The 144,179-nt window shown below is 39.9% G+C and overlaps 1 protein-coding gene across 2 annotated transcripts; it reads left to right on the top strand.

Annotated features, from left to right (window-relative positions):
* Positions 1–51,476: 51,476 nt before the first annotated feature.
* ATP8B1 (ATPase phospholipid transporting 8B1) lies at positions 51,477–143,669 on the top strand. Of its 2 annotated transcripts, none has more exons than XM_081317019.1 (28): positions 51,477–51,686; positions 93,588–93,779; positions 95,762–95,859; positions 99,159–99,272; positions 103,706–103,804; positions 105,035–105,096; positions 107,405–107,477; positions 107,570–107,640; positions 109,650–109,732; positions 111,711–111,869; positions 112,096–112,184; positions 113,266–113,456; positions 114,895–115,103; positions 116,318–116,361; positions 118,918–119,074; positions 120,609–120,797; positions 122,494–122,606; positions 125,552–125,716; positions 127,203–127,314; positions 127,465–127,540; positions 130,363–130,495; positions 131,609–131,897; positions 134,085–134,308; positions 135,328–135,411; positions 137,552–137,797; positions 138,884–139,022; positions 140,557–140,687; positions 141,692–143,669. In XM_081317019.1, exons 2-28 carry the CDS (start codon positions 93,602–93,604, stop codon positions 141,920–141,922), a joined length of 3,759 nt encoding a protein of 1,252 aa, XP_081173145.1. In that variant the 5' UTR covers positions 51,477–51,686; positions 93,588–93,601; the 3' UTR covers positions 141,923–143,669. The 2 variants fall into 2 exon arrangements, with proteins under 2 accessions (XP_081173145.1, XP_081173144.1); XM_081317018.1 differs by lacking the exon at positions 51,477–51,686 and adding an exon at positions 76,243–76,391.
* Positions 143,670–144,179: the final 510 nt, after the last annotated feature.

The raw sequence follows: 144,179 nt of genomic DNA, 5'->3' as shown, positions 1-144,179 counted from the left end.
CTTTGGAATTGAGAGATGTTAATTTGCTTTATTCTTGATATCTTTGCAAGCATCTGCAGCCATCAGCACCTTCTTCATTGCTTATCTTGGTTCAGGGATCCCTTAACACCTGGTGGACAACTCTCACTCATGGTCTCAACATACAGATAGTCCTCAACTTATGACCACCATGGGAACCGGAACATCCGTCACTTTTGACCATTGTTGCCCTGGTTGTTAAGCAAGTCACCACAATTGTTAAGCAAATCATCCAATTGTTCAGTGAATCTTGCTTTCCCCATTGACTTTGCTTGTCAGAAGACCCATGGGAAGGACACAAATGGCAATCACATGACCCCATGAGGCTGCAATTAATTGTAAATACATGCTGGTTGCCAAGCACCTGAATATTGATCATGTCACTTTCATAAATGTGAGGACTGGTCATAAGTCCCTTTTTTCAGTACCATCCACACCTTTAAAGTGTCGTTAAACAAATGGTCATAAGTTGAGAACTACCTGTGCTTTAAACATGTCCCAATTGATTGTCATATGTGACCCAGAACTCCAACTTTGAAGACTAATTTTACCAGAGTTTCACATATAATGCAACTGAGCCGGAACTAGTGCCCATCTGGGGATTGCTGATGTCATGGGAGGTCTCCAGAGAAAAAGGTTGGATTGTGGAAGACCCTTCCCAGATGGCAGATCTGACAGACCATAATTCCCATTTTTCCCAGCCAACAATAGTCTAAGGCAGTTCACAGAAAACCTGGGGGTAAAAAAAATGGCCTAGATCAGGGATTCTGAAACATTTTGCTATCACACCTCCCTTTAGTGTAGAGATAGTCCTCAACTTATGATCACAATTGAGCCCACAATTTCTGATGCTAAGTGAGACAGTTGTTAAATACGTTTTGCTCCATTCTATGACCTTTCTTGCCACAGCTGCTAAGTGAATCACTATACTTGGTATAGTGTTGAGTTAGTAACATGGTGGTTAAGTGAATCTGGCTTCCCCATTGACTTTTATTGTCAGAAGATTGCAAAAGGTGACCCTGGGACATTGTAAATATAGTGTCTGAATTGTAATCAATCACATGACCATGGAGATGCAGCAACAGTCATAAGTGTGAAAACAGTCATTTGTTTCAGTGCCGTTGTAACTTTGAAAGGTCGCTAAACAAACTTAATGTATATACCTTAATGTACCTTAATAGGAAACTAGGAAACTTCGGGAAAGGTGGGTTTATCTACAAGATGTACAACTAAAAGGTTCTTCACATCTGCCCAAGACTCTGTCTGCACCTTCCCAAGGCAGATTTGCTCACAGTTTGGGAAAGTGTGGTCTCGAAAGAATACAAGTTCACAGAGCACCCAGGAACACCCACAACTCTCACAAGCTGTCATCCGAAAGATCTTCAAAACTTGGAACTAATCTGTGGTTCTGAATGTGACTGAAAGGGGAAGAGAAGATTAAATGAATGACTAGAGGTTAATTGTATTAATTTTATTTACTTCGGTCGAACTCAGTATAATGACTTCAGATGGAGTCTTTGTCCTTCTGCCTGCCACCCATTATTTTTTTTAAGTTGCAGCTTATTTGGCTCCACAAAATTGAATATTCCTGCTTTCAATTTTCTACTATACATCAATTTCTTGATTTTCTACAGCACTTCCTCAGCCTGATGCCCTCCAGATGTGTTGAACTAGTTTACTTATTTACTCATTGGTCCTTGTTACTTATTAATTACCCTTTAATTATCTAGCATCTGTTTCCCCAGGCATATGCTAAAGATTTCTTTCATTAATTTTTTTGGGCATACTACTTAATAAATCAGTCACAATGGGAGGAAATCACCAAGAAATGTCCCCTCTCCAATGAAGAAAAGGAGCCATTTATGAGAAAATTAGGGATGCTGTAAAGCAGTGTTCTCAATCTTTTCTTCACCACGGACCCCCCCCAGACTTAAGTTTTAAATCATAACATTTCTTCAAGCCTTCGCAGACCCCCTGTGATGAAATCACAGCCCCCCAGGAGTCGCGAACCACAGGTTGAGAACCACTGCTGTAAGTATTTGGACAATCATGGGGGAATCAGTACCACAGTAGAAGTTGGGAAAAAGAGGAAGCTACATCTCACAAGGTGGGCTTAGAGGTTAACTAGGGACCAACATGGCTAGTATTTTGAGGGAATGCCATTAGGAAAGAGCCAGTTTGGTCTTGTGTTAAGGAACCCGGCTAGAAAGCCGGGAGTCTGCGTTCTGCTCCTGCCTTAGCCAGTTGTATGACTTTGGGCCAGTCACCCTCTCTTAGCCCAAGTTGTTGTGGTGGGGAAAATAGGAGGAGAAAGGATATTAGAACCTAGAATCATAAAGCTGCTTATACCATCCTGGTCAAATGGTTGTCCAATCTATTTTTGAAAACCTCCAGAGATGGAATACCCACAACTCCAGGAGGCAAGCTGTTCCATAGATTAATTGTTCTCACTGTCAGAAAATTTCTCCTTTCTTCTAGGTTAGATCTCTCTTTAACAAAATTCCATCCATTACTTCTTGTCCTGCCCTCTGGTGCTTTGGAGAATATGTCAATTCATTCTTCTCTGTGGTGCTGCTCAAATAATGAAAGACAGTTATGTCCTCCCAATCCTTCTTTTTGAGCCCTCATTTCAACCCTGAGCTACAAATATTTCCTTTATCGGTGTGAGAATTGTGCCAGTGGGCTGAGTTTCTGGTGACTATATGGACACACACTGTCCTTCTTGACTTCTTAAAGCATTATCTTACTTCCACTCTGATAACAACTAATCTCTTTGATCCCCTCCATCACTTGATACATCTTCCTCTTCTTTTCTTAACATCATGGTTTTCAGTCCATTGCCTGTTCATGCCTACATGTCCAATATATATATGAATGTCTTCCTCCATGCTGATGGTCACCTCAAGAGGATGGTCAGTCTTTAATTTTTCTTAAATTCCATAAAATTACTATCTTGGTAACTGTTATGTACTGGGCTCTTGTGTTACACCACGTGGGTTGCTGGAGCAGCTAACGGCTCTCCAGCAACCCAGACTAACTGTCTCCTGTCCTGCAATTGGCTAGCCCCAGGCAGCAATGCTTGGTTCAAACCTAGTGGCTGCCGCCTAGGGGCTAGACTATATATTGCGGCTGGTTGCAGCCCTTGCTTCAGTACAGTTCCAGCAAGAAATAAAAGTATGAGTTATCCTGTACTCAGCCTCGCGTCATCATTCCTGCACCCAAGAACCCACTATTTAACAGTAACCATCTCCGAATCCAGGATTCAAAGGAATTTTTCATTCTTCTCACACTATCTCAGAGCCCATCTTCCATAAACAATTGCTTCACTTATTCCGACCCTTGTCATACTGAAATGTGCTTCATGATTTTGCTTTAATTTGTTGTTGCATTCCTTCCTTTGGTTTAAAAATTGTTTCCTAAAAGCACAGCAGAAACATTGAGTTCCTTCTGAGTGATTATGATGGAGGCTCTTGAAACTCATCAGCTTCTGCTACAGACACATTGCAACAACTGGATGCCAGATTTTTTCTTTTTCTGTGATTTGTCTTCTTCTTTTTCTTTTTGGCCATCCATTCTTTAGATGCTAAACTGAACATTCCTATGAATGGAACGTTCACTCTGATTTTTCACAATCTGCCAGGGATTATTCAAACAGTATGAGATTAATGGCTCTCAATGTCTGGAAAATTTTGTCCACTCTGGAATGTTAGAATTTTCAGTTAATAAGGGCAAACAAAATAAATGTCAGCAGCTGATTGAAAGTCTTGTGGGGAAGTTGCAATTTTGCAATAGTTAGCTGAAAGTACAGTATAGCTGGGTTTATTAGGGTTTGGGATAGTAACATTGCCAAGTTGGATCCCAACTTGGGAAGCCTTTCTAAAGCTTCACGTACTACAAAATACAATGTGATTTATTAGTGCCTGTCCCTGGAATTTCCCACTGCTTGGAAAATTAGTCACCCCTTTTCTGTAACAATACCATAGGGCACTGCCAATTTATAAAGCCCATATGAAAATAGAATACTATATTTCTTTCAGTAGGCAGTTGATTATTGCTATTTTTTAAAGCTTTCCTGCAAAGGACTTACTGGTGATTACAAGGTATGTCCATACAGAGTGTCTTAATTAAAAATTAAAACTCTTGAAACTTCTGTCCTGGCCACTTGTTTACAGAGGCGTGATTGAGAGCGTCTTAACAAACTGCGTCACTATCTGATTTGGTGGTAGCAGAGCCTCAGCTAGAAGGTCCATACAGAGAGTGGCAAGGACAGCTGAGAAAATTATAGGAAGCTTGCTTCTCAATTATTCAGGACACTGCTTATAAGCGCTATGTGCTTAGAGCTCCAAGCTCTACCCACTTCACAGTCTGTTTCTGTTGCTCCCCTCTGGGAGGAGGTTTCGAAAGTATTTCTAACAGGACTACCAGATTCTGCAATAGCTTTGTTCCTTATGCCCTCCGTCTGGTAAACTCGCAAGATTCGTTTTTCTCACCATATATATATGTATACATCCAAACTAGACTGTGTTGTTTCTCTGAGTCATATATTTGTGTCTATGTGGGTATATGCATAATTATTTTTTGTCATGTTTATGCAGTGTATATTGGAGGTGGTTACCCTTTGAGAGCTGTATGGAATGAAATCTCATTGTAATGTATGCTGATTAATGTACATTTGGCTCAGTGGGTTAGGACGCTGAGCTTGTCGATCAGAAGATCGGCAGTTTGGCAGGTCGAATCCCAAGTGTCGCGTAACAGAGTGAGCGCCTGTTACTCGTCCCAGCTTCTGCCAACCTAGCAGTTCGAAAGCACATAAAAATGCAAGTAAAAAAATAGGGACCACTACGGTGGGAAGGTAACAGCGTTCCGTGCGCCTTTGGCGTCTAGTCATGCCGGCCACATGACCACGGAGACGTCCTCGGACAAGTGCTGGCTCTTCGGCTTTGAAACGGAGATGAGCACTGGCCCCTAGAGTTGGAAACGACTAGCACGCATGTGCGGGGGAACTTTTACCTTTACCTTAAAGTAACAATAAAGTTATTCTACTCTACTCTACTCTGCCTTACATTTTTCTGATGAAACAATGTCATTCGTAATGCTGTAGCCAAGCCTGAGCTGAGCAAATAACTGTGCCAGTTGTTGAAATAAAAACACCACCAAGATCACTGCAATTTCAATATTAAAGGAAAGATCTTGAAACGGTGACTACAAAAACGTGTTTAAAAGTTCCTAGTATGGTGCACCAAAAGGAGGGGAAAAAAATTTGCAGCTTTGCAACGAGGGACATTTATCTTACCCGGATTTGGCCTGTCCAATGCAATCTTGAAGAGGAAAAAATACTGATGTTTCCTGCCCCATGAAGGCTGCAAGCTCAGCAATGACTCCTATTAGGGACTGTCGCTACCCTTGTCTCATGAGATGAAAAATGTCGGCCAGTCTTCTGGCTTTTAGGAAAACATTAAAAATATATTTATTCTGCAAAGCATTTGAGGGCTGGTGATCTTGGGCTGCCTTAGTGAGGTTATCAATGGTTTTAGTTATAAGACAGCTTTGGTCCTTTGGGGAATTGGGAGTCTATCAAATTGTGGGATGGGGGAGGAGGGGGAATGAGATTCCAGGGGAGGAAGCAGCAGCAGAATGGTCTCCTCAGAGTACAAATAGTCCTCGACTTATAACAAATCATTTAGTGACCATTTGAAGTTACAACAGCACTGAAAAACGTGACTTATGACCAGTTTTCATATTTATGACCATTGCAACATCCCTAGGGGCACATGATCAAAATTGGCAATTGGCATGTATTTATAACAATTACATTGTCCCGGGATCATGTGAACACCATTTGTTATGTTCCCAGCTGGTTTTCAACAAGCAAAGTCAATGAGGAATCCAGATTCGCTAAACGACCGCATGATTGACTTAACAACTGTAGTGATTCATATAATAACTGTGGCAAAAAAATAAATAAATTGTAAAATGGAGAAACTCAATAACTGTCTTGCTTAGCAACAGAAATGTTGGACTCAATTGTGGTCATACGTTAAGACCTACCTGTATTGCAAGTTTGCATATATCAGATGAAGACATCTCACCAGTTCTGGCTCTGGATTGGTCTTGAGCAAAATGGACATATAAAAAGCAACAAATATAGACATCTACAATAATGTAGTTCTCTTAAGCTTGGCAACTTGTGGACTTCAACTCCCAGAATTCCCCAGCTGGCATGGGTAGTCCCTACATCTTAAGTCCACACATGTTAAAGTTGCCAAGATTGAGAAATATTGATCTAATGCAGGGGTGGGCAACGATAGCAACTTTACTATCTGTAGTTAGATCAGGAATTCTGGGAGTTGAAGTCCACAGGTCATAAAGTTGCCACCCCTGATCTAATGCAGTGGATAACTTCCCTTATTCCAGAGAAAAAGTAGGGTTAAAAACCAGGCTAAGAGCTGAGTTAACAAGTATCTTCTCCAGGAAGAATTTAGCACTGGTGAAAAATAGTCAGGAAGAGGGAGGAGAAAATAAATGGGGGAGGAGAAAAAAATTATTCTGATCGACCTATGGCCCTGAATAGCAATAAGATCCCCCTGCCCATGGAACATGCAGCAGACTGTTGTTCTGTGATATTCCCAGATATAGAAGCTCCTTCATTATTTGGGAATTTTATTCTGTTGGATTGCTACCCTACGTATTCAATATTTGTGTAAGATCTGTGTAATAAATCTGTCACCGCATGATTGATGGTTCTTTTTATTGTTGAGCGTGCGTGTGATTTTAAGCAGAACAGTTTTTTTAACACAGTCTGAGAATGTGGAGGAATTTTTCTTTGACGTGATCCTATGTTCACTGAAATTAGGGAAAAAGAAAATTATTTGCAACAGGGTGGCCAAACTTCCTGGCAGAAAATTTCTTTCCTCCTCCTGTTTCTCTCCTGACTCTATAATTTTCTCTGCCTCTCTCTCAAAGCTATTTGCTACCACCCTCCCATCCATTGCTTAACTACCAATTCCCTCCCTTTCTCCCCCTTCTTTCCCTTCAGCTTTTCATAAAAAGAGAGAGATAAGAATGGAATTGACTGGTTTAATTTGGTAGCTGTGTGATGCATCTCCCCCTGGGTCTTCTGCTCCATCCTTCCCCAGCGTCTTCTGACATCCTTCTGCAGGCTGCTCCCTCCCTCTGTCCCCTTCTGTTTTGGGTCTGGGGTGAAACACAACCCTCTGTGTGGGTCCTCTCCTCTCCGTTCCTCTCCTCTTCCTCATGCTGGCTGGGGCATTCTGGGAGTTGAAGTCCACACATCATAAACCTGCTGAGAAACCCCTGCACCAAGGAAAATATAGTCCTTTTGGTATACTGCTGCTTTTGTGGGCTGGACAAAAATAGAGTGAGCAAAAGAACTGAAGTTGTCAACCTATAGGATGACTATGTTTGTTAAATGAAAAAGAAGCATTAATCTGTTCTAAATATTTGGGATATTTTCAACAATCAGGTTTTTCCCCAAGCTGGTTTCACAGCTACTACTTATGAGGTTTATATGACATCCATCAGATTGCCAGGTGTTGTTTTTTTAATATTTCCTGTATTGATATCATTTCTTGGGGATTGTGTATGATTTTTTTTTCTAATAATGAAACCAAAAAGTGGACATTATTTTAGGTTGTTTTGAGTTTATGCATGTGCAAGTATGTCTAATATAATGCTCCTGGCATTGTCCAAAGATGTCAAATTCAATTGTGTCATGTGACATATCATGTTTTTTTTGCCTTTGTGGAGCCAGGGTGGGTGTGGCTTGTGTGTGACACAACTGCCCATGGGCTGCTAGTTTGACACCCCAACCTTAGACTAAGGAGCTCAGGTTCATGTTTCCATATGGTTCTAGGGGGAAATTTGGGACTCTTCTTCATTCCTAACTCTACCATCTTCATAAGATTGTTACTGTGATATAACATTAGGGGAGATCTTTGCCTTGGATCTCATAAAAAAGGTAAGATATAGTTGAAATAAATGAATGTAGAGGTAAAACATATGTCTGCTCCTAGTTCATATTAGTCATGTATTTGCCAATGACTCAGGGATAAGGGCTCATTGGCCTCCACCTGTGGGTAGACATTAAGTAGAAACTTCCAAATGTCAGTAATTATTCTGAAAGAGAGGGATTGCATCTGGGGACATCTAAGATGGCAGCTGGCCAATAGTACAGTACAGCCAAGGGCTGATTAGGGTTACTGCTCCTCCAAGAAAGTCAATAGCAAAAGATTCCCTGTGTTTTCTGAGCTTGGTTGTTTTCTTGCAGATGTTTTATTACCCAATTAGGTAACATCTTCAGTGCTAATTGCTAGCAATGAAGTTGTTCCTTAGTTGGGTAATGAAACATCTGCAAGCAAACAACCAAGTTCAGACAGCACCAAGGACTCCACAGTTCAATCACAAGCTACAAGTTTTTACTTCTAAAGCCAGCTTCCTTCTAACTTTACAAACTCCCTTCTGAAATGTTTTCTCAAGTCTCTGGATGAGATCTACTTCTTCAAAAAATGACACAATGGAAGATGGAGAGTTTGTTGCCAAAAGAAAGCACTTGACTTCAGGAACAAAGTTTAGTGCTATTCTAAGATAATATCTACAGCAGGGGTCCTCAACCTTGGCAACTTGTGGACTTCAACTCCCAGCAAAGCTGGCTGAGGAATTCTGGGAGTTGAAGTCCACAAGTCTTAAAGTAGCTAAGGTTGAGGACCCCTGATCTACAGCATCATTGACAGCAATGCTGATCAGGCCCCAGCAAAAGTCCTGTATTCAGTTTGGAGTACCAGACTTTAAGAAGGATTCAGACAAACTAGCAGGTAATGGTATTGAGAATGATTAAAAATTAAATTTGTTGAGGAGAGATTGAAGGAACTAAATAGTCTTGAAAAAAGAACACGGAAGATGGTAGCATTCTTCAAGTACAATACCTGAAAGAGTGTCATACACAAGGTGAAAATTACAGGTAGTCCTCGACTTACAACATTAATTTAGTGACTGAGCCACTGAAAAAAGTGACTTACAACTGGTCCTTGCACTTACAACTGTTGCAGTGTAATCATTTAATCATAATTTGTTCACTTGGTAACCACCATGTGCTTATAACAATTGCAGCATTTTGAAGTCATGTAATTGTCATTTGCAACCTTCCCAACTGGCTTCTGACAAGCAAAGTCAATGTGGGAAGCTGGATTGGCTTAATGATTGCACGATTAAACTTAACCAGAGCAGTGATTCGATTTACAACATGGCAAAAGGTGGTAAAGTTTGGTGCAAGTCACTTAACAACTGCCTTACTTAGCAATGGAATCCCAGTTATGGTTGTAAGTCAAGGACTTACCTGTGACTTTTTTTCTTACTAGAGAGCTAGGCATGGGATACCGGGATGTAGGAAAATAGAATCTAATTGGATGTCAGGAGAACAAAATCCTAAAAGGAGGAGCAGTTCAACAGTGGGATTTTACACTGTTGTAAAGTGAAGAGATGGGCCACCCTTGGCTGGATCTGGTCAAAGCCCAGAAAACCTTGTAGATTCTTTAAACTGTATTCCTACAACAAGTAGAAGTTGGAGTTCAGAGCCTGAATTGCTTTCTCCAAAATTGTCCCCTATTGATTGTTAATTGTTCTTATGCCATTTTTTAAATCTTCTGTTATTTCAGAGTGCACAATTTCTCTTAAGAAAATCCACCCACCTCGTAGAGCGTAGCTTTTCAGCAGAAGCAACTATTACTCAGCTTCTTTCTTTCGACTGGATCAAGAAAGTTGCTGTTATTAAATTCTTTTAGTACAAAAGCTTAAAAGGATGCGAGTACAACTCCTGATCCAATATTGCTGTAACTCCTGCATTAAGGCTGCTGTTTGGCTTTTAAATGATCACCGTTTTGATTTGATCCATAATCTGCCAGTCTTCTTCTGGTGGTGACTTATTTTGAAAATGTCATGCATTGTAAACAGATGGAGAGATCCTGGTAGAACAATGGATACAAAGAACATGGATCTTTGAATTGATGGAAAATTGACTAACAAAGTGGATTTTCAGATAAACAAGGAAGTCCTCTGAGGTATCATTTCCCTTTCTGAACTATATTTAGATAAATAATGATAGGATAAAATGACCAACCATTTCCTTCTGAACTAATAACAATAGAAGTTTTGATATTATATCTGAGTATGTATTATTTGGTGCAGATGCTTGTCTAAATGATCAAATCCACATGTTGCCTATTATGAAATAAAGATTAATATGCACTGTATAGACAGAGGCTTGCAGGGGGGAAAAATCAAGAAATGCTGTTCTATAATGATCTTGAAGGAAGCTTGGAGATAGATGATGAATGAATAGAAGAATGGATAGATAAATAGTTAAAAATGTTTTGGCAAACACAGGGTTTGTGAAAACATTTTACAGTAGTCTAATTATTGCCTCAAATCTGAATTTACATTGAGCATTTATAAATTGTTGGGCATAAATTTATTCCCAATAGAAGGAGCAGTGCCTGGTTGCCTTGGCTAATCTGCAAAAGTTAAGCAGGGTGCAGAGTGATTAAAGCACTGGATTCGAAGCTAGGAGCCTGTGAGTTCTAGTCCTACCTTAGGCAAGAAACCAGCTGGATTTGGATCAGTAACTCTCTCTTAGCCCTAGAAAGAGACAATGGAAAACCACTTCTGAAATCTTGTCAAGAAAGCTGCATAGACCAGTCCAGGTTGTTGCCAGGAGTGAACAATAACTTAAGGGCACCAAAAAAATAAAACCACCACTTGGTTTTCAGCTCATATATGATAGTCCTGATAGATACTGCCTTCTATTTGGTTCTGTCCTCTTCTTTTTTTGTGCCAGTAAACCTGTGCTGTGCCTCATGGGTCTTTATTGACAGTAGAAGTGAATGCATTTGACTATTGTCACCTGAAGAATATATCCGGAACCAATCAATGAGACATACAAAATGACCACAACAGGAATTTTTGGAAGATTTACTTGGACACAAATTTGACACATCCCACTGGGCCATTTTCTATTTAACCTCAGTTTGAATATGCTACCATTGGTTTTCACCATCTGTAAGTCAAAAACTGGGCTTAAGAAATGACCATGGCTAGATTTTCCAAATCAGCTAAACCAAAACCAGTTCCTCCTGGAATAATTTATGGACCCCTCTAAATCTTGATTGAAGCTTTCTGAACCTCTCTGAAAGACACAGTCTTTATATGAGCTTCACAAGTAAACAAGAAGGCTGTGGAAGGCTCCATCCTTTTCTCTGTTTATGCCTCACTTTATCTGTAAGCAACAGCATCTTAAACAAGCATTTCCTGGCATTCTCTAGGACTCCATGTAGGAAAGGAAGTTGAATCGCACAGAATGGAACATTTGGTCCTAAACCTGTACTTTCTTTCAGATGCAAATCGCTAAAAGCCAAGAGGAGATTCATTTATTTAATTAGCTATTTTATATGGCTGCCCACTTTACGCAAAGTGACTCTGGGCGGTATACAACCATTTGCTGCCCAGAGATGATTGCCTACGATGTTTATGAGTCTGACATGTTCAGTCAGCCTGTAAATGAACCATCCAGTCTGTGATAAAAGGATGTTAATGTCCCTTTAATGATTGCAGATGAGATCTGAACAGGCAATTTGCATCCAGGAGAAGCAATTTTCAAAGGCGTTCTGTAGAATCCATGCTTCTCAGTGTAATTGCAATTTGCAGCTTTGGTAGAAAGAGTCAAGAAGGAAGTGGAGAGCTTTGAAATAACAAGAAAGAGATGGACAACAATAGGATGAATGCCATATTACATAAATTGACTGTATTATGTGCAATTATAGGAAGTTTAATTGGTGTCAACAGAAATAACAGAAATGAGGGGAAGAGGGTCTTCCAATTATAGAGAGAGGAAAATTATTTTGTTGGCATTTTAATGTCAACGTATCACATTGCTAAGTTGCAAAGCAATTCACAAACTGTATTCCACATTATCGTTCTCCATTTTTTTTTAAAAAAAGTCTTATTACATTTTAAAATGTAAAAGCTGCATTAAAAGCTGTACCTTCATGAAAACAATGCACAGAAATTTTTATTAGGGAAAATTTACTCTAAAAAGCATGCCCATTGGATTAACGCAGCAAGTGTTTATGTTTTGGAAAAAGCATAAAAATACAAATTTTGTAGAAGACTGTCTTCTAACTACAAACTGAACTTATAAATGAAAAAAAAAAGGATTTGAGAAGAACCCAAATTGACTAGTGTGAAATAATAAAAATGAAAAGAAGCCCAAACTGACAGATGGTAAAAATGGGGAAAAAATGACAGACTACAAAAATTATAAAAACTGACATTGACAGATTCAGCAATTCTGTTCCACTGTAGGTTTCTGTTAAACTTCAAAAAGGACTTTTCATTTTACGAAAATTCCTGAGAAGCATCCCTTCTAACTGGTTTTGCAAGACAACAAATCCTTCTACGACTTTTTCTGACAGTTCTAACACTAGGAGAGGCCTCTGGCTATGCTCTGCACATGCACAGAAGTTTTTTTCTGATTCTGCCAGTCAGCTCTCTGAAGTACTGGAGAAAGCTCTGTTTTCCTTCAAGTATGGGATGATAAGCTGGAGGCTTGTTCAAATAATAGAGGATTCCGCCTAGATCACTGTTTCCCAACCTTGGCAAATAGAAGGTGAGTAGACTTCAACCCCCAAATTCTCAGCAATGGGTATGCTGGCTGTGGAATTCTGGAAACTGAGATCCATATAATTGGAAATTGCCACAGTTGAGGAACCTTGGCCTAGAGACTCTGGTCAGAAAACATAGCATTGAAGGTTGAGATCTAGTTAGTTAGCTTATGATTCTAGAACTTGATTTGAGTGTAGAGAATTGGTGAGTGTGTTAAGTAAAACTGCGTGTATGGGAAAGTAGAAGAAATACTCTCTCTTCTCTACATTTTAATATTTCAAGAATTGGGACACGTTTGGAAGGCTGTAGTTTTTATCAGCAAGATCTCACTGGTTTCATCATTCTGGGAAAAAAGTCTCATGAGACAAGCTCTTAGTCTTTGGGTCTTGAGTGCCACAATGCATCACGTGAAGAAAGGGTAGAACTAACACCATCAATCTGTCCCTCTGATGGCCTTTACTGTTAATCATTCTTTGATTAATTGTATAGGAATTGTTTTTAACATCTTCTTATGCTTAGCAGAATAGTCACACAAATACACATGTGGAACATAAATAACATAGCAAAAGAGCCTGGAGAATGGAAACATTTCTCCGAGCAAGCATCCTTTGACTGAGAAAACATCAAGGAAGAAAAGCCTTTGAAGAGAATGAGGGGAAAAAATCAAAGCCATAAATAGGCCTAATCTAAACAGTGCTACCCATCTAACCTGCGCTAATAGTTCAGTTGTTCTTGGAATGCCAATGATTTCGTAGCCAAAATGGCACCATCCATTTATAAGAGGATGCATTCTTCGGGCTTGGAAGAACTCCACGTTTTTGAGAAGGACAAAAAAATCCCACCTCTCTAGTCCCTGGGAATGGGAATAAAAAGCAAATTAAAGACCCTCTAAGTCAGGCATGTCAAACTGCTGGCCTGCGGGCCGGATGCGTCATGCCGAAACCGCGCCCACCCCATTGCCGGCAATGGGGAAAAAGTTATGAAATGTCACGCAACGTCACGTGATGTCACAAGTTTGACATGCCTGCTCTAAGGGCTTGATATGTTGCCTGACTGTTGTGCTAAGCATGGCTTCTGAAGGTTCCCCCCCCCATTTTTTCATACTTGCTGACCAGGAGGTAGGAGAGAAGAGACTTAATTAGAAAAGAATATTTGTAGCCCAGGTTGAACTGTGGATCCTTGGTGCTCTCTGCGCTTGGTTGTTTTCTTGCAGATGTTTCATTACCCAACTAGGTAACATCATCAGTGCTAGAAAGGAACGGGATTTGGTGATTCCTTGATTAGGCTGTTATTTACTATTGGATTGTTTGTCTGACTGGGGTATTGTTTACTACATGAGGCTTAGAATGGAGGCATCGCCAACATTCCAGTCCACTACTCAACTGCATTTTCCATAAGGATGGAGATTCTCCCTCCCCCCTCCTTTAATTTGCCCTGGTTCACTTTCCAATTCAATCTTTCTTCCCAGGCTTCTTTCCCTCTACCACATTCTATTCAGTGTTCGGAGAATTATTGTGATGATGGACTGACTGATGGGCAGAGTGCTGAGACTCTTTAATTTATACAAATATAATAAACTTAATAAACTTAACAGTGGCGTAGCGTGGGGGGGCAGGGGGGGCCGGCCGCACCAGGCGCAACATCTGGGGGGGCGCACTCGCACTCGCAGCTCTCTGCCCCTGCCTGGCTCACTCACTCTCTCTCACTGCAGTGCTGGCTGTGCGAATCCGATCCGAGCCGCCGGGTTGCCGCCCACTGTGGAGGGGGGGTGTGCCAGGCGTGCGGTGCGGTGCGGAGAGAGAGTGAGGGACTATCTGGGGGAGGGACAGTGCAGCGGCAGTTTCTTTAACTAATCTAGTGGAAGAGACTCGAGTGCTAAAATCCACGGGTTAGGGGGCGCAAATTACTTCCCTTGCCCCGGGTGCTGACAACCCACGCTACGCCACTGAAACTTAAACTTTACTTCCATCATCCCACTGGGGTGAAAAGAATAAAGATGGAAAGCTACAGAAAAGGAAAACATAGATGGTATGTATTCCTTTGGAAGACATGATAAGCTGGCTGAACGTCTGAATGTGTTGCTGCAAGTCCAAATAATACATTGAATGAGTGCATGAAGGCACAGAAAAAGGAAAAATGCTGCAGTGAGTAACTGTAAGGAGAGGAGGAAAACTGCAGTGTGGGTGGAGGTGAAAATTGACACCAGATTAGAGGCAGAAAAACAGGGCTACCCCCTCTAAAGACCACTGAATCATCATAAGACGTTTATGACCATCAAATTCAGTCCATTTATTCTTTAAAAATGCATCCGAATAGCCTGCATTCTAAAGCATGATTTTTCCAGCCCAAGCCATGTTATAAAAATATTCTTGAATTCAGCAGTGGGTGATGAATCATCTTGCAGATACGTCCATTTATGAGAATAGTTGTTCAAAATAAAGAGTTTGCTGACATTTTAAGTGTGATAATAAAGGGAAGACAGCTCACAGAAGAACAAGTGAGAAGGAGCCCTAAAAAAGATTTGCATTGTATCATGGGGGGAAAAAAGGCGGGGGGGGGGGAACAAACCCAGGCTTTGAGAAAGGATTCCCAGGTCTGGTCTTTCTCAGTCAGGTGTCTACCAGATGCATTAAAACCACAACACCATAGCCAGCATGAACTTTTGGAGTTGTAGCCTAGACACCTCTGGATGACCCCATATTGGGGTCCTTTATTGAAGACGATACTGTAGCTCATTTTAAGAGGGAAATAACAAATGTCATTAGTACTGTATTTCACATTAGGCATATCATTTCAATGTTGGTAAAAAAACTTTCAATTTTAATAGAGTTGACTTTTCTAAAAGATTTCTCTAAAAGGCACGTTATCGACCTTTCATCATGTTCTTCATAAAAATATGAAAAAAGTGACTGAAATGAAAAGTAAATAGTTCTGAGGAATTTGGAGGTGTTAACAGTAGAACGTGTTGAGCCTTTAATTTATAAAGGAGAAATTAAAGATTCAGGGTCTTTGGAACAAACATTAAATACTGTATTATGATAATTTCTACCTAGAAAACTGAAATAGATGGCCAAAGTCAAAAAATTCATCTGAAGATACAACAATAAAGATGCAGATGATTTACAAATGCTGTGGGAATGTCTAAATATCCAACATTATTGGACAAGGAACAACTTCATATATCATAGTATGCAAAATCCTCATGTACAAGTGTATAGCAATGATAGGAATTGTAATCCAACTATCTTGGAAAGCTTAAATAAATTATAACAACAATAGTCTACAGCAAAAGTCAAGTTGGCACATACACAAAAGGGAAAAAGGAAGCTCTCAAACTGACAACTGTTTATAGCAATGTTTCCCAATGTGTGGTCTATGGCTTAGTAGTGGTTGTTGTAAATACATCAGAAAATATACAGATAATAGCTCTCTTTTCCATGTGACCCTAGGCAAAAGAAGGCATAGCCTTAATCATTTACTTTATTAAACTGTAGAAGCCACCCCACCATTTTGCACAGACATAAAGTAACAAAAATAGGCTGAAAGAAAGATACTGATGAAAAGAATGCTAACTCTGACATAAGTGCAAGGAGTGATCATAAGTCATATTTTCAGCACTGTCATAACTTCAAGTGATCATGAAAAGATTGGTTGTTAAGTCGAGGGCTACCCGTATAGATGTGGAAAGAGCTGTGAAGTCCAGCTTTCAATTTAGCACATGAATACAACCAGAGCAATTTAAGAATTGATTTCTAAAGCTCACGGAAAGGCATCTTCACTGATCAAGGTCTAGAGCAGGAGTGGGGAAATATGGCCCCTTTATGACATGGCTGGCTCAGGAATTCTGGAAGTTGAAGTCCACAAGTCATAAAAAAGATCTAGAGCAGGGGTGTCAAACTGGCAGCCTGCAGGCCAAATGCGTCACACGCAGGCCACACCCACCCTGGCTCCCCAAAGGCAAAAAACATTGCAATACATCACAATATGTCACGTGATGCAATCGGGTTTGACAGCCTTGGTCTAGAGCAGGGCTAGGCAACCTTGGCTCTTTCATGACTCGTGGACTTCAACTCCCAGAATTCCTGAGCCAGCCATGCTGGCTCAGGAATTCTGGGAGTTGAAGTCCACGAGTCATAAAACAGCCAAGGTTGCCTAGCCCTGCTCTAGAGGATGCTGACTGGGGATTCTGGGAGCTGAAATCCACACATCTTAAAGTTGTCAAGGTTGAAAAACACTGGTTTAGAGCAATGTGCAGGTTTTAGTAGTGGGATGGAAGTACTTAAAAGAAATGTAATTCTTTGGAGAAGCCATTTCTGATGAAACTCAGTGCTTTATACTGCTTGATGTGCCCCATAAGAGTCCTGAGCAACTACACTTTTTAAAGTTTTCACCATGGTGGTAGCATTTAGCATTATGCTCCTACAATCCTGGTTCCTCCCCCCTCCCCTCTGTTTAGTATTTGTTCATATTACATGTCAGGAGTATACAACATTTTTCAATCTGGAGGATGCCCCCCTTTTTTCTAAAGCTTTTTTCCTCCAATCTTCAAAATGTAAGGGTGGAGCAGAGATCTAGCAATATCATCAGAGGATGTGGGATCATGGCCTCTTGTTTAATTTTGAAATCTTTTTTAAAAGATTAGTACATTAAATAGATCAGAAATTTAAAACACTTATTTTACTGCTTATTTTTTTAAAAAAAAATAGGCAAAAATCTGGATATGGCATCAGGATATGGGGGGGGAGAGGGCCTTGCATTAAAGAGCCAAGTGATGCATGTGATTAAGGGATATGAAGTATCCTCCTATAAATAAGACAGCATTGAAATATATTCACTGTGATTCATCCATTTTTTTTTCATAGTCATGAGCATAACCAACTCAATGAATGCAAGTGTTGTCTTTCCAGCTTGACCCTGGGGCAGATACAAGTAAATGCACGTATATAGATGAACCATGCACATATTGCTATTTAGTTATCACTGGGATGGTCTAAACTCTTATGAAACAAGGCAGTTGGAGAGGCCACCCATATGGTGGGCAGAGCTGCGTTTAAGAAAGAGAATGTGACTCTGCTGTGGTATCGCTCTTACACTTGGAGAAGAACCCGCTGAAGTCATGTGTCACCTGATCTGACTAACCCTTCTGGAGAACAATTCATTTCTTTTACTGTTAGGTCATGAGACTCTTCCAGGCTAGATTATGCATAATTTAGATCTTTCTTGGAAATTTAAAGGAACATCATATTTTAAAACAAAAAACTGCAGTTGAGGGCTTGTATTCAGGCTTTTAGGATATTCCATTCTACCAGCAGCCCAATTTTTAATTCATACAAAAGTCAGCTGGAATTCTGCCCACATTCTTTCCCTTAAATATTCCATGTACTTCTGTAGGTACCGTCTGTACTAGTATCCTATGTATAGTAAGTCTTTACTCTTAAGAATGATCGACTTCCTTTTTTGTTCGTTGTTGTTGTTCAGTCACTAAGTCATGTCCAATTGTCTTTCACTGTCTTTCTCAAAATTTTGTTCATTGTGTTGATTCCACAATCTAACCATCTCATTCTCTGCTGTCCCCTTCTCCTTTTGCCTTCAATCTTTCCCAACATAAGGGTCTTTTCCTCTCTTCTCATTTGGTGGCCAAAATATTTGAGCTTCAGATTTAGTATCTGTCCTTCCAAAGGACAATCAGGGTTGATTTCATTTAGAATTGATTGATTTGATCTCTTTGCAATCCAACAGACTCTCAAGAGTCTCCAACATCACAGTTCGAAAGTGTCAGTTCTTCGGTGCTCAGCCTTCCTTATGGTTCAACTCTCATAGCCATTCATTACTATGGGGAAAACTGTAGTTTTGATTATACGGACCTTTGCCAGCAAAGTGATGTCTTTGCTTTTAAAATGTGGATGTATAAACCCAAGCCATGGAATTGCTAAACGTGATTTATGGCTTAATCGTGAATCTAACCACAAAAACAGTCCTGCTGGATCAAGTTAAGGTGCATCCTAGATCAGAATTTTGTTTTTCACAAGAGGTGCATCTGATGTGCTCACAAGTAAAAGACTGGCAACCTTGTTTCCTGGTAAGTGATATTTGGAGGCATGTTGTTCTCACCCAAGACCAACTCCTTGATAGAGCTGACCTCTACAGGTAGTGCAGAATTAGTAGGCAAGTTGTATTTGTGAGGATTAATTTTATTATTGAACAACAACCATGTTCTCAATGAACCCAAAAAACTCATTAATATCAAAGCTGAATATTTTTGGAAGTAGTTTTTAGTTTGTTTTTAGTTATAGCTATTTTAGGGGGATATCTGTGTGTGCAGGTGACTATTACTGTGCATAATTATTAGGCAACTTAACAAAAAACAAATATATACCCATTTCAATTATTTATTTTTACCAGTGAAACCAATATAACATCTCAACATTCACAAATATACATTTCTGACATTCAAAAACATAACAAAAACAAATCAGTGACCAATATAGCCACCTTTCTTTGCAAGGACACTCAAAAGCCTGCCATCCATGGATTCTGTCAGTGTTTTGATCTGTTCATCATCAACATTGCGTGCAGCAGCAACCACAGCCTCCCAGACACTGTTCAGAGAGGTGTACTGTTTTCCCTCCTTGTAAATCTCACATTTGATGATGGACCACAGGTTCTCAATGGGGTTCAGATCAGGTGAACAAGGAGGCCATGTCATTAGATTTCCTTCTTTTATACCCTTTCTTGCCAGCCACGCTGTGGAGTACTTGGACGCGTGTGATGGAGCATTGTCCTGCATGAAAATCATGTTTTTCTTGAAGGATGCAGACTTCTTCCTGTACCACTGCTTGAAGAAGGTGTCTTCCAGAAACTGGCAGTAGGACTGGGAGTTGAGCTTGACTCCATCCTCAACCCGAAAAGGCCCCACAAGCTCATCTTTGATGATACCAGCCCAAACCAGTACTCCACCTCCACCTTGCTGGCGTCTGAGTCGGACTGGAGCTCTCTGCCCTTTACCAATCCAGCCACGGGCCCATCCATCTGGCCCATCAAGACTCACTCTCATTTCATCAGTCCATAAAACCTTAGAAAAATCAGTCTTGAGATATTTCTTGGCCCAGTCTTGACGTTTCAGCTTGTGTGTCTTGTTCAGTGGTGGTCGTCTTTCAGCCTTTCTTACCTTGGCCATGTCTCTGAGTATTGCACACCTTGTGCTTTTGGGCACTCCAGTGATGTTGCAGCTCTGAAATATGGCCAAACTGGTGGCAAGTGGCATCTTGGCAGCTGCACGCTTGACTTTTCTCAGTTCATGGGCAGTTATTTTGCGCCTTGGTTTCTCCACACGCTTCTTGCGACCCTGTTGACTATTTTGAATGAAACGCTTGATTGTTCGATGATCACGCTTCAGAAGCTTTGCAATTTTAAGAGTGCTGCATCCCTCTGCAAGATATCTCACTATTTTTGACTTTTCTGAGCCTGTCAAGTCCTTCTTTTGACCCATTTTGCCAAAGGAAAGGAAGTTGCCTAATAATTATGTACACCTGATACAGGGTGTTGATGTCATTAGACCACACCCCTTCTCATTACAGAGATGCACATCACCTAATATGCTTAATTGGTAGTAGGCTTTCGAGCCTATACAGCTTGGAGTAAGACAACATGCATAAAGAGGATGATGTGGTCAAAATACTCATTTGCCTAATAATTCTGCACTCCCTGTATGAATTCATCCAGTCGCCTTTCAAACCAGTCAGGCTAGTAGCCATCACTGGGCTTTGTGGTGACGAGGATGTAGTTAGGTGTCCTCTGCCAATTAATGTTGGTTAATGATGTTCTTTAAGAATTAGGTGTGTTATGGTGTTTGTTAAATTGTTAACATTGTCCTGAATCCTTATACACTGCCTAAAGCCACTTTCTGGAAACAGGTGGTCCTATAAATTGTTTAAATAAATAAATATGTGCTTTATGAAGAAGTGTCTTCTTTGGCTTTCTCTAAATTGCCTTCAGGTTCATTAGATGGTCCTGGAATTTTGAAAAAGAGAGAAAAAGTTTCTTCTGTCCATTACTTCAGTCCATAATTCTTAATCATGTCTTCCTTTTCCCAAAACTCTGTTTCCAAGGCTATACAGTTAAAAATATTTTAGCCTTTTCTTGTAGGAAAAACACCACAAAATACTTTTAAAATATCTCATTGGCCAATGCAACTTTAACAATTGTTTATTATTGCTATATTATATTGACCTTATTATGTGAACCAGGCCATTTTGTACAGTATATTTTTAATATTTAATTTCCTCAGTCTTTCCCTTTCCAGATCAGAAAAACACAAGATGATAATGGGTATAAATTATAGAAATCTATCAGGAAAACACCAGGATGTTGAAAGCTATGTTATGGGTTAGATATTGGCCAGGCTGGCTATCTAAAAAAAGTCCTTAGTTGAAAATATTTTTCTATTTGCTTTTACTCAGGCTTTTATTTTGGTTCTCTCGAAGATTTCTGAGTCACTATATTTTTTTGTTGACTTTTGAAGTTATTATTGCTTTTGTTGTATTCTCAAACCATTAGTGTAATTTATGGATTTGATTTTATTGCGTATATGTATACAAACAGACATGCTGCTATAAGCTGCTTTGGGTTTCTTTTGTTTTAACTCAAGCAAATCATGTTTCTAAAATAAAGTTAGATAAACAGTGCTGTGTGAAATAGACCTTTGGTGGAGTCAATGAGTTACAATCTACCTTCTTTCTCACACCCACCCAACATTTTAGGGAGATGTTGTTATGGGCTAGAGGCAGATGTCTTGCTTTTAAGATATCGTGTCTTGTATTTCCAAAACACAAAGCCTAAAGCAGGGGTGTCCAACCTTGGCAACTTTGAGACTTGTGGGCTTCAATGCCAGAATAGGGGTGGTTTGTTGGGGAATTCTGGGAGGTGAAGTCCACAGGTCTTAAAGCTGCCAAGGTTGGACGCAACTGGCCTAATGTGTGCTGTGGGGCAGTAGGAGAGAGAGAGACTAGTAAAGAAAAAAGTTCAAATCCTCTGTAGATGACTATTCCAGTCACTTTTTTAATTTAAGTTACCTCAAAGATTGTTGCAAAGATAAATGGGAGCTGAGGATGATGGATATGCAACTGCAATAATTATATACATAAATCTCATATCTGTGTCATACATTCCACATGGGTGACCACATCTCTACCATGTGATCCTACCCTTCTGAGTCACGTTTTTGGATTATGTACCTGTGTCACTTTGAACAACGGTGTCTGTTGTGTCTTCCCCTCCCAGTGGGCTGGGAACTGCATGGAAAAGTCCAAACAGCTGAGTCTGGTCATGTCTCTGGAGATTCTCAGTCATCCAGGTTGTTCCAAAGATGTTTCACTTCTCATCCCAGAAGCTTCTTCAGTTCAGTCAGAATTGAAGAAGCTTCTTGGATGAGAAGTGAAACATCTTCAAGGAAAAACAAAGGAAGTTTGAAAAAGCACTTTTGGGACTAGTCTGGTCATGGATGTTCATGATTTACCTGACACTCCAAGTGTGCCTAGAGGCAAATCCTAATGATCTCTGCACTGTTCTATTTTCCCTAGAGCTTTAAAAGGGTATAGGGCAGGGGTAGACAACCGTGGCTCTTTTATGACTCATGGACTTCCAAGTCCATGAGTCATAAAAGAGCCAAGGTTGCCTACCCCTGGTATAGGCAGTCAAGATAATTGCTTCAAGTCTCATACCTGAAGTTCCCCTAATATCATTAGTATTTTAAATGAACCAATAACTAATCTGTTTCAGTTGCAGGGAGAAACATGAACCAATATTCCAGCTTTCCACCAGTTGCTAAGCTGCTGAGTTTAGTAGATAGAAAAGTAATTTAGAAATAGATTCCAATCGATGTAGGATGCCAGGAACAGATAGAAGGGAAAGACTAGCAAAATTTAAGGGTCTCTCAGAGCCTTAAAAATGCCCTGCCTGGCCAAGATGTCAGTGTTAACGTCTTGCTAATTACATAGAAGATAAATTAAGGTGATGCTTCTGAAAAGTGAATTAGTTGTTTGCACCATTTAAGTTTCAATCACATTATAAACTAAATGTGTTGTTAATTGTTCCAGAAAGTTGTTATTCCATCTCCAGTTAGTTTTTTGTGGAGCTCTTATGAATTTTTTTCTAGAAATTGTTTATGAGGTTTTCTGGACACTATGTTTCTTTTAAATACACATTGAAAATTATATATATTTTAAAATATTGTAAGCTATTCAGACTCTTTCTGGAGATCAGGGGAGGGGGGTGGGAACCTTGAAATCCAAGTAATAATAATTAGAAAATTAAGGCTGAATCTATGCATCTAAGCTTGAAATGTTTTTGTTTGGCTTATGTTTTGTGTGAACCATGGTTTAAAGTGTCATATAAGTGCAAACTCAGCTAATTCTGGTTCATTTACTGAGCCACTATGGGTAAACACTCCAGAATGTTCAAACTTAATCGTGGCTCAGAAATCACACTGAATCATAGAAATTATGGGAACTGCCTGGGAAACGAAGGACACCACATTAGACAATGTTGTCCTAAAATCTCATAGTCTTCAGGAGGGCTTCTAAAACCAAACCAAACTATTAGATGGCAACAAATATATTTTCTGTGCCTCTTTGCTGCCATCCACTGGTTTTTCAGATACAGGTAGTCCTTGACTTAGGACCATATTGGGACCAGACTTTGGTTGTTAAATGAATTATACCTGATTTTACGATGTTTTTACCATGGTTGTTAAGTGAATCACTGCAGTCATTAAATGAATCATGTGGCCATTAAGGAAATCCTGCTTTCCCCCATTCTCTCCCTTTGCTTGTCATAAACCAGCTGAACAGGTTTCACATAGATATTAGAGGATGCTATAATTGTCAAAAATATATACCAGCTGCCAATTGCCTGAATTTTGATCACATGACAGTAGGGAGACTGAGAAATTCATAAGTGCAAGGGCCAGTCATAAGTCGCTTTTTTCAGTGCTATTTTAACAAATGGCTGCTAAACAAATTGTTGTAAGTAGAGGACTGCCTGTATTTGCAGCCTGGATCTCTTAACCCTGAACTTCAAAGAACTATTACCATGAAAAAGTTTCCCAAAGGATGCTGGGATGATTACAACATGTCCACTAGGCGAACACCTAATATTTTATTAAAGTAACCCTTAGTTTTAAGTAATCTAAGAAGTGAGATTCTCCTCTCTGGTGAGTAAGTTCATTATGCAACCATTATGCAAGCAGAATACATTACTGTTGCAAAGTCTTTTAACTGTTTCATGGTCTGGTTATACCTGCTTAACAAATTGAACCTGATCTACTTCTCCTAAACTTCAAATAAGATAAACATTTAAGATAGCAATTTCTGGAATTCTCTGGAGCTACACCCCAAATTTTATTTATTAATCATACTTCTTTCCTGCTGTAATCAAAACAACGCTTCATGGCTTATAGTATTTTAGTTGAGATAGTGATGTGTAACTTCAGAGATAATTGGATGGTAAGCAGATCCACTACTTTGAAACTCTCTGGTTAATTCTGCTGAGTGGCTTGACTAACAAATCTCATCAAGACAGAATTACTTCTGCTTCCTGGAGTTAATATTTTCTGCATTTGATTGAATGGACTCCTAGTCCATGCTCTTCCCTTAATGCAGACATCAACAGAAGCAAAGTGAAGATGTAACAAGTGATCTCTGGAAGACTTTCAAACAATTTCAAGGATTCTACACTCACAATAACCACAGGACTTAATATTGATGATAATCTCCTCTTCTGCAAAAGTAGATGGCTATCAGGAAATGCTTTGCATGGAGCAATTTGCTTTCCCTAAGGTAACTTATCTGTAATTTCAAGAGATTAGCAAAACTCCTGAAAAATTCACAGGGGATGGAGTTAGGTCTCTAACTGGGCAAAAGCCCCCCTGGTCACGGCTCCTATATGATCTTCAAAATTGAGCCGTGAATCCAGGAGGACGCCCAAGTTGCGAGCCCTATCAATGGGGGGGTAACACCTCACCCCCCATCGTTAGAGATGGAATAGTCTGGTTGACCCAAGATGCCGGTATGCACAGCCACTCAGTCTTGGCAGGATTGAGACGAAGCCTGTTTCTCCCCATCCAGACCCGGACCGCTTCCAGGCAACGGGACATCACGGCGAGGGCATCGCTGGGTTGGTTCGGGGTGGAGAAAAAAAGTTGGGTATCATCAGCATACTGATGATACCCCACCCCGAAACCACAAATGATCTCGCCCAGCGGCTTCATATAGATGTTGAACAGGAGGGGCGAGAGAACCGACCCCTGAGGAACTCCACAAACGAGAGGCCTTGGGGCGGACCTCTGCCCTCTCGTCAACACCGACTGCGAGTGGCCCAGGAGATAGGAGGAGAACCACCGCAAAACAGTGCCTCCCACTCCCAACCCCCTGAGACGCCGCAGTAGGATACCATGGTCGATGGTATTGAAAGCCGCTGAGAGATCTAATAGGACTAGGACAGAGGAACAACCCCTGTCCCGAGCCCGCCAGAGATCATTCACCAGTGTGACCAATGCCGTCTCCGTGCTGTGCCCAGGCCTGAAACCCGATTGGTACGGGTCCAGATAATCAGTTTCATCCAGGAACAGAGGAAGCTGATGCGCCATCACTCTCAACAACCTTCGCCAGAAAGCGAAGGTTGGAGACCGGACGATAGTTATTTAAAACAGCCGGGTCCAGGACAGGCTTCTTGAGGAGGGGTCTCACCACTGCCTCCTTCAGGGAGGTGGGGAAGACACCCTCCTTCAAGGAAGCAGTTATTACTGCCTGGAACCAGCCTCGTGTCTCCTACCGAGCCGCATAAACCAGCCAGGAGGGGCACGGGTCCAACAAACAGGTGGTGGAGCTCAGCCTCCTCCTCATCCTGTCCACATCATCGGGGAAACAGTTATTACTATAATGGTGCAGAAAATTGACTAAGCAATTATCTGTTCCTCAATTCTTTAATTGAAAAAGAACAGCAATTTCCACTTGTTCAGAGACCATGTTTTTATAACCTCATTGCATTGAAAAAAAGTTCCAACATCAAGACAGCACAGGGCAATACTTAGTTAAATTTGGCCAATCCTGAAACTGCTAAACAGGGCAAGGTCTGATTACTACTTGGGTGAGGTCCACCAAGGAACTCCTGTAAGCTATATTGGAAAGGTGGCCTAGTGGTTAAGATGCTGGGCTTGTCAACCAAAATGTTGGCAGTTTGAGATGTAAGTACTGCATGATGGGGTAAGCTTTCCATTCTTGCCCAAGGTCCTGCAAACCTAGCAGTTCGAAAGCATGCAAATGCGATTAGATAAACAGGCACCACTTTGGTGGGAAGGTAACAACGTTCTCAGCATACAGTCAGTCATACTGGCCAAAATGACCATGGAAATGTCTTCAGACAATACTGGCTCCCTCATCTAAGAAACAGATAAGCCCTGCCCCCTAGAGTTGGACATGACAGGGGAAAACTTTAGCCTTTTTTTATCTTGAAAGACAATAGGGAACCAGTTCCATACTGGCCAAGAAAACAACATGTACACATACATGTAGAGAGAGTTTCCTCCTTTAAATTTCTGGGAGTCTACCTCTGTGAAGATCTGACCTGGAAATTTAACACAACTCAGGTGGCTAGAAAGGCCCAACAGAGGCTTCACTTTCTTAGGGTCTTGCGGAAGAACAGGGTAGAACAACAGCTAATGACCCTCTTTTACCGGTCTACTATAGAGAGCGTCCTCTCGTATGGTATTGTGGTTTGGTATGCTGGTCTGACAGCCGCAGATAGGAAAGTATTACAGAGGGTAGTGAGCACAGCACAAGACATTGTGGGCTGTTCCCTGACACCACTGGATGACATCGCCAGGGCTCGTTGCCTTGGAAGAGTGAGGAAGATTCTCAGGGATGACTCACACCCTGGACGGTATCTCTTTACTCTCCTACCATCCGGTAGGAGATATAGGAATATAGCCAGCCGTACCAACAGGCTGAAAAATAGCTTTTATCCGTGGGCTGTTAGGCTTTTAAATGGGACATAATCTTATGCAGAATTGACTTGGGAGGCCGGTGTGTGGTGTAGTTGGTTCACATGGTGTGGTGGGATGGAGGGTTGGTTGTCACTGTGTGTTGGGGGGAGAGAGCACGGGGGGAGGCTCAGCTAATCTCAATGTACACATGTTGTACTTTGACAATAAAGGTTTATTATTTATTTATTTATTTATTATTATTATTACACGTAATTGCCAAGGACTGAACTCAGTGAAGTCTTTTAACTTTACTCTTCACCTTAAACTAAGGCTAATATTTAACACTGGTTAGAATTAGAATAGAATAGAATAGAATAGAATAGAATAGAATAGAATAGAATAGAATAGAATAGAATAGAATAGAATAGAATAGAATAGAATAGAATAGAATAGAATAGAATAGAATAGAATAGAATAGAATAGAATAGAAGCTGGAAGGGACCTTGGAAGTCTTCTAGTCCAGCCCCCTGCTCAAGCAGGGGAACCTATACCATCTCAGACAAGTTACTGTCTAGCCTCTTCTTGAAAAACTTCAGTGATGGAGCACCCACGATTTCTGGAGGCAAGCTGTTCCACTGACTGATTGTCCTCACTGTCAGGATGTTTCTTCTTAATTCCAGGTTGCTTCTCTCTTTGATCAGTTTCCAACCATTGTTTCTTGTCCTGTCCTCTGGTGCTTTGGTGAATAATGTGACCCCCCTTCTTCTTTGTGGGTTTTAGTTTTGTAGTTTTAGCTTGGCCAGCACAGAGAAACGATATACTGTATATCTCTCCATGAGTCAAGGATGGCCATTAAAAACAAAGGTGACTATTTTTAATGGTTAGAAAAAAAATAAATCTCTTTATTTGATGAGCTTGTATTCTGCTGCATTTCCCTGCAGTTTCACGTTTTAAAAAATTAATTGTATCAGTTTTCTTCAAACATCAAATTAGAATTCAAGAAAAAGATATGAAATGTATAAATGCCATTCAACCAGTTTAAACCTGACTGACAGATTATCTGTGTGTCAAGAAAATTAAGACAAACCATTAAGGAAAATAGAGTAAAAAAATACTAAAGCTTTATTTTTATATTATCAGATAGACCGACAATGGCATCTTCATCAAAGTCATAGCCTTCACTTTTTAAGCAACAAACTGAGCCACATGGATGTGTACTTTATGATCTTTCCTTTTGATTGATCAAGAGCCAATTGAAAGACTGGGAACTGGCAAATTTCATTAAGACAAACTTCAGAGTCTGGCATGCAGATCCAAGAACACATCATCACTATTAGTCATCATTAATTTTGCTACAGCCCCAGCACAAAGCTCTTCATATGAAAATGAATGATGGATTTCGGGGGATATAATTTAACAGTGCCTTAACATCTTTAAACTTGAACTTCCTCCCAAGAAGCCAATTCAATTTTATTACATCTCCAAGCTTCTTTCAAACATCTGTTGAGAAGTCCAATATACACAAAGAATTGTTTGTTGCTGCTGTTGAATTAACCAAGTTAATTATTATAAGAAACATATTTATCATTTCTTAAAACTCCAGGCCATTGGCTTTGTCATATAAAATATTCACATTTCTTATTCCAAGTAGCTTATATATTATGCAAATTTATTTTTGTAAGATTTTTTTTACTGTTGATTGTTGGTTTAACCTCTATAAAATTTTCTCCAATACACTCAAAGCTGGTGGAATTTCAAAGGCTGATTCCTGAAAGTTTTCTTAACAGCAAGAACGCTTTTTGCCAATGGCCCTCAAATTCTGAGAAGTCCACTTCAGTCCTTCCTGGATTATGTTTGTGTGTGAAAATTATTTGAACTGAGAAAGTTCTTAGAACTATTTTCTTTAAGCCCTCAGACAGCTCTCTTTTGTGCTAACAGCAGAAGGAGAAGGTATCCATATTTATTTTTCTATGTTTTGGATCATTTTGTTCCCAAACAAAAGTATAATCAACCTGCAATGCATGTATTACTAAATGCCCTTAATCACCATCATGATTAATTATGTGCCATCAAATCAGTGTTGACCATCTACACAGATTTTCTCCATGATAATCTGTCTGTAATCTGGTCTTTCAGGTCTTCCCATGGTGCACCCATCATTACTGTAATGAGCCATCTATCTTGCATCACTATCATGGATTTAAAAATATAAAATTTGTTTACCATAGGCAACAGTATAGTTACTATTTTGTCAAATTTCCAGTGTAAATAAAAATTCTTTATTAGTAAAATACCAGAAACTGTATATCTGTAATATAAAAATCCTGATAAATTCTGCTTTCATGAGTAAAGTTGTGTGAAGTCAGTTCTCTCGCTAACATTAACAAGCCTGTTATTTACAGATATTATTTAATCTAAGCATTTAAATTTCCTAGAGAATTCTGCAAATACCATTCTATTATTTAAAAAAAATGCTAGTATCCAAATGATTTCCCCAACTTTCTTTAAGGCAACAATGGAACATTTCTGATTTAATGAAAGGTAAAAAGTAACTTATAATTCATTTTTGCTGGGAAGTTTGTGCCCAATCTATCAACCCACCTGACTTTTCCCTAAACTGTTTACTTTTCCTAAGTTTATTTCCTGCTTTACTAAAGGTTCTACTTCTATACTTTACTTTGTACTTTTCTACACCCTTCTGTTGTTTATTTTCTGCTGTGTAAAGTCATCCAGATTCAAAGGCAAAAGTGATTAAGAAGCACATTGCAGTGGGGTGTAGCACCTGTTAGAATCATGGTAAATCATGGTAAACCAACACCATGTGACACTTCTAGAAAGTAATTATGAGAGACCAATAGAAGACATTAATACTTAAATCCACTCTTGAAGAGCCCTAATAACAATTTAGATCTCCATCACATCCATTTTCAGACAAGATCAGGAATAGCTAGTTTAGCTCCAAGTGACTCTAGGGCTTTGTGCTAAAACTTTCTCCTCCTCTAATGCTAGTACTTGGATATATTTTATTCCCCCCCCCCCAACTTGACCCCATTAAGCATACCAGAGGTCGTATGTAGGAAAAACCACTTATGAAGCACCTTTTATAGGGAGTACGTGAAAGAACCAAACTTTTGGTTAGATGTGTACAAGTTACCAAGCCTGCTGGCCCTCATTCCATTTGTAAGCACTGGAGCCTAACACCTTCATTCTGGCAATCCGAAATTAAGAAAGAACAAAACAATCTTAACAACTCAAAAGGCCGTGTCATTGTAGTTTATTTTTCTCCTTTCCCTGTTGGGTCCTGGGAAAAGTGTTGAGCATATGTTTGCACATCAAAAAGCAAATTATGCTGTAGCCACACCTTAACAAATTTCATTTTGACAACACAGAAGGGGTAGGCAACATGAAAAATAGCCACAGTTGGCCAACTGTTGCCAAATAGGTTAAGGGTCCCTATAGCTTAGATTCCCCCCTTTCTACCTTTTAGATCACTTGCATCATGTGGTCTAGGTACTGCACCATTTATAAATTGTAGAGGTCTGTATGATAACTCTGGAACTTGGGGGCTTCAGAATTAACTAGATTAGTAGTAGTAGTAAAGTAAAGTTGGAAGGGACCTTGGAGGTCATCTAGTCCAAACCCCCTGCTCAGGCAGGAAACCCTATACCATACTATTACCAAAAATAATAGGAAATTATTGATGCTGAAGAATATTAGAAACAACATCTGGAGCAAGTCAGGTTACCCTGCCCTGACATATTTCCAGATGTGGAATTGATTAATGATTCTTTCTCTGGCCCTGTGATCTTGCTAGACCAAGGGTCTTTAAACTTGGCCCTTTTATGACTTGTGGACTTCAACTCCCAGAATTCCTCAGCCAGGCACGCTGGCTGAGGAATTCTGGGAGTTGAAGTCCACAAGTCATTAAAAGGGCCAAGATTGAAGACCCCTGTGCTAGACTGTTGAAAAAGCAGATTGTCTCAACTAAGAGTGGACAAGGGCCATGTTTGACTTTCTGGGTGGAAAGAGGATCATAATATAGATGGGACCTCATCACATATACACAGCTCTAGGGTGTAAATGGAAGTGCTTTCATTGTTATTGTGTGATGCCTCAGTAGGTGGCAGTGCCTTACCAACTTTGACTGTCTTGGGAAGCTAAGGAGGATCAGCCTTCTTAGTTATTGAAGCAGCACTTCATCTCCAGACCTGTTTGAAAATGGAGAAGGGCAGGAGCAACAGCAGACCACTTTCATAACACAAAGTCATAACATGTCAAGAAAAAGGCATGAATGTAGTTACCAAAATCTCAGCTCATTTTTACATTTATACCTTATTCAAGAATCTGCACTGCAGTTTTCTTCTGTTTCCCTGGTTGGAACAATATATTTGTCATGGACGGAGATGGTTCTGAGAATCACAAAGAGAGAAATCCTGGTTTGCATAACTTGAATCTGTGGTTACCTACCTTCTATTCTAGACATTTATTTATTTATTTATTTATTTATTTATTTATTTATTTATTTATTTATTTATTTATTTATTTATTTATTTATTTTTATGGGATTTCTATGCCGCCCTATCTCCCAAAGGACTCAGGGCGGCTAACAACAATAAAAACACAAAATACAAGCATTAAAAGGTATTAAATCAAATTATCCCATAAATAGTCCAATTAAAAACACAATAAAACAAAATTAAGAAAACCTCCCTTCCATCAGTCCAGGTCGGCCTGTAGAAAAAGCCATGTTTTAAGGTCACGATGAAAGGAACGGAGATCTGGGACCATCCGGAGTTCCAAGGGGAGTTGATTCCAAAGGGCAGGTGCCCCCACAGAGAAGGCCCTCCCCCTGGGGGCCACCAGTTGACATTGTGAGCGCACAGGGCGATGGGCAGTCATTCCTGGCAGCAGACGGTCCTGCAAATATCCCGGACCTAAGCCATTACTTTATTCTAGACAATATTTCATTCTGGATCCCCTTGCTGGGTCAATTTCTATTCTGTCTCAATGTCTATGGAGATTCTCAATCATCGAGGCCATGGTTGTCCCAAAGGTGCTTTTCCAAAAAGCAACTGGACTTTCTTGCTTTTTTTTCCCCTTGAAAATGTTTTGCTTCTCATGAATTTGGATGAGAAGTGAAATGTTTTCAAGAAAAACAAACAAACCGGAAAGTCCAGTTGCCTTTTGGGAAAGCACCTTTGGGACATTCATGTCTCAAGAAAAAACAGACAACAAAGGTGGTGAAATATGTTGGTTAGAAATCAGACAGGGGGCTACAGGCCATGTCAGCATTCAGGATAATACCTAGTGCCATTGTGTCTGGTGTCAGCTGAGATTTCCAATCGTTGGAGAAAGGGAATATTTCATTCTTGTCTATGATGCGGATTTCACAGCACAGTGCATTAAACGTCTCTTTGCTTTCCTGCAAATTCACAGCTCTCCTTAGAAGATCATATAGGAGCTGTGACTAGGGGGGCCTTCGCCCAGGTTCGCCTGGTGCGCCAGTTGCGGCCCTATCTAGACCGGGATGCCTTGCGTACAGTCACTCATGCGCTCGTGACCTCTCGTTTGGACTACTGCAACGCTCTCTACATGGGGCTGCCCTTGAGGACCACTCGGAGGCTTCAACTGGTGCAGAATGCAGCCACGCGAGTGGTGTTGGGGGGTCTCCCGATACTCCCATGTTACACCTCTGCTCCGCGAGCTGCATTGGCTGCCAGTTGCCCTCCGGGTGAGATTCAAGGTGCTGGTAATGACCTATAAAGCCCTACATGGCATGGGTCCGGATTACCTACGGCAGCACCTGCTGCCGGCATCAACTTCCTTCTGTCCAGTGCGCTCCCACAGAGTGGGCCTCCTCAGGGTGCCTCCGATCAGAGAATGTCGATTGGTGGCCCCCAGGGGGAGGGCATTCTCTGTGGGCGCGCCAGACCTGTGGAACCGCTTGCCGGTTGAGCTCCAGATGGCCCCCGACCTTCGCTCCTTCCGGCGCGATTAAAAAACTTATTTATTTGAACAATCTGGCCTGGTTTGATGGGTTTAGGGTTGGATCTAATTTTAACATAGTTTTAAGCATTGTATTATATTGGGCTTGATTATTTAATTCTTTTAACTTCTTTTAACTTTTATATTTATATTTTGATATTTATTGCCCTGTACACCGCCCTGAGTCCTTCGGGAGAAGGGCGGTATAAAAATTTAATAAATAAATAAAATAAATAAATAAATAATAAATAATTTACCAGATGATATATAGCAATTGTCCCATAAGACAAATTAATTTTGCACTAATTGTAGCTCAGAAAACCGGTAGTAGGTAATATTTCCCAAACATATTGAGAAGAGAAATTGCATGCACCTATTACTTATTTAGCTGGATTCTTTTTTTTTTAACTATGTGGCTATGTGCTTCATTTGGGAAAATGATCAGGAAGTGCACAAAAGCTAAATAAGATTATAATATATAGTTTCTTTTATCCAAAATGGTCTCTTGGACCCAATGAATGAACCCTCCTGAAAAAGGCCAAAAATTTTAGACCTTTTCAGTCTGTGGAATTATTTTGCAAAACTGATTCTGGCTGCTGCTGTCTATTTTGTCTGAGCAACTGTGGCAGAACAGAACGTTTTCTTTACTTTTGCTCATGTGAAATGGACTGGGCTCAGAAGCAGTGATGCCATAATAATCCTTTCCAGCTAAAATAACAAACCTATCCTGTATCTATCCAAAATCATTCTGTCGTCACAAACTGATTATAGGCAATCCTTGACTTATGATCATTTGTTTAATGACTGTTCAGAGTTACAACAGCACTGAAAAAAGTGAATTGTGACCACTTTTCACACTTACCATTGCAACATCCCCATGCTCACATGATCAAAATTTGGATGCTTAGCAACTGGGATGTATTTTGACAGGTGGAGTGTCCCAGGGTCATGTGATCACCTTTTGCAACCTTCTGACAAGCAAAGTCAATGGGGAAGGCAGATTGATTTAACCATTGTGTTAGTAACTTAACAACTGTAGTGATTTAAGAACTGTGGCAAGAAAGGTAGTAAAGTGGTGCAAAGTTCACTTAACAACTGTCTTACTTATCAACAGAAATTTTGGGCACGATTGTGGTCATAAGTCAAGGACTATCTGTGTACAAGCCCAATTTTCTATTCTGTGTCATATTTATAATATGAATTATGCTGCGTTTTGTGCAATTGAGGTTACACAACTTTCTGGATGAAATTTGGCTCTCAAGGAGCCAACATACAGCTTATAAAACAGCAGTGGAAAACTCAAGTATGAGATCCAAATGTCTAAAAGCCAGAAGTTTATTTAATATTGCATGGGATGGAGGTAGTTGAGGCAGGGGGCAGAGGTTGGCTAGAGTTCAGCAGACTGGGGCCCAGAAGGGAAATAAGGATAAGCAACATGAAGTTATGAAACAGGAAAGCACTCACACATACAGGAATTGCCATTCTGGAGCGCATTAAAGCGAAGCAAGAGAGACAACCAATGGAAAGTGGTAGGTATGGTCAACACGGCATTCAGATAACTGGGAATTTTCCAGTGTGGGCTGCCCTATCAGAAAAACAAACAGAACGGAAACAATACATAGAAAAGATTTAGATGCCAGGAAATGGGCTGTGTCAGTGGGCTGCAAACTGATGTTGGTTTTGTTCCTTTTTAAGAGCAGGGAAATGAAGCTGCATCATTTGGTTCATTCCAACACAGTGATTCCATCCATCAGTGGAACAGTGGATGTAGGTGTTAAGAGAGTATGTGTCAAAAGTTTCCTGGTAAAATGTTCTACAGAAGAGAAAGGGAAAGACCATTTAGTTATTAAGGTGGCAGGTACTTCTTTACTAGTTCTGAGGACAAGTTTGTTTAATTCACCTCCCTTTGTCCCCAACAGTGTAAACTCACAAGCAGAGACAGCAGAATACAGTTACATTAACTCTTTTGTATAGTAAAGGTATGCTGACTCACGGATCATAAACTCATGGGATTTATCCCCCCAATTTCTTTTAAAAAGCCATCAAGCCTAACGTCTCTCACTGCATCTTATAGTAGCAAAAATCCTCTCTGCTTTTTTGTTGTGTTGCTGATTTTGTTTTGTCAAAAGTCAGTCTCAGACTCCTGCAAGTCCCTACAGTTTTCTAGACAACATTTTCAGAAGTGGTTGGCCATTGCCATTCCGAGGGCTGTGAAAGTGAGACTGGCTCAAGGTCACCCAGTTTGCTTTGTGCCTAAGGTGGGTCTAGAACTCACAGTCTCCTGGTTTCTAGCCTGGTGCCTTAACCACTGCCAAACTGATACTCTTTGTTAGGCATTGGTTAATGAATACTTTATTTTTTGGCTGTCCTAAATTAGGATGGCAGAGATGCCAAAATAACTTAAATAGCATATGCTATTATATAATTATGGCTGTGAAAGTTGGACCATAAGAAAGGCTGAGCGCCAAAGAATTGAAGCCTTTGAACTATGGTGCTGGAGAAGACTCCTGCGAGTCCCTTGGACTGCAAGGCGATCAAATCTGTCAGTCCTAGAGGAGATCAACCCTGACTGCTCTTTAGAAGGCCAGATCCTGAAGTTGAAACTCAAATACTTTGGCCACCTAATGAGAAGGAAGGACTCACTGGAGAAGAACCTAACGCTGGGAAAGGTTGAGGGCAAGAGAAGAAGGGGATGACAGAGAGTGAGGTGGCTGGATGGAGTCACTGAAGCAGTAGGCGTGAGCCTAAATGGACTCCAGAAGATGGTAGAGGACAGGAAGACCTGGAGGAACATTGTCCATGGGGTTGTGATGGGTCAGACACGACTTCGGAACTAACAACAACAACTATATAATTCAACTGGAGAATGGTAAATAGATTAACAAACTCTTACATAAGAATGGCCTCTGAATTATTCTTCTGCTCCGTAACTATCTGCATTCACCCTCTTCCAAATTAGAGATGGAATTTTGACTTTAGATTCATATGCTGCTTTGTATCAGAGGAATCTCCACAGGTAAAAGGGGAAGAAAACTGTTGTGATTCAGGGTCAGCCTGTGGGTCCGGCAGCCGGGTCGGATGACTCGGATGACTCAGACGAGGGGGAGGAGGAGGGTGTTGAAGACGAACTTGCTGATGATGGCTTGGAGGCTTCGCAGAGCCCCCAGCCAGGCCCCTCTTCTCAGCTGTGCGAGCCCGACAGTGCGGATGATGATGACCCACAGCTGGCCCTGTTCAAGGACGCCCGACGCAGGAGGCAGTCAAGCAGGAGCAAGCAGAGAAAGGCTGTGGGACTCCTCGGAAGGAGGCACAGGGAGGCCACGCCCTGAACTCTAATAAAGGGAGTGTTTGGGGAAGGGCTGGTGGCTGAAAGCAACCGCTCCGTTTGAGGATCAAAGCTCTGGTATCTTGTTTCATGTTTTGTTGTTTGTTTGTGTAATAAACTTGGCAGACGTTTTCCAGCCTCAGACGCTTTCCAGCCTCTGCCGTTTGTACAGGGGTTGCCTTTCTGCAAGGCCGGTAGCAGGCTGGTACAGAACAAAAACTAAACCCCATAAAGAAACATAGAACAAGCTTTGTTTGGCTTTAAGAAGTGGTGTAAAATAGCCCTGTTCAAATGCTTGAAAGATGGTCTTGTACATGATCAATACCAGTTTGTTCTTGTTGCAGAATTAGGACACAAAATAATGGATTTAAGTAATGGAAAAGATTTGACTGAAAAATCTTCCTCATAGTAAGACAAGAATGGAGGGGAGGGTCTCATTCACCGAATGCATTCGAGCAGAGGATGAACACAACATCTGAGATACTTTAATTTGGATTTCTGCCCTATATAAGAGGTTAGACCCAAAGGCCCTATCTAATTCAAGTCCAAGGAAATTGCAGCAGCTGATTAAATTAACCTGCCAAACTCACTCTGGTTTCTTAGCCTGTGTAGGAATCTTTCCGTAGTCTCTTCTGCCCTCTGTCGGTTTATGTATTGTATTAAGAAGCTGGACGTTGCTTAAAAATATATTAGTGATCATTTTAAGAGAAATGATTTTATAATCCTTTTGATTCCTTTGGCAAGGCCTGCAGAGGCATTAACTTTAATCTGGGCTTGGCCTTGAAACAGAGAACTATACTATAGGTATCAGGTAAACAATTGCATACCAGCCAGGTTAAGTATTGTATCTGCACAGGTAGTTTCTCCATTGGAAGAGGCATTCTGCTTAGAGTCTACTGCTATTGCCAGCCTTCCCAGGTAGATCAGACAGGAAGCATGACCAGATGAGTCATTCTACTTTATTGCAAGGCTATATTGACAGATATATTAATCTTGATAGTACAAATCTCCAGCTGTCTTTTTTAACAGCCTTAGAAATTACCGAAGTTCCCTTCTGAATTTCTTTCTTTTCCCCATTACAAGTAGTCCTCAACTTACAACCACCATTTAGTGACCATTCAGAGTTACAATGGTGCTGAAAAAAGTGACTTATAAAGTGATCCTCGCACTTATGACTGTTGCAGCCTCTGCATGGTCACATGATCAAAATGTGGGCACTTGGCAACCAGCATGTATTTACAATGGGGGCAGCATTCCGGGGTCTTGTGATTACCATCTGCAATACTCCCAGACAGCTTCCAACAAAGTCAGGGGGGGGGAAGCCATATTCACTTAATGGCCACATGATTTACTTAACAACTGCTGTGATTCACTTTACAATTGTGGCAAAAAGGTTGTAAAATTGGACTCAAGTCACTTAACAACCACCTTGCTAAGCCATGGAATTCTTGTCCCAATTGTCATACTAAGTCAATGACTAACTGTATGAAGCTTCAGGTTGTACAGGTAGTCCTCAACTTACAACAGTTCATTTAGTGACCGTTCAGTGTTACAACATCTCTGAAAAAAGTGACCATTTTTCAGAGTTACAACCATTGCAGCATCCCCATGACCATGTGATCAAAATTCAGATATTTGGCAACTGATTCATACTTACAACCATTGCTGTGTCCCAAGGTCATGTGGTCAACTTTTGCAACCTTTTGACAAGCAAAGTCAATGGGGAGGCCAGATTCATTTAACAACCTTGTTACTAACTTATCACCTGCAGTGATTCATTTAACAACTGTGGCAGGAAAAGCCATAAAATGGGGCAAAACTCACTTAACAAATGTCTTAACAGCAGAAAGTTTGGGGTCAATTGTGGTCATAAGTTGAGGACTACCTATATTCTCTCTTATCTGATCATTTCTAGGTAGCATCTCTTCTCCTCCTCTCAATCTCATCTCCTAAGATAATTTCCATACATGTCATTATATCTATGCTGGAATCCAGTCTGGAAAGGGCTAGTGCAGAACATGGAAAGACTATCCAGGTTAAAAACTTCAAAGAGGGAATAGAATTTCTGTCTTTATTAAATTGCACCCAGCCTATTCTTCAGGCTCTCAAGATAACATACACAAAGCTCCAGTCTCCTTTTAGGTAAATCTTGCCATTCTTCTTGAACTTTCATAATTTTTTCCCATTCCTTATTCACCTTGGAATTTTCAATTGCTATTTACTCCACCAACCGATCAATGAGTAAGAGAACCAGTCTTCATTTCTACATGACTGGTATGGTTTGATCTTATAACAATCTGGAGTTGAGAATAGATTTGCTCTTCCACTCAAGAAGCATTCTGAGAATTCAGAGTAAAAATTAAATCCCATTGAAGCTTTGCCCTTTTACTTTTTTTAGCTGCACGAACTGTACTTTCCCAATGATCAAGACAGTGTTACAGTCTCACCTGGAAAAACAAATACTTTGAAATTAAGCAGTCATCAAAATGGAAAGCTGAGCCATTTCTTCCAGAGACAAGGAAAAATATATTTATGCTTTTGGAAAACGTGTGCACTCAGGCTGAATATGTTGTACCAGAATTCTGTCTGTTTATATTTGAATTTGAAAAGAAGCAGAGTTGTTATAATCTCTTATTTAAAAAGGGCAAGTGCTGAGGATTTAAGGAACAATTGTCAACTGCATTCTTCATGCATAATAGACAGGAGGCTGGCACAGGAACAAGGCTGAAGATACCATAAAGTTTATTCAGTCTGACCCTACTCATGCACAAAAGTTACTGCCACAGCACCTTTTGACCTGTGTCATCTAGTATTAGTATAAACTTCCTAGGGATCTGTCTAAACATAGATCTAAACAAATAGCAGTGAATTACACAATTGGAGATGCGTGGAATTTATTCTTGCAAGCCATTTGACTAGGATCCTATCAAAATTAAATCATATTTAAAAATGCAGTTCTGCACTGATCTTTTTTGAGAATCAGTTCCACTGAACTTTATTATTTCTAAGTTAGGGTTAAGTTAGAACTGCACTGTTAACAACAAAACTCAGCCAAAGTTAATTACTTTTAACTTCTCATGTTTGTTCCACTGGAAGAACTAAATACCGTAACTGTTTACATTTCTTAAATGGTCTGTATTACTCTTATCCATGTATCAGTCCTAATACAATTGGGTGTACCAATAAAGAAGAATATTTTTAGCTGAGGATTGAAATGACGGGTCCTTGGTACTCTCTGAACTTGGTTGTTGTCTTTCAGACATTGCATTACCCAAACTATTGCACTGATGATGTTACCTAGTTTGGGTAATGAAACTTCTGCAAGAAAACAAACAAGCTCAGAGAGCACCAAGGACCCTTCACAACCTAGGTGTATTGGATCAGATCTATATATTTAATTTTGATTTATTTATTTGTATCTTATCTTTATTATTTTTACAAATAACTCAAGGTGGCACACATATGCAACACAACTTCTCTTATTGTCCCCACAACAGTCCTGTGAGTAGGTTGGGCCAAGAGAGAGTGACTGGCCCAAAGTCACCCAGCTGGCTTTCATCACTAAGGCAGGACTTGAACTCAGTCTCCCACTTTCTACTCTGATGCCTTAACTAACTAGACCAAACTGGCTGCTTATGAACACTTTTTGCTAAGGTTATAGCAAAGTTGGTGAAGTCAGTTCTCACACAGAGCCAAAGTAGAGAAGTTAATACGACATCAGGCTGGTACCCAAGAAATGAACAGATGTTTAGTTTCTCCTGCTGAAATGAGATGTCCTCCTAGTCCTTTGGAAAGTCAATCTGGTGCAGCTTAAAACAGGAAGACCATGAGTTCTGATTTTACCTTAGGCACAATGTCAACTGGGTGACCTTGGGCCAGCCACTCTCTCTCAGCCCTAGGAAGAAGGTAATGGCAAATCACTTCTGAAATCCTGCCAAGAAAATTGTGAGGACTCATCCAGACAGTGATGAGCAGTCAATACTGATTCAAAGATACATACTCATCGCCTAGTCCTTTAAGTAGAATTAAGTGGAAGAAAGCAGTGTAAGAAATCTGAGCATTGAGTACATTCAGAGCACTTGGCAACTGGCTCACCTTTATGGCTATTTGCAATATCTTAAAAGTCAGATGATCATGATTTTTTATTTTTTTTCTGGCATTTATTTCCTGTTTCTGGAAAAATAATGCCCCCATGGATAAAATGGATTCACTTAATGAGTGCAGTGTTCACTTAACAATCATGGTGTTCACTTAACCACTATGGCAAAAAAAGATCATAAAATCGAGCACAGTCACATGGTGACCCCCTTAATGACTTATGTCCCGTAATTCAGGACTTAAGTCAAGGCCTACCTGTTTATGAGGTTTTGGACCACACACAAGTACAACATCATTCTGCTACTGACCCTTTTCAGACTTCACCTGAGGTTGAAAAAAAGATGCTGCTGCAATTAAGCCCAAAATTTCTGTTGTTAAGCAAGAAAGCAAGTCCAAATTTTGATCACATGACTAAAGGGGATGCTGCAATGGTCTTATAAGTGTAAAAAATGGTCCTAAGTCACTTTTTTCAGTGCTGTTGTAACTTTCAACAGTCACTAAATGAACTTTTGTAAGTCGACAACTATCTGTGTAATCCTTAAAGTAGCCAGCTTTTTTTTTACAGAAGACTGAAAAAGACACAGCTGCTTTAATATATTCCAAAGACTTATTGTATTCCCACAGGTTCTGTCTGAAGTACTTCCGAGTCATTTCCAAAGCATGCACAGCCTTAATTTAAAAAGATTGTGAACGCCTATAAATAAACCAAGAGACGTCTACTGAACCATCTTTTCTTGGTTTAGCTAGACTAGAATATATAATATAATATCTTTCAATTTTGGAATAAAGTAACAGTTAATGTTGAGTAGAAGTTGCTTTTCAATTCCACTTGGTCATGAAGCTAATAGTCACATTTTCTTGGTTATAACAAAATTGGAAACTTAATTTGATGCTCTCCAATTGAATTGCAAAAATGAAGAGTGAAGGGACTATGTGTGCTGAACAAATAGTTGTTGCCTCATCATAAAGAGAGTGGTTAAGGCTCCAGGCTACAAACTGGGAGATCATTCTAGTACTGCCTTAGGCATGAAGTCAGCTGGGTGACCTTGTGCCTGTCACACTCTCTCAGCCACAGGAAGTAAGCAATAGAAAAACACTTTTGAAATCTTACCAAGAAAAATGCAGGGACTTATCCAGGAAGTTGCCAGGACGTTGCCAGGAATTAACACTGACTCGAAGGCTAATAATAATAATAATAATAATAATAATAATAATAATAATAATAATAATAATAATAATAGTTTGTTATACTATGATTAACTATTGCCCAAGGTCTTAAAACTAATGAAAGGAGTTCAAGTATAATGGGGGAAGCTATTTAATTGAATGCTAATTTAATTAGCAATAGTGATAGCACTTAGACTAATATACCGCCTCATAGTGCTTTATAGCACTCTCTAAGCATTTTACAGAGTCAGCATATTGCCCCCAACAATCTAGGTCCTCATTTTACCGACCTCAGAAGGATGAAAGGTTGAGTCAATCTTGAGCTGGTCAGAATCGAACTGCTGGCAGTTGGCAGAATTACCCTGCAGTACAGAATTCTAACCACTGTGCCATCACGGTTCTTCACTAATCATCAATGATTGTGCCAAACATTTAATTTGGGTAGTAAAGCATATTTCCTAGATTTATTGGACATCGCTGGTATCAAGAAGAATAGTGATGGTACCCAAATGAGCGAGATGGTGGATTCAGAATTGTGATGCAAGCTCCAACTCCTTTTGTACACATTGGCAACATATATAAGGAGCAGGATTTGCACTGCTAAATGTGTCTTCTTGCCTGCTTTGATCTCACTGAATCATAAACAGATGGACTGGGATGTGACAACATACAGGCAGTGCTTGATGTACAACCACAATTGAGCCGAACATATCTGTTGCTAAGTGAGACATTTGTTAAATGAGTTTTGCCCCATTTTACAACCTTTCTTGCCACATTTGTTAAGTGAATCTGGCTTCTGCTTATCAGAAGGTCACGAAAGGTAATCACATGACTCTAGAACACTGCAACCATCATAAATGTAAATCAGTTGCCAAGCGTCCCAGTTTTACTCATGTGACCATGAGGATGCTGCAATAATTGTGTGAAAAATAGTCATGAGTCACTTTTTTCAGTGCTGTTGTAACTTTGAACGGTTACTAAATGAACTGTTGTAAGTTGAGGACTACCTGTACTAAGATACACAGACCCCAAACCTAAGATAAATCCTAAATAAGAGCATCAGCTAGGATTGGTTAAATGCTTTGTGTGAACAGAGTTTCAAGTTGCATTTAGAAGTAGGAAGACATTGCATTAATAACTTGAACGCTGCACACCATTCTGATCTAATTCCGCATTAATGTTAACCATAACATGGGAATAAACCATGACTGGTGAAACCAAAACCAAATAAATCACATGATGTCATAATATGTGAAACCAGCCTGTTTTTTTAAAAAATCAGCTTCTACTTCATGATTTAACAGTAGGATGAAGGAATGAATTATGCCATGGTGTTAAGCAGATGCTACAAAAAGCCCTCATTGAGATGAAACAGACTAGTAGAAGTGGGAGGACTTTTAGAAAAAAAACTAAAACATGTGATACCAAAAAGAATTTATAACCTTATTTAGGCAAGTGTTACTAGGCTAAAAATTTCCATTAATGGATCTAGCAAGAATTCAGCCTGATCTTTTGATAGACAAGAATGAGATTTCTCTGTAGTCAGTGGCGTAGCGTGTGGGGTGCAGGGGGGGGCCGGCCGCACCGGGCACAATATCTGGGGGGGGGCGCTCGCACTCACAGCTCTCTGCCCCTGCCTGGCTCACTCACTCTCTCTCACTGCAGTGCTGGCTGTGTGAATCCGATCCGAGCCGCCGGGTCGCCGCCCACTGTGGAGGGGGAGGTTGCAAATTACTTGCCTTGCCCCGGGTGCTGACAACCCACGCTACGCCACTGTCTGTAGTAATTTGTGAGATCCTGACAAATATAAATATCTGACATCCATAAAACTGAAGATTCTCTTTCTGATAGAACAGTGCATTATTATTTTTAAAAAAGGGAATTGTAACTTTGCTCTTAGTTATGAACCTAGTTGCAAACAATTTAAAAGATCAGAATGAAACCAACTGAAAACCCGATTTTCTAAAGAGTTGGGGTTTTCACTTGATTCCTTCCTGTCTAGTCAAATGTTTTATTTTTCTTTTCTCTCAAAAGGTGCCTTCTGAAGAATAGGCAACATACAGGATGAATCTACGGCTGTAAAGCTTTGAAACTTCATCACAGCCACTGTTTGGCCAGGGTTTAATAATTGACTCTCAAAGTCAGCATCAAGTTGCCTGTCTAGAGGAGTGTTAGGAAGTGATACCATCTTCTTGGTATCACATATTTTAGTTTTCGAAATCCTCCCAGTTCTACAAGTCTGTTTCATCTCAATGAGTTTTCTGTAGCATCTGCTTAATATCATGGCATAATTTCTACCTCCATAACATTGCACAGGGCAAAGGATGGAGGATATTATAGCTTAAAACCCCAGGCAGAAGGTTGAAAAAAATCAATAGGTGGCAGAGCTGGATTGGAAAACAGACAAGCTTGATCTCTCACCTGTGATTAAGCAATAGCAGCAGAACTCATAAAGAACACCAGGTGAGAAGGCAAGGCTACACCAGGAAGTGATGTTCTCCTGCAAGCTTTTACAAGATTGTTATGAGGAAATAAGAGTAAACATTTCAAACAACTTCACTTTGGAAGACCCAAAGTGATTTTGCAAAGGTGAGGAAGTTCAGCTGAAACACTGCTCCGTCAGCTATCTAGTATAAGCATAGAATAGAAATCAGTAATAAATGCTCTCCAGAGTAAACCCAGGTTTTGAGAGATGCTTGCTAACTTTATAATGATGAACTAGAAAGATCTGGACTCATTACCAAATCCATTTAAGCCTCTCAACTTGGACAAGATTTCTTTGAAAAATAATTGCCAAGACAGGGTTAGGTCATCTTGTGTGCCTTGATGTCCATTGGTGACCTGAGGGACAGTCTCATGGCATTTGAGCAGCTAAAACGGGTTCGGTGTGAGGAACTTTGCTCAAGAGGAGTACAATCCTATGGAACTTGTTACCACAAGATACAGGAGAGAAAAATTTGGAAGATGATATAAAGAATTCTGTCAACAATTAAAGATAGATGGGAAGACATCTAATAATTCATCCTAATACTCAGAAATACATTAAAGTAATAAAAGGATTAGCATAATATCTTTTGAACTCACAAATACTTGGAATTTGAGAACTGGACAACTTAAATGGATTCTCTATGCCCTTATTATGGCCAAAAGATTGATACTGCAGCATTGGAAAGAAATACATATGGCACATTTTTCCCAATGAAGACTTTATTGCACTTGCCTCTTATGAGCGAATTGCCTATAGAGGTAGACTTTGTATGGACAAAAAAAGAAATATGGGACTTACTTATACAAAATACAGTAGATTAAAATACTACAGTTGTATAATTTTTAGGAATATATATATATATATATATATATATATATATATATATATATATATATATGTATATGTATATGTATATGTATATGTATATGTATATGTATATGTATATGTATATGTATATGTATATGTGTATATATATATAGATATATAGATATATAGATATAGATATATAGATATATAGATATATAGATATATACTGTATGTGTGTGTGTGTGTGTGTGTGTAAATTTTTTTGGATTGCTTTGTTAGCAATCAAAAAAAATTTATACAAATATGAGCTATTACATAAATACACGAGGCTGCCTCCAGGCAGTGATAACTGCTTCTTTGAGTGAGGGTAGTTTTCCCGCCGCCTTGAAGGAGGCGGTGGTGAGGCCCCTCCTTAAGAAGCCTACCCTGGACCCAGCTGTATTAAACAACTTTCGTCCGGTCTCCAACCTTCGCTTTCTCGCGAAGGTTGTTGAGAGCGTGGTGGCGCATCAGCTCCCTTTGTTCCTGGAGGAAGCTGATTATCTGGACCAGTACCAATCGGGTTTCAGGCCCGGGTACAGCACGGAGATGGCATTGGTCGTGCTGGTGAATGATCTCTGGCGGACTCGGGACAGGGGTTGTTCCTCTGTCCTAGTCCTATTAGACCTCTCAGCGGCTTTTGATACCATCGACCATGGTATCTTGCTGCGGCATCTCAGGGGGTTGGGAGTGGGAGGCACTGTTCTTCAGTGGTTCTCCTCCTACCTTCTGGGACGTTCGCAGTCGGTGTTGGCAGGGGGCTAGAGGTCGACCTATGATGATACCCAGCTTTTCATTTCAACCCCAAACCACCCCAGTGATGCCCTCGACGTGATGTCCCATTGCCTGGAGGCGGTCCGGGTCTGGATGGGGAGGAACAGGCTTCGGCTCAACCCTGACAAGACCAGCCAAACCCAAATCCTGCAACTGTTCTTAATATTTTTAGTCTCCAGGCCTTTAATCATCTTAGTTGCTCTTCTCTGCACTTTTTCCAAAGTCTCAACATCTTTTTTGTAATGTGATGAGCAAACCTGGATGCAGTATTCCAGGTGTGGCCTTACTAAGGTTTTATAAAGTGGTACTAATATTTCACCTGATTTTGATCCTGTGCCTCTGTTTATACAAACCAAGGATGGTATTAGCTTTTTTGGCTGTTGCCGCACACGGCTGACACATTTTTAAGTGATTGCCCACTAGGACTCCAAGGTTCCTCTCACAGTTACTGCTTTTGTTTTTGTTTTGTTTTTTTTATTTTGAGGCATCCAGATTAAGAGACCGTGAGAAGCAGCCAGAGAAGAAAACCAGTGGATGTAAGAAGAAGCAAATCAGCCTGCAGCTGAAAGGACATGGAAAACAAAAACATTTCAAGACTTTGCCTTTAGATGCTTGCTAAAAATGTGCTTGGGAATTTTCAAGACTGTTGTCAAGTCCCATGTAATTGGCAAACCTCAAACAGAAAGCAAATAGATTTCAGAGTGGCACCTTTAATACTAGTGATCTTGGTATAGTCAAAAGCCAAAAACCTCCCTTGTGGAAACATATTTTTAGAAATTGACTAATTAAGTGATTATGTAGCCATCCAATCAGCCTTAGGCAAGGAAGGCCCACTTCTATATCCTCAGGTGCCACCTCATTCTTTAAACAAGGGCTTGGTAATCAGGATTATAGCAATAGCACTTAGAGTTATATATTGCTCCATAGTGCTTTACAATTTACAGTATCAGCATATTTTCCCCAATCTGGGTCCTCATTTTACTGACTTCAGAAAGATGGAAGGCTGAGTCAACCTTGAGCTGGTGAGAATCAAACTGCTGGCAGTCAGCAGAATTAGCCTGCAATACTGCATTCTAATGCATTCTATGTCTATACATAGTGTTACAACAACTTTCAAGTTAGCATGACTTTGAATGAGCCATTATGGCTACAATGCTGCAAAAAATACAAAGAGTCTCTAGAAGGCAGCAAAGAAATATAGAACATTCTAATTTTTTGCAATACTAGTCTCTAAGTTGATGGAAGTCCATAAGAGTCTAGTAGGTCCTAATGGAGGCCATAATCTTCTAAAATGGGATTTCCTAAACTTGGCAACTTTAAGACACATGGACTTCAACTCCCAGAATTCCCCAACCAGCATTACTAAGAAAGTCCATGTGTCTTAAAGTTGTTAAGGTTGGGAAATCCTGTTCTAAAACCAATATGTACGCCATTGCATCTACTATAATCTTAGCAACACTTTTGCAGTCCTGAATATAGGCTATCTTCCATAATTATGCCTGGAATATAAAAAGTATTGTTTTGGTGAATGGCTTAAATATTTCAAACAGGTTCTCTAAAAATCCATAAGACAGTAACACTCTTGTATGAACTGCAGCATTCAAACAAGTAAAAGTATTACTAGGTGATCAGTGTACCAGAGCTAGTTACTCTTTTGTCTACATATATAACACGAGTTCTCACAATATTTGGCAATCTTCCAAGATTTGAAAGCCATGTTTCTTACATTATTACTTAATCTGAGAAATTTTAGGAATGTACAGGGCTGTTTTAATCAAAATAACTCTTTTTCTGCAGAGTGAAAGTGTTCATTATAAGCACATAATGGAGAATAGTATTTTATATATGTGGAGAAGCACTACAGGTTCTTGCAGCACACCCTGAATTGTGCAAGGCACCAATGTTCCTTCACCTTATATCCCCTGTAAAAACAAAACTACAGCTGCCACGACTTTCTGTCTGCTAGCTCCCTTTGATGAAAAGTTTTGTGCCCTCACATCTGGCTAGGTCAATGTTTGAATGAATACCAGGTCCCCACCTTTTGTCCTGACAACAGATGTATAAACATTTCTCAGATGAATGGGAGGTGAGTGAAAGGCTATAATTCTTCAAAACACTTCAGGAAGAATTTGTAGCTATGCTTCTGAATTTGATTTATATTGCTTTTTTGTTTTTCTATGTCTGCAGTGCACACCATTGCTGAGACACATTTTAAATTCAGCTCAAGAATTCCAAATAAAAGTCTTGATAGTTTGGATGCAATATGTGATTTCCAAGTTCCTTTGGTGAAACTGCCAAACGTTTAACATATATAATTATATGTTAGAATTATAATATCAAATTATATTATTTAAGGTCAACCTATTTTCCAAAGCACCTGATAGCAGGACAAGAAGCAATGGATGGAAACTAATCAAGGAGAGAAGCAACCTAGAATTAAGGAGAAATTTCCTGACAGTTGGAATGACTTGCCTTCAAAAGTCGTGGGTGCTCCAAAACTGGAGGTTTTTAAGAAGAGACTGGACAACCATTTTTCTAGAATGGTATATTTCCTGCCTGAGTAGTGGGTTGAAGATCTCTGAGGTTCCTTCCAACTCTGTTATTCTGTTATAATACAGGCCTGTCGTAAACAATATTGGTAGTCCTCAACTTACAACCATTTATTTAGCCACTGTTTGTGTTATAATAAAAAGTATAACTTATGACTGGTCCTAAGTTGCAGCATCCCCATGTCATGTTATCATTCCCAGCTGTCTTTTGACAGGCAAAGTCAAGGGGTGGTAGCTGGATTGGCTTAATGACCACATCATTCATTTAACAACTGCAGTGATTCACTCAATAATAGCAAAACAGATCATATAATTGGGCATAACTCACTTAACTGCCTTTTTATTTTATTTGTTTTTATAAACCGCCCTTCTCCCGAGGGACTCGGGGCGGTGTACAGAGTAAGGTAGGCAAACATAATGAAACAGTACTGAAAAACAATAAACAAAACAAACTGGGACCCCAATTAGAGCTATCAAGCCAGGCCGGACTGCTGGAATAGGTAAGTCTTCAAGTCGCGCCGGAAGGTGCGGAGGTCGGGGGCCATCCGGATTTCAGTTGGTAAGCAGTTCCAGAGGGCTGGCGCACCCACTGAGAATGCCCTCCCCCTGGGGGCCACCAGCCGACATTCCTTGAGCGGTGGCACCCTGAGGAGGCCCTCTCTGTGGGAGCGCACAGGGCGGTGGGGTGTTGACATTGCCTTGCTTAGCAAGGGGAATCCTCGTCCCAATTGTGGTCGTAAATCAAGGATTACTTGTATCTGCTGTATCAGGGGTCCCCAACCCCCGGTCCGTGGACCAGTAGTGGGCCGCGGCATGCCAGCAACTGGCCCACACAAACAAGCAAAGCCCCATCCACGGGATGCTGCCAGCACACAAAACCACACCCTCTCTGGTCCACGGAAAAACATCTCTCTACGTAACCAGTCCCTGGTGCCCAAAAGGTTGGGGACCTCTGCTATATCATGCACACTCATGCCTTGGTGTTTTTTTTTCTCTCCTATACCATCGCTATTCAAAGCTATAGGAAGATGCTCCTAGCATCCAGATCTAGGACAATGAAGACTTTTCAAGCATAGAGAGAAGAAAGTGGAATTAGGATCAAGCAATGACCTTATTATCATGAACCATTTCATGCAGTGTGAACAATAAATGACTGGGAAAAAGACAGATATTAACTTGTTCTGTGTGACTAGTTTAACTTCTGCGCATTGTGCTAAGGCTGTATCATGGTTTGTTCACTTCTGACCTGTAGGATGTGAAAAGTACCTACATTTCACTTGCTTCATTCCAAAACTTCCATTAAGCAGAGGTTTCCAAACAGTCTGTTGGATTTGTTGGAGACTTTATTTATTTATTTATTTATTTATTTATTTATTTATTTATTTATTTATTTAAATTCATTTTATATACCGCCCTATTCCCGAAGGACTCAGGGCGGTTTACAGGGCAAAGTTAAAAGACAATATAAAAATTAAAATTAAATTAAAATTAAATTAAATAACAATTAATAGCCCAAAAAGTTAAAAAAATTAAAAAGTTAAAACCCCTCAGTCCAGGCCAGATAAATTAAATAACCAGGTTTTTAGGTCCCGGTAAAACGAACGAAGGTCGGGGGCGGTCCGGAGTTCCACAGGCAGATCGTTCCATAGGGCAGGTGCGCCCACAGAGAACGCCCTTCCTCTGGGGATCACCCGCCGGCACTCCCTAACCGGCGGCACCCTAAGGAGGCCCTCCCTGTGGGAGCGCACAGGACGATGGGAAATTGATGCTGGCAGCATGTGCTCCCTAAGATAAACTGGGCCCATGCCATTTAGGGCTTTAGGACAAGGCAACTGATTTGTAAAATGCTCTTTTAAAACTGAGGGGCTGCATTGCTTCTGGAAGCAGCTTTTAAGAGGCACTTCCCTTAGAGATCAAAGAGAAGCAATCTTCTGAAATGTTTTAAAACCCTAATGGCTTACCAAGTCATGTGAGTCATTGTGACTTGAAATCGTGGTTTAGCATGTGTAGCTGTGATTTAATCATCAAGCCATGATAAGCAACGCCCACACTTTGGCAGTTATTGAACCACAAAGACCAGGCTGGTAGATAACGGCAGCAGCAGCAATTCAAATTAGCGCGTGGTTCATTCTTAGGCTGAAAAGTGGTAGGTTTGGGGCAGAATGGAGAAAATAGATAAAATCATGAGTAATTGGTTTTCATGCAATTATAAAACAAATGGATCCCAAATCAGAAAAAGGATCAGAGAGGCGAAAAACACCGTAATGGCTCATATTCTTCTAGGCATCCTAGCAGTATACTATCGGGAGGCTTGGACCCTCTTCCCCACATTTTGCAAAACACCTCCTTTTCAGTCCTTTTCTTTCTCTGCTCCCTACTGGGATCCTGTTAAGTTAGAACAATTAATCAGTGGAACCAGGGCTTTTTTTTGGTCATAGAATGCTCAGAACGGAGTTCCAGCACCTTTTTGGGATGGAACCTTGTAGGGTAGGCAAGGTGGTTTGTATGACATGTGTGAGTTCCGGCACCTTTTTTTTTTTTTTTCAAAAAAAGCACTGAGTGGAACAACCTGCCTCCAGAAGCTGTGAATGCTCCAACGCTGGAAGTTTTTAAGAAGAGATGGACAGCCATTTGTCTGAAATGGTATAGGTCACAGGTCTGCAACCCGCGGCTCCGGAGCCGCATGCGGCTCTTCCAGCAGTCTCCTGCGGCTCCCAGTCCTCTGCCATGTGCAGTCCAAAAAAAAAAAAGTGGGACTAAAAAAGTTCAACCAATCAATTCAAATATGCAGGGTAGGTGCATATCTCGCCTTGGCTCCACTCTTCAGTCAAACCCTGTTCTGCGCGTGCACGTATGTACGCGCATGCGCACACATTTCTTTGCGGCTCCCAGTTTTTCCTTTTGTGAGGGAACCGGTTCCGAGTGGCTCTTTCACTGTTTCAGGTTGCTGACCCCTGGTATAGGGTTTCCTGCCTGAGCAGGAGTTGGACTAGATGACCTCCAAGGTCCCTTCCAACATTGTTGTTGTTGTTATTGTTGTTGTTATTATTATTATTATTATTAGTAGTAGTAGTAGTAGTAGTCGTAGTAGTAGTCGCTTCAGGCGCAGGAGAAATAATATTACACACCTGGGATTCCCCTCAGCGGCCCCAAACAGATTTCCCCACCAATACCCCAACGCGCAAGCGCGCTCCTGAGAGTCCACCGGCTAGCCAGGTGCGGGCGCGTGCCTGTGGCGCTTTTTTTTCGCACCTGTTCCTGCGCCCCCGACGCGCGCGCCTCCCACGGCCGCTCTCTCTCTCTCTCTCTCTCTCTCCCGGGGCGAGGCGAGGCGCGGCAGGGGGCGGCGCAGCCCGCTTACCTGAGCGAGTCACGTGGGCGCTTCCCGGCCAAGGGGGTGGGCTTTTTGCTTGTCAGAGGTGTCGGGGAGGGACGTCGAGGGAGGGGTGCCTGTGTGAGTGTGTGTGTGTGCGTGCGTGCGCGCGCGCGCTCCTTCCTCTTCTCCCGGAGTCTCCAAACTGGCCCCGTCTCCGCTGGCTTCGCCTCTTCCAGCCTCCTGGGTTCTCCCGGCGGGGAAGGAAAACGTCTTCCGCGAGGAGACGAGAGGAAAAGAAAGGAGGAGGAGGAGGAGAGGAAACTTGGAAAACTTGTTCGTCAACTCCGCCGGCTCTGCAGCCGCTTGTGGCCGGGGCGAGAGAGCGAGGGAGCGCACGAGCGGGAGCATGAGAGCCAACTAAGTGAGCGACGGCCGCAAAAGGGGGTTCCGCTTGGAGGCGCCGGGGGGGGGTAAGCGTAGGGACGGCGAGGGGTGGGGGTGGGAAGGAGGGGTGCCGCCGATCGGGTTAGCGAAAGGGCGGGGAGGGAAGCTTTCCCGGGCTTTTGTTCTCACCTGACAGTCCTCTTCTCGGCAGTCGCCCTCCCGTTTCTCCAGATGGACCTGTCGACGGAGTGGACTACAAGTCCCATCTGCCTCGCTGCCCTCAGCGTGACAGACTAGAGGCTATTGGGGAAGCATTTGGCGGGCACCCAGGTTGGCGAGGGAGCCGGACAGCAAGAGGGGCGTCAGGTGCTGACTTGAGGGGATTGCTGAGTGTCTCTTTCCCCCCACCCCCCCACCCTTCCTGCTCCCTTCTCCCCTGATCTTTGGTATGGAGAATGTTTTTCTCGTGTTTTGCCCTTGTTGGCGTGGGTTTGTGCGGGCAAAATTGTGCCCCTTGTACGGGCCCGTTGAACATGTGATAGACAACTTGTAGTCTGGCCTTGAACTAGTAACTTTGTGCAAAGTGCAGATAAGTGTGCATGTGCGAGAGGAATAAACCAAATTACATTCTGGCTCTGATTTACTCACCCTCCCTTTAATACTTAATCTAGTGATCAACTTGTTTTCTCCAAACTGTGCCATTGGTAAATGTCAAATATATATATATATATCTTCCATCTATAGTTTCTCAGATGAATCTTCTCCGGCTTCAGGCTTGAGGATTCCTCTGGCTGCTGTTTCTTTATTCCTGTCATTATATGGATTGACAGCCCATAGGCTGACCTAATCCTGCTAGTGCCTGGTGCAAATGGCCAGATGTTGAGCAAGTGATTTTGCGGATATTCCAAGGAGATTTGTTGTTATTCAGTTGATTTAAGAGCACAGATACATCTTTGCCCATTGCTTTTGCATTTTTCACATTTATATTGCGTCCACATGACGCAGTAGAGTTGCTTAGTTTGAGGTTCGCTCATTATACTATTTGAAACTAGTTGGTGTGGTTAGTTTATGGCTCACTGGGCTGTGGGGATCCAGTCAGATGAATATAAAAGTAGGATTTAGCTAAGAGTGGATTAGCATATTTGGCAAACAAATCTTTGCTTTTAATAGTTTCTATTAAAAGTGTTCATGTATATAATATGAAATACATTGAAAGAAAAAATGTAGCAAATGTGGAAAAGAAAAAAGGAAAAAAGAGGCAAAGAAAAAAGAAAAGATGAAAAAAGATATAAACAATTGGCTTTCCGTCTTTCTCTTTGCAGTTACACATATGATTCCAGAAAGAATTAGTTGGTTATTAGTATGACAAATTTGAATTGTATGATTTTTCAAGATATTTATTTATTTATCTGCTGCGTATCTCATTTTGAAGTGACTTTAAAGTTAAGACATGGAACAAAATTAACATGAGAGAAATTAAAATTGTCACTGTTGGGGAAAATTTCTATGATAAAATGGTGCTTTTGTTTCAGACAATACCTTATTTGACAATTGAACCATTCAAGCAAGGGCAAACACAATCTTAATAATGTAGGATACTTAGAAATTTCAAGGATGCACAAAGCCCTGTTCCTGGGACCCAATGAAAAGTATTCTCTCATCTTCCACCCCCTCCCCATCCTTTCGTTTAATGGATTCATGCATAGACCGTGGCTTTTGTTATTGCTGGTTTTATTATATTATATTTATATTTATTAAATTTTTATACCGCCCTTCTCCCGAAGGACTCAGGGCAATAAATATCAAAATACAAAATACAAAAGTTAAAAAAGATTAAATAATTATGCCCAATATAATACAGTAATTAAAAGCTATGTTAAAACCCAAACCCATCAGACCAGGCCGGCTTGTTCAAATAAATAGGTTTTTAGATTGCGTCGGAAGGAGCGAAGGTCTGGGGCCATCCGGAGCTCAACCGGCAAGCGGTTCCACAGGTCTGGCGCGCGCACAGAGAACGCCCTCCCCCTGGGGGCCACCAATCGACATTCTCTGATCTGAGGCACCCTGAGGAGGCCCTTTCTGTGGGAGCGCACTGGACGGAGGGAGGTTGACGCCAGAAGCAGGTGCTGCCGTAGGTAATCCGGGCCCATGCCATGTAGGGCTTTATAGGTCATTACCAGCACCTTGAATCTCACCCGGAGGGCAACTGGAAGCCAATGCAGCTCGCGGAGCAGAGGTGTAACATGGGAGTATCGGGAGACCCCCAACACCACTCGCGCAGCTGCATTCTGCACCAGTTGAAGCCTCCGAGTGGTCCTCAAGGGCAGCCCCATGTAGGGAGCGTTGCAGTAGTCCAAACGAGAGGTCACGAGCGCATGAGTGACTGTACGCAAGGCATCCCGGTCCTTAGCTTAGCTTTCTCTATTTTTATTATGTTCAGTGTATTTTTTTTAAAAAAATGTGAATAGAAGTCATCAAAGAATAGCATTAGAAACTATCTTTAAAAGTCATTTTTACCTTATTGCTGTATTCTAAAAAAGTAAAATCCACATTCAAAACCATTTGGCTATAATATTAAATGTTATTCAAATTCAGTTGTTTTGCCCCTATTTACAGAAAAATAGCATGTACAGCTTTTGCACAATCAGTAGACTTGAATGAGCCTTAGGTTTTCAGAAGTACCCCCTCCCATGGTGGCAATTTCATGGGGAAAACAAAAACATAGAATCATAAGGATGGAAGAGATCTCAGAGATCTTCTAGTCCAGTCTTCTGCTCAGGGCATGAGCCTTATAGGGGTGTCAAACTCAATTTCATTGAGGGCCGCATCAGCATTGCGGTTGCCCTCAGGGGGCCGGGTGGGTGTGGCCTACTGGGTGGGCGTGGCCAGCTCTACATCATTCGCATCAAGGGTGCCTATGGGGGCCTGGGCAAGAGTGGGACAGATCTGAGGGTCTCTGGCAGGAGGAGGGTCTCTGGGCCAGGGCCAAGGCAGCAGGGGCCGTTCCCTCACTGTTTCCAGGATGGCTTCGCGGGCCTCATGAAACCACTTCGCAGGCCGGATCCGGCCCCCGGGCCTTGTGTTTGACATGTCTGCCTTATACCATCCCAGTCAAATGGATGTCCAGTCTACTTTTGAAAATCTCCATTGACCCATAACTCCAGGAGGCAATTGATTAATTGTTCTCACGTCAGAAAATTTCTTCTTCCTTCTAGCTTTGATTTCTCTTTAATCAACTTCCCCCATCCTCAGGTGCTGTGGAGAATAAGTAAATCCTTTGTGAGAGCCCCTCAACCATTAGAAGACCGTTATCATGTCCCCCTAATGATAATCCTTTTCTGTAATAGGCTAGAAGATATACCTAGCTCCTTCAACCATTCATCCTATAATTTGGCCTCTAGATCCTTTGCTGGCTGATTAAATTTTGCAGGGTGAGGAAGATTGGGTGGAGTTGCTGAAACCTCAAACAGGAGCTCTTGACACTGCAACTTTTTGCTGCAGGGCTATTCTTGAATGTGGGGTGTGTGTACTTTGCACTCACCCACGTTGTACAGTTATTTGTGGATAGGCACAATTAAACAGAGTGATTGCCTTCATTCTAAGACATAATATGATTTGTTCCGTTTGCATACATTTAGCTATCGTGTGTGGCTTTGTATTGTAAGAAGAAAGCCGAAGATGCCTTATTCAATAAACAGAGATTTCTTCATGGATGAATAATGGGAATTTAAGCTTTTATTACAGAACGAAAATAGCTGTTCAGGAAGATTGGTGTAGAAATCCTTCCTTGGTGTATGTTGCTTAGCTCAAGAGATATCTGTTGGTGATTCAGCAGAGCAGGAATTTCAGCAAGTTCCAACCAGACCCGAAAAGTGAGGTTGGTCTGGAGATACCACTGTTTAGTTCAGAATTCAGCGTGACCTTCTTCAAATATGTACATTATTTACCCAGAGTTTCAGATTTTTCCATGTTAGACATGGCAAGTAAATATAATTGTTTTCAGATGTGAAGGGAGGTTATTTTCCATTAAACAACAATTAGAAGTTGTCTGGGTTGGTGAAATTGTGACTTTTACCCCTGTCCCTGACTGTATTACTATTGGCCCCTTGGCATTAAAACAATACAAATTTAATTTTTTTTTCTCTAGGAAAAATTATGTAGTGAACATGTTGGGACTGGCACAATTCATGTTTTGTTTCCATAAGTAAGTATAGCTTGTAGCAGTGTTTTTTTTAAAGCATCCAGGCTAATTAACTTTAATTAAAGACTATATTGGATAACAAATTAGATCAGAGTTTAACCACATCATGTCAATTTTTAGCACGCTAGAGTTGAACTGAATTGAGGAACATTTTCTAAAATTATGGGATGCTTTAGAGCACGGGTGTCAAACTCGCCATATCACATGATGTGTCGCGACGTATCGTGACTTGTTTTTACATTGTCAGAGCTGGGGTGGGTGCGGCCTCCGCATGATGCAACCGGCCCGTGGGGCTGGCAGTTTGACACCCCTGCTTTAGAGCCAGGTTGATTTCTTGGCAGCAATATAGAAATGGTTTGTCATTACCTTAAAGGGTTGCCCCCCCTTTTTTGAGATTTCCTAGTACTCTCCTATCCCCATATACTAACTAGCTCTGACTCTGCTTAGTGTTTTTCAAAATTAATCAGGTTCTTCTCCATCTTTGGATAATATTTCTGCTAAAAGGTTTACAGTGGTCATAAGAACATCAAAGAGTATGTACTGCCTCTGAATAGCAACAAAATAGAAGAAACTACACTAATGGAAGTATGATATGATATGAATGTTTTCCCCACATTTAAGCATTTTATGTTTATTCAGTCAGTGAAAGCAACTGAAACCACAAATCTGTACACCTTTAGGTATTTTGAATTACACATGCGTGTAATAAACATGCAAAGGATTAAATTGGAAATCGGATCTCCTAAGCAAACTACAATATACGAGAATTGTCCCACTACATTCAGTTTATTTTGAATGTAGAATTGTGTTTGAACAGAAATCTGAGAAGTTTTGCCAAACAATGGAAGTCAATCTACAATTCTTTTAAGCGACTCAAGACAATAAAGTAGATTTTCTACCGTAGAGAGAATTTTGTTTTTGCAAAATAAACTGTTGCAAATAAAAGGACAATGAATTATATGTAGGAGAAATAATCTGTTTACTAGGTCTGAAATAAATCAAGTGATGCTCTTTAAGAAGACCAATTTCAGCTTATAAAACAATACAAATATATTGAATAAAAAACTATCACTTGGAAAAAGATAAATCAGTTTGAGTTTGATCTTCTAATCAACTTTTTAGTTTAGTTTTATTAAATTTTTATACCGCCCTTCTCCCGAAGGACTCAGGGCGGTGTACAGGGCAATAAATATCAGAATATAAATACAAAAGTTAAAAGAAGTTAAAAGAATTAAGTAATCATGCCCAATATAATACAATGATTAAAACTATGTTAAAATTAGATCCAACCCCAAACCCATCAAACCAGGCCAGATTGTTCAAATAAATAAGTTTTTAAATCGCGCCGGAAGGAGCGAAGGTCGGGGACCATCCGGAGCTCAACCGGCAAGGGGTTCCATAGGTCTGGCGCGCCCACAGAGAATGCCCTCCCCCTGGGGGCCACCAATCGACATTCTCTGATCTGAGGCACCCTGAGGAGGCCCTCTCTGTGGGAGCGCACTGGACGGAGGGAAGTTGATGCCGGCAGCAGGTGCTGCCGTAGGTAATCCGGACCCATGCCATGTAGGGCTTTATAGGTCATTACCAGCACCTTGAATCTCACCCGGAGGGCAACTGGCAGCCAATGCAGCTCGCGGAGCAGAGGTGTAACATGGGAGTATCGGGAGACCCTCAACACCACTCGCGCGGCTGCATTCTGCACCAGTTGAAGCCTCCGAGTGGTCCTCAAGGGCAGCCCCATGTAGAGAGCGTTGCAGTAGTCCAAACGAGAGGTCACGAGCACATGAGTGACTGTACGCAAGGCATCCCGGTCTAGATAGGGCCGCAACTGGCGCACCAGGCGAACCTGGGTGAAGGCCCCCCTAGTCACAGCTCCTATATGATCTTCTAAGGAGAGCTGTGAATCTAGAAGGACCCCCAAGTTGCGAGCCCGATCTACGGGGGGTAATAGCTCTTGTACATAATATGAAAATAAGTATCTAGTCTTTGATGGATTTTATATACTGCATACTTTTGTGGGGTAAGCATGTGTGTGTGTGTGTGTGTGTATATATGTATAGTATTTATGTGCGTATGTATAACTATAGCCTTAGTACACCAGGAAGTAATGTCTATTGCATAAGTTTTCATTCACACAGTGTAAAAAGAACATGATGGAAAAATAGTTTCTTGAAAGTCCAAATTTAGAAAGTACGGACAGCGTAAATAACACCATTTGGGGCATTGAACTTAATTGAACCATGTCTACATGGAAGGAAATAATCACAGGTAATTTTCAACTTACAACCATTCATTTGGAGAGTGTTATAAGAGCACTGAATAAAATGACTTACGGTCCTCACATTTATGACTGTTGCAGAGTCCATGTGGTCACATGATTTCAATCCAGGTGCTTGGTATATATTAACAATGGTTTCAGCATCCTGGAGTCATCTGATCATCACGTGACCTTCCCAGCTGGCTTCCCACAAGCAACGTCAATGGGGAAGCTGGCAGAGAAGGTCTCAGCTCACGTTCGTGTGATGTCTGCCTTAATTACCATGGCAAAAAAGGTCATAAAAATGGGGGTGGTCACGTGATGCCTCATTTAGTGACTGCACTGATTAACAAAAAATTTTCTGGTCCCAATTGTGGTTGTAAGTCAAGGACTACCTGTGTTTGCAAAACTCTTGAATGGCTTATTTTGCTATAGTGTGAATTCATACCATCAAACCGGGACTATAAATGGCTTTACTCTGAAGAATGAGTTTTAATTAAGAGTATTTAAGAGCAATAATTACTTGCTTTAAAAAATTATTAACTCTTAAAAACAGTTTTTTTAAAAAAAAAACTAAATTTTTTCACTATGTTCTGCTGCTCTCCTGTGGGAAATTAAAAGTGACTATAGGAATGGAATGGCATTGGAATTGGAATTGGAATTGGAATTGGAATTGGAATTGGAATTGGAATTGAATAACAGAGTTGGAAGGGACCTTGGAGATCTTCTACCTGCTCAGGCAGGAAATCCTGTACTATTTCAGACAAATGGTTGTCCAATCTCTTCTTAAAAACTTCCAGTGTTTCTGGAGGCAATTTGCCCCATTGCCAAGGTGGAGAGCGAGTGGCTTTCGCAGTAGTCAACTTGTACCATTTCTTATTACATTGCCTGTGGTCGCAGTCTAAAAATAACTAAGCAGATGTCTCTGAAGATTTAAGAATGGAATGAAATATGGTTTACTCATATTTTTCATTTTTTTCATCCTCAGTTACTGATTCAAACGTTGTGCTAATTGAATGGATAGATGAATCACACTAAGCGAAAAACAAATAAACTAACTTTGCATTACATGTAAATTAAGGTAGTTGGTTTAATAATCTAAAATAATGGTTTGCTCATTAAGGTCTATTGAAAAAAATCACTATCCGTAGGTTCACTTAACCTTCTGAGCCACAAACAAGCAAACCACTTAACTTTCGTGTAGTAAACTTGGAGTCTAATATTCAGGGGCTTAATATATTTAAGATCACATTTAGTGTGATGTCCAAACTGTAATTTAGAGAGGTGAGAATAAGTCAGAATGAGACTTGCATTCTTATTTATTTATTTATTTATTAAATTTATATGCCACTCATCTCACTTTGTAAAGTGACTCTGGACAGCTTACAATTAAAATAATATAATATATATTTAAAACATTAAATACACAGTCAAGCAGCAAAAAAGGCAGATCAGTACTGTATGGCAGTAGTATCTTCTCAGTTAATCCACCACTCCCATTGAAGACCTCAGGCTAACTGGCAGAGCCAGATTTTAATGCCCTTCCAGAGTCTAAAAGAGTGGGGGCAGACCTCACCTCAAGCAGAAATCTATTCCATAGCGTAGGGGCCAAAGCAGAAAACATTCTCCTTCCAGATTTTGCCAGCCAAAAGTTTTTTACTAATGGGGTTGGTAAAAGTTTCCCCTGTCCAGCCATGTCCGAGTCTAGGGGGCAGCGCTTATCTTAGTTTCTTAGTGAGGGAGCCAGCGTTGTCTGAAGATATTTCCATGGTCATATGGCCAGTATGATTCTCACCAAGGTGCACAGAATGCTATTACCTTCCTACCCAAGTGGTACCTATTTACCTACTTGCATTTGCTAGATGGGCAGGAGCTGGGCCAGGGAATGGGAGCTCACCCAGTCATGCAGTGCTCAGGTCTCTAACCCGGGCTCAACTTTCCAGCTGACAAACTAAACATCTTTAACCACTGAGGCTTCACACACCCTGTGAGGTCTGTAGCATGCCTCTTCTGCTGGACTGAGTGGTCCAGGCTGATAACATTGAAGAGAGATGGTTCCTCAGATAGCCTAGTCCAGGGGTAGGCAACCTCGGCTCTTTTATGACTCATGGACTTCAACTCCCAGAATTCCTGAGTCAGCATAGCTGACTCAGGAATTCTGGGAGTTGAAATCCATGAATCATAAAAGAGCCGAGGTTGCCTACCCCTGGCCTAGTCCCATATCATGCAGGGTTTTAAAGTTGATAACCATACACATCAGTTTCTTATCCAACACATTCATGATGAAGTCCTTGCTTGAAATAGAAACCAATCACAGTTTAATGGAATTTCTAAACCCAAAGAATTGGTGGCCTTTTTCATTTCCTAGTATTGGGATTGCATGGTGATCTCTAGAAACAAGCCCCAAACCTGGTTAGTATGTTGAAGATCAGCCATGGCATGTTGCAGAGCAGCTATGTTCACACATCACCATAGTCTTAATATATGTGAGCTCTTAGTTAATCTATGGCTACAAGGAACTATATTTAGACCAAATTAATTCATTAGCCATGATCAGAACCTTGTAGCAAATTTTAGATGTCCTGATAGTCAAAGGTAAAATTATAGCAGTTAGATGAAAGAAAAGGAGACGAGTGTAACGTTATAGTTAAACTTTATTCAGGATATGTTTTTTAAAAAGGAAAAAAATCTCTCTGGATTTGCAGTAGCAAATTTTCCACATGAGAACAGTAATTACTAATTAGTCATAGTTTATGCAATTCTTAAACAATGAATGAGGCCACGTTCATGGACCCGTCACACCAGTCACTGAGGAAAATGACGCTTCTCATGTGCCGAAACATATGACACAAAAATACAGAAGCAAGTTAAGTGAGGAATGACTGATTCATGATTTGTTTCACTCTGATGCCTTAAGAGCAAGGTTATAATGGGAAGAAGATCCGGTAGAGTGAATGTGTACAATTGGCCACTTTTATTATAAGATCCATATGCAAAATTTCAGCCAAGTAGAATCCTATCCAATAAATCAGATAATCAAAACAGGTTTAATCTTTTTTTACTGGATCAAGGAGATTTCTGAAGTTGTGATTGTGAGATTTTCAAATTCAAAATGATTGCTTCCAAGGCTTTATATTTCAGCTTCTTCTGAAAATATAGAAGCTGTATTTGTCTTCAGTTATTAGTATGTTTATGGGGTATCCTAGTAAAGGAAGTTGGTTATATTAATTTGTGTGTGTTGTTTGATTTTTCTCCAGAATTTAGCTATGTTCATCTTTGAAATAAGCTAGAATAAGAACCTTGTGGCACTTTTAATGGCAAAACATGATAATCTCTAATCCATTGTTAGCAGTCTTTTCAATTCTATGCATAGAGATTTGTCATCTCTATCCTAAGATGTATTACTTTGGAGTTAATATAATGTTTTATAGATTTCAAAGAACTTACTATGCACTGAAAGAAAACCTTACAACAGTTGCTCAAGCAGACCAATATGATAATCCTTGCAAATTGAAAATTTGACAAATTTTGACAAATCTTGACAAACTCATATCAGCCATTTTTAAATATACTTTATTTAGCTCTTCATCATTCTGCATATTATATAGATTATGTTGCTTGTTATTCTTTGGGTTCTGGCAGTGATAACTAGAACTGATCATAAAGATCCGAAAATCTAAAAGAATCTAGTAGCACCTTTTCCAATTAACAAATCATAGTAAATAACATCAGCTGTTGTGAGCTCATTTAGATGCATTGAATGACACGTGTGAAAGGTGCCAGGACTGATGAACGTTCATACATTTTAATAAAATGTATTAAAAAGTACTATCATACTTTTTATCATAAAAAGTACTATTAAAATCCTTTGGATTTTGTGCTACCTTAAACTAACACGGTTCTTCTTCTACATCAAGCTCATAGAAATCTGGTAACCTTTAGAAGATTTAGTAGCTTGTTTGCACAATTAGTTTCCAATTATGTTATTTTTTTAATTTCTTAAATTGTTTTGTTCACTATTGTCACCTAGGCCATCTTCTACCAATACTGTCAATAGTATTAGGACCAACAGCTTAGTAGTGAAAACGCCCGCCTCCCACTAGGAAGGTTGAGAGTTCAATTCTAGGTAGCGGTAGATGTTTCTCTCTAAGGGCACAAAGAAAAAATACCTGCTGCAAACCCCATGTGGCGTCAGGAAGGGCATCCAGCCAGTAAATGCTCAGCGCCAACCAGTTGCCCTGACTCTATCTGGAATTAAAGGTAAAGGTAAAGGTTCCCCCACACATGCGTGCTAGTCGTTTCCGACTCTAGGGGCCAGTGCTCATCTCCATTTCAAAGCCGAAGAGCCAGCATTTGTCTGAGGACGTCTCCGTGGTCATGTGGCCGGCATGACTAGATGCCAAAGGCGCACGGAACGCTGTTACCTTCCCACCGGAGTGGTCCCTATTTTTCTACTTGCATTTTTACGTGCTTTCGAACTGCTAGGTTGGCAGAAGCTGGGACGAGTAACAGGCGCTCACTCTGCTACGCGGCTCTTGGGATTCGACCCGCCAAACTGCCGACCTTCTGATCAACAAGCTCAGCGTCCTACCCCACTGAGCCACCACGTCCCTGGAATTACAGGGTCTTAAAAGGGGAGTTTTTATTTTGGTCCAAAGCTTGTGTTGTGTAGTGAATATTTAAATCGGCTCAGTCTCTTGTTCTTGCCAGCTCAACTGAGTGATATAAAAAGACTAAAGACTAGCCTGTCCATAAGCAGGCTGACACTAAGGGAAACCTGATGTGATGGGGGAAGCCAAGAAAGGGAAGATTAAGTTTAAAATGGGCTGGATTTGATTAGGGGCTTCAAAGAAGTAAAATCCAGAATTTTTTTCCTCAATGAATTCCGCTGGAGAGGCAGATGGCAAAGATGTTGTCAGCTCTTCCATTCTAGGTTTCCCCCTTCCCGAGTCTCCTGGTCATGTGATCCAAAGTGGACCTGCTATTAAGGGGTTGGAAAGAATTCCAGAAGGTTCTCTCTGCATACTTTCCCTACCTTGTTTAATCTGGGATTTCTGGTGCCGCCTGAGTTATTTGTGAGGCAGCGATAGACATGAGTTTGAAAGCTGTATTACTAGCACTGCCTGTGTATTTAAGTTAAAAATCTCCTACAGCCAGCCTCAGTTTATCTCTTGGGATGACTTCTAAGTTAAATCCTTTTATTGTGGGTTTTAAAAAGCAGCAAAATAATTCTGATAATGCAACATGCACAGATGAAAGGGAATAATGTATTCACAATAATGCTTTGTTCTGTCATTCAGACTTGTGTAGAGACTATCTTTAAAAAACCACAAACCCTGAAATCTATAAAAATTGAGATGCATTAATTAAATTTTGCTTCTAAACCTTTGTTTCAGGGACATTGGTAAGCATTATGCCATCAACCAGTTAATATGTTTCTTAATTCACATTTATTGCCTTAAGCAGGTTTCTGCATTCTGTGGTATAACCTCATATTTTGGGATGCTAAAAATTAGGAGAGAGAATGTAGCTTCACAAGAAACCATGTATAAAAACTGAAAATTCAGACTTGAGGTCTCTCAAGATTTATTTTGATTTATTTGGGCGTACTGGGAATGTAATGTAGATACACTGTAAGCACTTTAGTGCTTTGGTAGTGTATTGCCAAATCTTATAGGTTAGCCATAGTTTGCACAACTGCAGTTTGCTGGATTGAAACATTTGATTGACTGAGCCAAATTCAAATAAATCACATTCTGATGTGATGATGAACTTAGCACATGATTTTTCCATCACATCCAACCACATTCTTCAACTGAAATTTTTACTCGCATATTGTATTACTCAGTGCTTTTTTTTGTAAAAGAAAAAGGTGCCAGAACTCACACGTCATACAACCCGCCTTGCCTACCCTACAAGGTTCCATCCTTTTTTAAACTGGTTTTAACTTTTGTATTTTTGGTTTTTAATTCCCTGTAAACCGCCCTGAGTCCTCCGGGAAAGGGCGGTATATAAATGTAATAAAATAAAAAAATAAAAAAATCCAAAAAAGATGCCAGAACTCCGTTCTGAGCGTTCTATAACAAAAAAAGCCCTGGTATTACTACTCTTGAGTAATACTCTTAGCAAAGTTATTAAAGGCCTTTTTTGTTTATGTTACTTTTGTGCATAAAGGAGATTCTTGCTATATTACATAATGAAATAAATCATCTTATAATGATGCTCCCTTCAGATGGTCACAAATATTCTCCAAAACAGATGGAATGTGAAGACATGTGAAGTTCAAAATGCTAAGGGTTTCATGATATTTAGACAGAAAAGCTTTTAAATGTTACTTGTGCATGCTTACACACGTATTTTCATTGTCCTTTATTTACCAGCATCATAGCATTTTAGACTATATTTGATTTCACATTAAAATGAGAGAATATATATTATTGTTAGCTCAGTCCTTTTCGTACCATCTAAGAAATGTTGTTGGGTGACCCTTGTTTGTAAATGATTTATTGGCATTCAGTTTCCTAATAGTATTCGGTTCTTTAGAGCTTTTTAAATACAATGTGATGCAAATTTAGTTTGGATGTGGTATTTATGAGAATAAGTTTGAATTATTTTGAATAGACCTTGGACAGGAGTTTGTTTATATCCACCATGGAGCTTAGAAGACTTTGGGTGGATATCAAAAGTTTACCTTTATTCACACATTTTACTTATTTCAAAAATAAAGTATTCCTCCAACACAATGGTAAAGTTTGTTAAGAGACATTGCCAAGAAACACCAGATTGAACCACTAATGTTTGTAAAAACAATAGACTATGAAGAGATAAGATAAAAAATCCATGAATATCTGTATTTATATATATTTTTAAAAGCATTGTTTAATCAGCCCGTAATACTTAGATTCATGCACCATGGTGATACATAAATAACTATTTACAAACTGCAATGGTTTGTATAACATGCTGAGTCAAAAGCAAGCACTATAACATGTGTGACACACTAAAATCACAAATTAGTTAATTATATTTTAGCCTAGCATTGAGAGAATGCAGTGTTGGCTAATATGTTGCACGAATCCAGATAGTCGTATCAGTTGTATAAGCTATCATTAAGGTAGGTAGAAACACAGCTTCGCCAGGTTTGGTAAAGTTTGACAGTACCGTCAATGACTTTTCCTGACACATGATTTTTCTGACACACATGAGATTATTTTGTGCTGGTTCAGTCTTCAATAATTTATAGCATAGTGTACTTTTATTCATCTCAAAGTCTATCCTGGAAGTGACATTATGTTTAAAAGTATTTTCCACTTGATTATAAAATATTTGCATGAGTTTTCTGTATATGAGCTTAAAGACATTTGTTCGTTTATCGGCCTTCTGCAGTGTTTACAAGTCAAAAATCTGACACCTCATTTTTCCAAACTGATTTGCCATAGTTTACTCATGGAAAGTTTGTACCTGCCCAGATATGAAAAAAGAGGCAAAAACATTTTGTACCGGAAGAGATTTTGTTAATTACACTGATTTCATTTTGCTCTAGGGGAAAAAAAACCCTCTCTTTACCATGAAGTACTTTTAGGAACATTCAGCTGAGTTAGGCATACTTAGTCACCTGTACGAGAAATCTGAACTATGAGCCATTTCACATTGCATATTGGTTTTGCTTAGCAGATTGACAAAATGTGGATAAGGGCCAGATAGTAGATAAGATGAAACACTTAGAACAGGTAGACAAAGTTTGGGAAAGTTTTTTTAGTAGTAAATGTGAAAGGGTTATGTCTGTAGATTTACACACATGGCTTGCCTTGACTTACTTAGCATAGCCATGGTCCAGCATGTCATCTGAACCTAAGGAAGGAGTGCACGCGAAGAAATGGATTAAAATCGGTGGCTATTTTCCCCTGTAGCATCATTTCTGTGTTTCAGATTTTGTTTTTACTTATAGCAGTGGTCTCTAACCTTTCCAGCTTGGCGGCCCAGCTTGGGGCAAATGGGAGGGTGTGTGAGTGGCAGGTGAACGTGAACGTGCCCTCCACACACGAATGAAGCTTTGCACAGGAGCACAGGATGCTTGTGCTCACACATGAATCTCTATTTGCACAAGTGGAGCTTTATGAAGGAGCACCCTTCGCTAGTGGAATTTTGTGCTCAAGTGCCTACCGCTCGGACAAGCGGAGCTTCATGTGTGTGCACTTGCCCATTTTTCCCATGGCCCACTAGTGCAGCGGTCCCCAACTGTTCCAGCTTGGTTTATGTGTGTGAGTGGCAGGCAAATGAGCACGTGTGCCATCCACTCACCGCAAATAGAGCTTTGTGCACGAGCGGACGGTGCTTGCGTTCGCATGTGAAACTCCACTTGCACAAATTGAGCTTTGGAGTGCGAATGCAAGCATCCTCCGCTTGCGCAAGTGGAGCTTCACGCACATGTGTGTGTTGCCCACCTCTCACACAAGTGCAGCTCCACCCATGCATGCTTGCCCATTTCTCCTGTGGCCCAGTTTCGAACAGGTTGTGGCTCACTACTGGGGACCCCTGCACTAGTGGGCCGAGGCCTGGGAGTTGGGTGCCCCTGCCTTAGGCCGTTACGAGATGAACCAAATGTGATTTTATCCAAATTATATAATTTTAAAATATATTTCCCCTTCTGTTTGCCAGATTTTTTTTAAAAAAGCTAGCTCAGTATATTAGGAAACTACACACACATGCACCTGTGCAAACACGCATACATATGTACAGATAGTCCTCCTGCTGCTAAGCAAGACATATGTAAGTGAATTTTGCCCCTTTTTATGACCTTCCTTGCCATACTTGTTAAGTGAATCACTGCAGTTGTTAAGTTAGTAACACGGTTGTTAAATGAGTCGGCTTTCCCATTGACTTTGCTTGTCAGAAGGTCGCAAAAGGGGATCACTTGACCCCGGGACACTGCAACAGTCATAAATACAAGCCAGTTGCCAAGCTTCAGAGTTTTGATCACATTACCATGGGGAAGCTACAAGTGTCTTAAGTGTGAAAACAGTCATAAATTGCTTTTTTCAGTGCTGTTGTAAGTTTGAATGGTCACTAAATGACATGTTGTAAGTTGAGGATTGCCTGTATCCCTTTCAGATTTCCCAAACCTTGTTGTACCTCTTCTTCTCCTCAAATGGCATTCTATATTTATTCTATGAAGATGTAACCCAGACATGTCAAACACAAGACCCGGGGGCCGGATGCGGCCCGCGAAGTGGTTTCATGTGGCCCACGAAGCCATCCTGGAAACAGTGAGGGAACGGCCCCCGCTGCCTTGGCCCCGGCCCAGGCCAGCCGGAAGCCAATGTACAATTTCGTAGTAGTCATCTATGCTAAAATGCATTCAGTCTTAGCTCCACAAGGCTGTCTGGAAACAGTGAGGGATTGGCCCATGCCGCGTCGGCACTGCCCCCTGGGTGCACGCTGGGGAGGTATCACCCTTTGTGAGGAATGAAGAAATGAACCATCACCTGGAAGTGGCCAGCATATGACCCTGCCTAGTTTGGGCAGGCAAGAGCCTGGGCAGCGTTGCGCTTCTCTTCAGATTCATGCCACTCAGCTCAGCCTCTCGGCACTGTCAGGAATGTGCCCCACTGCCTGCCAAAACCGGGCAGGCTGGGGGCTGGGCAGCATTGTGCAGGTAACATCGACTCTCATGCTGCTCATGGCATCCCCTCCCCCAGAGCCCACCAAGCCGGATATGTGAAGTAGGCGAGGGCCATGTGCTGGCCACTTCCAGGTGATGGTGCATTTCTTCATTCCTCACGAAGGTTGACACTTCCCCAGCTGCGTTTCTTGCCTATTTTTCTCCCTCCCTCATCTCAAATATTTTCCTACCACTCTGTTCTTGGAAGGAAGGAAGGAAGGAAGGAAGGAAGGAAGGAAGGAAGGAAGGAAGGAAGGAAGGAAGGAGAGGGAGGGTTTGAGGGAAGTCCTGCCTTAGTCCTGCCCTGCTGCCCTTTCACCTTCCCCTTGCCCCCTCCTCCTGGCCTATTCTGGGGGGTCTCCGATCCTATTGCTAAGGAAGCTTTGGATACAAAGCCAGGTGTCCTCATATGGAGAGGGAGTGGGCCTCCCTCTTGACTTTGCCCTCATACCCATCATGAGCAACCTGGCTAAGGAGAACAAGCAGAGCAGCAGCAGCCTTGAGGAGGAAGTAAGTGCAGCTGGGCGCCACCTTGGGGAAATGGAGCTGGGCTGGTCATTTGACCTCCACGCCACCGTCCAACCCACCCCCCAAGGCCTGAGAGGAACAGTGAGGCTCCTCCAGTGGACCATGCCTTGGCACTTGCCCCGGTCCCATCTTCTTCTGCCAGAGACCCTCAGATCTGTCCCACTCCTGCCCAGGCCCCCATTGGCACCATTGATGCGAATGATGTAGAGCTGGCCACACCCACCCAGTAGACCACGCCCACCCTGGCCACACCCAGCTGCCCCGCCAAGGGCAACTGCAATGCTGATGCGGCCCTCAATGAAATTGAGTTTGACACCTTTTGTCCTACTATTTTCAAAAAGTCTATATCTACCTTGCTTTCCCTTCCCTTTTCATATTACATCTATCAGAGTGAAGTCAAAGCTATATCTCTTTAGTATCTTTCTAATTTTAAATGCTTCATAATAAGTAGACTGTAAAATCCCCCTCTTTTATTCTGTAAGAATTTACAAGGTTGGCAAATCTGGATCCACAGCTCGTCTACATTCCAGTCATAAAGGAGATAGTTTCATTAACTGCACCATCAAAAAAAATAATATATATTTTTTGATGCTATATTAAGTCCCCTCCCAGCAGGCTTGATAGGTGCTATTAGATTTTTTTCCCCTTTTTGTTTTAGTGACTTAAAAAACTTATTATTATTAGAATTTAGGAGGCTTCAGGTTATATATTTTTTTCTCTTTTACTTTTATATTCTGATAAGCTGGTCAGAACCCTGCTGGAGCGACATTTAAGTTTGCGTTGATAAAATAAATGTGTAAACCTGATGAATGATAATGCTTCTGCTTTGACTTTCTGTGTGTTGCATGATGTGAGCACAACTTTAAAAGGGTAACAGAGTACCTGTACTTCGCACACTTGTGAAGGAGAGGAAAATTTGCCAGGCGTAACTTAATCAAACAAGTCTGAGAAAAGACATAGTGGGGAGTGCTTTTTCTCCAGCGGTCACAAGTTAAGAGCCCTGCCCTCATTTGACTATGTTCACCTTGAAAGAGGGAAGGACAAAGTAAAAAGAAATGATACACATTTAATGGAAAGTCCCATGTTGCAGGGTCCGTCGTATTAAAGATCTGTAAATATTTATGACTGCTCTAAATGTATTATAAATAGGGGTTGAGGCTGCTTCTTTGAATGGACTACCTTCATGTGTATGCTTGCATTCATTGTTCCTGGCACTTGGCTGCACCTGAGTTTCTGAACTTGCATCATCACTTCTGCTGAATGCAGCCCATGGAGATTCTCAGCCATCCAGGTCATGGTTGTCCCAAAGGGGCTTTTTCAAAAGGCACCTTTGTTTTCCCTTGACGATGTTTCATTTCTCATCCAGGAAGCTTCATTGGTTCTTCAGAGAAGCGAAACATCTTCAAGGAAAAACAAAGGAAGTTCAGTTGTCTTTGGAAAAAGGCACAGTCTATGGAGATTCTTGTCCAGGTCATGATTTCCCAAAGGAGCTTTTTTCAGGAGGTAACTGGAGTTTCTTCTCGTTGTTTTTTTGAAGACGTTTCGCTTCTCATCCAAGAAACTTCTTCAGCTATGACTGGATGGTGGGGAATGGAAGGATTTATAGCCCTTTGGGACAGTCTGAATGTAGCGTTTTCAAAGGGCATGCATGGATTTGAAACATCTACTTCCTTCTCATTCATTCCCAGATGTTCTGAATTTCAGATGTAAGGGACAGTTTACAACAATTTAATATACAGGGCATAAATGTACATTCAGTTCTAAGTGCTCAAGCCCTATATGTCAAATAACCTGGCTTTTACCCAAAAGCAACCACATCTGTTTCCACGTGATACTCATGACAATTCAAATTGCTCAGGGCCTTTTTTAAAAAAGCAAACATTCATTCTCTAGCAGTGAACAGCATTCACATTTTCTAGACACACTTTCTGTGACACATTTCAAATAATGAGCTATATTCTGCTTTTATTGAGCCTCCTCCCCCATGAATGTATCTGTCCAGCGAATCCTTCGAAGCAAGATATGATTGTTGAACATTATATAACAGAAGATGTATTCTTAGTGTTTTGAGAAAAGTGTGCAGTATAATTATAGGGACATAGATGGAATGTTTTTATTACACAGCAGGGAGGAATTTTGCAGAAGAGATAACTGCTGTTGGACAGTACAGCAAGTTTTGTCTGCTGTTCTGTTAGACCTGTGGCTTTTATAGCTTGCCATAAAATTTTTGAATTCAACATAGCCTTTTGAAAAGTTTCTGTAATGGCATGTATACAGTATTTGCATTGATTGTCTTATTTTTTCCCCCCATTTCCTTGAATTCTCTGGCCAAATCTCCCTCAGACCCACCCTCACCCTACTATCTTTCAGAACACTTTAGTGACTTAAATTCAGGAGCTATCTGTTGCACCTTTTCTGTCTAAGGACTTTTATTAAAACTCATATGCTTTCGTGAGCCAGAGTTCGTTTCACCACATGCATAGACTGGATAAAGTGATGTGGATTTGAATTGGGATAAGGTGGAGGAAAGAAAGGGAAGCAGGTTAAATATGCAGATGTGAAACAGATTACAGGTACTTTATCAGTTAACACTTGTAATGTGTTAAAAACCCATTGCTACAAATTAACAATTGTAATATGTTAAAAACCTATTCTGTTTATTGAGATCTCTTGATGTATGTGAGTTTTTTTCCCCCCACTCAGTCATGCTGTTTCATTTTTACCAAAACTTTACCAAAAGTTTCAGTTTTACCAAAATGGTCAACTTGAAATCTGCAATAAGAGTAGCCAGGGAGATTGAAATGCTATAATGCTACTTTGCCCCTGTTTTGAGGCCTATTGTAAAATCTGTGTTCGTTAATTCTTTTTTTTTGCAAAGTTTGTCCCATTTATCCTATTGAGAAACCAGAAGGCATATTGCTGGCAAATTTTTATTTTTTTATTTTAATTCCATTTATATCCCGCCCTTCTCCGAAGACTCAGGGCGGCTTACAAGCTTAGCAGTAGCCTTCATTCTATGTATATGCCTGCTTATTAGGGCTTTCACACACACCCCAAGCGGCATTATTACAAAGTCAGCTTAATTACCCCCAACAATCTGGGTCCTCATTTTACCTACCTCGGAAGGATGGAAGGCTGAGTCAACCTTGAGCCTGGTGGGATGCGAACCTGCACTAATTGCAGGCAGCCTTCATCACATTGGAAGACAAACATGTGAAGGGACGTCAAATTTTCTCCTCGCTTCCTCAGTGCTGCCTCAGTTTAGTATCTCATAAACTTTCATGGATGTTTATGTGGTATAAACAGTCCTCAACTTACAACTTACAGCACATTTAGTGACCTTTTAAAATTACAACAGCACTGAAAAAAATGACCTATGAACATTTTTTCACACTTGCAACCCTTGCAGCAACCCCATGGTCACATGATCAAAATTCAGATGCTTGGCAACTGACTCATAGTTATGACGGTTGCAGTGTCCTGAGGTCACATCCTTTTGCAACCATCTGACAAGCAAAGTCAATGGGGAAGCTAGATTCACTTAACAACCCTGTTACTAAATGAACAACTGCAGTGATTCAGTTAACATCTGTGGCAAGAAAGGTTGTAAAATGGGACAAAATTCACTTAACAAATGTTTCAGTTAGCAACAGAAATGTTGGGCTCTGTTGTGGTCATAAGTTGAGGATTACTTGTACTAAATATACTCTTGTTTAAGGTGTCTCAAGATTCTTGGTTGGTTTGGTTAAATTACGGGTCCCTTCCTCACTCTTGCTCTATATAAGGGGTCTTCAAACTGGGCCCTTTTATGACTTGTGGACTTCAACTCCCAGAATTCTATAGCTATAGCTGGCTGAGGAATTCTGGGAGTTGAAGTCCACAAGTCATAAAAGGGCCAAGTTTGAAGACCCCTGCTCTATATCTACAGTGTTAGAGGTAATTGCAGAATTCTAATAATGATGCATGCAGAAGTCTATGTGGAAATGTCAGCATTCCAGTTGCAAGGAACATAAAAGGAGGAAAGCATAATAGAAAAAATATTTCTCTATTGGAAACATTGGAAAGCTAGCTGTATAGATGTAAGGTTCAGATTTCATGGCCTGTTAGAGATTTCACAGCATCTTTTGAAGCTATTATGGTTGTGTTTGCTTTTATTCTATGCTGAAGGTCTTTATGCTGTATTTGGATATTATTTTTCTTATCTATTGCTGTGAACTTAGAATTACTGGTGAAGAAATTAAAAGAGCAGATACTGTAATTTTGTTTCCTTGGGCTGAAGAATAAAAGACAAAAAGCATGTTAAAAAGTAATAAAGGCATTAATCCCAGGGTGGAAGAAAATTTACCAGTTTACAAAAAATCATAAAAGGAAATGGATGCTCCTAAGGCAATACAGAAGCACTGATCTTTTCAGCAGTTATACTATAATATACAGTTGTGGCAATTGAATTACTAAATTCCAGTACCAGAAAAAATAAGGAGCCTTTACTGTTACAGATTTGCAGATGATCTCTGAAAGTTCCATGGAATCAAGAACAAACGCTGAATCAATACACAACAAAATAAAGACTTAAATATTCTCTTGGGGTGATGATATAGATTATTTCATGGCAGATGACTGGGCATCCTTGTGCAGTTAGCTGTCCACTGTGAGACTGATGGCTGGCCTAAATGAGCCAGGAGTCCAGTCCAGCAGGGCAGATTTTATATTCTCAGTAAATCTGTACAGTGATTAAGATTCAAAGAAGTTATTTAAAGAACATAAAGCCTATTGAAAGGGACGCGGTGGCTCAGTGGGTTAGGACGCTGAGCTTGTCGATCAGAAGATCGGCAGTTTGGCGGGTCGAATCCCAAGTGCCGTGTAACAGAGTGAGCGCCTGTTACTCATCCCAGCTTCTGCCAACCTAGCAGTTTGAAAGCACGTAAAAATGTAAGTAGAATAATAGGGACCAGTACGGTGGGAAGGTAACAGCGTTCCGTGTGCCTTTGGCATCTAGTCATGCCGGCCACATGACCACGGAGACGTCCTCGGACAAGCGCTGGCTCTTCGGCTTTGAAACGGAGATGAGCACCGGCCCCTAGAGTTGGAGATGACTAGCACGCATGTGCGGGGGAACCTTTACCTTTACCTTTACCTTAAAGCCTATTGACAATTCTTCGAAGAAACTATGATTCTTCTTGGGGTCATGCACCATTTCTAGAAAAGATGCTTTTGATTTAACAAGATAATAAAAGGAGCTAAAGACACACTCAGGTACCTTCTGAATCACCTTTTTTCTTTGAATCTAAATTGCTGTATAAACAGGAAGAAGAAACTCAATATGTTATGCATGTGCTTGGTAACAGCTAAATAACTAAAAGAATGATTATGCGCTTTAATACTGAGGGAAGTAGGGGAAGACAATGGATACATTAGATGGGTGGGATCAAAGAGATTTCTAGAATGTCACTAAAAGAGCTACAAGTTAACAGTAGAAAGAGATCAGTATGCACATATCTGTGTAGTTATCATAAATCCAACATTGGCATTTATGTGTTCTTTCATTTTATAATAAGGTTGCATTTATTAATAGCTTATTTACATAACAGAACTGAGCAGAATGAGTCCCACCATAATAATTCAGATATTCTCTGAAATGAAACTGAATATACTTGCTGTTGGATATCTAGCAATTTGGCTGGAGTTAAATTGGCTAAACTACCATCTTGGAAGGTTGACTATGAATATATTTGGTGCCCCTGTAGAGAAAGAGTTTGGTTCTCAGCAAACAGTTATCTAAGATACTGGTGACATGGTCCATGTTTTAAAAATCATTATGTCAGGAATTGTTTTAAAATCACAGAGACATTACTGCCTGTGATTTATAGGACACTGAACAGAATGAGTTGTTGTCACTTAACTTCCCATACTCATACTAGTACCAGAACAACAATAACACAAGATTTATGTGTCTCTGACACATGAGTCTGAAGGCTTGTTCTTCTAACTACCTTGGCACGTGGTGGATATTAGAAAAAGACAAATAGTGTGTAGTAATTGGCAGTATTGTTTTAGTTGGAGGCTGGGCAGCTGCCCGGCCATACGTTCTTCACGGAGGTAAGCTTAATAGTTTAATAGCTTTTATTATTTGGGCATCCAACGGCAGAGATTTTATTTTTCTGGATTGTGGCTTCAGAAACAGCGTGAGATTCGACTAATGGTAGAGGTATGAGATTTGATGTTGATTTTCATCTATAATGCTTTGTTTTAAGCTGTTACATTTCAAATTCTTGCAAACATAATTGGAAGGACAGGTCCTAACTTATTTTAAATAAGTAAATGTTATATTAGTATGTGGAAGAACATTTAATATAGTAAAGAAAAATAGGAGGATTAAACAGGTTTGAACTGGTTGCCTTCTCTTTTCTGTCTGTGTCTTTGTCAAGTTTTATATTCTGACTGAATAGAATCAGAATCTAAAATCAACATTCCTTGTTGCCAAATGTAGTCAGAAGGTACCAAGTTCCTATATGAAAGCCTTAATAAACAGCTATAAATTTAACTGACAGGATGTATGCTTGCCGAAGTTAAATTAGGTGTGCCTCATTTCTAGACAGAGTGAATATTATCAGGTATGTAAGAAGCTCACATTGCTTTGCTATTCAAGTTGTCTTGTTGAAGAGGTTGTCATTTTTAAATATTTTTGAGATGCTGTTGGGAGTGCCCATAGCATAAAAGTAGATGTTACATAGCATAATCTCAAAACTGAAAATATTTAATCCACTTAACAGTAATAGAGAATAGTGTGTTTCTTTAATCCCGTCATTCAACAGACCTCTTGGCCTCATCTTCTTGCTCTCTGGCCAAATACTTTTATAAGCAGTCAGCACCACTAAACTAAGCTGAAAAAGAGTTTGTATGTCTTTTAAATAGTCACAGACTAGATTTTCAAGCTTTCTGCAGTCCTGAGCATGTGATCTCTCCATCTGAAGGCACAGTATGAAGAACCAAGAATGAGGAGTTTAAAATACTTTAGAAACACTTCCCCCCCCCTTTACTTTTGAGTACTGTATACCCAAACTGTTGTACACTCGTTGGGTTAACTCATTATCTCCAGGAAATTTTGTGGTAGTTTCTCGGGTAACAACATGAATAAAGAGAGAAGGTAAACCTAGTTGCATCTCGAACGTATAACTGTGTTAGCTTAGAGTATTTCTGATGAGGAGTCCAGTCTGACAAAAGATCATAATGAATCTCGTTTTGATCTATTGATGTGAATGAGGTGTGTTACGCATTCCCACTTTTTTGTTGTTGTTGTTTGGAGAAAAGCCATGATAACTGTAGCTGAAGTTATTCCTTCATACTTGGGCAGTGTTTTCAGCAATTAAGACAAATAATCCAATGCACCCTGTTTTCCCACTTCTCAGTTTTCCCCTTATTATATGGCAGGGGTCTTCAAACTTGGCCCTTTTATGACTTGTGGACTTCAAATCCCAGAATTCCTCAGGCAGCATGCCTGGCTGAGGAATTCTGGGAGTTGAAGTCTACAAGTCATAAAAGGGCCAAGTTTGAAGACCCCTGTTATATGGCATGCCAACTTGCAAAGAAGTTGAAATGCAGCTTTGGACTGCCAGGTGGACTCATGTGTTGTACAACACATGGAAAAATAGACCACAGAAACATAGAATGTAAAGCATTGAACACCACAACATTCCCAGTTTCTGAAATGAGCAACCTAGATCAAGACAATGTTGTGTATACTTCACACTGGAATTACAAGGCTTTATGAAGAGAAGAGTTCATTTTTTGAAATGCTGTTAGAGGCCACTGAGCAGGTTTGGAGCTTCTTCTCCATGTCAAGTGTTGCTGGTAAATAATTGGAGCTGTTATATTTATCTATAAGCTTTTAAAAATGAGATATCCTTTTCTTTTTGCTTCTGCATAACAATAATTTGCAGAGTGTGCATGTGTGCGCGTGTTTATCGTTTCTTGGCATTGTGTAAATGCTAGGGATACTCCATGTTGTATAAAAACCATGCAGGAATTGGTTTATATGGCGGGCGCAGGGGGGGGAAAGAGAATTAAAGAACAATATGCCACAGAGATAATGAAGTTAAGAAGTTTCCATGACATTTTAGCAGCTCGACCGAACATAGCCACAGCAGGTAATAAATGCTAGGGATTAAAGTCCTTTTCATTTTGAAGCAAAATTAGTTATAGGAACTATTCTAATAGGTCTCACAACTAAGAGATAAGATAAAGATAAGAATCAAATGGTAAAAAGTGCCATTAAAAAAAACAACAGCAGGAAATAGAGCAATCAGTAGGCAAGAACATGATTAAGATCTTGTCCAAAGTTCAAGGCACAAGGTTTCAGTCTTCTAGCAAGACTGAGGGTATGGCAAGACCTGTTGTCAAAATTCAGATAAAAGGTAAAGGTTTCCCCGCACATGCGTGCTAGTCATTTCTGACTCTAGGGGCCGGTGCTCATCTCCGTTTCAAAGCCGAAGAGCCAGCGTTTGTCTGAGGACGTCTCCGTGGTCATGTGGCCAGCATGACTAGATGCCAAAGGCGCATGGAACGCTATTATCTTCCCACGGTAGTGGTCCCTATTTTTCTACTTGCATTTTTGCGTGCTTTCGAACTGCTAGGTTGGCAGAAGCTGGGACGAGTAACAGGCGCTCACTCTATTATGCGGCACTCGGGATTCGACCCGCCAAACTGCCGACCTTCTGATCCCCATAGTCATAATGCTTTCAGTGCTTGAATAAATCCAGGCCAGATTTCTGAGTCTTAAAATTTCCTGGACTTTGTTCCATCACAAGTAGTACATTCTTGTCTGAGGATGGATGGATGAGTGGATGGATGGATGAAGTTCAATATCTGAAGAGAGAACAAGTAGATCAGTATTTCAGTATCTGAGATACAGGAGAGCAAATATATTGTATTTCTTCAGTCTGGAAATTATCTGTGGTCTGGTGCTCATCACTACTTCACTGCTTTAATGAACTTGATGGCTGGATCTTTGCTTCATAATCTTTGAGTCTAGGATTGAGGGTTGCCATCTCCTTAAAGCAGCCAAATCTTTTTTTTCTTAAATTCATAAAACTGGGTTGCTTTAAAGAGGTGCTGTGTTCACTTTCCCAAATAATCCGAATCACAGCCGTCTTCCCTATCATGTCTGAAGTATGCACAACTTCCATCTGCATACAATTTGCATAAATCTTCAGTTATATCTGTAGATTATATATTTTAAATAGAAATATATTCCAACATACTGGGGAAGACTGACTTTTTGACTTGAGTTTGCTTGACCAGGTGCTAAATTCTTGGAGCTGACTTCAGAGTTCTTCATATGGTGCTTTCATATACAGTTGCAAGAAAAAGTATGGGAACCCTTTGGGATTACGTGGAGTTTTGCATGAATTGGCCATCAAATGCGCTCTAAATGTCATGTAAGTCACAACAATAGAAAAACACAGTCTGTAAAATAATACTACACAAACATTAGCTGTTGTCATGTTTTAATTGAACATAAGATGGAAACATTCACAGTGCAGGGTGGAAAAAGTATGTGAACCTTTGGACTTAATAACTGGTTGACCCTCCTTTGGCAGCAATAACCTCAACCAAACGTTTCCTGTAGTTGCAGATCAGACCTGCACAACGATCTGGAGTAATTTTGGACCACTCCTCTGCACAAAACTGTTTCAATGTAGCAATATTCTTGGGATGTCTGGTGTGAATCGCTCTCTTAAGGTCATGCCACAGCATTTCAATCGGGTTGAGGTCAGGACTCTGACTGGGCCACTCCAGAAGGCGTATTCTGTTCTGTTGAAGCCATTGTTTTGTTGAATTACTTGTATGCTTTGGGTCATTGTCCTGTTGCATCACCCATCCTCTGCGGAGCTTCAGTTAGCGGACAGATGGTCGTACATTTTCCTGCAAAATGTCCTGATAAACTCTGGAATTCATTTTCCCATCAATGACAACAATCCGTCCAGGCCCTGAGGCAGCAAAGCAGCCCCAAACCATGATGCTCCCTCCGCCATGTTTTACAGTGGGGATGAGATTTTGATGTTGGTGTGCTGTGCCTTTTTTTCTCCACACATAGTGTTGTGTGTTTTTCCCAAACAACTCAATTTTGGTTTCATCTGTCCACAGTATATTTTGCCATTAGTGCTGTGGAACATCCAGGTGCTCTTTTGCAAACTTCAAACGTGCTGCAATATTTTTTTGGACAGCAATGGCTTTCTCTGTGGTGTCCTCCCATGTATTCCATTCTTGTTTAATGTTTTCCTTATTGTAGATGTGTCAACAAAAATGTTAACATGTGCCAGAGATTTCTGTAGGTCTTTAGCTGACACTCTAGGATTCTTCTTTACCTCATTAAGCATTATGCGCTGTGCTCTTGCAGTCATTTTTACAGGACGACCACGCCTAGGGAGAGTAGCAAGAGTGCTAAACTTTCTCCATTTGTAGACAGTCTGTCTTACCGTGGACATCAAGGCTTTTGGAGATACTTTTGTAACCCTTTCCAGCTTCATGCAAGTCAACAATTCTTGATCGTAGGTCTTCTGAGAGCTCTTTTCTGCGAGGCATGGTTCACATCAGACAGTGCTTCTTGAGACCAGTAAACCCAAAACAGGTATGTGTTTTTAAAGGGCAGAACAGCTGTCAGCAACACATCCAATATCATCACACTGGTTGGAGTCAAGGTTGGCTCACTCCTGGCTCCAATTAGCTCTTGGAGAAGTCATTAGGCTAGGGGTTCACATACTTTTTCCACCCTGCACTGTGAATGTTTCCATCTTATGTTCAATTAAAACATGACAACAGCTAATGTTTGTGTAGTATTATTTTAAGCAGACTGCATTTTTCTATTGTTGTGACTTACATGACGTTTAGAGCGCATTTTATGGCCAATTCATGCAAAACTCCACGTAATCCCAAAGGGTTCACATACTTTTTCTTGCAACTGTAAAAAATTCCTACTTGACATGGATTAAGTACATAGTCTTTCTGGATAGGGACTGTGCAGACTTTTTGAAACTAGAGCATAAGGGTCAAATTTGCACATGCTTAACTAGATCATTTAAAATCAGATCAGGTAAACTTAGATGAAAACAGATCAGCCACTGCTAAATTTGACTGATTTAACTGTGTGTATTTTTCTCTGCCTGGATGCATGGTTGTGTTTAGTGACCTTGTGCATTGGGCTGTCTCAGCCTGTTTAATTATTTTGGCATTTGGCCTATTGTGGGAAAATTGATTTATTCACAAACCAAATTAACCAGATGGGAAATTGAAAGATTTTCTGGATACATTCAAAGAGTTGGATTAATTTTAACTACTACAAGGGATCCAAAGGACTCAATTTGTTTCAACTTTAGATGAAAAAGTGGCAAAATTACAGTGCTTTGGCCCAGGAATAACACTTCTATATGTTTAGTTTAACTTCCCGCCCCCATCATTTTGTGTTTACTTGTTTTATGCATAAAATGGCTTGTGAATTTCAAAAAAAGCAATCATAAACTTAACCCCCAAATTTAGTCTTTTCCAATCTGATTTCCTTATGATGTACAGAATGAACATCAATACATGTTATCCCCATAGCTGTCTTAATTCGACCTGAGGCTGAAGAAGGCTAATCTAATACAATACCTAGCTGGGCATGTCCTCTACTTATGCAAAGCAATTTCAGATCTTTTGTCCTAGGACTTAGCATACAATCAGAACTAAATCCAAAAGTGCTGTTGTGATTGTATATTATTATTGATACGGCTTTGCAAACCTATTAATCCATTGCATTGAATTAATCAGGAATCCCCCAATTTTTTTGAATGGGTGACCATGTTATTGGTTTCATAACCTCACAAATGATTGATTGTACTCAATCACAAAACAACCGTATATAAGAAAACAAGTAATACCATTCTGTTTTCTAAGGATATTTCTGGGTCCTCAGAGCTTTGTTGGAAATAAAAGTTAAGCTTGAGGCTATGTTTTACTTTGCTACTTTTCCACATTTTTATTTTCTCTTAAAAAAAAAAATCTAAAGAGACAGGTAGATCAGGGATCTTGTTAGCTCCAAGCAAAAAGTCAGAATGATTTTCTTCTGCAGTACAAGAACAAAAGTAACTTTTGAGAAAGAGTAGTCATGTACATGTAGTCCTCAACTTATGACCACAATTGAGCCCAAACTTTATGTTGCTAGGTGAAAATTTTGTTAAGTGAGTTTTCCCCATTTTATGACCTTTCTTGCCACAGTTGTTAAGTGAATCAGTGCAGTTGTTATGTTAGTAACATGGCTGTTAAATGGATCTGGCTTCTCCATTGACTTTGACTGACCAAAGGTCACAAAAGCAGATCGTGTGACCTGGGGACATTGCAACTGTCATAAATATGAGTCAGTTGCCAAGCGTCCAAATTTTGATCACATGCCCATGGGGATGCTGCAATGGTTGTAAGCGTAAAAAATGGTCATAAGTCCTTTTTGTTCATTGCCGTTGTAACTTAGAATGGTCACTAAATAAACTGTTGTAAGTCGAGGACCGCCTGTACTGATTGTTGAGTGAAAGTCAATTCATGTATTTTTACATACATGCAGACCAAATTAGCAATAGGCATCCAGTCATCCAGTCTTTACCAAACCACTCACTGTCAGAGATTCAGTTGCTTCATTTATTGCTATTCATTCCTGCTAGCTGCAGGAATCCAGCAGTTTTGCTTATCATACTGATCATTTGAGTAGTGGGAAGTTGCCTTGTAACTAGTGGATGGAATCGTCTTGTAACTCTTGGGTCCAATTCTCAGTGAGTGAGGGCAGTGGTGAGATTCAAATAGGTGAACAACCGGTTCTCTGTGTGCCGCTTCCAGAAGTCCATTCTGGGCCCGAGCAACAAAAAATTAGCTACCGGTTCAAATGTCAGTCCTACTGCTCGGGGGAAGTCCCAATTTTGGTTATGTTTTTTAGTATAAAACAAAAATGGAACTCTTTTCTGTGCCTCCATTAAACAATTTCTTTGTTAACTTTCTTGGTTACAAGCCAGAGTAAATATTTAAGCAACCCCTGACACACCATGAAAAGCAGTGTGGTATGATGTCTGAAATATTATTAGACCAGGGAAAACTAGATTCAAGATTTCACTCAGCCAAGGAAGTAACTTGGACAAACATTCCTTCAACTCATCCTGTCCCATAGGGCTACGACAGAACCCGTTCAGGCAAGGTAGGTATATCGTGGACCCCATCAGTTAAAAAATTCTGACTAGGAGGGTCTAGGAAGAGAGCCTTCTCCACTGTTCCCCCTGCCCTGTGGAACACTTCTCCCGACCCCAGAGGTGAGCTGTACCCCCACTTTCCAGGCTTTCCTTAAAGGCATAAAAACATGGCTCTGCTTGGGGTGCACAGAGGAACATGCAACTGTGGGGCTGGTTAGCACCCTAAAAGTCCTCCCCCATTTCCTTTCAATTTTTAACATTCCTTGCCTCCTTTAAATTTTATACACTGTTTTTTAAGTTTTAATATTTTATTGTACGCCACCCAAAGTCCCTCTTTGAGAGACATGGGCATTTCTTAAATATGCAAAATAAATAGATAAGAATAAAATGAAGGAAATACTATGAAGGCCACACTGAGGTTCTAGAAAAAAAAATTGAAATATTAAACGTAAACAAAATAGGTCAATCCAATCCAGGACAGAATACAAAATAACAATAATAGACATTATGGAGTAGTTATCCTACAGATAATTGATTTTCTTTGTACTATCTTAATATGATATATCAGATCTTTATAAAGAAAAATTGTTCGCTAAGAGTTGACATTGATTTTATAGCACATAATTGATCAATCAATTGATCAATCAAACATGTGGCCTGGGAATTAAGAATAACTTCCAATTCCGTTTTCCATTTTTTCATATTAGCATAAAGTTTAGCTTTATAAATTTATTTTGTCCTGTTTCCTGTTGAACTAAAGATGTTATGGAATACTTGATAAGAAACAAAAGCATATTAACTTTGTGCCAGGATGCCAGCAGGTCTATGAAGTGCAAAGTCTGAAAACTGGAATATATTTTTCTGAAATTTCCCTAATAGCTTTGTGTGTCTCAGTATGATCTTTGCTCTTTTGTTTGCATTCTGTTTTCAGATTTCCTCTATTACAATAAATACATTCTGTTACTTCTAGTCCTATTATTTTCAAAATGTAAAATAATTATCAGCAAGACCTTTCTCTGCATAAGAGAACAGCTTCCTGAACAGCTGAAGCATAAGCAAACTTAATGCAGCAAGTTTGTCCGGCTATTTGGGTTTCCTGTTAGAAAAAAATGTGTCACCTGTTAAGTGACATATATCAGCCATATATGTCACCATTTGATGTTGATATTAATTTTGTTGTGCAATCCTTCAAATAAAGTATCCATGCCAAATGTCTACAGGTAAAAGTAATAGGACAATGATGACCCACATCAGAAAATTAGGAAGTGGAATGAAACAGTTGTCCACCACTAAGTTGGCTAAACACTGTCGTACGTTTGTAAGAACTCAAGCAATATTTAACAGACAATCCTAGAAAACTGAGTGCATCAGATCACAAAAAGTTGGAAGTATGTGAGTGCAGGATGCAATCTGGGTCAGTCACCAGGACCGGAGAGTTAGTCTTCTGAGTTTTTGGACTCGTGCTGTAATCCATCCTCAGAGAGCTTCTCTATCACCATGGGCTTTGCTTGGATGCCTTAAACTGTATCGCTCCTACACACCCACAGGTGTTAAAAGGATGTGTAACAGCTATTTATGTTTGAACTCTGGGAGGAGTAATTGTGTAATGTTGCTGTACCTTCAGCAAACACTCTTTTGTTCAACTCTGAAGACACTTTCACTGCTTACCTTTTCACCGACTCCTCTGGTGTTTGATGTTCAGAGCTGTAGCCTATTTAAATTGTGGTTAGTTAATCTGTACTATATCTATGCAAATTGAAGGGGTAATCTGCAGGATATGGTGGAGGTGCGGATGAAGCATTCCCTCCCAACCAATTAATCCTGAAGGGGTTGCTTAGAGGAAGGGTCACTTGTAGGGAAAAAGTAGACAAAAGCCTTTTCTTCCTGTTTCAAGAGGTTATAATTTGAAATGCTCTGTTGGAACTAAATGCAGGGAGGTTCATTTTTGATTTAAGTATTTCTCCCCCCCCAAAAAAAAAGTAATTTTGCATAATCAAACTCTGGAGTGGGCTATTGACTGCTGAGTTTAAGAACATCATTTTTTTTATTAAGTTTACAAAATACAAATACAGAAAACCAAAGTTAAAAAATTAAGAGAAACAAAAAAGGGAAAGAAACGAGACTTCTGACTTTTTTCAGTACAGTGAAATACAAAAATATACTAATTCAACCTTTTGATTTATATTTCACAATATTTCAAGCCATTTTTATAATAACAAAATTATTCCAGTCAGCAAAACCTAAAAATCAATTTTTTTTCCAGTTTCAAGGAAAAATTCCAGAAGCTTTCAGGACATCATTTTAAAGGATTTTAAAAGGAAACTAGACAAATCTATAGCTGTACAAAATCAATTTGCTGTTTGTCAGTGAAAAATCTCTTGGTATTGCTTCTGAATTGTCATAATTGTAGCCAGGCAGCATGCTTCAGTGTAATGAAGTATTTAATTTTAATTTCCAAATGGAATGGTTGAATATAAAGCAATAGTTGCACCTGAAGGCAACTGTTACCATCCTTGTTAAAGTATAGAAATACAATAATATAATAAATATAGAAAAAAATCCACCTTTTTCTCCTTATTATGTTTTTAAAGGCACAGCAGCATAATTCATTGTGCATTTTAAAAATATAATTGCTATGAGTTATTTATTTTCTACTCTAATAATATCCCAACAAATCAATGAGGTTCTTTTTTATATAAAAGTTTTTATTATTTTTTCCCATACATAACAGTAATGATTTTTCAACCAACGTGCTATCTGAGTTTACATTCGCTAATACATATTTAATTCCTACCGTAATCCTTTATTCTTTCCTCTAGCCATCAATAAAATAAGTCCCAAGTTTGATAATATTCCATTTCTATTTTTTCTTTCAGTCTCATAGTCAATCTGTCCATCTCTGTGCATTGTAGTGTTTTTTTATTTCTTCATCTGATAGTATCTCTTCATTTTCCCAGTATTACACAAATATAATTCTTGCCGCTGTTGTGACATGCAAAGTCAAATATAAGCTTTGTTTGGCATTTTCTGGCATTATACCTAGTAAAAAAAGTTCAGGTTTAAAATGTACGTGCTCTCCCAACATCTCTTCTAGCCAGGTATGTATATTTTTCCAATAATTCTTTACTTTTGTCACTTGTTCACCAAAGATGATAATACGTGCCTGACTTATGTTTACATTTCCAACATCTATCTGACATATTTTAAACATATTTTCGCTAATCTTTCTGGTGGCAGGTTCCATCTATAAAACATTTTATATAAATTTTCTTTGTAGGAAGTTGACATTGTCAGTTTGTAATTTCTTTCTCATAAATTTTGCCATTTTTCTAATTCTATATTATATCCAAAAAAATTTGCCGATCTTATCATTGTTTCTTTAACTTGTTTGCTTTCCATTTCCAAAGTTAATAGAAAATTATACATTTTCTTAGTTTCTCATCCAAAGTTAACAATGTCTTATCAAACACAGTTTGTTCCTTATAATATCCATACAGTTTAACATCTTTATCATATCTAGCTTGCAGTTTTAGGTGTGCCCACGATAAGTTGATACCCTGATTTTCCATTTCTTGTTTAGATTTTAAATTCCCTTCAGAATTTAGAATATTTCTATATGTCCAGATTTTTTCAAAGTTCACTAAATTTAGGTGTACAAATGCTTCCATTATTGACAACCACCCTGAATTTTTCAAAAATATTTTACATTTTATTTTTCCCCAAGTTGTTGATATTGCATTTCTTATATAATGATTTTGGAAATATTTATGAACTTTATTTTTCCCGTACCATAAAAAAGCATGCCACCCCAATTGTAAATCATGCCCCTCCAGATATAACAGCCTTTTATTTCTAAGAGTTATCCATTCTTTTACCCATGTTAATACAGATGCTTAATAACATAAAACCCACTCCTATAGGCCAAATCCTCCATTTTTCTTGGCATCTTGTAACATTTTCATCTTTATTCTAGCTTTCTTTCCTTGCCAAATAAATTTCAAAATTAGTGAATTTAAGTCTTCAAAGAATTTTTATCAAGTTTTATAGGTATTGTTTGAAATAAAAATAAGATTTTTGGTAGTATATTCATTTTCACTGTAGCAATTCTTCCTAATATTGACAATTGCAAGTTTTTCTATTTTCCCAGATCCAGTTTTATTTGATTCAATAATTTTATGTAATTATATAATATAATAATAATAATAAGAAGGAGAAGGAGAAGAAGAAGAAGAAGAAGAAGAAGAAGAAGAAGAAGAAGAAGAAGAAGAAGAAGAAGAAGAAGAAGAAGAAGAAGAAGAAGTAGAAGTAGTTGGAAGGGACCTTGGAGGTCATCTAGTCCAACCCCCTGCTCAGGCAGGAAACCCTATACCATTTCAGACAAATGGCTGGCCAGTCTCTTCTTAAAAACTTCCAGTGTTGGAGCATTCACCACTTCTGGAGGCAGGTTGTTCCATTGGTTAGTTGTTCTAACTGTCAGGAAGTTTCTGCTTAGTTCTAGGTTGCTTCTCTCCTTGACTAGTTTCCATCCATTGCTTCTTGTTCTGCTTTCAGGTGCTCTGGAGAATAGCTTGACTCCCTCTTCTTTGTGGCAGCCCCTGAGATATTGGAACACTGCTATCATGTCCCCCCTTCATCGTTCTTTTCATTAAACTAGACATATCCAATTCCAGCAACCTTTCCTTATATGTTTTAGCCTCCAGTCCCCCAATCATCTTTGTTGCTCTTCTCTGTACTCTTTCTAGAGTCTCAACATCTTTTTTACATTGTGGTGAGCAAAACTGGATGCAGTATTCCAGGTGTGGCCTTACCAAGGCATTGTAAAGTGGTATTAGTACTTCACATGATCTTGATTCTATCCCTCTGTTAATGCAGCCTAGCACTGTGTTGGCCTTTTTGGCAGCTGCAGCACACTGCTGGCTCATATTGAAGTGATTGTCCACTAGGACTCTGAGATCTCTCTCACAGTTACTACTATCGAGCAAGGTACCACCTATACTATACCTGTGCATTTGATTTTTCCTGCCTAAATGTAGAACCTTACTTTTTTCACAATTGAATTTCATTTTGTTAGATAGTGCCCAGTGTTCGAGTCTGTCCAGATCCTCCTGTATCTTAAGCCTGTCTTCTGGAGTATTGGCTATTCCTGCCAGCTTGGTGTCATCTGCAAATTTGATGAGTTCCCCATCTATCCCTTCATCCAAATCGTTGATGAAGATGTTGAAGAGCACTGGGCCCAGAACAGAACTCTGGGGCACCCCACTACACACTTCCTTCCATGTAGATGCAGTTCCATTGAGGACCACACGCTGAGTACGGCCTGTCAGTCAGCTACGAATCCATCTGGTGGTGATGCTATCTAACCCACATTTTTCTATCTTATCAAGTAGTAGGTTGTAATCTACTTTATCAAATGCCTTACTGAAGTCCAAGTAAATTATATCTACAGCATTCCTCTGGTCCACTAGTTTTGTCACTTGGTCAAAGAATGCAATAAGATTTGTCTGGCATGATCTGTTTTTGACAAACCCATGTTGCCTTTTAGTGATGACTTTGTTTGCATCATGGTGTTCGCTGATTTGTTGTTTGATTATCTTTTCCAGAATCTTCCCAGGTATTGAGGTCAGGCTGATAGGTCTGTAGTTTCCTGGATCCATTTTTCCCCTTTTTTTTAAAGATGGGAACTACATCAGCTCTTTTCCAGTCCTCTGATAGTTCCCCGGTGCTCCAGGATCTTTGAAAGATATAATTCAGTGGTTCTGAGATCACGTCTGCCAGTTCCTTGAGAACCTTGGGGTGTAATCCATCTGGTCCTGGTGATTTGAACTCGTCTAGGCTGGACAGGTGCTCACTTGCCATTTTCTTGCCTATCTTAACTTGCGTTTCTATTCTGTTTTTTATGGCACTGGTTTGGGTAGGTTTTATCGTTGAACATCTTGCTGTTAAATATATTCCCAGATCTTTAACCTTTTTAGCTATCTGCAATTCTGTTTTTCTGACATTTGTGTGTTTTTTTTTTTTGTTTATCTGTAAGGTTTTTAACTATTACTTTGGTTTTTTCTCTGTTTATTTTCAGTTCTGCCATTTCTCCATATTGTTCTATCTTTCCCAGTAGTTTAGGAATCATCTCCAAAGGTTCTTCTAAAATAAATACCAAACCATCAGCAAATGCTTGTAATTTATGTTTCGCCATTTGTGTGGATGCTTCATTTGTGCACAGATTTGAAGTCATTGCAAAGCTTCAGGAAGGAAGAAGCTGGTTGTTCTGGCCAGATGGTGGGATTCATGTCTGTTTCGATAAATACCATAATGTTTTGTTTTCTCTTTTTATGGATGTTTGCAGTCTAATCTTGTTAGGTTGAGAATGTAGAGAAACATCATTGTAAATGAGATTATTGGATCCAGATTTAGAGCTCTATGGTCTGTGTACAGTTTGCTATTCAGACACAGAATGGATCTTCGTTTTTGCTACACCTCTTTAAAAAACAAAGTAAACTACTGCAGTTCTTTTTTTAAAAAAAAAGCTGCTTAACGTATCCTACAAGAAAACAAAATGCCTTTCATACAAGGGATTTCATGCCAGTTACGGACCGTCTACTAAAGAGAAGTTCCCTGAGGATGGGCTGCAGCTGAGTTTGAAAGCTCAGAAGACTAAATCTTTGGTGACTGACCCAGATTGGATCCTGCAATAGATAGCTTACTCTTATGCTGTAGAATAGCTTTTCCCATAATATTGAATAATTAAGAAGATGAGAAAACACTGATTTTGGATTATTACTATTCAGATTATGGGTACTTTTTTTTTAATTCCATTTATATCTTGCCCTTCTCCGAAGACTCAGGGCGGCTTACAAGCTTAGCAGTAGCCTTCATTCTATGTATTAGGGCTTTCACACACACCCCAAGCGGCATTATTACAAAGTCAGCTTAATTGCCCCCAACAATCTGGGTCCTCATTTTACCTACCTCGGAAGGATGGAAGGCTGAGTCAACCTTGAGCCTGGTGGGACTCGAACCTGCACTAATTGCAGGCAGCTGGTGTTACTTAAGGAGGCATTAGCCCACTGCTGCACCAAGGCTCTTACTTGCTTTATATTATCTAATATCATTGCTGTACTAGTTGGATACTGCATATCCTGCAGTAACTCCCCTGGATTTTGGGCTGGGGTCTTTGCTAAACCTGCTGAGAGATATCAAGAATTTGAATCCAGAGTCACTGGCATACTACATAAAGGTGGTCCTCAATTTAACAAATCATTCATTTAGTGACCATTAGACGTTACAGTGGCACTGAAAAAAAGTGACTCATGATGGTTTTTCACTCCTACAACCATGGCAGCATCCCCATGGTTACATGATCAAAATCAGGACGCTTGTCAACGGTTGTGGTGTGCTGGGATCATGTGATCAGGTTTCGCGATCTTCCGACAAGCAAACTCAGTAGGGAACCAAGATTCGCTTAACAAGTGTGTTATTAACTTAACAATTGCAATGATTCACTTAATACCCCATGGCAAGAATGATCGTAAAATGGGGCAAAACTCACAACAACTATCTTGCTTATCAATGGAAAATTTGGGCTCAGTGTGGTCATATGTCAAGGACTACCTGTACTCCACAAGCATTCCCTTTCTGGGGAAAGAAGGACTCAAATTAACTTTTCTGGAGAAAAGTTTCAGTTTTTCATAGTGTCTTAATCTGTTATGTGAAACAGTGGGAGGAAAAAATAATACAATTCTAAAGGTATGCAATTTTGTTCAGAAATTAAAAAGGACTGCCCATTTGCAGGCCAGCTGCTTGTTCTTTTACAAAGGTGTCATTGTTTAATGGAAAAGGAGGATTTGGTTGTAGGTGGGTGTGTAAGACAGTTTGCAGAGTTGAATTAATTTTCTTTTTTCAGTATCTTTATGAGGAAACAGTCAAGGTCATACTTCCTTTTTTCCTCGGAACATCTAATATGCAGCATAAAGAATTGCAAAATAGTTTGCTAGGTGGTTTTTTTAAATAAAATAAAATAAAATAACCCTGTTAGGCATTAACTATGCCACTCCCTACAATATAACTCAACCAGTGTTTGCAGAAAATGTAGGTACAGAAGTGCATCTATGGGTATTATTTGAGTTCAGATAGAAAGAAAGCAGCTTGATGGGGTGGAGTTAAAATACATGCATGAAACCTTGATTAAAGTCATGCAGAGCAGAAGAATAGAAAAAGGAAGATCTGAATTATGATACACATGAAAAGTAGGACTATGGACCAAGGGGCTTAATGTGGAGCTTAATGCAAAATCATTTTTCAACACATTTGTCTTTTCTTTTGTGATAGCTAGAATTAAAATAAATGTTTGCCAACAATTTAGATAAAATTGAAAGTGCCAAGCATTGTCCAGATATTTAACCTGCCTTTCTGAACCTGGTACTTTTTAGGTATATTGAACCTTGTCTTGTAAATTTTACAGTGTGGATATTGTGTGGTATATGTCTACCTGGCCCACCAGAGCAGGAAGGCAGAACGTTGTGGTTTCTATTAATGAAAGAAATACACCTGGTGGAACCTAGGAAAATGGCCCTCAATTACCAAATGGCAACCTGCATGTGCCAGTACACCATTACAGCTAGCCCACAGAGATGAGCGATATTTCTATTTTAAACTATGGTAATAATTTAAAAATAAATCCGTATCTTTCCTCTCTATAAATTAGCAAACTCAGCTGATCAAAAAAAAAAATCAGAGCAGAAATAAGTCTGGTTACTCCTTAGATGGAAGTCTCCAGGAAATCCTTCCCTGCAGATTGTAGACTGAAATTGGAAAAACATCCCCGAGAAAGAAAATGGGAAAAACCATTTCCATATTGTTGCCAAGTGGGCTTCATGAAGCTGGTAGGAGTGGAGCTTAAGATTTCAACTGTGAGCTCTTTCCTGATAATATGGAAATATACATATTATACTGGACAGGTGAATATGCTTCTAGTCTTACAATGTCCTTTGAATTTCTGAGGTGGATTAGAGAAGTGATAAACATCTTCAGGCAAAGTGGACAATGTAGGGTTAAGAGCATTGGGCTAGGGTTGAGAAGACCCCGATTAACAGAATAATAGAGTTGGACGGAATCCCCTGCCCAAGGAGGAGACCCTATATCATTGTAGACAAATAGCTGTCCACTCTCTTCTTAAAAGCCTGCAGTGATGGAGCACCCACAACATCTGGAGGCAAGCTGTTCCACTGATAGTTCTCACTGTCAAGACGTTTGTCTCTTCCCCCCCCTATGTTTGTTCTCTCCTTAATTAGTTTCCATCCATTGCTTCTTGTCCTGCCTTCAGGTGCTTTGGGGTATAGGTTGACTCCCTCTTGTTTGTGGCAGCCCCTGAGATATTGGAACACTGCTATCATGTCACCCCTAGTCCTTCTCTTCACTAAACTAGGCATACCCAAATCCTGCAACTGTTCTTCATATGTTTTAGCCTCCAGTCCTCTAATCAATATTCTCCACAAGAACCACCCTGTGAGTTAGCCAGTGCCTAAAGCAGACTCATACATTGATTTTCCATGGCCGGGCCTAAGTTTGAATCTGGCTCTCCCCAGTCCTAGCCTACTATACTATGCTGTTTAATATAGACTTCTTAAGTTAAAACAGTTTGGTGTAATGATTAAAGTATTGTGTAAAGCAGTGGTTCTCGACCTTTTCTTCACCCTGGAACCCCCTGTAAATATCTTTTGTGGCCATGGACCATGGCCACAGATCTCCAAGACTTAACTCAAGATTTAAATCATAACATTTCTTCAAGCCTTCGCGTTCTCCTCCCCCAGTGACAACACTGCATCTCCCCAGAGGTCTACCGACTACAGATTGAGAACCACTGGTGTAAAATATTTACACAGAAGGAAACCTGTGCTCTTATTTGTTCTGAATGTTGATGAAGATTCTCAGTCATCCATAGAGAGTTGCCATGACTTAACGCCAGACATTTGTCCTGAATGTTGATAAATATATCCTAGCTATATTTATCAACATGATGCTTTTTAGGTGCTTCATATTATAACGTCTGTTAGTTCCAGCCAGATAATCAGTCAGACTGATGGGAACTGTAGGGCCAATGTCCGAAGAAGGTTATATTACAAAATTAAGTAAGTATTTTACCAATTTTTGTTAAACAAAATATGTGGACCTGACCAGCACTGACTTGGTCTTTGGGGTGGCATGCCAAGAAGTCAGGACAAAGGTTAAACCTTATTTAACTTTAATTAATTGTCTACATTTTACATGATGATTCAGGCCATTGTACATAATATTAGTAGAGAGGGAGTAGAGAGGAAATAGTACAGCACAGCCACATTAATTGAAATGTTAAGATCCTTAAATCATTTATCTTGGATTCTGCAACCTCTTTTGTTATTCCCTACTTTTATTATTACATTACTGAACATGTTTTATAAAGTGAGCATGCATAATTAATATTTCAATCTGTCAATTCAAGAACGTCCCCACTTTTTTGTTGTTGCATATAGACATTTCTAAAGCCTATCTAATTAATTATTGATATGCAAATTGGTTTTGTCCCAGCATATCTGAGTGTCTGAACTTCTCTGTCTGCAATTATGACACCTTTTGAATCATTGGATGGAAGCTGACCTGTTGGCCTTCCTGTCTCCCTTAGAGGGATCCCTTGAGGTCCTCTTTGTAAGAAGGGAACCCTCAGCCTGTTAGGATTTCCCAGTGTCTAACTTCCTCTAAGGGACGCGGTGACTCAGTGGGTTAGGACGCTGAGCTTGTCGATCAGAAGGTCGGCAGTTTGGCGGGTCGAATCCCGAGTGCCGCGTAACAGAGTGAGCGCCTGTTACTCGTCCCAGCTTCTGCCAACCTAGCAGTTCGAAAGCACGTAAAAATGCAAGTAGAAAAATAGAGACCACTACGGTGGGAAGGTAACAGAGTTCTGTGCGCCTTTGGCATCTAGTCATGCCGGCCACATGACCACGGAGATGTCCTCGGAAAAGCGCTGCCTCTTTGGCTTTGAAATGGAGATGAGCACCGGCCCCTAGAGTTGGAAACGACTAGCACGCATGTGCGGGGGAACCTTTACCTTTACCTTTAACTTCCTCTATGTCCAGAGCTATTTGCTAGCAACCATGATCTCCGTTGCCTAGATAGAATAAGGCTAAACATTAGAAAAATAGTGGTTGTCCTGAGAGAGGTTCCAGTTCTATAGTTTTACCTCTTATCTGTAGTTTTTTTTAAAAAAAATATGATTTTTGTTAAACGTACTAGAATTGTAGTGTTTCAAGTCTTAGTTTCATTGTAAGACATTTTCACAATGGAATTTACCATCCCACTTAATCGATTTTCCATAGAAGTTGAATTGTTGATACCTTTTTAAAGAGAAATGGCGTGACGGGTTGGAGTTCAAGGTCAGATTTCTTTGTGTTTTAGTTTAATTAAAATTAATGAAATAACTCGGACATTGACATGGAATTTAGTTCAGGAAGAAAAGCCATATATCTACCAAATAATAAGATTTAACATCATCGGAAAAAGATAGATGGCTATTTATTATTGATTGATTGATTGATTGATTGAATGCACCAAGCCCCTGAATGATAACGGAAAAGATTCCATGCATGGGTTCTTTTTAAAGCACAGATTGAATACATTTGTTTTAGCTCAGGGGTGTCAAACTCAATTTCATTGAGGGCCGCATCAGTATTGCAGTTGCCCTCAAGGGTCTGGGTGGGCGTGGCCTACTGGGTGGGTGTGGCCTACTGGGTGGGCGTGGCTAGAGTGCGTATGGCCTACTGGGTGGGCGTGGCTAGAGTGCGTATGGCCTACTGGGTGGGTGTGGCCAGCTCTACATCGTTCGCATCAAGGGTGCCTATGGGGGCCTGGGCAGGAGTGGGACAGATCTGAGGGTCTCTGGCAGAAGGAGGGTCTCAGGGCCAGGGCCATGGCAGTGGGGGCCATTCCCTCACTGTTTCCAGGATGGCTTCGGGGGCCACATGAAACCACGTCGCGGGCCGGATCCGGCCCCCGGGCCTTGTGTCTGACATGTCTGTTTTAGCTGGTCAAATTTGGTCTGATGAAAAAAAAAATGGCAAGAAGGAATTCCATGACAGGTTGATACCGAACTACTTTTACTTTTTTTTCCCCCAGGAACTGTTGGCAGGATGAATTCAGAAAGAGACTCTGACACTACCTTTGATGAAGACTCTCAGCCCAACGATGAGGAGGTTCCATATAGTGATGATGAGACGGAAGATGACTTGGATACTCAACCCGAAGGTGAACCAGAGCAAAGCCGTATTAATAGAGAGGTGGAAACAACTCGAGAGACACTTCGAAAGGGTGAGAATGCAAGAAATTATCACCAAAGGCTAGTGATTATTTCGAAGGTTTTCTTTTCCTTTGTACTGACTTCTTTGCAAATGATTACGAAGACTGATGAACTGGACTGATTCAACAGAAAGTGTACAGGTAGTCCTCAACTTACAACTATTTAATGGCCATTCAAAGTTATAACTGCATTGGAAAATGTGACTTATGGCTGGTCTTGCACTTACTACGACTATCACAGAATCCCTGCGATCACATCAGCCAAATTTGGATGCTTGGAAACCGGCATATATTTATGATGGTTACAGTTTCCCGGGGTTGTGTGATCAACATCTGCAATCTTTCCAGCTAGCTTCTGACAAGCAAAATCAATGGGGGAAGCCGGATTTGCTTAACAATCATGTGATTGATTTAGCAACTGCTTAATAACCATGGCAAAAATGTTGTAAAATCGGGTATGACTCATTTAAGAACTGCCTTGCTCAACAATTCTGGTCCCAAATGTGGACTTAATAAGAATAGTTTGGAACTGATTGAAGTGTTAGGCATGATAAAGGCAAGTTGGGTAGAGTAGTTCAAGATAATTTTACTTTATAGGCCATATCCAACAAATGTACACACACACACACACACACACACACACACACACACACACTTAATTTAGAATATTTCTGAAGGAGTTATTGATGCCAGGATATTTGTTCCATTTTGGTTGTTTTTAATTTTTCTACCTTGCAGAAAAAATAGCACCAAAAATAGAATGCGTTTTCAATATTTCTGGAAATAAAGGATAATTATTTAAGTAGATCAATTAGTTGCCCATCAACAAACTTAACAGGTAATCTAACTGAGGTCTTGTTAGATGCCTGGGACCTTTAACATTTCCTTGCCTTTTAATTTTGATGAACAGAGAAAAAATTCCATTCATTAATCAATAATTAACTCAGAACTTTTGCAACAAGGAAGAGATTATCAAGGAGATTTTACCCCATCAGAATTCAGTACATTAATTGAGATATATGTTGTGGACATTATGCATGAACAAGTAGTAACAAATACTTGTGTGAATAAGAATTAAGGCACAGAAAAACAATAGTTAGATTATGTCAACTTTTCAATTGGATTTAGTAACTGCATAGCATATGGATGCGTCATTACAATAACTTTTTAGCAAGCTTTTCAATTGAAAAACAAAACAAATGGATGACATAACTGTAATTCTTTTTAGTAAGGTATTCTTTTTTCCCCTCCAGATAAAATTAATTTTTCCATTCAACAGCTATCCAGTTCTCCCACTTTTAGCATCTCTCTGTCAATACGGTATATTTTGTTCGTTCACCAGTACTGCTAGTTTGCATTTATAGAAGCAAAGTTGAACAGCATCTAGATAGTTAATAAGAGCTGTGGTGGTGCAGTGTTTAGAATGCAGTACTGCAGGCTAACTCACTGCTTACTCCAGGAATTCAATTCTGAGCTTGATTCAGCCTTCCATCCTTCCAAGGCCAGTAAAATGAGGACCCAGATTATTGGAGGCAATATGTTGATATTGTAAACTGGCCAGTGAGTGCTGTAAAGCAGTGGCCCTCAACCTTTTGGGCACTAGGGACCGGTTCCATAGAGAAAGGTTTTTCTGCGGACTGGAGGAGGTATGATTTTGCATGCTGCCTGCATCCCACGAATGGAGTTTCGCTTGTTTGCACGGACCAATTACTGGCATGCAGCGGCCCAGTAAAGGTCCTCAGACCAGGGGTTGGGGACCTCTGCTGTAAAGCACTATGAAGTGGTATATAAGTCTAAGTGCTATTGCTATTTCTGAATTTATGCAAAATCAAGGATATAATGCAGAATTTTTGCCTTGTGAGCTTTGGAAATGGTGCTTTCAGATTTTTAAAAAAGGGAGGGTCATGCACACTCCCACTTAATTCATATATAGAAGGAAAACCCATTCTCTACTTCCAAGTATTTACAAATTAAATATTTTGCTGTGTTTTCAGATTGCAGCTGGCAAGTTAAAGCAAATGACAGAGCTTTCTATGAGCAACCCCAGTTTAAGAAAACAATATTCCTTTGTATTCAGAAAAGTAAATATGCGGTAAGTAAATATCTCTATATGTAATAGTTTCCAATAGTTCTTAAGCCTCTCATCTAAAGACAAAATCTTAATCGATTAATTGTTTTAATTTTTATACAGGCATGGATTCATTAGCCTAGACCAGGGGTAGGCAACCTCGGCTCTTTTATGACTCATTGAATTCTGGGAATTGAAGTCCATGAGTCATAAAAGAGCCGAGGTTGCCTACCCCTGGCCTAGACTTTGTAAAAGTAGCACTTTCCAGATGTATTTGATTGCAGTTCTTACCACACTGTATTTAGCCACTTTGTCCAGCATGTTTTAAGGAGAACAAACAAAGAAACTGGATTCCTTAGTTAATCTTATGTTCATTTTCATACAGTACACAAGGATTGCAGCTGGCCTTTTAACATTGTTGAAGAGCCTAGTGGTTGGTGCATTGAAGTTTCTATCAATCCTAAGTTTGCTCTGATCTTTTTAAATTCTCAAATAAGACCTCATCTAAAAAATATTTACCCTTTGCAATTTTAATTACTTAATTATTTTCTAAATGCCATTAACCTTTTTTGTGCCAGAGAATTTGATTTGCATTTCAGTGGCCTTTTGGAAGCTGCACTTTAAAAATTGTTGATTAGAGCTAAATCAGATGTGATTTCCTTCTATTTTATTTTAATTAAAATTAATGAAATAACTCGTACATTGACATGGGTTTTAGCTGAGGAAGAAAAGCAATACATCTACCAAATAATAAGATTTAACATCGTTGCAAAAAGATTCAATAGGTGGGTATTTATTTCAGAAAGAAACAATAAACTCCTATCTAAAAATAGCTACTCAGAAATCTGGAAAAATATAGTTCTTTTAAGATGGAGAAAGTTAAAATTGTCTTGATTAAGAGTTCTTCCAAGATTTAATTTTCTGTTCCAAATGCTTTCATTAAAAATGGAAAACAAGGTATTAAATGAATGGCAGACTAATAGCAGACCCAGGATTAAATTCAAGAAATACAAAATTCTGAAAGATTAAGCAATCTGGCAGCCCCAAACTGAAGGTAGACCTTCAGTTATAACCATTTGTTCAGCCACCATTCAAACTTATGGCAGTGCTAAATGAATGGTTCTTACGCCAGTCAATGAAATTATAGCCATTGCTATAATTATAGCCATTGCCCTTTAGTCATAGGATCAAAATTCATGTACTTGGAACTCTATCCACACATATGATGGAAGGGGTGCTCCAGTTGTCCCCATCTGCCTATTACTTTCCCCAAAACTTTATTGTTTGGGTTGCTTTACACCATGGGTGTCCAACTCGATCACGTCATGTGATGACGGTTTTTGCCTTCGTGGAGTGGGGTGGGTGTGGCCTGCATGTGATGCATGTGGCCCATAGGCTGCCAGTTTGACACCCCTGCTCTACAGCATGGTTGTCCAATCTTTTGGCTCACCTGGGCTGCATTGAGTGAAGAGGAATTGTCTTGGGCCATATATAAAATATATAATAAAGTTAATGTATATAAATATAACTACAAATCACATCATAATGTTAAAAGTTTATTATCTTGTAAGGATGTATTATTACCATGTTTCCCCCAAGATAAGACCCTGTCACATTTTATTTTATTTTATTTTTTGCCTCCGAAAGAGGCACCAAGTCTTATTTTCAGGGGGTGTCTTTTCTATTCACCTTGCAGCAGCCCCCCCCCAGCCCTACCCAGCTGGCCCACGTCTTCTGCGGCTGAAGGAGAAGTTTCATTCTGCAGCTGAGAATGGAGCTCTGATCTGCATTTTGCATTCAGAAGGCCTCTGCAGTCAAGAACCGAGCTATGGATTGAATCTGTAACTCAGTTCTCAGCTGCAGAGGCCTTCCGGAAAGGCCTCTGACTGCAAAATGCAGGCCAGAGCTCCCATTATCAGCTGCAGAATGAAGCTGCTCCTTTGGTCACAAAAAGAAATGGGCCGGCGAGGAGAGGCAAGTGCCGATCCATGGGAGGCCTGGCTGCAATGGTAAGCACCATTAACCTATCCCCACCCTAGCTTGATTTTTAGGCGTGTGCCTCACCCCAAAACTAGAGCTTGTTTTTGAGATAGGGCTTATATTAGGCTCAACCCCAAAATAAAGCTAGGGCTTATTTTCGGGGTAGACCTTATTTTCGAGGAAACACCTGCTCTACATAGTGACAGTTCGTTCATTCGTTCATTCATTCTTCACATTTCTGAAGCACCCGTATCCCTCAAAGAGGGATTCTGGGCAGTGTATAATAAAGCATCAAAATATAAAAACAGCATATAAAAAATTTAAAATGTTAGAGTTAAAAAGTTTTAGAATTAAATTTGTTTAAGGAGTCAAGAATAATTAAACCCCGTTAAAAATTAATTGACAAAGAGAAGGTTCTCATATCACCAACCAGCATCATGGCTCCCCATGCAAGGCTACAGGAGTTAAAAAGAGTTTAACTCCTTTTTGGAAGGCCAGGAGCGTTGGGCCCTGACTCACCTCCTGGAGGATAATATTCCATGGGGTGGGGTCAACGGTAGAAAAAGCTTTCTTCCTAGACCCACCAAGTTGGAGTTCTTTAACTGATGGGGTCTGCAACATACTGTCTCTGCCTGACTGGGTGGGATGGGCCCATGTAATGGGATGAAGCCGGTTCTGTATATGTTTACGTTGTAAAATTTATAACCCTATTGGGTTAATTATGGTTAGTTATGGAGCTACACCTTAGCCCTAATTAACTGTACTTGCATACACTGCAGGTTTTGCATCATGTTGTATTTTAAAACAATTCTGAGTCTGGCCCTTAGAGCATAAAACTCTTACATTCTGACTTATCAAACAACGTAACTGATTCTCAGGGTTGAGATTAGTTTGTTGGTTAAAATTGTTTTAGAGTAAATTGAGCAGCAGAGTTTGTGAGAATTCCTTTGCATACTTAAAAAAAGTCAACAATTCCAAAAGTACATATTATAGAGAATATTTATAAAATCCATTTATAAGACAAGCCTGGAATGGGGGTTTTTTTAGGCTTCCCAAGCCAGTTTTTCATTACTTGGTCAAGTGGTGAAAACCTCTCTATTTCCTTTCAATGTCTTTTTAAAATTGGGTTTTTTATAAAAATGTGGAATAATATTGTAGTGGGATAATGTTTATTCAAAACATTAAAATCCCCAAGTCTGTTTCAGAGTAGTCTGGTTTGTATAATGCACTTGCATACCAAACCACTTTGGTTAATAATGTTTTATTTAAAATACAAAATGAATTTATATGATTTCTACATTAATGCTCTTAACTAAAGTGGTGGGTTTTTTTGTCTTCAACAGGGAAACGCCATCAAAACCTACAAGTATAATCCAATTACATTTTTGCCATTGAACTTGTATGAGCAGTTTAAAAGAATTGCCAATTTCTATTTCCTTATTCTACTTATTTTACAGGTATAACATTTCTTTTGAAATTTATTATGGAGTAAGTCCCCTTTATGGTCAATTTTAGAGTTGCAGATTGACTCAGTATATGTTTACCACCAATGTAAACAGGTTGACAGTCTGGGGGACTGGACTGTAGGCTCTTCATTTTACACACATACTTTGTGGCTTTAATCACATGAGGGAAGTTCTTGACTAAAGAAGCATTTTCCATGTTCAGAAGGAAATACTAATTTTCCAAAAACAAATTCCACATATGAACAATTTGCATGTGAGTGTGTGATGCTTTACACAATTCAATTTACGCTGTTGTATTGATGTAGCAACGTTTGAACATGTGCTGATCTAGATTTCCTTGTTCAGCTTACTGTAGTGTGCAGCCTACAGGCAGACATCTTAGCCCCAGAGGATATATGCAATAATGGAGCATTTTTGTGTTAATACCAAAAATCAGTACTTCCTGCTAGGGAACGGGGTTTTCCTGCTTCACTGCTGTTAACCTTTAACATCCTCCTTTTGGTAGAGTTTCTACCACTACTTACTAACTCTATCTACAGCTCCTCTCGTCCGCGACTTGGTCGAGGGTGAGCAGGCGGACCTGGCTTGCATCACGGAGACTTGGTTGGGCCCAGAGGGCGGTATTCCTCTGGTTGATCTTTGCCCACCAGGTTTCCGGGTGCTACACCGGCCTCGGGCTCAGGGTAGGGGTGGGGGAGTGGCTGTTGTTATGAGGGAGACCTTGTGTCCGCGGGAGGCCACCGTTCCCCAGATAGTCGGGTGTGAGTCTCTCTTCCTGAGATGCGGCCCTGGTGCGCAGTTGGGCTTGCTGCTGGTGTACCTTTTGCCTAGTCACGCAGCAGCAGCCCTGCCTGAGCTTCTCGATATCCTCTCTGGGTTGGTGATTGAGTTCCCGAAACTTATAGTTTTGGGGGACTTCAATCTACCATCCCTGGGAGGATCATCTGAGTTAGCTTGGGAGTTCATGGCTTCCATGACGGCCATGGACCTGACGCAAGTAATTTCAGGACCGACTCATGTGGGAGGCCACACCCTTGACCTGATTTTCTTATCTGGACGGTGGTTAGATGATCTTGGTGGGGGCTCCCCAATTGTTACGCCCCTGTCATGGACCGATCATCATCTCCTGCGGCTGGTCTTCCGTTTTGCCACCCCCCACCGTGGGTGTTTGGAACCAATTAGATGGTACCGCCCCAGATGCTTAATGGATCCTGAGAGGTTCCAGGCAGTGCTGGGGTCCCCACCTGCCTCCTTCGCTCACAGCTCGGCAGACGCCTTAGTGGAAGCCTGGGAAAGGGCAGCCACGGAGGCTCTTGACCGAGTTGGACCCTTGTGGCCCCTGACTCGGTGCAGATCCCGTCGAGCTCCATGGTTCTCCGCGGAGCTCCGTGAGATGAAGCGTTGGAGACGGGGCCTAGAGAGCGGTTGGAGATCCAGCCGTTCCGAATCTGACCGATTGCAACTAAGAGCCTATATTAGGTCTCATCTCGCTGCGATAAGGGTGGCGAGGTCTAATCACTTTGCTACCCTTATCGCGTCTGCAGATAATCGCCTGGCCGCCCTGTTTAGGGTGACTCGCTCCCTCCTTAATCAAGAGGTGAGGGAGGAACCCTTGCAGGGTCGTGCCGAGGAGTTTAACCAACATCTGTCGGACAAAATCGCTCGGATTCGGACCGGTCTGGACTCTGACTGGGCAGAGTCTGACGATCAGGACACGGGCGGTCTTGTTGATATTACCTGCGAGGAGTTTGATTCTGTGACTCCGGAGGAAGTGGACAGGATTATGGGGAGGCTGAGCTCCACCACATGTTTATTGGACCCGTGCCCTTCCTGGCTGGTTTATGCAGCCCGGGAGAGGACACGAAGCTGGTTCCAGGCAGTTATATCGGCTTCTTTGAGTGAGGGTAGCTTCCCCGCCGTCTTGAAAGAGGCGGTGGTGAGGCCTCTCCTCAAGAAGCCTGCCTTGGACCCAGCTGTGTTGAACAACTTTCGTCCGGTCTCCAACCTTCGCTTCCTTGCGAAGGTTGTTGAGAGTGTGGTGGCGCATCAGCTCCCTCTGGTCCTGGATGAAGCGGATTATCTAGACCCGTACCAATCGGGTTTCAGGCCCGGGTACAGCACGGAGACGGCATTGGTCGCGCTGGTGAATGATCTCTGGAGGGCTCAGGACAGGGGACATTCCTCTGTCCTACTCCTATTAGACCTCTCAGCGGCTTTCGATACCATCGACCATGGTATCTTGCGGCGGCGTCTCAGGGGATTGGGAGTGGGAGGCACGGTTTTGCAGTGGTTCTCCTCCTATCTCCTGGGACGTTCGCAGTCGGTGTTGACAGGGGGGCAGAGGTCGACCTCAAGGTCTCTCGTTTGTGGAGTTCCTCAGCGGTCGGTCCTCTCGCCTCTCCTGTTCAACATCTATATGAAACCGCTGGGTGAGATCATTCGTGGCTTTGGAGTTGGGTATCATCAATACGCTGATGATACCCAGCTTTTTATTTCGACCCCAAACCACCCCAGTGATGCCCTCAACGTGATGTCCCGTTGCCTAGAGGCGGTTCGGGTCTGGATGGGGAGGAACAGACTTCAACTCAACCCCGACAAAACTGAGTGGTTTTGCATACCTGCATCCCGGGTTAATTCGGATATTCCATCTCTCTCTATGGGGGGGTGAATTATTACCCCCCGTAGATAGGGCTCGCAACGTGGGAGTCCTCCTAGATTCACGGCTCACTCTGGAAGGTCACATAGTGGCTGTGACTAGGGGGGCTTTCGCCCAGGTTCGCCTGGTGCGCCAGTTGCGGCCCTATCTAGGCCGGGATGACTTATGCACGGTCACTCACGCTCTCGTGACCTCTCGTCTGGACTACTGCAACGCTCTCTACATGGGGCTGCCCTTGAGGACCACCCGGAGGCTCCAACTGGTACAGAATGCAGCTGCGAGAGTTGTGTTGGGAGTCTCCCGATACTCCCATGTTACACCTCTGCTCCGTGAGCTGCATTGGCTGTCAGTTGTCTTCCGGGTGAGATTCAAGGTACTAGTAATGGTGTTTAAGGCCCTACATGGCAGGGTCCGGAGTACCTTAGGGAACACCTGCTGCCGGCATCAACTTCCCTTCGCCCTGTGCGTTCCCACAGAGAGGGCCTCCTCAGGGTGCCACCGATCAGAGAATGTCAATTGGTGGCCCCCAGGGGGAGATCCTTTTCTGTGGGCACCCCGGAGCTATGGAATCAGTTACCGGTTGAGCTCCGGATGGCGCCCGATCTTCGCTCCTTTCGTCGCGATCTAAAAACATTCTTATTCGAACAAGCCGGCCTGGCCTGATGGGGGATTGGTGGGGTTTTTTATTGTTGTTTTATTGGGGTTTTAATATTGTATTTACTGTTTTTAGTGGGCAGATATTTAATTCTTTTTTAATTTTTGTAACTTTGTATTTTTATTCTTGCCCTGTTCACCGCCCTGAGTCCTTCGGGAGAAGGGCGGTATATAAATATTATTAAATAAATAAATAAATAAATAAATATAAAGATGACTGTTGTAAGCTTTTCAGATATGACAGACTCGAAAAATAATATGCAAAAAGAAATTAAGAGTATTTTAAAGTCAAACCATATGAATGCACTGTGTTTCAATAAAAGTATTTTTATTTATGCAGTATTTGAGTTGGATGTATCTGGGATAATAATTATTCTGTAGAAATGCATTTAAAATTATTAAATACAAGAAGTGTGAGTGTCCAATTCAATGGCAGTATTCTCAACCTGATTTAGGAATCTGATTCACGACAGGTAGCCCTTGATTTAAAGCCACAACTGAGACCAAGATTTCCTAACATTGCTAAGCAATGAGGCTTTTAAGTGAGTCACATCCAAGTTTATCTTTCTTGCCAAGTTTTTAAGTGAACCACTGCAATTGTTAAGTGAATCACACCATTGTTAAGCAAATCACACCATTGTTAAGCAAATCCAGTTTTCCCCATTGACTCTGCTCATTGGAAGCCATCTGTGGGATCTGTCGTTAAGTATGAGGAACAGCTGTCATTGACATTTTTCAGTGCCATTGTAACTTCAAACAGTCATTAAATGAGTGGCTGTAAATTGAGGGCTAGCTGTGCTGCAATTATAAACTTCTGCGTTGTTTTTAACTTTAACCAGAATTAAGTTATTTTCCGTCATACACACACACACACACACACACACACACACACACACACACACAGAGAGAGAGAGAGAGAGAGAGAGAGAGAGAGAGAGAGAGAGAGAGAGAGAGAGAGAGAGAGAGATTGCAGCTATCAAGGCCTGTAACCTTTAACGGGAATAGCATAATCTACCATTAGGAATTTATTTAATATATAAGCCACTTTGTATATCTGTGTGGTATTTTACAAGAGTAAATAACTGGTGGATTTTGGGTTTTCCCCCCACTTCAGACAATTCCTGAGATAACAACTCTGTCTTGGTATACCACGTTGATTCCATTGCTCCTGGTCTTGGGTATCACTGCAGTTAAAGATCTAGTGGACGATGTGGTAAGGATATTTCTCTTTTACTTTTTAAAAAACACCTATTAAGAATGTTTAAAGATGTTCAAGAAGGCAACCAGGCAAAGGAAAAACAGAACAGACTGTTGAGTTCCCTAAATTAAAGAAATGAAAGGCATGACTTTGCTTCTCAAAGAAGCCAGTTTGGTTGCAGTGGTTGATGTGCTGCCTTAGAAACCAGGAGACTGAGAGTTCTAGTCCCGCCTTAAGCATGCAAGCTGGCTGGGTGGCTTTGGGTCAATCACTCACAGGGTTGTTGTGGGGAAAATAGAGGAAGAAGGAGTATTAGATTTGTCCACTGTCTTGAGTTACTTATAAAGTGTAGCGGGAGCCTGGCTGGAAAGAGGGAAGTGGAAGTTTGGACAGTTGCGGCCGGTTTGGGCACAGCGGGTATGGATGGGATGAAAGGAGAGAAAAAGAAAAAGAGAAAGGGGGTGGGGTGGTTGTTGCTGTAGTCAGGGAGAGACCAGGTGAAGCCAAAGAGGAGTTTGAGGGTTTTAGCTAATTCCCTCTCTCTGAAGGAGAGAGAAGGAGAGAGAGAGAGAGAGAGAGAGAGAAGACACTGTGGGGAGCTGCCTCTGCGGAGCAAGCTGTGACTACGGAGCGTCGACAGTCCCCGCTCGTGTGTTTTCCGCTGCTGCCTGGAGCCGGAGGATTTCCCCACCCCTTTTGCATCCCAAATAGCTACTATAAACTACTGACTATTATTGCCACGACTGCCTAGTGCTGCTAAGTACTGTCATGCACTGACTGCTGTGGTTGGGGGTTGGTCATCTTTGTTCCTGTGAACCCTTTGACGATGAGAACCTGTCATCTCTTCACTCCTCGTGAGCTCCCGAAAAAGGACATTGTTGCCAACATTTTGAGAGCGCGCGGCTGAGAGCGAGACTGAAGGGGGAGGGCTAGGAAGGCCTGTGCTTTGGTGGCCCCTGAGTGGGTAGCACTACAAGAGTAATAAAAGGCGGGATTAAAATCTAATAAATAAATATTGCAATTATTATGCTGATATCTTCCTGTTAACAAATTATTTAATTGCCTGAATGATTATTTTCTTCCTGTGGTCCTCTGAAATATTTGATACATTATCCCCATCCATCAAAAGTAGAAAGGGATCTTGTGAAAGGAGAGGTATTTTTAATGTCATGATCATTATTACTACTTCTTCAGGTTAAATAATGAGAGTCCCTTTAATCTTGTTTCATTTATTTCTCCTTTTAGGCACGCCATCGGATGGACAATGAAGTTAACAACCGAACATGTGATGTAATCAGAGGCAAGAGGTACTGTAGTCAGATATATTATCCCATCTATATAATTTTCTACAGATGTAATGGCTATTAACTTGGGGGGGGGTGAGGCAGGAAAAATGACAGTGCCTGTGGCACACACACTCCATTAAAGACTTTAAGAGCAACACAGATTATAGTTTGCATGTGTGAAATGCAAACTGGTGTATTCAGACTAAACTTTGTTGCAATCAAGAGTACACGTTGCTACTTTAAGATATATTGTTTTGTGAAAAAGAGATAAAGTGATAATCCATTTCAGGAATCATTTAGGATCATTACAAAATTACCATCATCTGATTCCATGGGAAAAATTCAAATCTGTAGCAGAAAAGGGTAAAACACATTTTAATTTAACTGCAGCTCTTCCTGTGTCAAGATTCACAAAAATAAAGTTTGTGTTGGAGGCAGTGGTCAAATAATACAATCATCAGAATAGTTGTTACTTTTGTATGATAATACAAAGATTATGGTATCAATCTATTTTGCCAAGGACAGCCCATATTTTGGTCTAGTGGAAAATTCAATACATTATCAGTGTTTCTCAATCTTGGTCACTTGAAGACATCTGGACGCCAACTCTAGGAGTTGAAGTCCAAACATCTTCAAGTAGCCAAGTCAGAGAAATACTGCTTTATATCAATCTTTTTTAAAAAAAATCAATCTAGACAGTAATTTTGGTTTGTGTACTACTCTACAGCAAATACATTAACCCAAATTGTGTAGCATTATGTAGTGGTTGATACAAACATCATGATTTCATCTGAAACAATTTGCTGTAGAATCATCTACCAGGGGTTGTGTGTATTATTCACAATTCAAGTGTAGGATTATATTCATGATACTTGAAGCTGTTACACATTGTATTTCTGGCTATCATGCAAATATTTGATTCTTAGATTCAGGCAAATTTCTGAATTGAACCCGATTTCTGAAATCAAAAGATTGCTTCAGATTGGCTCAGACTGGACCAGTGTTTCAAAGTGAAGTCTTGAATCAGATCAGCTTGATTTGAAATCTACTGATAATCTGACTTGAATACAGTTTGTACAAGTCTAATGTTTACATAGCGGTTAGTTTGCGTCAGTCATTTGATAGATTTCAGCCACGTGCATAACAAATAACTAAGTAAACAATTCCCCTGAAGGTTACATAGCTGAATGATTCTAATGTCACATTTTGGAATAATAAAATGAAGAAGAAAAATCTATCTGGGCCCAGAGGTTGATTCGTGCTGGAGCCCATCTTCAAGAAACTTCTCTCTACTGGAATACGTGCTTTGGGCTATTCTGTGAGTCATATTTAGTGGTGCCTTCTTATTGGCTGATTGGTGTGTTGAAGGCTGGCAATTGGCTGGACAAGCCCTCAGCTCCTAAGAACTTGATACACTGGTGATCAGTCATGAAGTCTGGGAAACGGACCCCTTGTCAGTTAATAGGAGTATTGATTTATCACCAGCTTATCAAGTACTTAGGAGCTGAGGGCTGTCAGCACAAGGTAAAAACAGCCAATCACCAGCCATCAGCATACCAATCAACCAATAGGAAGGCACCACATAAGTATGACTCACAGAATAGCCCAAAGCACATATTCCAGTAGAGATCCCAAAGATGCTTTTTCACGAGGCAACTGGACTTTCTTGTCTTTCTTTGAAGATGCTTCGCTTCTGATCCAAGAAGAAGCGAAACATATTCAAAGAAAAACAAGAAAGTCCAGTTGCCTCGTGAAAAAGCATCTTTGGGATAACTATGATCTGGATGACTGAGAATCTCCACAGACATTCCAGTAGAGAGAAGTTCCCTGAAGATGGGATCCAGCATGACTCTGAAAGCTTGGGAGAGTAAATCTCTGGTCCCGGTGACCAATTCAGATTGGATCTTGCAATATTATCCTATGACACGTATATTTGCCTTCATTCGTAAGAAAAATCAAATTTACACATTTTTAACCAGTATCTGTAATCCTGCAGATTTAGGGGTATGTAAGCTCAAATGTTTTAACCTTCTATAATAAGACGGAGGTCGACATTTAAATGAGAAAGAAAACATGAAATTTAGAAATAATAAACTATAATTATTTCTTTTCACACTTCTTGAAAAATATTGTTATCCCCTGAATCATAAATACAGTGTTCAGTATGCATGCTAAATATTTAAAAATTTTTATAGGGACGTTTGTATTATTGTTCTATATGTTTTTGGAGCAAAATGCCAGAGGCGTTACTGTAATAATTATTACATTATAATTTCATTTCTGTGTTTATAGTGCACATGTTTCTATGTGTAAATATCTTGCTACTTAGTTTTCAGAACACAAAATGGAAAGACATTGTAGTTGGTGATGTCATCCGTTTGGGGAAAAATGCATTTGTTCCTGTAAGTACAAAAACTTTGCATGTGTATAAATTCACACTGAAAATTTAATGTCACTGTTATGTACATTTAATTCATTTTGTTTATTTAACTAGGCTGATATTTTATTGTTGTCCAGTTCAGAGCCCAACAGCCTTTGTTACGTAGAAACAGCTGAATTAGATGGGTAAGTCTCTTTATTCTCACTTTCATTCTCCAGACATGCCTCAAACATTTCTTATGTGTTGTCTTAACAACAGATTTACATTCTTACAGAGGGAATTTTAGGGGACATATTTAAACATTAAAATATTATATTTTATCATTTTATATTTTGTTCCATTTGCATATATAGGACAAGAAGGCTGTACTGAGTGGCTGTACATTCCGGCATCCCGGGACATTCAAAATGTTCCATCGCTTTCTATGGGGGGTGAGTCTTTACCCCCCGTGGATAGGGCTCGCAACTTGGGAGTCCTCCTAGATTCACGGCTTACCTTAGAAGATCATATAGTAGCCGTGACTAGGGGGGCTTTCGCTCAGGTTCGCCTGGTGCGTCAGTTGCAGCCCTATCTAGACCGGGATGCCCTGTGTACGGTCACTCATGCGCTCATGACCTCTCGTCTTGACTATTGCAATGCTCTCTACATGGGGCTTCCCTTGAAGACCACTCGGAGGCTCCAACTGGTACAGAATGCGGCCGCGAGAGTTGTCTTGGGAGTTTCCTGGTACTCCCATGTTACACCTTTGCTCCGCGAGCTGCATTGGTTACCAGTTGTCTTCCGGGTGAGGTTCAAGGTCTTAGTGATGGTTTTTAAGTCCTTACATGGCATGGGTCCGGAATACCTCGGGGACCACCTGCTGCCGGCGTCAACTTCCCTCCGCCCTGTGCGTTCCCACAGAGAGGGCCTCCTCAGGGTGCCTCCGGTCAGAGAATGCCGGCTGGTGGCCCCCAGGGGGAGGGCCTTCTCTGTGGAATCAACTGCCGGTTGAGCTCCGGATGGCACCGGATCTCCGCTCCTTCCGGCACGGGTTAAAGACCCACTTATTCGAACAAGCTGGCCTGGCCTGATGGGGAGTCAACTTAGGGTTTTAATTATTTGTATATTCTTACTGTTTTATTTTGGGCATTAATTTAATTCTTTTTTAACTTTTGTACTTTTGTATTTTTATTATATGCCCTGTTCACCGCCCTGAGTCCTTCGGGAGAAGGGCAGTATAAAAATTTAATAAAACTTAAACTTAAACTTAAGGAAGTAAACCTGAAGTATTGTTGTTAAAATAGTACTGTATATTGTTTGTACATTATGATTTATTATTGGGAATATACATAGATCTTGTTTTTAAGAACTACACAACTAATTCTGTTTGAAGGATATAAAACATAAGTGAGAAATGTAGCATGACCAAGCTGTTAAAATGTATAAATTGTATTTTTTTCCTGTAAATTATGGTGAGTTTACTGCTTATATAACTTCTTTTAAAGAAGACATTTATCACTCTTGTGTTTCAGTTTGTTTGGTTAGCTGTTGCTCTCTGGTTCAATACTGTTAGTTCTACTATATAATCACTGCACAAATAACACGAACAAGGTGACACAAACTGCTACAAGCAGCCTTTTCCCACTGTGATACAATGACAAAAAAAGGAAAAATTTATATGCTGGCTCTATATACAGTAGTTCCCATTCTCATCCAAAACCTATTTTCATCAAGTCTATGCAGCAAGTTTGTTTTAAAGAAACTGCTTTTGTTTTGTTTTCTGCAGCAAAATGATATAATTCCCCCAAATGACTATGAACCACCATATTATATCTCTAATCATCCTATGCAACTTACCGTACTTCTCTACTTTGTTAACATAATGCATTCTGTTAATGAGATTTAATGGAGAAAGAAGTAGAAAGGCTTTTAACCTACTGTGTAATTACTTGACCATTGGGCCCGTCTAGAAATTGGAATACAATTCATTTCGAGATATCATGCAGGAAAGGCCTATAGATTTTGCCACTGTTAGTTTATCTATATTTTAAATAAAATAACCAGAAAATAGGAAAGATAAAATGTACGGTAATCAAAAATAAATAAATGCAGAATCTTAAGCAAACTTAAAAAAAGAACTGAAATCCTTCATTTATCTTATTAAACTTCTATCACTGCAACTTATGGGTGTTTTTTTTCTCTCTCTCTCTGCTAGTGAAACCAACTTAAAGTTCAAAATGTCACTGGAAGTAACAGACAGGTGCCTTCAAGAAGAAAGTGCACTTGCAGTATTTGATGGTTTGTTCAAGCATACTTTCCCTTTTTAATCTCTAAATTATCTTTAGATATTTAAAGGTAAAGGTAAAGGTTCCCCCGCACATGCGTGCTAGTCGTTTCCGACTCTAGGGGCCGGTGCTCATCTCCGTTTCAAAGCCGAAGAGCCAGCGCTTGTCCGAGGACGTCTCCGTGGTCATGTGGCCGGCATGACTAGACGCCAAAGGCGCACGGAACGCTGTTACCTTCCCACCGGAGTGGTCCCTATTTTTCTACTTGCATTTTTACGTGCTTTCGAACTGCTAGGTTGGCAGAAGCTGGGACGAGTAACAGGCGCTCACTCTGTTACGCGGCACTCGGGATTCGACCCGCCAAACTGCCGACCTTCTGATCGACAAGCTCAGCGTCCTAACCCACTGAGCCACCGCGTCCCTTTTAGATATTTATCTTCTATCAAATCCAAAGATTTTTATCCAGACAAGGATTTTTTTTCACATGTATACCAAAACACATTTTAACAAGTTCAATAACCAAGAAAATCCCATTAACATTAGGACCTGCTGTTCTCTTTTATTTCTTAGTAGAAGCCATTAAGTTTGAAACATTTTTCCACCACATAAAGCTCATATTGATTCTTTTCTGTGTAACTGCTTAGCTTCTCCATTCTAATTGCCTGTTTGTGAACTTCTCCATAAACTGCCTCATTAGGTGAAATTCTGCAAGAGATGCTTACATTGAAAGAAAAACTGAAGTGTGTGCCTATTACACATCATAGAGTGGAAAGTATTAACTTTCTGCTGAATTCAGTGAGTTGCATCTGACCTTGTGAGAATGCTATGGAACTCTTTCCCTGCATTCTTCTCCCAATAACCTTCCAGCTGGTCCAGGTGGAAGAGAACATTTAAGGGCTCCTCTAAATAGGACAGATATGAATTTAGAACAAGGGGAAATGGGCAATGGTTGGATTGCCCATTCTTAGTTGGATTTACTATCTTTGAGAAGAACTCCCACTCTGTATAACAGGGGTCTTCAAATCTGGCCCTTTTATGACTTGTGGACTTCAACTTCCAAAATTCCTCAGCCAGGAATTCTGGAAGTTGAAGTCCACAAGTCATAAAAGGGCCAAGTTTGAAGACCCCTGCCGTATAAGATGCCTCCATCTAATTTGGGAAGAGAGTGTCCGTCCCTCTTAATTCCCTAAGCTACTGTTGTTTGTAGACACAGTTCCTGAAGCAACTTTACACATTTTATCTTGTTCATCATTAGAGGCATTAGAATAAAGATCACAAGGAAAGATTCCCTGTTGGTTCCTCGTTACTCTGCCCTGAAAGACAGATACTCTGAGGTGCACCCTTTCAGTTTGGCTCCTATAAGAAAAACGCTTTACTGTACTTCCTTCTTTTTCTCCCTTTTCCTACCGTGAGGATAGAAAGCTCAGAGATACAAAGCCTTTAGTAGCAGAAGGTAATTACAGTAATAATTTTTTTTGTCATTCTGACCTCGATCTTCTGTTTCTAAAGTAATATATATAAAACCTTGGTTCTGTTCATACAAATACAGATTGTGCAAAATACAGATTTTAACTAGGATTCTTTAGATTTTGTATGCATGATCCACCCTTTTCCAGAGGCCTTCTAAAGTTGTATCTAAAATGCGTCAAGAAAAGGAGTAGCATCTGTAATCTCCTGCTATGTGTGAAGTACAGGCAGATTTTGTTTACTGACAGTCTTGAAGTGATGAAAAAGTAATTTTGACCAATCCTCACATTTACAGCCTTCTTGGAAAAGTTGAAATAAGTAGAGTCACAGTTTCACTTAGCAATCGCTTCGCATAATGACTAAATTGCCAGTCCCAACTGTGGTAGCTAAACAAGGATTACTTGCATTGCATGCCAACTACTGTTCACCTGCCATAAAGCAATCTGCCATGAAAATATTTAAATACAATGTTGTGATCCAGAATCTTTTCTTTCCTCCTGCTGTTCTTTTTAATAAACATCTAGGCCTAGTAGAGTGTGAAGAGCCCAACAATCGACTAGATAAATTTACAGGGACCTTGATATGGCGAGAAAAGAGATATGCTTTGGACGCTGATAAAATTTTGTTGCGTGGTTGTAAAATCCGGAACACAGAAGTATGTCATGGACTTGTCATATTTGCAGGTATCTATACAATGAATGAAATATCACTTGCTGGTTTTTTGATATAAAAAGAGACAGTTTGTTTTCACAAATGTATATTCAATAGAGATTTTGACCTGTTAAGACTATGATAAATAATACAACATATTAATAAATTGCAAAAATATTTTTATTATGCATCTAAGAATATATAACGTGTGTCTGAAAATTAATGAGATTTACATTGTAGTTTTTAATGTGATTTTAGGGTCCGACACAAAAATAATGAAGAACAGTGGGAAAACAAGGTTTAAAAGGACCAAAATTGACTCTCTTATGAATTATATGGTGTACACGGTAAGATATTTCAGTTTACTTTTTTCCATGGTATTTAGTTAGAGTTAACAAAAGCTGTAGCACAAAATTGTTTGCTAATCTGTTAAGGTCAAACATTTATTATGGTATCAGCAGGGCTTTTTTCTCACAGAACACTCAGAATGGCGTTCCAGCACCGTTGGCGGTTGAGTTTCCCAGACTTATTGTTCTGGGTGATTTCAAAGTACCTTCCCTGGGGGGGGGTGTCGGGGGTGGCTCGAGAGTTCATGGCTTCCATGATGGCCATGGACCTGACCCAGATAATTCAGGGTCCAACTCATGGGGGAAACGCGCCCGACCTTATTTTTATCTCTGGGCAGTGGCTTAATGATTTGGGTGGGGGTTCCCCAACTGTTCGACCCCTTTCATGGACTATCTGTATACCTCCTTATCAGCAGCCTATTTAGTAAGAAAAGCAAATCAGATCAAATCTACATCTTCTGCATAATACCTCTTCTTAAATGCAAACAGCAAAGGAGACAGCCAGCTGCTCCTAAAAGAGGACAAACCATTCTTGATATTACGTAGTTCTTCCTAATCCTTGTCTTGTCACTTGCAGCAATAGAAATTGGCTGCGTTCTTTGTCCTTTGTGACAACCTACTTCACTTATTGAAAGATTATTATCAGATTATTATCAGTTACCTTGGCCTTGGCTAAGCATGGCCAACTCCTTCAGTAGTTTCTTATAGAATTTGAATAGTGAGTCATGGAAAGCCACTGTTGAGATTATGGAAATTAAAAAAAATACATCTAATTATTTATTGTGTGCATTGTACTATGCAATTTCTGATCTTATTGTTTGGATTCATATTAACAGAGAACGTACAAGGTGGTCACACATTTATTTTTGATATTAGTTCAGTCTAGTAAGTTGCCCGTATCATTAGATGTGCTAAGTCTCATTTTAGGACAACACAATCTTAAACTCATTTACAACAGCAGTGACCAGTTTTGTTTTTCTCCTCTCTTCAAGCGCCAGTGTATGAATCTGAGATTCTTCATGATATCTAGGGGATAAAATATTATTTCATAAGCATGGTTTTGGTTGTGTTTACCTTTCAGATTTTCGTATTACTCATCCTGGTGTCTTCCGGTCTGGCTATTGGACATACTTACTGGGAACAACAAATTGGCAATTCTTCTTGGTATCTCTATGATGGTAAAGATAATTCCCCTTCATACCGCGGCTTCCTTAACTTTTGGGGCTACATCATTGTGCTTAACACCATGGTTCCTATATCCCTCTACGTGAGGTAAGAAAGACAAGAACCTTCATTATGAGTTATGTATAAGCTTGAAGTTGTTCTAATAGGTCAGGGGTTCCCAATCTTTTGAGGGCCAGTAAACAGATTCATGTTTGGAGAACATGCTATGACGTGACTGCTGGGAAGGCATGGGCAGTCATAAAATACCCAGTTATTTTATGTCAAAATGGTGATATTCTCCCCACCATCATCTCTAGTCTTTGAGAATGCCCTCTACCAACTCAGGTGACTTCTATCTTTTTCTCTAGTCAAGTGACTGGACTTCAGCTTGTATAAAAATGTCTTTGAACAAATCTGGGGGCCAAAAGTGTTCATGGAGATAATAATAATAATGCATGAAACTATTTATTTATTTAAAAGATTCTTTTTTTAAAAAAAAAAGTGAAACATGGAGATTATAGGTTTTATCCCACAAAAATTCTTCATAATGTGTTTCTCCCACAAAATATGACCCCAAGAAGAACAGTAGGGATTAAACATTCTAAACGCAAAAATGTCATTTCACTCTCCTTCATTCAGGACAAGGGAATATATTATCCTATGTCATTGGAGTTGGTCCTGAGTCTTAATACAGTATTATAGGTTAACTGGCTGGACAAAACTATCTCAGCATTTGATCAGTGGAGGTAGATCTTATCCTTTAAGCAGGACTATGGAATGGTTGACATCCTGACTGGGATTGTACAAGATGCTAAGCTAAGGAAGATCTAATCTCCTTTGATTAGAGATATGGTAATTGGCAGGTTTGTAAATACCTAATGTAAGAGCCATGGAGGTGCTGTGGTTAGAATGCAGTATTGCAGGCTAACTTTGCTCCTTACCAGGACTTAGATCCTGACCAGCTCAAGGTTGACTGAGCCTTCCACCCTTCCAAGAGTCGTAAAATGAAGATCCAGGTTGTTGAGGGCAATATGCTGATTCTGACTCTGTAAAATGGTTAGAGGGAGCTGTAAAGCACTATGAAGCAGTATATAAGTCTTAAGTGTTTTTGATATTGCTAAGAAATGGATATTCTGATTAAAAATTGTTTTGAATTTGGAATACCAGACAATATTCCTTAGCATTTATGGAATCATAAGAGTTGGAAAGTGGATTGTTGACGCACATTCTTATTTACTCAGTGCAGGACTCCAGGACAGATGGCTGTTGAGGCTCTACATATCATGTACATATTTGGTGAAGGGAAACTCTCCCTCTCTCAGGAATTGGGCAGTTTTAAAAATCCAAATTGGTTTACATATAAAAATGCATCAATATAATTTTATATTTTTCACGTAATTCTACAGTTTTCAATGACATCTTCAGACGTTTCTTGAGTCATTGGTCATTCCACAGTGCTTCTGTAGTAATGTGTAATTCTTGTTAAATGTCTCTTGTGCACTGAAGTTTGGAAAACTGGGTAATCTTTGTTTTTTCTTACTCATAGTGTTGAAGTGATCCGTCTGGGCCAAAGTTATTTTATTAACTGGGACTTGCAGATGTATTATCCAGAGAAGGATACAGCTGCAAAAGCAAGAACTACCACTTTGAATGAACAGTTGGGACAGATCCATTACATCTTCACAGACAAGACAGGCACGCTGACACAGAATATCATGACCTTCAAAAAATGTAGCATAAATGGAAAAACTTATGGTAAATCTAGTTTTTATTGCACATGAAATTGATTACAGGACATTCATGGTATGGAGAAAAAACTGAAAAATTCATTGATATGAAAATCATACTGAAAGTATGCTCACCAAATGTTCTAATCAGAATAAGAAGATCTGAGGATTAAGCGGGATGCCACAAGGATAAGTCCCCCATTCTTCAATATTTTTATAAACGATCTGGTTGATAAGATGGAGGTGATGCTTCTCAGAATTGTACATGATAAAAAAAATTGGGGAAAAATAGCTAATTTCCTGAAAGGTAGAGATTCTAAACTAAGTTGGAGAAGTTGTTGGAGAAATAGGCTGAAAGTAACAGTATGAAAGTGAATAGACAAATGCAAAGTTCTTCACTTAGAAAAGAAAATCAAATGGGCAGGTATGGGATATGTGACATCTAGTTAATTAATACTTGTGAAAAAAATATTGCAATAGTTGATTCTAATTAAATGTGAGCCAGAAGTATGATGTGATAGCGAAAAAGGGCAAATGTAGCTTTAGAATAAAATCCACAAAATTATAATTTCTAAATTATACATTTCCCTCTGCTTGGCTTCAATCAAAACCCAGCTTAAGGTCTGTGTCCAGATTGAGGGCCTACATCTCAAGCAGTATTCAGCAAATGAGAACAGGTTCCGAAAAAAGAACAACAGAATTGTTCAGGCATTAGAAAGCGAGATCTACAAAGAGGAATTGAAGGAGTTATTTATGGTTAGCTGTGATAAAAGACTACAGTGGACAGATATAGCTGCACTGAAAAGATGTCACATAGAAGAGTTCTCCCTTGCTCCAAAATGCATAATATGGAATAGAAGGCAGATTCCAAATGAATGTTAGAGAAAAGGCAATTAAAGTAGCCTTCAGTGACTGTAATAAAACATTAGGCAAATGAATGTAATGATTTACAGTGTGGCAAGACCAGATGGTAACTGTGCAAACAAGGGTTTTTTCCCTTTCTCTTGGAAACCCCCAGCAGAAGATTAAGTCAATCTACCAGATATTATTGGCTATGTCTACGAGGAGCTGTAGCTGGAAGATGAAATTGTTGATAATCTTGCCTCAGCTGTGCAAATTCCCATCAGGGTCTGTTTCTATGCATCCCTGACTTCTTAAAAGCAGATGGTTGGAGGAGATAGGTTTTTGTGGTAAAACAAGAGAGTGCTTGCACCACAGTTGATATTTTATATTGCTTTTCAGGAGACTGCAGGGATAAAACAGGCCAAGAACATAATAATCTAGAGGTAAATAATTTTCAATATAAAACAATTTGTCTATTTTTTTTATTTTACTTTTATTTAGTTAATTATGAAATTTATATGCCACCCTTCTCACTATCCAAAGAGACTCTCTCTGCAAATTTGCAGAATTCCAGGAGAGAGTTTCTGTCTCCTGCATATGTCTCCTACGACGTCAAGGAGAGGGAGAAGCTTATGCTGTTTCTAAGTGGGTAGACCATGGACTGCGTGGGAGCAGGTGTCCTTTTGAGCCATGGGTAGTGAATGGTGATCCATTGTCTGTGAGCCAATATTTATAATCCCAGAGATAAACTAGATAATACTTGAAATATATATCACCCTGGTTGGTTTCCTTATTTGCATGCATTGAATTTAAGCACTGGATGAATTAATCTGAATTGAATTCATCATGCAAGACATGAAGGAAACCTGGTCTCTCTGTCTTTCCCCTTTTCTTCTCAAAGTTCACTCCTTTTTTGGAGCCCGTGGAGCCAGAGTAGAGGATGGTTGTAAAAAGGCAAAAAAGGTTGGTTAGAAAAGGGTGAGAAAATGGAAAAAAAAATCTGTTTGTCTCCTCTTGCATTTGGTGTCGGGCCAACAGGTGCTTAAAATGACTGTAAATAAAATTGGAAATAGAGTAAAGTGATACAAATTTGGTGGACCGTCGTGATGGGGGCCTCCCGATACTCCCATGTAACACCTCTACTCCGCGAGCTGCATTGGCTTCCGGTTGCCCTTTGGGTGAGATTCAAGGTGCTGGTGATGACCTATAAAGCCCTAAATGGCGAGGGTCCGGGATATTTGAGGGAACACCTGCTGCCAGCATCAAGCTCCCTTCGTCCAGTGCGCTCCCACAGGGAGGGTCTTCTCAGGGTGCCGCCGGTTAAAGATTGCCGGCGGGTTAACACCCAGGGGTAGGGCCTTCTCAGTGGGCGCGCCTGCCCTTTGGAACCAGCTGCCCGCGGAGCTTAGGACTGCCCCCAACCTCCGTTCATTCCGCCGGGACCTGAAGACCTGGCTCTTTGAGCTCTCTGGCCCAGGCTGAGAATTTTTTAATTTTTAATTTTAACTGGGTTTTTATTTTTCTCAGGGTCTCATTTAATCTTTTTTTATTTGTTTTTAACTTTTGTATTGATTTTCTTTTAAATATCCTGTAAACCGCCCTGAGTCCTTCGGGAAAGGGCGGTATATAAATCTAAATAAATAAATAAATAAATAAATAATTAGCCCTGACAAAAATTATTTACAAGGAAACTATAGTTGAGGAACATAATAATAACGATTTAGCTAACTGCATATATGGGACTGAATATGGCAATTTTTAAAATGTGCTATCATATGGCAAAGTTGAACCAGTGCATATTTTTCCATCGGTGGATTATTGATGACTCCCAGTTAATAAATCTCGGTATAGGCAGGAGCAGCTTTTGTTTTACTTCAGGTGTAAATTAATTAGCTCGGACTCCTCAGTCATTTGTGGCTGATAATCCCAGCAGGAATTTTAAGAAGAGGTTGTGGCCTTGTGAACCAAATGGTTGTCAAAGGGTATTTTTCCCAGAAGTTCTTTCTAGTCTCTTACAACACAGGTAGTCTTCAATTTACAATAACTTGTTTAGTGACTGTCCAAAGTTACAACAGCACTGAAAAAAGTGACTTATTACTGTTTTTCACATTATGACCATTGCAGCATCCCTATGGTCACATGATCAAAACTTGACTACTTGACATGTATTTATGACAGTTGCTGTGTCCCAAGGTCATGTGATCACCTTTTGCGATCTTCCAACAAGAAAAGTCAATTGGGAAGCCAGAGTCACTTAACAACTGTGTTACTATACAACTGCAGTGATTCACTTAACAACGGTGGCAAGAAAGATCATAAAATGGAGCAAAACTCACATAACAACTGTCTTTCTTAGAAACAGAAATTTTGGGCTCAATTGTGGTCGTAAATTGAGGTCTACCTATATTATTATTTCAGGGTTTTCCTCCCCCCCCCTGTATTTCATTATGGGAAGATGGGCATTACCTTTAAAGCAGTAGTGGATATCAGCACCTTAATATTTTTATTTTTTTAAAGTGCCATTAGCACTGAAAGTCAAGAAAATTCTGGGAAGTAAAGATAGTTCAGGTTATCATTTGGTATTATTTTTATTTTTTTTTATTTTATTTTTTTTTATTCCATTTATATCCCGCCCTTCTCCAAAGACTCAGGGCGGCTTACAAGCTTAGCAGTAGCCTTCATTCTATGTATATGCCTGCTTATTAGGGCTTTCACACACCCCCAAGTGGCATTATTACAAAGTCAGCTTAATTGCCCCCAACAATCTGGGTCCTCATTTTACCTACCTCGGAAGGATGGAAGGCTGAGTCAACCTTGAGCCTGGTGGGACTCGAACCTGCACTGATTGTAGGCAGCTGGTGTTACTTAAGGAGGCATTAGCCCACTGCTCCACCAAGGCTCTTTTATCGCGTGCACATGGGAAGCTCCGTTAGGCACTTTGATTGGTCATTATTTAAAGAATGCCTATAATTATTATGTTGTCTTCTTATATTTTTTAGCAAGTTGATTTAAGCTGGAATATGCATGCAGATGGAAAACTTGATTTTTACGATCATTATCTGATTGAAAAAATTAAAGCTGGGAAGGAAACTGAAATTCAGCAATTCTTCCTCCTTCTAGCAATTTGTCATACAGTGATGGTAGATGCTAGTGATGGTAAGTGCCACCTGGCGTGATCTGATATACTCCTATTTAATGGGCAGTGTACAATGCCAAAGAATCTTATTTGTTTGCTGATTTTGAAGAACCACCCACCTCACATTTGTGACTGCTTAATTTCCAAGTCTCTCATTTTTTTATTGAAAGGAACATCTGACCTACTATTTCAAAGATTACTATCACGTGACCATTTGTTGGCCATTATTTGCAGTGCCAAGAAACCATTTTGCTGACATTTGTGTTCAAAGCATTCTACTCCTCCTTATCTCATAATTCTCTATCTCCTAAACTCTAGTCCAGGGCTCTTCAAACTTGGCCCTTTTCTGACTTGTGGACTTCAACTCCCAGAATTCCTCAGCAAGGCATGCTGGCTGAGGAATTCTGGGAGTTGAAGTCCACAAGTCAGAAAAGGGCCAAGTTTGAAGACCCCTGCTCTAGTCTATATTAAACAAATTTATCTTGACTAATCAGTTGAATCAGAAACATGCCTGCTTACATAATCTCCCTTGCTTCCCAGTCCTGTGTGAGATCTTTAGTTAACTATGATTAGACAACTGAATGAGAAACAATCATTAATTAGGTTTAGAATAAATCAGATCATTGAACAAACTTCAAGATTGGGTTAATGGCAATGAAGATAAAGGTAGTCCTTGACTTACAACAGTTCACTTAGTGACTGTTCAAAGTTACGATGGCACTGAAAAAAGTGACTTAAGACCATTTTTCACACTTACGACCATTGCAGCATCCCCATGCTCACATGATCAAAATTTGGATGCCTGGCAACTGGTTCATATTTATGATGGCTGCAGTGTCCCGAGTTCATATGATTACCTTTTGCGGCCTTCTGACAAGCAAAGTCAATGGGTAAACCAGATTAATTTAACAACTGTGTTACTTCCTTAACAACTGCAGTGATTCACTTAACAAATGTGGCATGAAAGGTCAAAAATGGGGGTGAAATTCACTTAACAAATGTCTCACTTAGCAACATAAATTTTGGGCTCCCATTATGGTTGTAAGTCAAGGACTACCTGTATCTTTTTTGTCACCATACTTGTACAAACCACATTAATCATAGTTAATGACAGAACATTTTGTCTGAGGATCTCCTAAAATCTGGGGCTCAAGGGGTCACTCTAATGCTCCTATATAATATTTTAGCAATATGGAGAAGCCCCATATGCACAATGAGCCAATCCACACAAAGCTGGTGTAATACACCAGTTAAGATACTGTTCTGAACTGTGGACAATCATGTGCAAGTCCTAACTTGAGAGCTGTTGCTCTCACTTAACTCATACTAGATTACAGAGTTATTGCTGGAGAAGATTACACAAAGGGCACCTCTGTTTTCGCCACTTGGAGCTTTCAGGAACAAAGCCTGGTTATTATGCAATAAATTTTAAAAAATGATTATATGCAATAAATAAATACTAGGGATAAGGTAAATTTGTTAACTTCAGCATCAGTTTCCAAAGAATGTGGTTCTTCTGTCTGTGAGGATTTCTCATTTGTTTTTATCGTCAAGGTGAGCTCAGTTATCATGCTGCTTCTCCAGATGAAGGGGCTTTGGTAACTGCAGCCAGAAACTTGGGCTATGCTTTCCTCTCACGGACACAAAATTCTATTACAATAAGTGAAATGGGAACAGTAAAAACCTATGATGTGCTTGCCATTTTGGACTTCAACAGTGAGAGAAAAAGGATGTCTGTTATCAGTAAGTCAACATCTTTTTTCCCAGTTCTAGAGAAAGTTAATACCACATATTTCTATTTAAGCAGGAAAATGCCTCAGTTTGTCTGTTTTATAAAGAAAATAATTAAAATAGATGCTGTTCTGGTGTAACTTCATATCAAACTGTCATATTATCTTGGGAACCATGGAGATGATATCAGCTTAGCAGGCTATGCCTCTTGCTGTCCATATGCTAAGACGAATAGATGACAAGAGTCCCCTAAGGGCAAACCACCGTAGCTATATCACCATTATTAGGATTAAAATCTTTGGCAACATGAGATGAACATCTTCCATACTTTTGCCTTAAGTTTTGATTATATTTATTCACACTCAAGGACTTGGAACAATTTAGTGGTATTTCCAAGATTGTATACAGTAGCACAAATATCCGTCTTTCCTAACTGCCTTAACCAAATTGAGCTGTGTGAATCAGTTAAAGGACTGAGAGCAATTTTTTTTACAATTGGTGGTAACCCCAATTTCTGTATTTTCACTGAATATTCTACTGTCTGCATGCCAGCCTTGCAAGGTAGTTCAGAAAGAAAGCCTGCCCAGGTGAACTAATTCTACTTTATTGTAAGGTTGAACAAAATCTTGCAGATCTGAAATTACATTTCATCTCATCACCTTTACAGCTAAGAAGCTAAGGAGGGTCCCTTCTAAGATATTTGCTATGCCAATACTTCTTTTGTGGGCTACACTGCCTTTTATCCAACCATTCTCCTAACTGTGGCTCTTCCCCGTCTTCTTGGGTCATTCCCACATACCATTATGCTACCCCTATATAATGTCTTCTGCATACCTTTAGAGAAAATACAGGAGATGAATATAGCTAACATTTTCTGCTCATAAATTGGTGCCCTTTGCAGTGTCACTAGGGCACTTTGCATAGTAATTTTTTTGCTGTTTGATTCACCAATCTCTCCAATGATTTTGAAATGCACCATCTAATCAGTCACTTTTCAGAGTGAGATGGACAGCATATAAATTTAATAAATCTTATCAATAAATCAGCTCTCAACTCTAGAATAAAAATTGCCTCATCTCCACCTGAATACTATGCAAAGAGAAAATAAATTGTCTGTTCTGCATTGGTCCTCTACTAAAAAGGGATCAACATGCACCCGACCAATTTTATCCAAACTCACTTCATTTAGGTTACTGTGGAGAACAATTGCCATGATCTGAAAGAGTCAAAACAGCCCAGATCAATCCAGGTTACATTTTACAGTAGAATCAGTAAGGTGGTGTATGTTTGCACAATTTATGCAAATAAAATAAAATAAAATCTGATTATTGTGAAGTGGTGTTGGTGGTCGCTGCAAAGCTGTCAAGCCATTATTCCCCTTAAAGGACCTGTAAATGGAACACCTGATGTTCTGAAGCAGAACGAAGGAAGAATGTCTGCCTATGGAAAAACAGCTTTCCAAACTCTGCAGGGCTTAATTATTTGCAAACTGAAAGGCCATTCTCCTTGCAGCTCAGCTAGAAAATAATTGGTTCATTTAATGATGATAATAAAGTTCTGGAAATGATTCTGGAGTGTTGCAAGGATTCTTGTTGCAATGCTCAAGTGGAAGACTGCACATATTTTCTATAAAATATATCTATTTTAATAACTTAGCTTCAGTAAAGAAATGGTTTATTTTTCAATTCTTTCTGTTTGCTCTTTGTAGCAAGAGATCCCAATGGGGCCATCAAACTTTATTGCAAAGGAGCTGATACAGTGATTTTTGAACGGCTGCATCCAAGAAATCCTAGCAAACCGGATACCGAAGATGCATTGAATGTAAGTTATAATACCTTGGAACAGATCTTACCAAGATAATTGTTAAAACTAGCTACAAACTTAAAATTGTTTCAATATATAGTAGCATTTTATGAGACTGAAGTAGAAAGACTTGATAAGTCTGAGGATAAGATGGATGGTACCTAAATTTGATAAATAAACAGTTGCAATACTAAAAGTCAATCCACTGAAAACAATGTTTTTTTTCTTTTACCAGCATGAACATTTGAGAAGTTTCTTGTTCTTACTTTTTTGTTGTTGCTCGTGGTATTAATGACTAAACATCTTTAATAAACATATACAATGAGCCATGGTGCAGTGGTTAGATGGCAGTATTGCAAGCTAATTCTGCTAAGGAGTTCGATTCTCATCAGCTCAAGGTTGACTCAGCCTTCCATCCTTCCAAGATCGGTTAAAATGAAGAGCCAGATTGTTGGGGGCAATAGGTGGACATTTGTAAACTGCTTAGAGAGTGCTGCAAAGTCTAAGTGCTATTGCTATTTTAATGTTTCATAGTTGATTTGCTTGTATATGGCTCCATTGTTTTCCCTTTACAAGGCATCCATTAGTACAAATGAAAATGTCTGACTTTCTTACCCAACTCATGGCATGATTACAGTAATGCACTCTACCTAGCATTGACCTTGAGTTTAACCCAGAAGCTTCAGCTGGTCCAGAATGCAGTGGCACAAGCAGTAATGGGTGTGCCTTAGTATGCCTATGTAAAACCTTTGCATAAAGTTCACACTGTTTGTCAGTTTGCTTCTGGGTGAAATTCAAGGCCCTAGTCTTTTTTTTTAGATTTCTTTGTCCTATCTTTATCATTTTTTATTAAAAAAACGTATCTCAGGATGGGGAACATATCTAATACTCCTTCTTTCTCCTCTTTCCCTGACAACAACAACCTTGTGAGATGGGTTTTATATATATATATATATATGTGTGTGTGTGTGTGTGTGTGTAAATTTTTTAGATTGCTAACAGAATTAAAGGGATATATATATATTATTCAAATTATTCAAATTGCTAATAAAGAATTTTTGGGAGGCTGAGATGGCCATTTCGAACTCTTTATGTTCTCATCAGTCAGTCATACCCTTTATCTGAGATTCGAACCTGGGCTGATTGTATATTAGGCAGTTGTTTTAACTTGCTGAGCCACAGGTTCTTTCTCTCTTTTTATTAGCTAGAAGGCAAGGCTAAATATATGTTAAGTATTTGTCAAGGCTTTGTGAAAGCACCTTGGCCATCTCAGCCTCCCAAAAATTCTTTATTAGCAATTTGAATAATTTGCACAAATAATGAGCTGTCATAGTTGACTATATCCTGTGGATAAGCCTTGAGACAGGCCAAAGCAGGAATGAAAGAGTTAATTAGCAAGGTGCTTTCACAAAGCCTTGACAAATACTTTATATATATATATATATATATATATATATGTTTCAAATGTTAACTATTTAGATTACCTTGCTAGGCCCCAAACATGGGGCAAATCTTTATTTCCTGTTTTCAGCCTATCTTGAAGGCTATCGAACAGGCTGTAGTCACACCGGACAGTTCATATATTTGTGTAAATTACTAACAAAGAATTAAAGGGAAACTGAAATGCATTTCTGACTCTTTAGTCTTCATCAGTCAGCTATACCCTTCTGAGATTCGAACCTGGGCTGATTGCATATTAGGCAGTGTTATTTGCCTCTTAAGCCACAAGGTCTCTCTCGCTCTGTTAGCTTTCTGCAAGGGAAGATATGTTTCAAATGTTAACTATTTAGATTACCTTGCTAGGCCCCAAACATGGGGCAAATCTTTATTTCCTGTTTTCAGCCTATCTTGAAGGCCATCGAACAGGCTGTAGTCACACCGGACAGTTCATATATTTGTGTAAATTACTAACAAAGAATGAAAGGGAAACTGAAATGCATTTCTGACTCTTTAGTCTTCATCAGTCAGCTATACCCTTCTGAGATTCGAACCTGGGCTGATTGCATATTAGGCAGTGTTATTTGCCTAGCAAATAACACTGCAAATAGTGTTATTTGCCTAGCAAGGTAATCTAAATAGTTAACATTTGAAACATATCTTCCCTTGCAGAAAGCTAACAGAGCGAGAGAGACCTTGTGGCTTAAGAGGCAAATAACACTGCCTAATATGCAATCAGCCCAGGTTCGAATCTCAGAAGGGTATAGCTGACTGATGAAGACTAAAGAGTCAGAAATGCATTTCAGTTTCCCTTTAATTCTTTGTTAGTAATTTACACACACACACACACACACACACACACACACATATATATATATATGGTAATAATTTTAAAGGTATATCCAGTTTTTCCACTTAATGGATTTATATATGACTACAGATGGTCCTCAGTTTATGATCATAATTAAGCCTGGAATTATAATTGTAAGTCATGCCTGTTGCCATCACATAACTGACCTGATTTTATTACTTTTTTTCCCCAGTGGTCATTTAAGTGAATCATCATGGTCATTAAGTGAATCCATGGTGTTAAGTGATCCCATTGTTTGCAATGGGTGTTTTTGCTGGAAAGTGGAAGTAAATGCCAGTTTCTGCAAAAGACTTGATAAATCATGGTCTCATGATCATAGCATGCTGTAAACAGTCGTAAATGCAAGCCAATTGCTAACTACCCAAAATGCAGTCACTTGACCTGGGGCAGCCATCAGAACTTCAAATCCAGGTCCAATTGTAATTCTGAAAGATGGGTAACTGACAATCATATATCAAGGACTTATCTGTATACGCAGTTCTTTGTTTTGATTGTTGTGAACTGCCAGAGTTGTTGAGAGGCAGAATATAAGTTTGATAAATAATAGTGATGATTATTAGGATGAATTAAGATTCTTATATTTATCCCCAAGGAGAATCTATTCAGATCAGAAACAAATAGATTCTTTCAACCATTATTTTTCTCTCTTTGACAGATCTTTGCAAATGAAACCCTTCGAACGCTGTGCCTTTGCTATAAGGAAATTAGTAATTATGAATATGAAGCATGGGAAAAGAAGTTCACGACAGCTTCGGTGGCCTCAGGAAACCGCGAGGCAGCTCTTGACAGAGTATATGAAGAAATTGAACAAAATTTAATTGTAAGTCTGGTGGAGAACTGAGATATGAGTTTTATTTTTTGACCTTGTATTTGACCTTGCAAATGTTTCATATGAGGTCCATTCCATGTTACATTTTTTCACCTTGATTTCCCAATCTGTGCAGTACTTATAAAAGTACATGTATTCTTTTTATTGTTGTTAATATTTTTGAAAGGATACAAGTAAAGAGAAGTAAGAGAAGTATAATAAAACATGGCTGAAAACAGGAAATGAGGTATGAATAATAAAACATAGGTGCATAAACAATGGATCTGAGGGATTCTTAAAAACTAATACATTCCCGTATGCCATTAATGATTATAACTGTCAGGCCCAACCCAAGAACAACATAGAACAATTCGGTCAAAGTTCAGTTCTTTATTTGCTCACAGCATAAAGACAGATTCTTGCCAGACAAAATCTTTATTGTTTTCACCCCAGAGATTCTAGGGAGTGGCCATCTCAACTTCGTTCCTCTGTTGACTTACAACCAGCCTACAAACCCCTCAGAATCCAAATCAACTGCACAGAGACAGCACCAACCCTCAACTAACCCATGCAAGCCCCTTCCCCTCCCCTCCAGCAGTTCACCTTCCAATGACTGGCAAATGAGCTCTAAGATTGCCAGCTATGGCCCATACAGAGGCTGCAGCCCAGAAAGGGAAAAATACAAGTGAGATGTTGATTGTCCTTTACCTCCTCCACTTTTTGGTAGTGAAGGTTAGAGGTAGTGTCATATTTAGAACGTCAAACTAGGAATTGGAGAAACCTGGATTCAGTTCCACATGTAAACGTGAAGGTCATTTGATGATGTTAAGATGGCTGTTTTTTCTCTCAGGGCTGTTTTTTCTAACTCATGGGATTGTAATCAGGATAAAATGGGAATCTGATAGTGTTTGGTTGGGATAAAAGAAGAATATAGTCAAAGCTAGTATGGTGTAATGGTGAAGATTTGGGTTCTGAATTGGGAGCCCTGGTGGCGCAGTGGTTAAAATGTAGTATTGCAGGCAAACTCTGCTCACAGCCTAGAGTTCAATCCTGACAGGGTTCAAGATTGACTTCCTTCCAAGATCAGTAAAATAAGTACACAGATTGTTGGAGCAATGTGCAAATAATGTTTGTACATTGTAAATTGCCCAGAGAGTCATGTGCACTGTGGGGTGATATAACAGCCTAATTGCTATTGGTGAATTCCCATTCAGCTAGAGAGCTCATTAGCGTCAATCACTTTTCTCTCAATCCATCCTGTTTCTAAATTAGAGACACCCCGATGTAAGAAAGCTTGAGCATCAAAAGATAGGGTAGGATATAAATAATAACTAAATGTTATTTAGGTACGCTAATATCCATGGTGATATCTTTCAGTTTTTAGCTTTTCTCATGGAATGTTAGGAAAGTCACTTGTAATATTTTGATAGTTTGTGTGAGTGATAAACCATTAATAGCTAAAATGTACCCACTGTATCCATCCTTTCTTAATATGCAGCTTTTAGGTGCCACAGCAATAGAAGACAAGTTACAAGATGGGGTGCCAGAAACCATCTCCAAATTGGCAAAAGCAGATATTAAGATCTGGGTTTTGACAGGTGACAAAAAAGGTAATTTGCATAATCAGTTGCTGCTTATCTTCCCCAAGGCAAACTGCCTGATTCTAAAGTTTCTTTTTTTAATTGATGACCTAACATATTCACATGCATGCATGGGAGAAATGAGAAAACAAACTGTGACTTGGCATTCTTCTCTTACAGAAACTGCTGAAAATATTGGTTTTTCCTGTGAACTCTTAACAGATGAAACTAAAATCCACTATGGAGAAGATGTCAGGTAAATCCATTTTAATGCAAGAAATTACATTAAAAGTTATCTGAATGTTTTGGATTTGACTCTAATAAGTGCTTTGGACTCCCCAGAGTACAATCGTAGAACTCCTCTGCATTTGCTGCAAATATGCAACAGCTTTGAGAAGTGGCAGATGCCTGCTATATTTTCATATCTCTAAATATCCCCAGAGAATTACAAGCCAGAATGGCCAGGGACTGGTTAGATGAGACAAATGGCTGGTTGAACATTCTCTGAGTTGAGGGTATCAATCTGAGGGATGTTGGTGTGGAAGATATAATATGGTATTTGGCCAAGTGTCAGAGCAGTGATCAAGTGCCCAGGACCCAGGTAATTGGTTCTTTTGGATCCAGAGACAATAAGGACACCAGCAAATAAAGGGTTTTTAAGCTTTATTGTTAGCTAAAGCAAACAGTTTTAAAAGGATAACATAAAAACTATACAAATAAGATGACACACAAACTACAAACTACCAGGAGCTACTTAATGACAATAGCAGAAATACCTCAAGGCTGACCAGTTTCCACAGTATCTAATACTAGATTGTGTCTATAAGCTCCCCACAAACAACAACCCCAAGGTTTTTATCAAAACCTGGCACCGTGACCTGCCATGGTCATGAGACGGCAGGATCTAACTTTGACTGGGAGCCACATGACTCTAGGATGGGAATCCAAAGTTTGAGACCTCTACAGTAAGAAAACTGTCATGATGAAAACTCTTTAATTTCTAACATGTGTAGACTTAATCATAGTTCCAGCTGGGAAACTGTGAGCATCCTAGACCATGCCAAAGTTCTAGAGAATTCCTGGAAGTCTGGCACTCAGATAAATTGGTCATCAACAGGCACATAGAGATAAGCAACATCTACACACCATTCAAAAGAGACAATTAAAAAGCCAAAAAGGAAACAAAAAGACCACAAGACCTCCTTACCAGCAATCAACACTCAGATGAGCAGAGATTAACATCAAGATTAACATGAGACCAACAATCAAGAAGCAAACAATACCCCAATGAAGGAACTACCAACTCAGACAAAAATACACACTAGCCCAATCAAGGAACCACCAAGACCTCTCCTACCAAAACTAACAGGGCAAGCTACTAATATATAAAATGAGAAGAAACCCCACATTCTACTAACACTGATGATTGTTACCTAGTTTGGTAATGAAACGTCTGTAAAAAAACAGCCAAGCTCAGAGATCATCAAGGACCCCACAGTTCAACCTTGAGCTACAAATACTATGTTTCCCTGAAAATAAGACTCGGTCTTATTTATTTTTTGCCTCCAAAATAGGCACCCTGTCTTATTTTGGGGGATGTCTTACCCACTTACCTGAGGACCGCCGCAGCCAGACCTGCCATGCCTCGACACCTGTCATGCCACTGCCTGAGTTGTTCTGTGGCTGCTTGTGGCCGCATGCCATGTGGCACATTGAGCTGGTGCCGCTACTCGCAGCAGGAGACCGCATGGCTCATCATGAGTGGCAGCATCAGTGCAACTCAGGCAGTGGGGCAACAGGTGTCCAGGCGTGGGAGGCCTGCTAGTGTTGGTAGGAGAGGTCTAGGTGGTTACTTGATTGAGTTATTGTCTACTTTCTGTCTGAGTGGGTGGTTCTTTCATTGGGGTATTGTTTGATGCTTGATTGTTGCTCTAATGTTAACCTTGATGTTAATCTCTGCTCATCTGAGTGTTGATTGATGGTTGATTGCGGTCCTAAGGTAAGCAGGTGCGGGGCGCATGGGGCAGCTCCAACCCCACCCTAGCTTGATTTTTACACATGCACCTCGACCCAAGCCTAGGGCTTATTTTTTTGGGGGGGGGGGTTTAGGGCTTATATTAGGCACACATGTAAAAATCAAGCTAGGGCTTATTTTCGGGAAAACATGGTACAGTCTTCTAACAGTAGGAAAAAAATTTGCAGCTAAGTAACGATTCCTCCCCCTTTCCTTTATTAAATAAACCAGAGTAAAAGAGAACAAGCAGATTAGCTCAAAATGACCTCTAAACTGCTCATATTTTGGGTTGCTGACTGTATTTGGGATCTAACAAGATTCCAATGCTTTCCTGTGTACTGAAGCCACTTTAAATGACAATCAAAAATGGTAGCACATCTTCTTTGGCAAGTTAGTGCAGTTCTAGAATAATATGTGCTATTCTGATTTGTGTACTACGGTACACAAATGGACCTTGAGTATGGAATTTTGTATCTTAGTGTTTCTTTTCCTACTTTCCATGGCAAATATACTTTTCAGAGTCTTAGTTAAAAAAGACGTTGCTCATCCATTGTTGGATAAGAAAGAGGGGAAGTAGAATTAATTATCACTTCAATCAATCAAAACAGAGCTGGAAGGGACCTTGGAGGTCTTCTAGTCCAGCCCGCTGCATTTCAGACAGGTGCCTGCCCAGTCTTTTCTTAAAAACCTCCAGTGATGTACCTCCCTCCTGTAGTTTCTCTGAATCAACTCAGCTGCGCACTGTTAATATGAAACAAGGAAGGTGTGCTGTTTCTGGAAGTTCTTGTTTGGGTGGATAATTTTTTATGATGAAATCCAGAGATTACACAATTAAGCTATTTACTCACCTTGTCGCTATCAAAATATAGTAGGGTTCTAGGAAAAAGCAGTGTCCATTGAAATATGTTGCGCACCTGAAACTGTAAAAAGCCATCTGCTAAATCCTAGTGCTTTAGGGTTTTTTTAAAAGACATACTTAATTCTGTTTTTAGTCACCATGACCTGTTATTTTTTTACATAATGGATTTCTAAAAACATTTCTTCCCTTATCTCACCTCCCTTAGCGCTCTTTTGCAAACAAGGTTGGAGAACCAGAGGAACCGAAGTGGGGCATATGAGAAATCCTCCAGCACAGCCAATGAACCCTTTTTCTCAGAAGGCAAAAATCAAGCATTAATTATCACTGGATCATGGCTAGTAAGTGCTGGGTGCTCACACCTGCTACTTGAGTCTGAGAGAATTGTCCACAACCATTAATAATGGAAAAAGAAAGATGTGTTGAGTATTGACCATTCTGGGGGAGGAGGGGAATTTTAAGAACTGTAGTTCATCTGGAGAACATCAAGATGAAGAAAGTTGGTTAAAAAGCTTAAGTTCTAGAGATCTCTCAAATTACGTGTTAGCCTTATACAACCAGGATTCCTACAAAAGAAGTTGCAAATGAATTATTAATGAAATTAGAGATAATCTTGGGGAAAATATGAAAGCATTACACAATTGCGAAACTGAAGCATGCATCAGACAAACTGAACAGTAACTTCATTTGCTTTAGCATAAGTTGAGATTGAAAGAAATAGGCTTTTGGGGTTTTATTATTACATCATATAGCTATAAAGTAGCTCTCCTGAAATCCCTGTAGTATCTGCTTCTTGGTCTGATCTACCTCAAAGGGCTGGGAGTTTCATCTGTGTATTTTCACAGTTGAGGCCATTTGTCAAAATTTCCTAGCTGCCTTACAGAACTAAATAAATGGTTGATTTGGATCAGTTCCTATGTATCTGAAGCAGGTATTGTTTACAGAGATCTGTTGATGAATCAGGTGGCTCATTCATAAATAATGTGTTTGGTAAATTAATTTGTAGAAGTTCATGAACATCTGTGTTGATGATATTTTAGTTATCTTTGGATTGTCATCGCTCATAATGCTCATAACTGGTCCATAAATAAGTTTATAGGACACTTTTTTGACTAGAAAAGTTTTAAAAGAAAGAATAAATGCAATTATTAGGTCAGATCCTGTCTTGGTTCCAATCCCATGTTCTTTTTGAAATCAGTTTTGCTTATTTTTAAAGACCATTTTTACTAATAACAGACATCTGTCCTTTTGTTATGGCTATTTTTTCATGCTTTGCAACATGTGTTCCTCTGAGCAAAATGGGCAAAAGAAATATATTTTCATCCCATCTCCAGACATACATCCATCTATCCATCCATCTATCTATCTATCTATCTATCTATCTATCTATCTATCTATCTATCTATCTATCTATCATCTATCTAAAGTTTATAGAGATGAATCTTTTTTTACAGAATGAAATTCTCTTGGAGAAGAAAACGAAGAAAAGGAAGCTCCTGAAACTGAAATTTCCCAAAACAGCAGAAGAGAAGCAAAGGCACAAGGAGACAAAACGAAGAATAGACCTGAACAAGGAGCAACAGCAACGAAACTTTGTTGATTTAGCCTGCGAGTGCAGTGCTGTGGTTTGCTGCCGAGTAACCCCCAAACAGAAAGCTATGGTGGTCGATCTGGTAAAGAGATACAAGAAAGCCATAACCTTGGCTATTGGAGATGGTGCTAATGACGTGAATATGATTAAGAGTAAGTTAGACCTGACATTTTTTTTCCTTCTTATGGGTTTACTTCATATAGATGGGTGCTGTTTTCTGAAGGAGGTATGAAGATCTCAGTCAATGAATCTTCACACTGAATCAAAGAACACAGAAGATAGAAACATGGGGCTGGAAGGAGCCTCGGAGGTCTTCCAGTCCAACCCCCTGCTCAAGGCAGGAGACCTTATACCATCCCGGTCCAATGGTTGTCCAGTCTATTTTTGAAAGCCTCCAGGGATGGAGCACCCACAACTCCAGGAGACAAACTATTCCATTGATTCATTGTTCTCATGTCAGAAAAAATTCTCCTTACTTTTAGGTTGGATCGCTTGATGCCTCTTTTAGTGAATCATTGTCTGTTTTAATCTAGGTCTAAAACTGGGCAGCAAACATTGCTGGGCATGGCTGTTAGATCCTACATTACCCATAGAACTTTCTGCAGGCACTAAATTATGCTCCTATACTGCTGTTCTTGCATAAGATTATACAACAAAGTTCAGACAAACTTTTCAATAGTCTTTTTGGTTATCACAACACAGAAGGGGAGCTACTTTGTCTGCCACAAAATAAACCTGAAAAGACAGAACATTAGTAGATGGGACCTTTGACCTGATTGTCAAAGACTAGTCCCTTTCTCAAGATTGAAAGACAGAGATATATTCCCCTTAAACAAAGCCTTAGTGTGTCAGGTAAGGAGGACTTGTAGGTCAAATATGAGTCATGATTGCCTGTCGGAATTATACTGAGGGTTTATTTCTTAGGATGGGAATTCAGCAGCTAAGAGTTCCTTGTTCAGAGGCTGGGAAATACAATCTGTAAAATTGTTGGAATAACACTATAATTAAACCGCTGCAGGTATAAGAACATTCTCAACTTTGTGTTGACAAAGGGCACACTTAACATGGCTTCATCCTAGTATGCAGTAAGGATTCTTACAGTATGTAGCCAGGCTGTGCTGAGTGTCTCGACAGCTTCTGCCTGTTTCAAGCTAGACAGCTTGGCACTCCTGATCCTTGACAAACAGGCTGACCCAATAAATGAATGAACTATTGGTGTGACAGTTCTGTTGAAGTACTTTCCATATTCCAACTACAGTAATCCTAAATTTAATGGATATGGGTTTAACTGAGTGGGTTTTAATGAAAATCTAATCCTTCCAATTCTCCTCATTCGCCAAAACGAAAATTAAGAGCCAGTCTTGTCAACTCAACTATGAAAGTAGAAAATATATTTTAAAAGCATGCAACATTTTTTTTTTTGCAACATAGTCTGAATTTGGAGTTCGGATATAAAATTTGAATCAAAGGTGAAGAAGAATATCCTTAATTCTTATTCCATACATAAATACCTAACAGTTTGGGAACAATTACATATGTCAGTGACTGATACTGTCATTATTTTTATCAGGAAACATTCAATGTGGCATGGATGCAGCTTAGTCCATACTAAAATGATTTTGTGTTGTTGTTTTTTTAATCTTTGATTGGGAGCCTCCCAGAGTTGGTTAAAAGATGGGCAAATATATAAAAGTTTTAAATTAAATAAAAATCTTCTCTAAAAACAGAAATCCTTGATTGAGCAAGGAAAACTCAGATGACCACTGGAGATGAATATCTTTGCGTCTCTCTGATGAAATTAGTTTTAATTATGTTTTCTTACATCATACCTTCAATTTTTTGCTTTACAATTTCTTACTCCCTTTCTGCATGTTACATAAAATTCATTCGCAAGAAAAGGCATGAATGTGTTTGTATGCATATCTCAAACTTTATTTTCATGGTAGTGATGGCTTTTATGCAAACTATTACATACTGTCATGTTTTATTTAGCTCCTCAGCCTGTACATTCTTTGCAGTCTGTGTTTACTTACTTTTTGTCTGCTGTTTCTGAATTTCACATTCTATTTATTACACAATAAAGTTTGTTAAAATTTTAATAATAGAAAGGTTTTTAAAAACTGAGTTCTGTTTTGGAAAAATGCAGAGATGGCTGACATAAAAATAATAATGAAGGCTACATGACGTATAACATACACAAAACCAGGAATTAAATTTTGTTTGTTCCATAACATTTCTTGAAACATTTAGGTATCTATTTTTCAAAAACTAATTGCCCAATAGCTGATTAGAATAAATGAACTTAGCTTAACGCTGTGTATTTTTTACCCTTATTCTAGCTGCCCATATTGGTGTTGGGATAAGTGGTCAAGAAGGCATGCAAGCCGTCATGTCCAGTGACTACTCTTTTGGCCAGTTCAGATATCTCCAAAGGCTGCTGCTGGTTCATGGTCGATGGTCTTACATTAGAATGTGCAAATTCCTTCGGTATTTCTTTTACAAAAACTTTGCTTTTACATTGGTGCACTTCTGGTACTCCTTCTTCAATGGCTATTCTGCTCAGGTAAAGGATCAAGAAGACTTGTGAAACTTTGCAGCAGTCAATATTTATAAATATTTGTGTATTTCTGTTGGTTTGTGCAATTACAAAGGACTGGAATGCTTTAGGATAGATGTTCAAGAACAGGTAGTCCTCGCTTAACGACCACTCGTCCAGCGACTGCTCAAAGTTATGAAAGAGCTGAACAAGGGGTGCTTATGACTGGTCCTTGAAGTTCTAGCTGCCATAGCATTTGATGATACTTTAGCACCTTCACCCCTTCCCTCTTATGGAACATTCTTCTCCCTGAAATTAGCTCCACCCCTTTTGATATTCCGGAAGTCCCTCAAGATTTGGTTGTGTCATCAGGCCTAGGATATCCAGAGAAGACATACTTAGATGGCTCCATGGTTGAGCTGGCCATTTTTATTCATTTATTTAAGAAAATTTACATGGCCACCCATTTACACTCAGTGACTCTGGGTGGCTTACAAAAATTAAAGCCAGTATACAAATAATAAAAAACAATTCCCCCACTCCACCCTGGTGACAACAATCAATCAGACAAACCATTTGATTGGCTCCATCTCATTCTGGCTTCCCCTTCTTTGCCTAGGGCAGGGGTAGGCAACCTCGGCTCTTTTTATGACTCATGGACTTCAACTCCCAGAATTCCTGAGTCAGCTCAGGAATTCTGGGAGTTGAAGTCCATGAGTCATAAAAGAGCCGAGGTTGCCTACCCCTGGCCTAGGGTTTGTATATTCATTTTGGTAACATTTACCTTTTAATGTGGGTTTTTATATTGTTTTAATTTTTTGTTTTGCTTTTCCTGATAAGGATTAATTTAATTTTATTTAAGTTTATTGAATTTATATACCGCCCTTTTCCCGTAGGACTCAGGGCAGTTTACAAAGTATTTAAAAACATCAATACAATACAAGAGTTAAAAACAGTTAAAATAATTAAATTTGATCCCTGAGGGGGAAAAATACAATTTAAATAAATGTTTTTAAAGGTGTAATGTATTTCCTTTGCAATTACAGACAGCATACGAGGATTGGTTTATCACGCTATTCAACGTATTATATTCCAGCCTACCTGTTCTTCTTGTTGGATTACTTGACCAGGTTTGTCTGAACAATAAACTGAAAATTGATCCTTAAAAGCTGATCATTGCTTCTGGGTGCGATGCAGACATGGCCTGTGAAATTTCTGTTGACTAAATTCACGAAGTACAATAAGCCATGATGTCGTTTGTTTGGTTTTGGCTTAATGCGTTATGTGATTGTAAAAAATGGCTTATGGTGTGATATATTGTTTCAACTTAGCCATTGTGGTTTATTTCACCTGCCAGTTAAACATTGCTCAGCCTGGAATGTGAATTCAGCCACCTTGTTGGGAATATATTCTGACATAAATCAAAGTCTGACATAATAAATTATATTCTGTTACAAAACCATTACCACCACCACCACCACCCTGGTTTGGCACTATATTGCATTAATATTGGACAAATAGTGCCATCATGTGGCTACTTTAATAATGCCACAGCTTTGAAGCTGCCATTTGCCTATAAATTACTCATCATTAGACTCCTTGGTAGGAAATTTAGTCATGTGTCTGCAACATTGCTAACACTTAAAGGCTACTTCAGTGAAAGATCAGAATAAAACAAACTTATCAATTACTAAATATGTATGGAAATTAACATTTACCTTTCTTGTATTGGTTCAATTTGAGAGTAGAGGTAGTCCTCATTTAGTGACTGACTTGTTTATCAGAATAACAGAGTTGGAAGAGACCTTGCAGGTCTCCTAGTCCAGGGATCCTTGAACCCTGGGCTAAGTGGAGCTTCGCACATGAGTGTAAGCGCAAGTGCCCTCTGCTTGTGTGAGTGGAGTTTCGCACACGAATGCAAATGTCTGCCACTCACACAAGTGGAGCTTCACTCAGAAGTGCTCTCCGCTCATGCACAAAGCTCCATTAGCATGAGGGATGGGCTTGTGCACCTGCCGCTCACACCAATGGAGCTGTGCGTGTCTGCCTGCCACTCACATGCCCGTCCCCCCTGCGCAGGGCCGGGCTGCCAAGGTGGAAAGGTTGAGGACCACTGTTCTAATCCAACCCCTACACAAGCAGGATACTCTATACCAGGTGTAGGCAACCTTGGCTCTTTTATGACTCGTGGACTTCAACTCCCAGAATTCCTGAGCCAGCTCAGAAATTCTGGGAGTTGAAGTCCACAAGTCATAAAAGAGCCAAGGTTGCCTACCCCTGCCCTATATCATTCTGGACAAGTGGCTGCCCAGTCCCTTTTTCAAAGTATTGGAGCATCCACAGCTTCTGAAGACAAACCGTTCCACTGGTTAATTGTTCCACTGTCAGGAAATTACTCCTTAGTTCTAGGTTGGTTCTCTATTTGATTAGTTTCCATCCATTGTGTCTTGTCTTGCCTTCTTTGTGGCAGCCCCTCAAATACTGGAATACTGCTACCATGTCACTCCTGGTCTTTCTTTTCGCTAGCCTAGATATATACCCAATTCCTGTTCTTCATATATTTTAGCCTCCAGCCCCCTAATCATCAATCATTATGAATCATTTGCAGATATGACCGTCACAAAAAAGTGACTTTATGACCAAACTTCCCATTGACAACCTTTGTAGCTCTGTTAAAAAAAAAAGAAATGATCATGAGCACAGTCACTGTCTTACTTAGTGATCACTTTGCTTAATGACTCAGTTACTAACTAACAGGCATCACTTTAAGAATCCTATCTAAATTGTTTGAACAAAATTGGAGATCCCTTTATGTATTATGGACTTCAGTTGATTACACAGAGTGTGAGTGGACCCATCCCAAGCATAGGGCATGTCACTGGTCCTCTCTGAACACCCTTGTGTTGACTTGGACATCCAAAGGGAGAAGGCCTGGGCATGAACATTGCAAGGTGGGACTTGGGAACCCTATTTTTTTTTCTATAAGATGGATAGGTGGACGGCTTCAAACAAATGCAGAAGTCTTACCAGGAAATTGAAGTGTAAGCTCTCAAACAGCAGAAAGGTGGATCTAGCTTTCGTTTTTTTAAATTTTCTGCAGATATTTTGCATTGCCAACTCATTTCCGTCCACTGATGCATTAGCTAAAATGTGGCTATTTTCCTTGTGCATGTGATGTTGCACATCTGCTCTGGGAATGCATAGCGGGATAAATGATTTTCAAGCAGAAACACAACTGGATTGTAATTTGTCTTAATTCTTTCAATTAAGGACGTGAGCGATAAACTGAGCATACGGTTTCCTACCTTATACGTCTTGGGACAAAAAGACTTGCTTTTTAACTACAAGAAGTTCTTCTTAAGTCTGTTCCATGGTGTTATAACATCGCTGATTATTTTCTTCATACCGTATGGTGCTTACCTACAAACCATGGGACAAGATGGAGAAGCTCCTTCCGATTACCAGTCATTTGCGGTCACTGCCTCATCTTCTCTCATCATTGCAGTTAATTTTCAGGCAAGTCAATCAACCTTCATTGTTCAATACAGGTAGTCCTCGTCTCATGACCGTTAATTTAACAACCATTCAAAGTTATGACGGTGCTGAAAAAAAGTGAGTTATAAGCAGTCCTTGCACCTACAACCACCACAGCATCCCCACGGTCATTCCACCCAATTCGGGTGCTTGGCAACTGGCATGTATTTACAATGGTTACAGCATCCCAGGATCACGTGATTGCCCTTTATGGCTTTCCCAGCCAGGTTCCAGGAAAAACAAAGTCAATGGAAGAAGCTGGATTCGCTTAACAACTGCAGCAAAAAAGAAAAATTGTAAACTCAGGCATGCGTCTCTTAATAACTGCCCTGCTTAGCAAAGGAAATTCTGGATCCCATTGTGGTCGTAACTGACGGGCTACCTGTAACTCCTTTAAAATGCCAGCTTGATGCTCACAGTTCACATTTAGAGACTTTGTAATTCTTGCTAATGTCTTTACAAAGATAAGTCCTCCCCTCTTGTCAAACCTGGCAGATTTTTGCCAGGAAAGGAAAAATTCAGGTTGAAGGAACGCGCAGATGTGGAGAGATGAACTAGAGGCAGTGAAATCGGTAGGAAGGAAAATTTTCAGATCTGTGTTTCTTCCTCCTCAAGCTGAAATGGAAATTGGTCAATAAGTGAATCCAATCAGTTTTCCATATTAAACATAAAGAAAATTGATTCCGTTCCAGAGGCTCCAGGAATTTGTATGATTCCTTCTTCCTAAATAAAATTAATGATTTAATTGGATTAGGACAAGCAATATATATACCATTCTGTTCTAAACATTAAAAGTTAATGTATATATTGAACCGTCATTGCTTATCAGGACTTACACAAGCAAAACCTGGAACTAGTTTTGACAGCTTTCCCACTTTGCTGACAGATTTTATTTTTATTTTTTTAAATCATGTTGGCCCCCTTCCTTCTAATTTTTTTATGACTTTCTTAGGGAGTTGAGTGATCCACAGTTTCAAAAATGTTGCTCTCTCCCATTCTTCCTTCTCAGCATCTATCTTGTTGTTTATGGATCTCATATTTCTGTCTTGTTATCCTGTTTGCTTGTAGATTGGAATGGATACATCTTATTGGACATTTGTTAATGCCTTCTCAATATTTGGAAGTATTGCACTTTATTTTGGCATCATGTTTGATCTGCACAGTGCTGGGATCCATGTCCTTTTTCCTTCTCTGTTTCAGTTTACAGGTTGGTACTGATTTTTTCTTTCTTTCTATCTGCAAACAAGTTACTCCCTTAAAATGTCAAAAGTGTGTATCCTAGCTGATCTTTAAAAAACAAAAGCTTAGTGCCTTAGCTTGGACTGAAAAAGATTGTAAGCTTCAAAAGGATAAGAAACTAAAATGACCCTTCACAACTTAAAGAATGTAATAAAACTGGCAGTAATATGACAATAAAGCTGGATTAAAATATTAGGTTAGCACTTTATGGGTTTATTAGTTGATTTGATATTTGAACTCATCCCTATTTTGATTTGGTAGTTAGGTTTATAATCTCATTTTTCCTGCAGGAGCACAGGCACCTTAGATTTTTACTCCTGCCACAATAACCTTGTAGGGTAGACTAGGCTGAGAGTGACTGGCCCAAAGTCACACAGTAAGCTTCCCTGACTGAGAATTAAGTTGTACCCCGGTCTACCTGGCATTATACCAACACGTTAACCACTTCCTTTATTTATGAGCTTAAATGAGTTTATACTTTTTTTTAAAAAAAGTTATGTTTCAATAAAAAAAATTAAATAGCAATTAACTAGACTCATCCTTTGCACAAAGAACAGTTTAAGTATTTTTCCTCGAAGAAGCCCTATTACCCTGGTTCCTACGTACATTCCATGAAGCCAAACAACAAACTAAAAATGTTAAACCCAAAACACCGGAAAAAGTATTTTTATTTAGATTATGCATGAAACAACCATTATGTTGAAAGACAACCACTTTCTCAGCTGTACAAAAATTGTGGACGGAGAACAAGGATCAAAAACTTAGTAAAAAAAAAGCTTATATCCAACTTCTGACTGGTAACTTAGTAACAGTTTAAAGTTATGACAGACCCCAAAAAGGGTACTTACCACCCAGATTTGAAGTTCTGATGGTTGCTCCCCCACAGTCACATGACCATTTTTAGGCATTTGGCAACCAGCTAACATTTACAGCTTTTGGGAGCATTCCTCAGTCACATGATTGCGATTTGCAGGGTTTTTCCCCAGAAATCAGCATTTACTTCCGATTTCTGGCAAAAAACACCCATAGCGGATAATGAGTTTGCTTAACAACTGGAGCATTCACTTAATGGCTATGGTGATTTGCTTAATGACTAACGCAAAAAATGTCATAAAATTGACTTGATCTCATTATGACCCTCTTAACCACTGGAACAATTTACGACCGTAACTCTGGGCTCAATGATGGTCATAAATCAAGGACTACACATACCTTATAAACAGAACGTTATCTCCAGTGCCCCCCAAAGCTAGTTATATCACAATGCAGGGTCTGCTGCATTTCTGAAAACAAAGCAACGTGGCTCATTACAATGGAAGCTCTGGCCTTCATTCTCGCATATATGGGAATGGATCTCTCAGTGTGATGCGGCTTTTATCATTTGCTAATGTCCCTGGGATGACACTGTTGTTGCATCCTAAAGATCGCTTTTAGTTCTTGTTGGTTTGAAGGAACTCCACATGCGTCAGCCACCTCCTGTAACTGTCACATCTCCTTCCCAGGTACCGCTGCAAATGCTCTCCGACAGCCATATATCTGGTTGACGATAATACTGTCTGTCGCTCTCTGTTTGCTGCCCGTCATTGCCATCCGGTTCTTGATGATGACGATCCGGCCTACCAAAAGTGAAAAGGTACGTAGGAAGTTCTGGTTATTAATCCAAGTTACCAGCAGCAGTGGGATTCAGCTAGTTCACAACTGTTCAGTAGAACTGGTAGCTAAATTTTGTTGAGTTCGGAGAACCAGCCGAACCCATGCTGCTTCTGGAACTCCGTTCTAGGCCTTGGAGGCCTGGAGGAGGTCTTCCAGGCCTAGAACAGCGCACATGCATGTCACTTCCAGAAGTCCATTCTAGGCCTCGGAGGCCCAGGCCTATATCCACGCAGAGAACCGGATGTTCAGGTATTTGAATCCCACCACTGGTTACCAGCGAGTTGAAGAAAAGAGCTGGTTAGTTTTTTTATATAATCATGAATCCCTGGCTACAGTTGTAGGTTGTGGTAAGTCATAAAGTAGGTCATCCATGTGACTGCCCAATTTTGCAATCTTTTTTGCAATAGTGATAAAGCAAACCTATTAATCACTATGTACCAGTTTTGCCACAAATCAGAAGTAAATGCTGATTTGGGGCAAAGCCAACGTAAAATGCAGCCACATGACTCAAAGGGCCATAAATGAGGACTGGTTGCTGAGCACCCAATATGTGGCCAGTAAGCATTGGAAGGGGCTTGTGGTTAGAACTTTAGAACTGGGTCATATCTACCTTTGGGGAGGGGGTCCATCATAACTTTGGCCACTAAGCAATCAGTGATAAGTAGAGGTCTATCTCTATTTAGGATAATGGGAACAAGCCTGAATCATGGGACCCTCGTTTGTCTATCTGTGTCTCCTCCATCAGTTCAGCCTTGGATATGAGCGTGGAAGCTTTCACACTTAAGTTTGATTGAGCATTTGTTGTATTATCTGTATCTGAAAATTTATGGTTCCAACAACTGGCTATAGAAAATAAATAAATTCTTTAAAAAAACCATTGCTAATGCTCCAAAAATCCCAGGAAACTTAGAAGTTAGATCTTCTCTAATAGCTGCTACTGCTAATTCTACCTCTTAATCTGTTCTACAATTGTCTCTTTTAAAGATTCGGAAGAATCGCAAAAAGTACAAGGCTGAAGAGGAGAAGTGGAAGCGAAGGCAGAGCGTCTTCCGTCGTGGGGTAACTGGCCGTCGTTCTGCGTACGCCTTTTCCCATCAGCGAGGTTATGCTGACCTCATCGCTTCTGGGCGGATCATGCGTCGAAGGCGAGCATCCCTAACGGCAGTTCTGGGCAACAATTTGGCCGAAATTAGGCGAGCTGAAGAAAACAGTTGATGACTCCCCAATCCCACAGAAAGTAGAGGAAGGATAGAACATTATTTTTTTTTTACAAAGGACAATTGGTGTTTTTTTTTGGAAAAACCTGTGCAAGGTTATGAAGGGAGTGTAATTATTTTTTCCCCAAATTACTTTATTTGGGACTAAAATTGGACAGAGCGAATGGCAGAGTATTTTTATTTCTCCATCCTTGCATAAACATTGCTTCTGTTTGAAACTGAAGGATATCCTTATGCCTTGGACTTCAAGCCCAACAATTTTAAGTTTTTTTTAAAAAAAACAGTACTTAGTATTTTTTTTTAAAAAAAGAAAAACAATAGTGATTTTATGCCTCAGCACCAAAGACAAATCACGCCCCGGCAACACAGTTCTGAGTGCCATTTCATTCCGTTAATTTATTCTACCATCATATCATTCTTCTTTGGCAGCCTAAGAATGATTTTTTTTCAACTAGCAGTTCATTTTTATGTTGCAAGCATTTAGAGCATAATGCACTTTCCAACAAAAGTTGTACTCGTCGATCAGCTTTCAAGTGCATAATCAAAGGCCAGAGGTTCCTTCAGGAAAACAACAGCTTGTTATATATTTTCAGGAAAACAATAATAGCTTGTTATATATTTTCACTCTGGGCATTCTAGGGGTCTCCCCTCTCTAAATGTGTAGCAGCTCTGTAGCAGCAAGAATTAATATGCCTTTCTGGCATTGTATTTTATACCCAGCTTTTTTACCTTCAGTACAAATCTTACTGTGCATTGGTTTGAGAAATAAGAAAGACGGATTCAATCAGTGGAGAGTCACCTCTTGGATATGTTGGTTGATTTCATCCTTGGGTTGTTCTTGGTCAAGGGAAATGGCCATCTAGCCATTAAACAACAGGAGGTGATTCTTATATAGCATTGTCTTTTATGTTGGAATGATTTGTGTGAATATCGGAGCAGCATCATGCTTGAAGATGACAGTGCCAATTTCACCACGCTTATGTGGCAAAAAGAGATGGGTGAAGGTTTATCACACATCAAAAATTGCTCCCATGTTATATACCTGATGAAATCTATGAAAGAAAGAGCATAATGCACTATTCAACAAAAGCTGTACTGGTCGATCAGGGCTGCATGCTTTTAATAACGTTCAGACATTTGAGAAGAGAAAGCTCTGAGTTCAAGTTCATAATCAAAGGGGTCTTCACTAGAGGGAGTGACGCGTCTTCTTTGTGGGAATGAGAAGCATGGTTTGAAGCACTACCTGGAGCAGAATAATTTGTATTTATGATGAATCTATTTTATGATTTTTTTTAATAGTAAAAAGAGGATGATGTTCTTTTTAAAAATGTATTCACCTACACATTTCATTGTGTTGGGACTTAAAAATGGTTTACATTTCAATACTCTCAGCATGCACCAAATGATCCTGTTTTGATATTTACAACTGTTCCTCACATTTGTGTAGGTGGGTGAATGGAGTTTATCTCTTAGGAACACGGACTTGGTACATTCCTTCATTATTACTATTGAATGTTGAAAAGTTTACAACATTTCAGTAAATGACAGCGGATATTTTGATTCAAAAATTGATTTGTCTATTCAAAAATGAGGAAGAGTTTAGTCTTTTATCTTTCAGACTTCTAATCTAAGTGCAATATTTGCAACTTTTAATACACTGATTGTACACATCTCAATTATAAAATGTAAATATTTTATTTCTTAAAGCATTATGTATATATAAGTAAAGTGCCTTACTTTTTAATGTTTTTATCTGGTGTGAAAAAAACAGTATTTTCATTGCTCTGAATGTTTCTATTCAAGTGTCCTTGGTATTGTATGTGTGCACACATGTAACATTTGCTGATTCTTATGAAATTGGGGGCAGTGAAAGAGGCATCATCCGTACCCCCTATTCTCTTGGTTCAACTGGAAAGAAAATCCTTTCAGTTGAAACAGTGATCAAGAAAATCCTCATTCCACACAAATGGCTGTCCAATCTCTTCTTTAAAACCTCCGTGGTGGACTGCCCACAACCTCTGGAGACAAGCCATTGTACTGACGAATTGTTCTATCAGTGAGGACAATTCTAGTTTGGATCTCTCTTTGATAATTTCCATTCCTTACCCGTCTTGCCCTCAGGTACTTTGGAGAATAGATTGACCTCCTCTGTGACACCCCTCAAATATTGGAAGACTACTATCATGTTCGTCCCTAATCCTTCTCTTTGTTAAGACTAGACCAGGGGTAGGCATCCTCGGCTCTTTTATGACTCA

Source organism: Vipera berus (genome assembly GCF_964194415.1).
Source record: "Vipera berus genome assembly, chromosome: 2".
Classification (NCBI taxonomy): Eukaryota; Metazoa; Chordata; class Lepidosauria; order Squamata; family Viperidae; genus Vipera; species Vipera berus.
This window is presented reverse-complemented; position numbering and strand designations above follow the sequence as displayed.

Excerpts from the sequence above, each read along its gene's own strand:
- ATP8B1 (XM_081317018.1), top strand. The coding sequence starts at position 76,262 with ATGCAGGAATTGGTTTATATGGCGGGCGCAGGGGGGGGAAAGAGAATT. Across the intron at positions 112,185-113,265 it reads TGAATTATATGGTGTACACG|ATTTTCGTATTACTCATCCT; the intron begins GTAAGATATTTC and ends TTTACCTTTCAG. Across the intron at positions 130,496-131,608 it reads TTATCACTGGATCATGGCTA|AATGAAATTCTCTTGGAGAA; the intron begins GTAAGTGCTGGG and ends CTTTTTTTACAG.